At 41.4% G+C, this 144179-nt stretch overlaps 1 protein-coding gene across 1 annotated transcript; it reads left to right on the top strand.

Annotated features, from left to right (window-relative positions):
• Window positions 1–18777: 18777 nt before the first annotated feature.
• spsb1 (splA/ryanodine receptor domain and SOCS box containing 1) lies at window positions 18778–103765 on the top strand. Its single transcript, XM_067970335.1, has 4 exons — window positions 18778–18899; window positions 71468–71528; window positions 75747–76574; window positions 102507–103765. Exons 3-4 carry the CDS (start codon window positions 75881–75883, stop codon window positions 102632–102634), a joined length of 822 nt encoding a protein of 273 aa, XP_067826436.1. The 5' UTR covers window positions 18778–18899; window positions 71468–71528; window positions 75747–75880; the 3' UTR covers window positions 102635–103765.
• The last annotated feature ends 40414 nt before the right edge of the window (window positions 103766–144179 follow it).

Below are 144179 nucleotides of genomic sequence, written 5' to 3' on the forward strand. Positions count from 1 at the left end.
GTTTCAGCAGTTCAAGTGGATGCTAAAAATCCCATAGTATCATTTGAAAAGAGCAGAGAGTACTCCCAGTGTACTGGCTAATATTCCATCCTCAACCACTATGCAAAAAAAAACCAGATTATCTGGTCAATCGTCTCCTTGCTGTTTATGGCATCTTGCCATGCTCAAAATAACTGCTGCATTTGCTTACAAAGCATACTGCACGTCAAAGTTTAAAAATGTATGTGAAATGCTTTGGGACATTTCTGAGAAAAAGAAAAGAAAGACTTGCATTTATATAGCGCCTTTCACAATGTCCCAAAGTGCTTTACAGCTATTGAAGTACTTTTGAAGTGGAGTCACTGTTGTAATGTAAGAAATGCGGCAACTAATTTGCACACAGCAAGCGCCCACAAACAGCAACGTGATATTGAGCAAATAATCTGTATTTTTATTCGTGATGTTGGTTAAATATTGGCCAGGACACCCCTGCTCTTATTCCAAATAATACCATGGGATCTTTTACATCCACCTGAAAGGGCTGGCGGGGCCTCAGTTTAATGTCTTATGTGATGGAATCTCTGACAGTGCAGCACTCCCTCAGTACTGCACTGGAGTGTCAGCCTGGATTCTGTGCTCAAGTCTCTGGAGTGGGACTTGAACCCACAACCTTCTGACTTAGAGGTGAGAGTGCGACTACTGAGCCACAGCTCACATGATAGATGTGATAAAACACCATATCAATGCAAATCACTCACTTGGTCCATTTATGCTTACTATCTCTTCATAAATATTAAATAATAGTTTGGAGTTGTGAACCGTCTTTAAAAGATTCTAATTCACTCAGACCTTAATCTGTGATGCATTTTCAGGTTCAAATCTGTGCAATTCAATAATCTTACCTACATTACATCCTACTGAAAATATTACCTTGGGTGTAAACTTTTGTGATTAGCTGTGAGTTTAAATGTTTGTAACGTTGATGCAGTTGTTACTGTCCTATCATAACCTTGTGTTTGGTAATGAAGATATGACTTTGCTTATATTCATCAGCTCACGTCTGGTAAAAGATAAAATTGAGGAAAATGACAGTGCTGGAGAATTCACTGGGATGCTTAAAAATAAAAGGCCCTGCCAGATTGGGGTAGCTCGACAAAATGGTATATTAACGTACTGTGCCATGAACCAGCAGTCCTGGTTTCAGATTCTAGTATATGCTGCATTCACACTTAGACTCCCAGTTGGTAGGTTCCTGGTCTGCAAGTCCTCAGTTGCAGAACCAAGAGAAGTGCTCGGATTTAAGCGAGGAATCCGACAGCACTATCACAGCACCTCCTAGTGACCAAACCAAGGGCACTATTGATGGTGACCACAGAGAGGACAACACTCTCCTAACCAAGGGGATGTTTTGAAAGAAATGGGCAAAATGGAAAAAAAATACAGGCAGCAAGTTATTGTAGTAGAGGCGATTTTAACAGGGCTCCACGCTGCTTTGAACTCTTCTGGTTGTATGGTTTTGGAGGAATTGCAATTGGTGCCTACTTAGAGTTTTAGAATTACTGAACACTGTTGTGTAGAGACTTTGTTGTGCAAAAACTGCTGTACTTTCTGTCCCAATGAAAACCAACTACTTTAAATGGTGAGTAAAATTTTTGTGGGTCTATTTTTGAACAAATGTTTTTCATCAAGGTGCAATTATCTGTGAAAATGTATTTTTTCATTCGGGTATTTTTAAGTGATTTCTGAATTTCTTGACACATTTGTTTATATAAATGATGGAGAATCTGTACAAATGTGTGCATCAACAATCATGATGGATTAAAAGTTTTATTTTTAATGCGATTTGATTTTTGGTGTGTGTTCATCAAAGTGAGAGGATGTCTGTTTTTGTAGAATGGAAGATTTGGCAGCCATTGTTTAGTCACAGACCAGTTTCAATAGAACTTTCCCTGTTTAATGATCCAGCAAAGCACATCAGCCTCCATTCATAAAAAAACATCACAAATTGGATCAAAGATCCACTATTAATAGTAACATAATGCCTTGCCATGTGCCTCATGAGAGTGAGAGGTCAACCACTGCTACTAATTAACAGCAAGTTTGGTATGTTGATTGCCACCCACTGAGAACTAAATTACAACGAAGGATGTCCACCTGAAACCTCAACCTGTCTTTTCTCTTTTCAGGTACTGGCACACCTGCTGTGTATTCCCAGCATTTTCTGTCTCTGTTTTACATTTGAAGCAACATAACCTTGTTTCACTTGTAACCTGTACTAGCCTTCCAAAGCCCCACTCATTCTTCAGCATCTTAATAATCATATCGAATTCAGATCCAGAAGACCCCCAGGGTTTGTCCAGCATGCTGATGTGGGTCTGTTCATCTCATTTGAGTGAATTATTTAACACTAGAAGGAATTAAATTAAAGATCTTTGTTTCAGTCTGGTTTTCATTGCATAACATAAATTTGGCACTAATTACTATCAAATGGCTCTTCTCTCTTTCTCTCATAGACCATGGAACAAAACATTATGAGCTACTAATTGTGTATCTTACTGATCCAGTTTGAGATGATTTGCAGCTGAGAGTCACAGGATTTTTTTTCAGCTGGTTATACTTGAGTCTGGTGTCCTCCTTCACGGCTGCAGAACACGCCAATGTCACACAATGGGATTTTTTACCCTGAAATCAGCTGAGATCAAATATTTCTACATTTAAATTTTTTTGGAGTGAATTTCTTCATCTTTAAGGGCAGTATGACCAATGCTGGGAAAGGGAACTTTATTTTACCCTTTTACCCATTGTCAGCGTCCCACCATCCCACCACAATCGACCCATGCTCGCATCAACAAAGTACCTTCCATATGCCGACCCTTGCCTCTGATAACCCAAAATTTATAACCCTAAGCATGGAGTGAATGGGTTCGCAAGATACAGTCTCTTTTACTGAGATATTTCGCGCTGGAATAATACATGTGATGTCTACATATTTAGTAGACAGAAAACCATGATGTCGGGGCCATGTCGTTCAGGCTAAAACTATATATTGAATCTATATAATGAAATTAATACAGTAGAAGAATGCTTAATTTGCACACCGTTTATTTCTTGACTTGAAAATAGAGTTCTGGTGTTTGAGTATTTTTTTACAATATTTTTAAAACTGAGTCCTTCAATGATCTTTTACTTCGGTGAATTGCCTGTAACCCTCGGAATTCTGTCTCACTGCTGTGATACAGGAATATTGCTGAACTGAGTGAACAAACATCCTAAGGTTTCCCAAATAGATCCCTCGGAAATGGCGGCCAGCTTAGGCTGGTAATTATAATCATTTATATAATTTTTATGTGGACATCGCTGACAAAGCCACATTTATTGCCTATCTCTCGTTGCCTTGAGAAGTTGGTGGGTCTTCTTCTTGAACCACAGCAGTCCCTGTATACGAGATAGTTAAGAAAGCGATAATTCCAGAATACTACCTTAAATTAAATTGTGAGTGGAGGACATAGGTTCACACTAGTAAAAGGTGAATTATAAGATTTATAACAGGAAGTTGTTCACACACACAATGATCAACACATGAAATGGAATCCCAGATAGAGTAGCAGAGGACAAAACGCTGGAATCATTTAAGAAAAAATCAGAAGCTGCAATGGGGGAACGGTACAACCATTCTGGATGGATGAATCAAGATGGGCCAAATATCCGTTCTCATCTGCAATTATCTTGTGATCTTGCAAATTAGCAACCTCACTCAGCATAAGGATGGCTGGGATTCATATTCGTGCAGCTCTCAGGGCAATTAGGGATGGCCAATAAATGCAGACTTGCCCAAGGTACCCACACCCCGAGGACACATTTTAACAGTGCTATTCTGGGATAAGAGCAAAGACACATTATTGGAGCAAAGTAGACAGACCTTCGCTTTGTCCCATGTGGCACTTGAGTGGAAAGCTGTTCCCTTCACAACAAAATAAGAAAAGCGAAGGCAAGAAAAAGTCGTTCAGCACATCAAAACTCATCCTCTCAGCCTAGCAATCAACTGTATTGGACTCATCCTCAGTTCTGTAAAAATCCTCTATAAGATCGCCTCAGACATCTCCTTTCCAGGCTGAAAAGCCCAAGCGTCTTGAATCTTTTCTCATAACGCAGTACTTTGACACCAGAGATCTGTCTCGTATTTAGTGCAATGTTGTGGCCGGGGGTGGGAAGAACAGTTAAATAATATGGTCAAAGTATTAGTTGCTGAGACCATCAAAGTCACAGGAGAAATTTTAGTATCAGAAAAAAAAGACAATCAAAACAAAAGAGCTGTACCTATATGAATATTCAGCCGATGAATATCAAGTAGTCACTCAGGACCACAGGAGGTGATTCCAGTTCCCAGGAATATTTAATGCCTGCAGAGGGGACAGCTGCCCAGGTTACTGGCACGGACCCAAGTATTCAACTGCAAGGCTGATTGCCAACACTGCAGAGCCGAGCTAATCCAGAAGCCCTGCTTTTTACCAGGATGCAGATTGAATTTGTATAAAATACTGACTTGAGCATAAAGGAAAATTGGTGAATGAACACAAATGTATCATTTATCTCACATGGTGAATATATTAATGGGAAAATAGGCAACATCTTTGTGACATTATATGCTCGTGAATGAAGATTTAGGCAACTATGTCAAATGCTCACTTAGTTTTCAAGTAGATTGTTTTTGTTTGGAAGTCAAATATATTGTTATTTGGAAGTCAAATAAATAAGAATCCATCCTCTCTATTTGAATATTTAAATTCATATCATTTGGCCAAAAGTCAAAAAAGCGGAATATGACAGGTGTCAGGTTGATAACACAAGTGAGAACCAGGCAGAATATTGAAAGTTCAGAGGGGAAGTGAAAAAGGAATTAAGAGGGGCAAAGGAAGAGAGTATGAGAATAGACTAGCGACCAACATAAAAGGGAATCCAAAAGTCTTCTACAAGTCTTCTACAAGTCTTACCCGTTAACAGTAAATGGGTAGTAAGAGGAGGGGTGGGGCTGATTAGGGACCATAAAGGAGATCTGCTCATGGAGGCAATGGGCACGGCTGAGGTATTAAATGAATACTTTGCACCAGTCTTTACCAAGGAAGAAGATGCTGCCAGATTCTCGGTAAAGGAAGATATGGTTAAGATGGGCTAAAAATTGAGAAAGAAGAGGTACTAGAAAGGCTGGCTGTACTTAAAGTAGATAGGTCACCTGCTCCAGATGGATGCACCCTAGGATGCTGAGGGAAATAAGGGGGGAAATTGCGGAGGTACTGGCCATAATCTTCCAGACATCCTTAGATACGGGGGTGGTGCCAGAGGACTGGAGAATTGCAAATGTTACACCCTTGTTCAAAAAAAGGTGTAAAGATGAACCCAGCAACTATAGGCCAGTCAGTTTAACCTCGGTGGTGGGGAAACTTTTGGAAACGATAATCCGGGACAGAATTAATAGTTACTTGGATGAGTGTGGATTGATCAGGGAAAGCCAGCACGGATTTGTTAAAGACAAATCGTGTTTAACCAACTTGATAGAGTTTTTTGATGAGGTGACAGAAAGGGTAGATGAGGGCAATGCAGTTGATGTGGTGTGTATGGATTTTCAAAAAGCCTTTGATAAAGTGCTACATGGTAGGCTTGCTATTAAGATTGTGGCCCGTGGAATAGCAACATGGATACAGAATTGGCTAAATGACAGGAAACAGAAAGTAGCGGCGAACAGTTGTTTTTCGGACTGGAGGGAGGTGTGTAGTGGTGTTCCCCAGGGGTCGATGCTGGGACCGCTGCTTTTCTTGATAAATATTAACGACTTGGACTTGGTAGTACAAGGCACAATTTCAAAATCTGCGAATGACACAAAACTTGGAAGGGCAGTGAACAGTGAGGAGGACAGTGATGGACTTCAAGAGGATATAGATACGATGGTGGCATGGGCTGACATGTGGCAGATGAAGTTTAATGTGGAAAAATGCGAGGTGATGCATTTCGGTAGGAAAAATGAGGAGAGGCAATATAAACTAGAGGGCACAATTCTAAAAGGGGTGGAGGAACAGAGGGATTTGGGGGTGTATGTGTATAAATCGTTGAAGGTGGCAGGGCAGGCTGAGAAAGCAGTTAAAAAAGCATACAGGGTCCTGGACTTTATAAATAGAGGCATAAGAGTACAAAAGCAAGGAAGTCATGATGAACCTTTATAAAACACTGGTTTGGCCACAACTGGAGTATTGTGTCCAGTTGTGGGCACCGCACTTTAGGAAGGATGTGAAGGCCTTAGAGAGGGTGCAGAAGAGATTTACTAGAATGATTCCAGGGATGAGGGACTTAAACTACGGGGATAGAATGGAGAAGCTGGGATTGTTCTCCTTGGAACAGGGAAGGTTGAGAGGAGATTTGATAGAGGTATTTAAAATCATGAAGGGTCGAGACAGAATGGATATAGAGGAACTGTTCCCATTGGCGGAAGGATCAAGAACAGAGGGCATAGATTTAAGGTAATTGGCAAAAGAAACAAAGGTGACATGAGGAAAAACTTTTTTATACAGCGAGTGGTTAGGATCTGGAATGCACTGCCCGAGGGAATGGTGGAGGCAGATTCAATCATGGCCTTCAAAAGGGAACTGGATAAGTACTTGAAACGAAAAAATGTGCAGGGCTACGGGGATAGGGCAGGGCAGTGGGACTAGCTGGATTGGTCATGCATAGAGCCGGTGCGGACTCAATGGGCCGAATGGCCTCCTTCTGTGCTGTAACCTTCTATAATTCTATGAAAGTCATTTTAAGATTTTTGTTACTTCTTCTAGCATTGCAAATGATACTTGTTTTCTACTTAACGGACGTGCTATCTGAACTGCAACTACTAGTATCCATTATATACTTCATACCTCCTGATATCTCTGGTGTGTCAATTAACCAGGCCCTTTTAGGATACCACAATAGTAGTGTTAGGTGTATCATGTTCATAGTGAAGGATCATCTGCCTTTGAATGGAAGGTGCTGTGAAGATGGAGGGAACGAGATGGGAGATGTTGACGATGTTGAAATGGACTCGCTCTATACTAACTCTATGTTCAAAAATCCAATAAACTATATTTTAAAATGAGAATTCTTTGGCCTGCCCGTCGTGCTGCACATGAACGTACAAAGTATTCACTCAACGGACAATTCTGGGTGCTGTCTGATCCTGCAAACTATCATCTGCCCCAAAGCATCTGGGAAGTGACATTTGGGACTGAACAAGAGGAGTGATGATGACATGTCACCCCTGAACAGCCTTTATGGAACTGAACTGCATTCTCTGGAGGTGCAAGCTTTCTTTCCCCACCCTGTTTTCTCCCCTTCTCACCTGGGTTATGGCATCTGACCCAACCATTCATTCTTCACAGGTAAGGCTAGGTAATTGGTGTCAGCCAGCTGTTTGACTTGGAGGGAAACACAGCAGAGCCCAAACCTCTTCTCACCTGAAATCAATGCATGCTCACTTTCCAGCAAGGGTCACAAGACAGCAATCAGGGCAGGAACCTTGACTGATTTTTCTCTTCCCTAGTCCAGGGGTTCTGAGAGAAATTGGAGCAGCAGAAACTGTGAACTCAGTACTATCTGGAAATGTAACAGTAATGTATCATATTAGTAGACCAGGCAGGGCCTTCAACTCCTAGTCTATCAATATAATTGGAACCTGTATTAGGCAGCTGGGAGATGTGGTGTGCTTAAGTGGCAGAACATGAATCTGAGACTGCTATTTCACCCACATGGTGATATTCTGAAGTCCATTATGAGAAAAGTGCAGCGCAGAGATCAGGCGTTTTTTCACAGGCATGGAAAGAATATTGGAGGTGAGTCAACTGTGGTCATCTTTAGAAGATCACATGATAGATGTGGTGACTGGAGGACAATAAATAACCCGGGGCAGTCCACTCACACAGAGGATGTCTCCTCTTTTTCTCCCTGCTCTGTGTCGGTAGCATACTTAAGAAATAAGTATTTTTGAAGTTCACGTGTAGGATCAAGGCTGCATGTATTCTACATACATGTAAGACCTATGTGGACAATTAATACTGGAATTGGATTGGAAAATTGAACAACGAGGCCAAACTTGCTACGATTGTCCCTCACTCATGCATTAATATACTTGAGTAATAGTTTGCGCCAGTAGGTGGCATTGCGTCCTCATTAAAGTCAAATGGCTGCTCACCGACCAGTAAAGTGCTCTTCATTCCAGGCAGTACCAGCGCCATCTCTTTCATTGGACAGATTACATTAAATATTTACAGCAACAAAAAATGAAACCAAGCAACAGCAAAGAGAAACATTAACATAATTACTGCTGTTCCTTCTGTTTCACTGGTACAGTAATCTGTAAAATGCTGATTTGCCCAGTTATTTATTGAAATGTTACAGCGCCAAAACATAAACATGAAAAACTGCAGGGGAACCATTTAAAAATAAATTATTTCTTATTAGAAAAATGAAAATGTGAGGAAAACCTACACTTTGGAAGATGCATAACAATCCATTGTTCAATTTAGTTTCCTACATCACAACCGTGACTGCACGTCAAAAGTACTTAATTCACTGTAAAGTACTTTGGGACATCCTGAGGTCATGAAAGGCATGGTATAAATGCAAGTCTTCCTTTCTTAGTTCAAGTCTTGGTTAGTAAAAGGCACTGTATCCTTGGACTTGGTGTGTAATATTAGAAATTGGATCAAAGAAATCTGGAGCATCTGACACTGTACCTTTTAAATTCCAGATCACCATTACCTGTGGTGTCCATATCTATATCATTAAGAGTGTCCATAGGATACAAGTAACTTTTAGTGATGCCCAGCATGTTTTAGAGCTCAAAGCTCTTGGTGAATGTAAAATTTGAGCCAATCAGTCTAAAAACACTCACAAACATGCAAACTATGCTTCATAATCTCTCAAAAGTTTCATTCATAAAAAAGCAATCAGTCACATCCCTAACATTTTGTTTTCAAAGTCCTTTGAGCTACCATATTGATTTTCTACCCATTGTGCTACATTCCTCTAAAAACAAAATTTCTAACATAAACACATTAAAAAATCAACAATGTGAAAGAAATCAAGAAATGTACCTGTAAACTTACTCTTATAATCTTCCAATATCTCTAACACCCACAGATTCCCCTCTGTCTGGGGCCTGGGGTCGCTCCCTTCTCCATTCTTGGAGTTTAGGGTGTTTGAGCTGAACCTTGGATTATGTCTCTTTACATGGGCGATCTCAGAGCTCAGTGCCCCTCGTCCTCACTGCTGCTCTTTCTTTGCTGCACCTCGAGGTGCTTTGCACACATGCAATTGCAGTGTTTCCCATCTGCACGAGTTTGATTTCCAGCCCTAGATCTACGGTTCGTTATTAATTAATCACATTGCTCACCGCAGCATTGAAACATAAAGCTTTTCACGTGTACTTACTCCGAAGCTACAGCTGTGAAAAAAGAATGTATAGGGTTCAGAATACCAAGGAGGAACTGTCTGACTACACAAAATTTATTGGGCGATGGACCGTGAAATCTATTAATAAGATCATTAAACAACAACAACTAGCATTTATACAGCCCATTTAGTGTAGAAAAATGATAGATGTGTGGGACTTGGTGAAGGACAGAATATGGCAGCAGTCTTTTGGATGAGCTGAAGTTTACGGAGGGTGGAGGATGGGAGGCCAGACAGGGGAGCATTGGAATAGTCGAGTCTGAAGGTGACAAAGGCATGAATAAGGGTTTCAGTGACAGATGGGCTGAGGCATGGGCAGAGGCGAGCGATGTTACTGAGGTGGAATTAGACAGTCTTTGTGATAGAGAGTATATGGGGTTGGAAGCTCATCTTGTGGTAGAATAAAATGCTGAGATTTCAAACAGACCGGTTCAGCCTGAGACAATGACAGGGGAGAGGGATGGAATTGTTGCCGAGGGTATAGCGTTTGTGGCAGGAGCCAAAGACAATGGTTTCGGTCTTCCTAATGTTTAAATGGAGCAAATTGCAGCTTATCCACAACTGATTATCAGACATGCAGTCTGACAATACAGTAGTGGTGGAAGGGTCAAGAAAGGTGGTGGAGAGGTAGAGCTGGGTGCCATCAGCCTACATGTGGAGCTGACCCCATGTCTGCAGATGGTGTCGCCAATGTGCTGTATGTAGATGAGAAATCTATTGCTGGAGCTGCTCTGGCTACGATCGAATAGGCATGAGTGGAATAAAGCAAAAGCAATCTCACCAAGCTGGACAACAGAGGATGGAAGAGGGTGGTGTGGTTGACCATGTCAAAGGCTGCAGAGAGGACAAGAAGTATGAGGAGAGAAAGTCCACCACAGTCATGGTCACAGAGGATGTCATTTATGATTTTGGTTAGGGCCATTTCAGGATTTGGGATCTTGATACTATTAGAATAATGGAAATGTTTATGAAAGTGAGGCAATAGGTAACGAATAAACTGGTGCTGTTGGATTAGTATAGTGCTTCCAATGTCTCTGATGAAGAAAAGCAAAATAGTAGTGCAGATTAAGTGAAGATGGTGAAGCACTGGGCTAGCCACACCAATGTAGGTGCAACAATGGGCTTCTCTTACCTGTCCAGACTGGCACTATCCATGAGCAATGCCATGGAGGACTCTACTAATTAAAAATAAATGTAAGCAATCTCACAACTGTTGGACTATAACCTGGTGTTGTAAGATTGCTTACATTTGTCCACCCCAGTCCATCACCGGCATCTCCACATCATAATTAAAAATAAAGATCTTGATGTTTAAATGGTGATTAATGTTTGTCATAATAAAAGCAAATAGCATCAGTCATTAAATATTATACAAACTGGTGGTCTAATAAACATTAATAGTTTAAAGCCTAATTAAGTATTGGTTAGAACACAACAGAAATCACCGTGCGGAAGATGAGTGCTGATATGTCACCTGCTCCTCCACTGCTATATCCCTAACTATCCGTAACTGTGTTTATTTTCCGATTCAGTAATAAAAAGTTAGGTCGGTACAAAATAGTTGCCACTGGAACTGTAACAATTCTTTAAATTACAGCCTTGGTGATACAGGGAATTGAGAAACATAGAATTTACAGCGCAGGAGGAGGTCATTCGGCCCATCTTGCCTGTGTCGATGCTAGCTCTTCAATTAAGAGCTGTCTGATCTAATCCCATCTCCCTGCTGCTTCTCCATACCTTATTATTTTCTTTCTTTTTCAAATACTTATCTAGTTCCCTTTTAAGTTATGTTAGAGTGCCCGCCTCAATAGCCCCTTGAGGTAATGCATTCCATGTCATTCTGGGAATTGCACACTGGACCAAAGTTTCTATCAATCCCACTGATTAATACATTAATAAGGCATAAAATTTATGATGTGCAGTGACACTGGCCATAAACATTTGCACATTTAGTAACACTGGGGAACAAAAAGGACACTTATGCAGAACAATATTACAACCAGAAGAGATATTATTAATCATAAGCTTTTCTTGTCCACCTGTGATAGGGGAGGGGGGGCAGTGGTGGGGAGGGGGGAGTGCAGAATTCCTCGGTGCATGATTTGTAGCAAAAATCATAAACATGTTTACGATTTCAGTGTGAATGGAAATTGTTCTCCCAGATACCAGTATACTTGAGTAATAGTTCATGCCAGTGGGCGGCAGTGTGTCCTCATTAAACTTAAATGCCTGCTCACCGACCAGTAAAGTGCTCTCCATTCCAAGCAATACCAGTGCCATCTCTTTTATTGGACAGATTACATTAAATATTTATAGCAACAAAAATGAAACCAGGAAACAGCAAAGAGAAACATTTATATAATTACTGCTGTTCCTTCTGTTTCACAAATTGAGATCACTGGTACAGTAATATTAATGTGAGTGTCCTTTTGTGACTTTTACAGCCATAACAATGCTGATTTCCTCAGTTATTTATTTAAATATTACAGCACCAAAATATAAATATGAAAATGCAGGGGAGGCAACCATTTAAAAATAAATGATTTCCTATCAGAAAAATAAAAATAGGAGGTTAATCTTGCACTTCAGAAAATATGTAACAATCCAGTGTTCAATTTAGTTCAAGTCCAGGCCAGTTAAAGGCACTGTATTATTGAGAATAGAAGGAAACAGAGCAAAGAAATCAGGGACTTGATGATCTTGGAAGATTTAGCAAGGTTTATGGAACCTTACGAAGATTAAAAACCTCTGGGTGATTGATAGTTTATTGTTTAATTGTGACAAAAGAAATAAGGACCAGTTATTTAATATGGCTGAACCTGTCTGTGTATTATATATTATTAATTGAGAGTATAATCCAATTGAATAATGCTTAGGACTGAACAGTTACTGATTGGAACACACTTCCCAGTAGATTCTGCTGATCCTTGCCTGTAGAGTGCTGTCAGTTCTATTCATTCTTAGCTAGGTTGATAGGTAGGCTGTACCATAGCAGGATGGAGTGTCACATTCCAGGCAAGTCCCAGTGTTTATTGTAATACTAATCCAATGACCATATAGCGGAATGGAAGGACACTGCCTTTTGTTGTGAAATTACGACCCGCTTAAGGAGAAAACCTGACCAGCAATCTGCTGTTGTTTTAGTCCGTAAGGAGTATCAGATGTGCCTCGTTATAGAAAACCTATATCTGCAGTTCTAAAGTGGTTAGTCCATGTCTACAGGCTAACTTGTTCACCTAATTTTTGTTTAAGTGTTCCTTCTAATGGAACTACAGTAAGTGGGCAGTCCCGGGATCACAATCCTTTTTGCGAAGTATTGCTCACAACCCGAAGAAACAAATAATACAACTGGCTTACATTTGTATGTCAGCGTTGTGAATGCAGCAGCTTTCTGTCTAGCTGTTTAATGTAACCAGCTTGAACTTCCTGCTTTCTGCATTTCATTAAATGCTCAATCGGCTGACTTAAATTTGATAACTTTCTTTATGACGAATAAGATTTTATTATAAAGGGTTTTAGTGTGCATAACAGTTGAGTCTTGATTAACATGTAACCAGTACTTAAAAATTAATTGTACATCAGCATTATAATTAGGTCAAGGATTTCATATTTTGGAATAAATGGGAATGCTGCATTAGGATCATTTGCTTAGATCAACAACTACAACTACAATAACTTGTATATACATAAAAACCCTAATATAAAGGAGTGTCTCCAATAATTTACAGGGGGGTAAAGAACAAGGGGAAAGGTTAACGGGGAAGAAGAACTGAAAATATAGTTGAAGAGGTATGTTTTTAGAGAGCTTTGAAGAAAGAGAAAGAGGTGGTCAGGCAGGGTGGGTATGGAAGAGAACTCCAAAGAACAGGACATAACTCAGACCTCATTTCTCCCTAGATTATCCAGACACTGCCCTGATTTTAATATTGAGTACACTTAAACAGTGTATAATTCCCTAAGAGGAATATCCATTTTTCTACTGAAGGTTAATTTACTAAAGGTATATTCTATGTGACTTTTTATTGATTGGTCACAGTAATCTCACTGATGATACTGGGGATTTTCTCCTTGCTTGTATTGGTTAAATGCCTTGCCGCTCCCTGTCAAAAGCAGCAACCAGAGGGTGTTGCCGCCCCAAGATTGATAAGGGAAATGTCACTCACAGTAGGCCAATTCTCTGCATTATTTGGCCCATTTGAAACAGGTTATAAGCTGGGTTTTATCCTTGCCTCAGTTGCTGAAACTATATACTCAGGGCTCCTCTTAGAAATTGGGAAAAGCCAGCAACTGCAAAAAGAAAAGTCAACTGGGTGCAGATTGACATAGTTTAGTTTGTCTCCATGAGCACGAGGTATCAGAGTTTTCACCTGTACTGCAGATAATAAACCTGCCAGAACCTGCCAAAGTGCTATTCACACCTGTGGTCACCAGGGTTGCAAATGTCCCTTTTCAAAAAATTCTGAATACAATCAGGATTGCTAAAGAACAAAGGGAAAAGTGCAGCCTGTGATTTTGTAGAGTGGATGATTCTTCTTTGATACAGCGGAAGCACAGTTCCAATTAAGAACCCTTTATTCCAAGTCGCTTGACTCACAGCAAGTACTTCCTCCATGCTGAGTCATAAAACAGTGCTTACATCAGAAAATCATTGTACAGCCTACTGGGTAGTGAAAAAAGGAAGTAAGTGTACTGCAGAAAAGAGAAAACAACAGCTGAGGCCAATTGACTCAGATTGCAGTAATTTTCCTCTACGTCTTTTTTTCTCTCTAATCTTTCTTTTCAGAGGCACAGAAGGAGAGAAGTTGCAAAGCCCATCATAACTACTTTGTTGGGGTGTGTTACTCATTCTCAGGTAATACGTCGCTGAGTCAAAGTGTGAAAATTGCCTTCGATTCCTAAGAAGTTGCTAACTTTTTCTCGCAACTTTGAAAATAATGTCAACTAGACATTGAGTTTTCTCCCCTCCCGCTAATTTTGTTCTCCTAAAATATTGAAGCCCATCCTCTGTAGTTCTGAGATTTTCCCCTCTCCTGCCTGCTCCCTGTCTTTGAGATCTCCCTATGTGTCTCCAAGATTCTCTGCCACCTTTTCTGTGTGACTGACATTGTCGAAGCATGCTCCATGTCTCAGGGAACATGGATAGGACTAACCTCGCCCTGTTTAAAACTATAGGATTTGCTCGTTGCTTGTCAAAAGACTCCAATAATCAACAGTTTGCTTTGTGCAGCAATAATAAGGAAACTCCTGGAATCCTAGAAAGAGCAGGTCAAATTAGAATCATAGACTTTATCTGCACAGCAGAAAAAAGCCTAATCAGTCCAGTTTTGAAGGAAAAATGCTGCACACCGTGGTTACCTTGAAAAATGTTTTAAAAATTGATCGTTGATCCCAAGGGAAGAGGATGGACAATATTATTGTTCAGTGTCATTCTTTTAATTTTTATAGATTATACAGTAAATTCACTCATATAAAGAAATTGGTGGTGGGTATGTCACTTTAAAACACATTCCATAAATTACATAGAATTACATATAATGTACAGCACAGAAACAGGCCATTCAGCCCAACAGATCCATGCCTGTGTTTATGATCCACACAAGCCTCCTCCCTCCCTACTTCATCTAACCCTATCAGTATATCTTTCTATTCCTTTCTCCCTCATATGTTTATCTAGCTTCCCCTTAAATGCATCTATGCTAGTCACCTCAACTATTCCTTGTAGCGAGTTCCACATTCTAACCACTCTCTGGGTAAAGAAGTTTCTCCTGAATTCCCCTTGGGATTTATTAGTGACTGTCTTATACTTATGGCCCCTACTTTTGGACTCCTCCACAAGTGGAAACAGCTTCTCTATGTCTACTCTATCAAACCCTTTCATAATCTTAAAGACCTCTATCAGGTCACCCCACAGTCTTCTCTTTTCTAGAGAAAGGAGCCCCACCCTGTTCAAACTTCTCTGATAGGGGTATAACCTTTCAGTTCTGGTATCATCCTAGTAAATCTTTTTTGCACCTTCTCCAGTGGCTCAATATCATTTTTATAATATGGAGACCAGAACTGTTAACAGTGCTCCAAGTGTTATCTAACCAAGGTTCCATACAAGATTAATATAACTTCCCTGCTTTTCAATTCTATCCATCTAGAAATGAACCCCAGTGCTTGGTTTGTTTTTTTTATGGCCTTATTAACCTGTGTCACTACTTTTAGTGATTTATGTATCTGTACCCCCAGATCCCTCTGCTCCTTTATCCCATTTAGACTTATTTTCCAAGGACTATGTGGCCTCCTTATTCTTCCTACCAAAATGTACCACCTCACACTTATCTATATTGAAATTCATTTGCTAATTACACGCCCATTCTGCAAATTTATTACTATCTTCCTATACTTTTTCACAGTCCTCGTCAGTATTAACTATAACCCCCAATTTGGCGTCCGCAAATTTTGAAATTGTGCTTCCGATTCCCGAGTCCAAATCATTTATGTAAATGGTGAATAACAATGGTCCCAGCACCGATCCTTGTGGAATACCACTTCCTATCTTTTGTCAGCCTGAGTAACTGCCTTTAACCCCTACACTCTGTTTTCTGTTTTGTAGCCAGCTTGCTATCCATTCCGCTACTTGTCCCCTGACTCCACATGCTCTGATCTTAGTCATGAGTCTATCTTATTGAAGGCCTTTTGAAAATCCAAATATATTACATCTGCTGCATTACTCTTGTCTACCCTTTCTATTACTTCTTCAAAGAATTCAATAAGGTTGGTCAAGCAAGACTTTCCCTTTTGAAATCCGTGCTGACTACTGTTTATTATACTTCCAGTTTCTAAATGTTTTTCTGTTACATCTTTGAGTAAGGATTCCATTATCTTTCCTACCACCAATGCTAAGCTAATTGGTCTATAGTTCCCTGGACTAGTTCTATCTCCCTTTTTAAATACAGGAATCATATTAGCTGTCCACCAGTCTTGAGATCTAGATTATATTTAGTAAACGGATTTAGCTTGATTTTGAAATAATTAGTAATTACTGAGTTTTTTTTATTTATTAAAGTTTTAAAAGTTGATAGTTTGTAGTCCCTTGGTTTAAATCACTTTGCACCTCCTTCCCCCTCTGCATCTAATTCCCACACTCACCAAATTCCCAGTTGAAAGCCCTCACTCTTTTAGCTATTCACACCATTAGAAATTCACTCTTTGTCCTTGCCCACCTCTGTGCTCAAGCTATGCTCTTTTTGATTTGCAAATCAGTTCAAGATTCTACCTAAACTCTGGTACAAAATTCCAACAGGAGTCTTGGTGAAAAGAGGACGTACACACACACATACACACAAGAGACTTGCTCGCCAATTTAAAAATTGAACCCATCAAAATATGTGCGGCTTGTAAAATGGCATTTATAGGGGATATATATATCAGATTGAAAATGTGTTCAAAATGGTTCCTGACCAGAGGTGGTTAGCAGACATAGTTCAGTTCAGGAGATCCAATAAATACAACAAATCTAAACATAATGCGATCTTTGACATTTCAGATTCCCTAGTTCAACATTGTTGCCATATGTAATAAAGCCCAATCAATTGTTTATCATTCATTCGGCTGGCTGCTGACCACGTCAACAGAGAATAAATTGTACAGTGTTATCTCCTTAAAGATAAAAGAAAATTTGTCGCGATTTGGTTTTACTTTAATTTTTGTGGAAATGGAGTTTTCTTGTTGGAGACTTTCCCTTTTAGACAATTAACTTGAAAACACTAAATATTCCTATCCACCTTTAGGCATAACAAAATAAATTTATGCATTCTCCAGATATTACCAAGAACATTCTATGCTCCCTCTTTCTTTCTGATCTGCTCACGATCAGTTGTTCTTGCTTTGGTTAAGAAGGGAGTCATTGCACAGTAATTAGGAGTGGGAGCCCGAGCTGATTTTCACCTCCCCCTTGCCCAGTAGTTCTGATGCCAATAATGGTACCCCTGTACCCGTGCTGGAAAGTGTGCATGTATGGAGGTTGGGTAAGGACAGGATCAGGATCATCCATACTCCCTTTAGATGGTTAAATAACCCACCGCCATTCAGTTTTGGATTCAGTTGGAGGTAAGTCCAGGGGGGGAGGCAATCGGAAATGGGCAAACGTGGGTCGGATTTAGCTCACAGTTTTACTTTGGAGGTCAGATGAGAACTCCTTCTAATCCTGGATCAACATTTAAATAAGTAAGGACTGTTGGTTTGACTGCTGTGCTCCTGAGAAAACTGACTGCAGCATGCACTGACCAATTTCAAAAGGGGCCAAAAATGTGCATAAGCAATGGGCCCAGATAGGTGCCTTGGGTGACTATAGGGCACCCTAACCATTATGGTGAATGGTGCACTTCCAGATAAAAACCAAACTAATTAAGGGGAAAAAATCTGGAAAATTCCTCTTCTACCCCCTTAGATGATTGAAACTCTTGGAGGAGACCACTCTGGCTCTGATTAATGTCATACAATACCTACCTCTACGAGGTGATCTCCACCCCAGCGAGAAACAGGTCCAGCTCTCACTTGAAGGAATTTGGAAAATCAGCGTTCACCGCATGAACTGGCAACCTGTTCCACAGGTCCACTATTCCCTGGGAACAGGAGAACCACCTAACATCTAACCTAGTTCTGCCCTTACGTAACTTGTACGAGTGACCCCAGGTCCGTCCTAACCTATTCATTTGAAAATTTACCACAATTCAATTTCAGGATAGAAAGCCCCACATTTTGATACTCTGTTATACCAGTTTATATCTCTGGGTGGTACTTGACTATTTGAAATACAGATTATTTATTTCACTTATCTCAGGGTATCTCCCGCGGGAAGATATTTCTCAGATCCTTGTGGAGTAGTTAGCTACATTAGGGTCATTGCTGGGGCATTGTAGAGATGTTCAACTTCTGTCGCAAAATTGCTGAAATATTTAATTGTAAACAATTTTACAACACCAAGTTATAGTCCAGCAATTTTATTTTAAATTCACAAGATAAAATTGCTGGACTATAACTTGGTGTTGTAAAATTGTTTACAATTGTCAACCCCAGTCCATCACCGGCATCTCCACATCATGAAATATTTAAGGCGTGGAATAGTCCCGCACTAATACAATCAAGGGCAAATGAATATTTACTGTATAATAGGGTGCGGGCTGACTGGGATTTTACGGCGCGGGTTTACTGTGTGTAATACGGTGCAGGTTGGCTCCGATTTTTAGCTGCGGATTTACTCGGTGTAATACGGGTCGCTCTCTCTGGGAGGCGCTGGGTAGCGGAGTTACATGACGGCGGATAAAAGCTGGTGGAGGTGGCGGGATGGGGGGGTGATAGTTTGCCGCCATAATTGGTAATCAACGTTGGGGCTTGTGCTTGCAGAAGGAATATAGTTGGGGGAGTGAGAAAGGGGGACCGCGGGCACTTGGAATCTTCCTGAGGTAACTCTTTCTGTAAATGTATCTCTTTGCAACATTGTAACCTTGTGTCGAGGATTCTGTGGCCGCGTCAGTTAAGCTGTTGGGATACATTGTATCCAAACTCTGTGTGTGTTCAGTTCCGTGTGAAGCCGCAAAGGTTTTACCCTCAAGTTGTGACTGAAACTCTCTCAATTTTAAAAGCTTTAATCGTGTTTTGAGATTTGGTCGTGAGGTTTATTTCCTGGGCTGGAGTGTAATTCTAGTGGCGCATTAAACCTCTCCTCATAATTTTTTTTTCTATACTGCAATTATAATTTTTTTTCAAGTTTCTATCAAACTTCAAAAGTCCACGAGGTAAACTGCTCGCTCCTTTTTTTTTTGTTGTGTGTGTGTGTGTGTGTGTATATTTTAATCTCCAGATCGGCTGAAAGCGAGCCAGCTTGAGTTTAAAGATAGCTGAACTTATGACCCGGAATATCGGACCCGGGCTGCCCTTCTTTATCGTGAATGCTGATAAATGCGTCGAGTTCTGGGAGACATCGTAGTTTATTTTAGTCACCTGGCAACCCTCCCGCCGAGTGCAGAACTAGTTGAGAAAGTCTCTGCTTCTTTTGATCGAGTTTCGTGCCCGCTGGATGCGAGACCTGCAACGACTCGTGCTGGAGTCCGATTCACTTCACAGCCGGCAGCCTCTTGCCAACGCTCTTAACATTCTTCACCCCATTTTAATTTTGTTAAAACTGAAATCCCAGGTTAACGTGGATAGCAACACACTGCATTCGTGGGTCCTTTAAAACTGCGCCCGACCATCGTGTTCATTGCAGTTATTGTCAGTAGTTTTGCGACTTGAAAAAAACATGTCAACGTACCTCTCGCTACGTGTTTTTTTTTATTGTGCAATTGATGTGTATTTTTGGCAATATGCGACTGCTAAGATCAACTAGTGCTGCTAAAAATAGTGCAACTGCAGAGGACCAAGGGGAGAGTAAGGGAAAGAATGTAGAAAGGCATTATAGAGTTGATGTCCCTTATTCAGTTTGTGAATGCTGGGATTGTCGAAATATTCTGCTCGCTCCCATCTAATCATCATTAGTTTTAATGTGCATTCCGTGATGAAATTAGTACTCTTGAGTAGATATCAACCAACTTTTTAGATTGCATAATGTATTTTCCGGTACATTTTTTAACGAACGATTGTAATGGTAGCAACTGGGTGAGGGTGATCTGTCTGTCATTATATCCGGGTATATTTGCCCTCTGGGGCAGAGTGTGTGGCAGAAACTGCTGCTTGATAACGAGTCGAGTTTCCTTCGTGGCCTTTTGGTCTGTGCCTTTGGGTGAGTGCATATGATTCATGCACTGGCAGTACTTACGTGATCTATTGTACTTCTGGTACCTAATATCAAAAGCAGATTTGCCATGTTTGAGTCATCTGTACTGACTTTCTTTGTTTACAATTACTGTTAAACCTGTATGCAGTGGGCCACTTACATGATCTTTAAGGGGGTGCACAATAGGGAATAATTTATTACATTGGAGCACAACTTGTTGCATTTGCCCTAGTGCTTCACAGATCATGGTACTATTTAAGATCATGTTTCACAAAAGTGGGAATCTTCAGTTCTGGCCGTATAGTGTAATTGGGCTGTAATTTTTTCACTTTGTGTTACAGGTGCAGTATGACATAGTTTGTGATTGTGTTAGAAATGCAGCCGTTCTAAAATTGCATTCTTTGGGAGCTCAAAGCTCCTGGAGGGGAGGAGGAGGGTTAACATTTCAGGGCCTGACACAGCAGTGTAGCCTTCTGAGTTACACTGCTGCTTTTATGTTAGCACACCAAAAATCACTTTACAAAAAGTGGTGGTATAAATGCAATCTCAAACACTTAAAAAGAGAAGTGCAAACATAATTTTTGAAGTGTGGAGGTCTGGTTGCTGGTGGTTCTGTCCACATAATGGCATTTCCAAGACCATCTGTATGGTTGGTCTCTTATCCCTTGGACCAGGGTATGTGAGCAATGTAACAAATAAAGAGAATTATATGTTTTATTATTTAGTGATGTTAAACCATTGGGGCAAATCTGATTTTTGAAAATTGGTTTCAGCTAGCTGTGACTCTGTGTGCCCTTTTTCTCTTGGCGACCAATACGTGGAATTGGCTGTACAGTTGGACCTTGACAGTGTATGTACTGGTAGTAGGAAACATCTGTCCTAAATGGGCTTTGTAAGTTTAAAAAATTACTTGGCGGCTACAACAGCTTGTTTGAAATGGACGTGTGGAATGATGAGCAGTGGAATAGACAAGGGAATTGTATGGAGGAAATGGTGAACATCTAGATATTAACACTTCCCCCTCATAAAGTGTGGAATCCCTCACCTCTCATGGTATGGGACCTGTTAACTATGTTTGCATCAAGAAAATGGATATAAAACATGAAAAACATTCCATGGCATACATCACAGCTCTCGTTGTTTGCTCCATTTTAATTCTGGCAGAAGATCCAAACTCTATGGATGAACGAGGATTTGCATCATCCACATACATCATCACATCTGGAGGGTTTATTGAAGGACACACCTGCCTGATTTAAAAGGCCTTTTGCATATCTCACTCACATTCTTAAGTTGTATTAACCCCTTGTGGACTGATTCTAATGTTAAGCAGTGTATTGATTCAGTAACTTGTGGCTCTAGTTACCATGTAAACATAACTAACTGCATAGTTTTGGTCTATATACATTGGTCTGTCAGTGTGGTATCTTCCACTTTTTTGGTCAAGCAATTTCTGTGTTGCTATTAAATGTCATACAAACGGCTTGGTGGTCTGGTTTATAGCTTTATTCCTGATACCAAATCTGTTTTCATATCTTTTCAAAAATAGTGTTTGGCCTGAACTAATTGAAACCAATATGAAAATATACTTTAGGCTCGTGTTATCCAATGCATTCGACACTAGCCCCACGTGACACATTGGGAATTTAGACGTGGCAAATTGCAATTCTGATTTAGTAAATAAAAAATGAGTAATAGACACTGTCGTTGGGCATGTGATCTTAATACTCTTATTCACACAGCACATGCATGTGTACTTTAACCTTTTTGTGTGTTTGGTAGAATGGTAACACAAGCAGAGTGTGAGGGTTTTTTTTTGATGGTTACTGAATAGTGGTAGATGTGAAGTATATTTATCTGTATTGAGTTTTTAAAAAATTTGTTTAGGGGATGTGGGCGTCGCTGGCAAGGCCAACATTTATTGCCCATCCCTAATTGCCCTTGAGAAGGTGGTGGTGAGCCGCCGCCTTGAACTGCTGCAGTCTGTGTGGTGAAGGTTCTCCCACAGTGCTGTTAGGTCGGGAGTTCCAGGATTTTGACCCAGCAACGATGAAGGAACGGCGATATATTTCCAAGTTGGGATGGTGTGTGACTTAGAGGGGAACGTGCAGGTGGTGTTGTTCCCGTGTGCCTGCTGCCCTTGTCCTTCTAGATGGTAGAGATCGTGGGTTTGGGGGGGTGCTGTCGAAGAAACCTTGACTAGTTGCTGCAGTCCATCCTATAGATGATACACACTGCAGCCACTGTGTGCTGGTGGCGGAGGGAGTGAATGTTTAGGGTGGTGGATGGGGGTGCCAATCGAGCGGGCTGCTTTGTCCTGGATGTTGTCTAGCTTCTTGAGTGTTGTTTGAGCTGCACTCATCCAGTCAAGTGGAGAGTATTGCATCACACTCCTGACTTGTGCCTTGTAGATGGTGGAGAGGCTTTGGGAGTCGGCAGAATACCCAGCCTCTGACCTGCTCTTGTCGTCACAGTATTTATGTGGCTGGTCCAGTTCAGTTTCTGGTCACTGGTAACCCCCAGGATGTTGATGGGGTATTCAACGATGGTAAGGCCGTTGAATGTCAAGGGGAGGTGGTTAGACCCTCTCTTGTTGGAGATGGTCATTGCCTGGCACTTGTCTGGTGTGAATGTTACTTGCCACTTATCAGCCCAAATCTGGGTGTTGTCCAGGTCTTGCTCCATGCAGGCACAGACTGCTTCATTACCTGCAAGATATTTTGTACTAGAATTAGCACATGTAGCTAAAACTGTGCATGCATGCTCCATTTATACAGCACCTTTCACGACCTAGGGATTCCCAAAGCTTGTTAGTCAATTAAGTGCATTTTGAAGTGTAGTCACTGTTGTAATGTAGGAAATGCAGCAACCAATTTGTGCACAGCAATGTCCCACAAACAGTGATAATGACCCGAGGGATCAATTTTGGCCAGGACACCGGCGAGAACTCCCCTGCTCTTCTTCGAAATAGTGCCGTGGGATCATTTACATCCACCTGAGAGGGTTTAACATCTCATCTGAAAGACAGCATCTTAAGCAGCACTCCCTCTGTATGTCAGCTTAGATTTTGTGCTCAAGTCTCTGGAGTGGGACTTGAACCCACAACCTTCTGACTTGGAGGCAAGAGTTCTGCCACTGAGCCAGGGCTGACACCTAAAGAAGACACGGAGTAGTTTGTTGGGAGTGAATAACAAATTTTACTCCTTTTTAACTCTATGGGGTGGGGGAAACTATATGAGGAAAAATATAGCTGGAGCTAAAGAGCAAACTGGAGACCTGCAACAACCTTCTCCCTTCCATTGAAGGTGTACACCCAAAATGTTAATCTCCTTTCTCTCAGATGTGGATTGATCTGGTATTACTTTAACTGGGTTGAGAAATGTGCTCATTTGAACAAAAATGAAACCAGTACAGTTTGAGGTAATACTAGTGGCCAATTTACCACTATCCATGTGAAAGGAAAAATAAAATTGACCAAGCTATGCTTGTTGCAGTGATTTAATAGTGTGCTTTGGGTGGCCATTAAGGAAGGAGGTACCAAGTAAACTGAACTTTTTGGGGAAGCCAAAAATGACTGAGCATTATCGGCAAGGTTTCAAAATTCCGAAGGCTGTACAAAATATATCTTAGAAGCCACTGATATTTCAGAAGGGTCAAGCCCATTCTGCATGCCTGTATTTATTCAAAGCAGCTGTGTGCCTTGATTTTGGCCCACACTGATGTGTTATACAGAACCATTTTCAAATAAAAGCAAGCCTGAGCAGACAATTTGATTATCGTGTCTTATTTTCTGGCACAGGATCATCTGTTTGGGAACAGTCCATTGCCGGGTCAGTGATGTGACCGTGTTGCTGGTGTGTGTGGATGGGCTGAGCCCTTGGTCTGCCTGTGGTGCGCAGTAGCTGTTTGTATTCTGCTTGGGTGTTAACTGCCTCTGGTTGAGTTACTGCCTCTGGTAGCATAGGGACTTTACGGGGGAAGCACCTTTAGGTGACTCTGTGACCTCATTCACGTTTACAGGGCTGTTGCTGCTGTTGGGCGTAAGGTAAATGCAGCACAAAAATAATCACATTTCTGAAGGTTATTCCAGCATTGGATCTACTTCTTAAAGCTTTAAAAGTATGTGCTGTCTGGAGTCCTAGTTCTAAAATGATATCCATGGTAGTATTTGGAAGAGGCCAAGTAACTTTTTTTGAAAAAAAATTACAACAATTAAAAATTGTAATATTCAAGCATGGTCTTTCAGTCACACTTCTGAAGCCTTTTATATAAAAAGAAAAGTATTAATCCTTGTAATTGAATGGAAGTGTGTGGAATCTGTACAAGTAGCTATATATAGCACAAAGTAGCTTAACCAATTACTGGGCACTGAGTTGGAATTGAGGCCTTTAAGATCTAGAATGACTTGTGGGTGGGGCTAAATGCTAAATTTTATAGAGAATAGTATCTAACCCACAGCTTTGCTACAGGGATTTTTTTTTTGGCGGGTTGGAGGAGATTTCTTAGTGTGTGTGTGTTCTCGTTCAATATTGCCAGTTTATTTTCCTGAAGGTCAGGGAGTACAGGTGTGGGGAGAGGAACAGACCAAGCAAGAATTCTGATTGTTCATCGAACTGTCAGTTTAAACTGGGAGGTGACAGCTTTTACAATGAGGAATGGCTGGACTTCGGGGTGAATTTGACGTTCTGTCGCCACTCTAAATGAAGCTGTATATTCATTCCATAATCCTAGACTAACAAGCTTGCAAGGTCAAATTGACATGGCCATCTTTAATACCTGGTCACACTCTTCAATATCTCATTGAACTACATGTTTCAGTGCCTATGCTCATAGTGCAAGCAAACTGTTGACTTTATTTTGGTTTTTGCTTGCTCATTTTAAAACTGTTGTATTTGTACGTGTGATTCAGTAGTATGCAAATGGTGATTTACATCATATTGTATCATGTGCTGTAAGTACATTACTGGAAAAAGGCAGGTCTAAGGAATGCTGTTAGTCATGAAATATGTCTTGTGCTTTAGACCCAGTAATACATTTCCAAAATATTAATGCATGAGGGGAAAAGCTTTCTTGAGTTACTAGGTCGTAGTACTGCCAGCCTGTCTGTTGTCTTGGTTATACTCTCAAAGCTATTGGTCAGTTACGTGAATGTAATTGACACCACAGGGCTCCAGTATAATAGCTTGTGATATGGCTCCTGCGGTTGATGCAAATCTATTCGCTGCTCAAGTACAGCAGTAAATATTTCTTTCCCCAAAATGTATTTTATAATTGGGTTGTCTGTCGTCCTTTTTGAAACCAAACCTTTTAGTGCTTTTCATTTTTTTAAGTAGTTCTTCTGAATTGATATTAAACTGTGTATTTTGCTACTTATTAATTTTCAAAATTTCCTGGTAAATTGCCTTTATCGGTGTTTGAATCCTGATTTTAATTTCAGTTCCTAAAAGCTTGAGGCTGTCATTAAAAATATATCTTGGCTGAGATCTTCTGCCCTCCCTCGACCAGTTTGTGCACTGGCAAGGTTCTACATGGGTTGAAGATACACTCTGTCGTGTCCCCACCCCTGCTGGAAATGATGTATGGTGTTCGATCAATCTACCCATATATGGGTTGTGTATTGAAATGACATTTAAATGATGGCAATGCATCATCTGGTTCATAGCAATGCTGGATGCAAGGGGTGCTGGTTCGTCCTTGGCATCCAGCATCACTGGTCATAGATGGTTCAAGGCTTAAATTTTAAAATGCCCTGGAGCGTGTACAATTGATGGTAGACCAAACAATTGTATTGACCGTTGCACCAGAATTCCCAAAAAAGTTTCCAAATTTTCCCAGAAACTTCCAGGCCTACTACTGCAAATCGCTGTCCCCAATCATAACGGATTCTTCGGCAGAGGCTGGGAAGTCTGCCATAAATATTTAATGACCCTGAGGCCAGAAAATCAGCCGGGGTCAGTGGCGCATATTTGTTGCAGGCAGAAGTCTAACCTGTGTCTGTTGCACTGTAGATGTCACACTTGTTACAGGTGCAAAACAGTTTTTTCTTTTTGACTTGGAAGCTTAAAATTCCAACCTCCAAAGTTCCCTGATCAGCAACAACAAAGAAAACTTGGATTTATATAGTGAATTTTAATATAGAAGAATATTACAAAAAACTTCATAGAGAAGTGGACAATTAAAGGCACAATGGATTTTGACAGTGTTTAAAGGCAGTAGATTGGTTTATGAAGGGAGTGCTCGGAAGCAGGGTCAGGTCAAGGAAATTGGAGGCTTTGACATGGATGATGGGGTGGGAAAGAGATGCACAGGAGACCAGAATTGGAGTAACGAAGAGCTCAAGCCAAGGGACATGTCAGTTCAGATGTCTGGTGCTCTGGTTCACCCAAAACTGCTGGGTAGGTGGCGTGGGAGAGCATGGTGTTTGATGGGCAGAGGTCCTCTGGGAATCTGGCATGTGGTGATGCATAACTTCAGTCCCTTAAATGACAAATGAAAGGAGTTTGCCTGTTCTGAGGTTCTGTTTATTTACCACATCTGTGGAATATGTCTCACCTTGCAAGATTTGGTGTAGTCTCTTTGTAGTACCTATGTTCAGCATTGATACTTTTTTTTAATCATTTGGCTATGAATCCATGTTGGCCATAACACCAGCCAGCTTACTTGCTTCCTTTTGAGGGTCTTTTTCCTTCTGTGATCATTGACTATATTTAAGCTACTCAAAATTCATTCCAACAATCATGTTGGCGAGCGTGCAGTCAAGAGTGGAGATGTAGGGCAGAGTTGCTAGTGCGAAGTCGAGGACTGAAGAAAGGCAGTGAGTGGTGGTGCATCATTTGGAACAGATGAAGCATGCTTCTGAGACTCAGTCAAATGTGCTGATGAATGGAGGGAATTTGCTGGCCCTGAAGTTGTCTACTTAATTACATTTAAAGGGAGGACAATATGGGCAACAGGATAATACATTGTGCTATGCATGGTATAATGCTCCTATCCTTCTAAAATGACACATCATCCAACTTACTATGAACGATGCCATGGGGGATCTGCTAATGCTTATATAAAAGCTTAGGGTCTTTTTTTTACAAATTTCTCTTTTATTGTTGATATTCTTGGAAGTTGTTGCATCAATCGTGTATATTTACAAAAAGAAGAATTTCCCATTTGGATTTTACATGATTTAAAGCTGCACTTGAGGCTCTGCTATCTTGCCTGTGAGGGCTGCTAGATCCTAATTGGTAGTTAAATTATGGTAACAGCCATACATTGTGGAATGTTGCAAATTTGAGATGTATTGGGTAAATTTTCAGTTGCCCATTTCTGAAATCATGGGCTGCATGTGAATGATTTCCCTGGCATATGTGCTCCTGGCAGGTGATGCATCACCTTGAGTGAGCAGTTGGAACTCTTGCGTTTAGAGGTGCTTTTGATAGTAAAGGCCAACTGAATAAACTTTTTTTTAAAAAAAAACCTTTCTACTCTGATGCCCATCACCATGCTGTTTCCTGACTGTGGATGGTCTGGTGCCCTGCTGTGACCAGATGGGAGGGATACCAACCACCTTCAAGGAAAGCATATCTCCATGTAAGCCTGACTGAATTTGGGAGTTTGCTGTATGAAAGACAACACAGAACCTGTATTTTACTACTGAGCAGTAATGTGGTAGTGATTTTAAAGCTGATAAACACAGTTTCTTTAGAAACAGATGATATTCAGCAGACTTCACTCTCTCTCTCTCTAAAACCAGGATATTTTTTCATCTTGGGGTGGGAAAAAAAAATATTTCTGATTTTACTGTGAGTTTAAAAAAAAAGATTTTGCGGTTTCTTCAGTGCCATACTGTGACCTGTTAAGATTTGGAACTTTTATTAATCACTTCAGGGAATATCCTTAAAAGCTGAGTTCTCCACTAAGTGCAGCAGTTCTTCCAAGACAACCGTTCCCACAGCTGAAAAACTACTGGAGCAAATCTATTCTTGTAGTTGATGAATATACAGTATTATAATTAGATGTTTTTTGCTTCTAGGATTTAATAGTGTCCTATCACTGTAACTGGAAAGTCCCAGAGCTAACAACAAAACTTGGATTCATGTTATTTCCCTAAATTTGTTGGACACAGTTCAGGAGCTGTTAGTGTGGGCAGGGTTGTGGGCATAACTGACTGTCTCAAAGCAAATTGTGCTTTATATCTGTAGGGCAGCCGAACTATCAGACGCAAGGGTTTTAATTTAAGATGAAAGAATAACCACATCCTCCTAGACAGTTAAAGCTGACACCATCTGCTACCATATTGTACTCAGCAAGAGTTCAGATTTGTGACTCTACTTTTTTGTTTCTTGTAAATATGGACCCTTACCAGTCGTGGTCAGCTTGTTAAGTTACGGACAACTGACTGAGGCTACTTAACAAAAGAACGTAAGCCTTGTGAAGTTTGTCATTGGCAGTTCAACCAGGAAACAACATTTGCTAAATATATGAAGATGACACTGTCAGTATTTCACCAAGCAAGACTGTTATTCTGAAAGCGGTACTTTCTTTTGATGCAGTGACTACTTGCCATTAAATGATCGCTAACACTGCACTAGCTCTTTCATTGAGCATGAACCATTGAAATTTAGTGGTTTTAGAAAGGTTTCATGGTACATGCATCAAATATCTAGTTAAATTGTAATGGAATTTGCAACTCCGCCCTAAAATTACTGAAGCAGATTTTTTTAATCCATTTCAAAACCAATATGATCCCACAGTATTTTTTACATTCAGATACATTGAAGTTAGCTGATTGGAAGTTTTCTTCCCCTCCCTTCCCCCTGGGATAACTGTTCCAGAAACTGAGGTGGTTCTCCAGCACTTCACCTGCCTGTTCGTCCCCTGTACTTGAAGCGGTGAGTGGCGGCATGGAGAGGCTCACAGCCAAAAGGGATCCTGCTTTCAGATGGCTTTTACATGCATGAACTTTCCATCAGGACTCGGAATTCTGTCATTTTAAAAAAAATAACTGATGCCACTGAGGACATTTTGAGGTGCCCCTGAGTTGTACGGCTCAGTTCTACAATGGACAGTGCACTTGCTACGTGAGTCATCGGAGAGGAAGAAATGTATGCTAAATTTGGATGATGCAATTTCCTCATCTGACTGCTTTTTAGACTCGTACCTTTTTTTAATGTACATGGCTGGAATGTAACCATGTTCCTATTCATTTTTTGATGAAATAAAAATACAGCAAGCTACAAGTTAGTTTTTGTTGTTGCTGCCTCTGTTACAGAAGCAAAAGAACAGTTCTTTAGCCATATTCCAATTGAGAGGTATTGCCTTTTACAAGCTGTGCAGTGAGTCGTGGGTAAGCTTGCATGTCTCTATATGGCATGTGATGAAATTGAAGCTGACAGGTTATTTTTAGAATGGATTTTATTGCTTGGTCATTGTTTTTTTTAGAATAAAAGCCTCTTTAGTTTCATGCCTGTCTGTTTGCACCAGTAACTTCAAGTTGTATAATAGTAGTTAGTTGGTATATTATATTATTATTTTTCTGCCTGTCTCGGTCTTGCACAACAGCACTCCCTCCCTTTTGTAATATCAGTTGCCTGATAATTGTGTAATGTAATTTGCATCACTTTCCATCTGTTATTGCGCATTAGAAATAGTAATTAGAGCTGGAATGTTTTATCCGACAAAAGTTTCAGAACTTTGAGCGAGTATGAATAGTTGTGCAATGACTGTCGGTGGTTTGTTGAATCACACCAATGAAGAATCAAACCCACTAGTAACACATTTATACAACTTGCTTGCTCATCACTGCTCATTGAATGACTGACCTGTTCAACAAGGTTTTTTTTTTCATAACTGCTTCAGTGAGATGAAACCTTTTGATCTCCTGTCTCCTTTTTTGGGGAAAATGTTAACCGCTGTTAAGCAAAACCCATATTTACACGTGGGAATTGGCGTGTCTTGGAAGAATTGATTTCTAGATAGCATAGCCCATTATAGCAGGAAATTGGGATGGCTTGTCAAAGCTGAAGAATGTTGTGGTGCTGTGAATCACTGGGTGGTAATGATGCTGGTGTTGCTTTTTCGTCTTGACTCTCAGGCCATTATCTCATCAGCTATAGCAAAAGTATGAAAACTAATGCTATACAGGTGTCTTTGGCAGTGTTGCCACTCGGGTCTTTGGCAGTGTTGCCACTCGGGGGGGCGGGGGGGGGGGTGGTCAGTGAAGTGTGATGGTGGATGTGTGAAATGCTTTAATGCTATGTCTGTTTCTGGCTGTTCAGACTGCTTTTTTTCGACAAAGGGTTTGAAAATGAGTTGCATTCACTTTGTTTTTTTTCTTTTTTAAGCAAAAGTATTTTCTCAGAAGGTTTGGGGGGAAATGGCTCCTCGATGTCAAGTGGTTAATGTGCGAGTTGGAAGTTGTTTTTCCCCAGAGACGAAATAAGAAGTAATTTGCTGGCTCGTCCAGGCAATCTGAAAGAAAACACCTCGTACCTGCTGTGTTGATCTCTGCCCTTTTAAATAAAAAAGCAGAAGGGGGCTTTTTGGACAGCAGGATACTGCACAAGCAGCCGGGTAGTAAAAGGACAGGAGCTGCAGGGATCGGTGATATTGCCCTGGGCTGTTGGACAGAATGCAGAAGAGTTTTATTCTGGCCAAGTTAAGATCAGCAACTGAAGTAGGGTAGTTCATTTTTCTTCCATTTATGAGAAGATAAATCTTAATGTTAGGTGAATCTGATCATAACTGCTGTCTGCATGTTTATCTTCCTGTGAGATAAAGCAGCTTCATGATTTTGTATTCAGCCGTGCCTCATCTCGTGGTAACTTGTTTGCTGTTGAAGAAATACATATGCAAAGGACACTAGTATCCGATCCAGATCACATAGGGATGCTATTTTTACATCTCTGCATTATGCGATCATACAAATAGATATAGGGCAGTATGAGTCAATGCCCAGATCACTTAAGGGAACGACCTGACTCCATTGAACCTGAGAAGGTATACTTGAATTCGTAAAACTCCATTTGATCTTTGGGGAAAAAAACCTACTCCTATACTTGTGGATTCAGAACTTTGAAATGTGGATTGTCCGTAGGGAGCTTTTGAGCTTTATAACCTCAGGATGCAGTATTAGTAGGAGCAATTTGAGGTGTATTGCCCAACGTTGAAGTAAATTATCAGTGTGTTTTCATTTCTTTCAACCTTTTTTACATGGGATGATTGCTCTGGCTTTATTTAGCAGATTGGCATTTCAGGCAAGCAAAGTGACTACTTCTGGTCCACCAATGTCTCATTCTCCTTGTTAGAATACTAGAGCATTCCTGGGAAGCTTGTACTTTTCAACCATCTACTTTTGTAGAGTTCTATATATACTGTGTATGCCCATATGAGATTAGAAATTTGTCTCTAGTTGGGACGACAGGTGGATGGAGAAGCCTCTTGTATGTGGGTTATATCTTCCCATCAAGCGGAGCCAATTCCATAAAGCGCATGTGCCCAACAACATTCCATCAGCTGTTAATTTGTGAGGTTTAAATGACCTATATTCCCAGCTTCAGTCCAGAATCCTGGCTTTAAACTCTTGAAGGACAGGAGATTTAAGCTAAGCGAGGGGAGACGGGACTGAAGTAGGGAGGAGGCAAAGTTGCTGTTTAAGTATCGCAGTGGTGTCGGAACAGTGCAGCAGCTGGCTGGAATGTGCTGGTTGAAATGAGAAGGAACATTGAGTGGATTTGTGGATGTGGCTGACACAAGGATGAAAATTTTTGTGATTGAGGTTTTGTAGCAGGTGATCCTGGTTTTGTGCCAGTGACTTAAATTTGTTTGGAAGTTGAGATCTTGTATGTGACTCGCCTTTTGCAGGATTGTAACCCCTTGTTACCCACCACCATTCCTCTTTCTCATTTTTCCTCTACCCCCTGGCCCGGCTCCATTTACTATATTAGGAACCGTGAATGTTAATCTGACCAGTCTTGTAAAATTTGCAGATGTCACCCATCTTGCTTTTCACAACTTGTTCTGGGAAAACATGGGTTACTTGAATAGCAGATAGGCTTTGCAGGAGAGTCCTCGGTGAAAAGCTGGTTTGCCTGTGCATTAATAGTTTATAACTAAATCGGGTCATTTAGTTCTCCTGGTGTTCAGATTCTGAAATTTTTTTGCTGGTGTATTTTTGGATGCAATCCAAAAATAACAACTCTTAATAGTGTTGGGACTATGACTTCTGGCAGATAAGTTGTCTAGTTTTATAAGTTTTGTCACCTCTCCTTCACTTCTGCTCTTCCTGTAATTGTATTATTTCAGGAAGGGTGTGTGTGTGTGAGTATGTCTGCATTATTGTGTGCACTTAGACTTGTCTAATGAGCACAGACTGTACAGGTAGTCTCATTGGTAATCTTTGGTTTTGTGCCCAGTTAAATAGCCTGCTGACACTTGCTAAGTAGCCTCATGAAGGATGGCTGCGCTGGACAGTAGTGCCAATCTTGGTTCTTCTCCAGCAGGAGTCTTTTGCAGCAGCGGTGGTGAGGGGAGGGCGAGAGTGTTCAAATGCAGTGAAGAGTTTCTAACAAGTTTTTACTTTGAAGCAAAATATTGATGCAGTGGAGGCTGAAAATAACATGTAGCATCCACTAGTGTTTTTTAATATGGTTTTTTTGTCACTGTACTTTGTTGTCTACTGCACCACTTTTTACTAAATTAACTGAGCTTGGTAGTTAAGTGTCACCCCTTCCCCGACTGGCTTTGCAGAAAAGGTTTTTTTTTTCCACTAATGAATGTTAAATAATTCTCTGATTTTTACAATCGGGATGTCATGGTCAGAAAGCCACCTGAGCAACTTTGCTGTATGCGCCCCTTCCAACATTCTATCCCCAAGGAATCATGCTTCCTGTTCTTGGCTGCTGGGTTACCAGCTGGTACTTAGTGTTACAGTCCCACTGCCGGGTTCTGGCCATCTCTCCCTCCACCGCCGCATGACTGACTTTCTGGGCAAAAGCTGCTAGAAGTTCTTTCCACTCACTTCTTCAAATTTGATAACCGATTCTTGTGTCATTCTTGTATTGGTGTGCCAGTTCAAAATTCCTAAGCACTTTTCCAGTTGAAGTAGTGCAGTATAGTGGCTGTTTGGACAACTCTGGCCCTCAGGAAAATCTGAAGGATTCTGAGGCGACGACATAATAAAACAACTTGCATCTATATAGTGCCTTTTTAATGTAGAAAAAAAATCCTAAGGTGCTTCAGAGGTGGAAGGGAAAAATGAATGATGAGCCAAAGGAGATGTTGGGGGCGATAGGATATGGGACACAGAGTTTTGAACGAACTCAAGCTGATGGAGGATGGGAAGCCGACCAGGATAGTGTTTGTATCGTCGTGTCTGGAGGTGATATAAAAGCACGGTTGAGGCAGGCGATGTTACAGAAGTGGAAGTAGACAGTCTTTTGTGATCGAGGATATGGTGTCGGAAATTCAGCTTTGTCTAATTTGTTGCCGAGGTTGTAAATAGCCTGTTTTAGCCAGAGACAGTGGCCAGGGTGGAATTGGTGCCAAGGATTATGAAGTTTGTGGTGGGGACCAGAGAAAATGCTTTCAGTCTTACTAATGTTTAACTAGAGGAAGTTGTGGCTTCTCCAAGACTGGATGTTAGACAAGTGAAAACAAGGAAGGGTGGACTGGTGAAGCAGGCTGCCGCCAGCGTTCGTGGGGAAGCTCATCCCACGTTTGCGGATGATGTCGCCAAGAGGCAGCATGTAGATCTGGAAGAGGAGGGGGCCAAGGATGGATCACTTTGTTGGTGGTGGGGGTGGTGGGGAGGGGAGGAGAAACCTCTGGAGGTAGTGGTGTAGGGGGAGCTGGAGGGAGGGTTGGCTTGGTGGGAAAGGGGATGTGGGGAAACAGCAGAAGCAGCTGAAGAGATGGTCTCAATCTTAGTGACACTTTTCTACCTTTTGGTGGTCCTTAATTCGATCTGTTGGAAATGACTGTTACAATATGAATGTAATCCTGCCCTGGGTAAGACATTGAGAACCTAAGCCTTGCAGGGCAAGTTGTGAAAATGCATTTAATAAATCTGCTAATTTGAGGGTTATTACCATTTTTTAAAAAGCCCAACTAGTTCACTAATGTTCCTTCGGGAAGCACACTTGCCATCCCTACCTGGTCTAACCTGTGATTGCCTCTTAATGTCCTCTGAAAGTGGCCTAGCAAGTATTTATGTTCAAATTGCTACAAAGGCAACTAGGGATAGACAATGAATACACATAGTGAAAACATTCGAGAGAGTCCCAATTTCTGTGCGGAATTAGTTGGTGGCGGTAGCGTTGTGATTGATTTGTGTTTAAGGGAGCAAAATCATCCAGTTTTGATGATCTAACTGACTTGAGATTCCAGTTTTTGTTTTGTGGCAGTGTTTCATTTCTTTAGATTGATGTTTGACACAAGTGACAGTCTAAACAATTGTAAACAATTTTACAACACCAAGTTATAGTCCAGCAATTTTATTTTAAATTCACAAGCTTTCGGAGACTTCCTCCTTCCTCAGGTAAACAATGGCCATATAGCTTGCACTGTTGAGTCACTATCCAGGAACCCTTGCTCACTATCAGCTGACCCCTGTATGTGGACAGAATCCAGTTGTTTGTGATGTTTCTCATGTCGTCTTGCCTGCCAATGCTTGCTGTTTAGGCTCTCTCATGGAAGATTTACTGCTTGGGTGAGATACTGAAGGGTGCCTGGCTCCTGTGGAGCAATACCCCATCAAGAGGTTAAAGCCTTCAACTTATCATAGGTGGGATAAACTGATTGTAGTTTGCATGTTTCAAGAGGAGAGGTCTGAACGATTGTGTGGGTTGATGTGTGACCGATTTCTCTTTCTCAGTAATCTTACGCTGTTACAGCTTGACTGCAATTTTTCTGTGGTGTAAGCCAAGCTCACTGACTCGAACAGTTTTTTGGGGGGGGGAAGAAAAAAGCTGACCGATTTTCATAACATTGTCAATTATGCCAGAAACTAGATAGCTTTTGGATCCAACAAATTTCTATTCTGTTTAATTTGAAAAGAAAACAAATGTTCACTCGAACTCATTTCATTCTAAAGAGAATTTTCAATATCAACTGGGGTGGTCTCATGCTTTGTTATAGTTTGTGGGTATCTTTTATGTTTAGTGTTTCGGAAGTGATAGATTTTGACATTGGTTATTATCCAGCAGCTTATCTATTTACAGCCTCTGGTGCAAGTTTTATTTTCATACTTTTATTCAGAACAAAGCTGGCCCATGTTTATAACTGTATTAGAGAAAGAAGTGGCATTAGTTTGTGTTTTGACTGTGTAAGTGAGTGACTGCAAAACCGATTACACATTCACTTTTCTGACTGGCATTAGAAATCGAGCAGACTGATCCCAAGTATCAAGGGTATGAGTTTGGAAGAAAAGTTAGCAAGATTGAGCTAGAAAGAAGGCAATTGAGAGACCCTGTCCAAGTATACAAAATATTAAATAGTATAGATAGGTAAACCCTAGATTATTGCTTTAAACCAAAAAATTGAAATCATAGGATATAAATAGAAATGAGTTTAAAAGAACCAAGCCTGCTTTGAGAGATTCCAATCAGTTGAAGTGCTAGAGACAAAAATATTGGAGTTTTTAAAACATAGTTGGAAGCCTCAAAGAGCCAAGATACTGGAGGGGTGAGCTTCAGTGGGCTGTATGGCCTTGTCTCATCCCTGACTTTTATTGTGTTCCAATGATTAAAAGTGGGGAGGGTGAGGAAGACAAAACCAGAAATTCAAGCCTGATCTATTTTTCAATAGAGGTGATGTGTGTGCCCATAGGAGGAAAGAAATATTGTTGGAAACTGCAGATAATTGGGCAAAAGCATATATTTTAAACCAATTACAATTAATCAAACTCTTGTTGCAGTTCAGTTAAGTGCTCAAAATGTGCAGTCTTGTGCCATTTCTGCATCATAGGACAGAACTGCTCCATTAACATGTACCACAGGTGGCTATTAAATATGTTGCTTAGATTTTGCAAGTTTCTTGAACTCGATGGATCTGGAAAGTTGTTAGAAATAGATATGAGTCACCAATACGTGGCTCATTGAACAGCAAAGAAGATATTGCAAGTCAATAAACAGTCTATACTTTTTGTGGAATGGAACTGGAGTTGAGGTTGAAGATCAGCCATGATCTTACTGAATGATGGAGCAGACTCGAGGGGCTGTAAGGCCTACTCCTGCTCCTATTTTTTATGTTCTTATCTCTTGTGTGGCTTGGTGTCAAATTTTGTTTGTTAGCGCTCCTGTGAAGCACCTTGAGACCTTTTTTACTACGTTAAAGGTGCTATATAAATGTAGGCGGTTGTTGTCTGTTGCTGTATAAATTTGCAGCCCTGACATTATATTTTCTTGATTGTCACTAATTGCTTTAGCCCTTTGGCCCAAAAAAACTCCCATGAAATGGTGGCACTGAAGGATGGAGGATTAATGTTGGAACTTTTCACTTCCAATCCATCCCAAATGTACAGTGCTCAATGTTAACAGCCCCCCTGACATCTTTTGTAGTCGAGTTGAGTCTTTGCTTTTTATTTCCCTTCCCCTGCCTGCCCCACCTTGTTCTAAATGAGCCTGTGCTCCAGCATGCGGGCAAAGTTGTTTTAAGGAACATGGGCAACTTTAAATAGCGCAATGATTGGAGCACTTTGTGTATTCTGAATTCTAACTGCATTGGCTTGTTTAAATGACGCAAATAAAATTCTTTCAACACTGTACTAGCTGTGACTGGGCTGATTCACTTGAGGTGGATTGGAAACAGAACATTTCATTGCACCAGAAAAATGTCCTCCTTTATGGAGGATTAGAGGCAGTGGTCTGGGCCCTGATGTTTTGTAATGACTCTGTTCTAGTTTAAATCTTCTGAAAGGTAGTAAGTATTTTTTCCATGGGTTACAAAAGTTAAATTAATATTCAGTTCATGTGAAATTCCTGAAGTCCTTTTTTGTGAGGAGGATTGTGGAAAGCTGCCAAAGTAATCTTGCTGGAATCATGTTGGAATTCAGACTTGGGCATGTTCCAGTAATTGCTGTTTTCTGTCATGTATTCATAGGCTGTATTTTAATGCATTTGAATAATACAGATCGTCATTTCATTCTTGATGAGGCACTTTTGAAGTTAACTCTTTCGGGTCTTTTGTATAATTCCAGTGTCTGCATCACTGGAATTCTTTTAAACTCTTGATTTTAGATCAACATCTTGAACATTTCATGCACGACTCTGTTCCAGTTTGCCTTGAAAAATGGATCACGTGAATCATGATGCAATTGTAATGAATAATTAACGATGCAAAAACATTTCGCGCCAATGCAAATCTTGTAGTGTGAATGCACTGTGCCTATTCTACTTCCATGAGGTTTATGAGCTGTGTATTTGTTTATATTTTAAAACTGGTTAATTATGAAATTCATGAGGCTGCATTGATGTCCTCTTCACTGCAGATCAGTGTCTGAGGAAGTGCCATGCAGGTGATCCTGAAGCGCTGACTCTTGCTCCAGTATAGTTCAATGAGCATGGGAGAAGTTCTGTATTGCATTTGTAACATATATCTATTTGTCTTGCTGGTCAGTCTGTGTCCTTCTCCAGTTTTACCCCAGCCTTCTTACAATTGGCCATTACCCCCCTCCCCAATCAATAGCATTTTTTGATGTTGGCCCCTCGATTCCGAAGTCCAGAGTTGAGATCACATATGAACCAAAAGTTGGCATTGAGGCCATTTAAACCTTGGCGATATGTACAGCTTACACTAGAAATGGCTGTGACACCAGCACCCGTCCATTTTTTGGGAGCTTTAATTTCCTTTATCGTTTGATGACATCAAGTTATGATGTGCAGCAGTGATTCGATTGTGAGTTTTAGATCTTGTATCCAGTTCTTAATGGTGAATCATTTGAACATACTTTGCATGAGATTTAGAAGTTGAGCTTAACCTGACGTGCATATTAAACACTGGGGTTGAAACAATGAACAGGTCATGGAGTATATCTAGCAATATGTTTGGACCTGGGTGGGGAGTGGGAGTGGATGTAGAATTTTTTTTTTAAAGTAGGCCCTGTAGTTTGCTAGGAGTAACAGTGTTCATACTGAGCTCATCTGTGTAGTCTTTGGATTTCTTATCCAAAAGAGTCTGTCTTTTTTAGGAGCAGAGATTCTACAGGGAGGACTTGATGGTCAAAGTTTAATCTCTACACTGTAGAAGTTAACACACCTTCATTTAGTTGGGTGGAGTTCATTAGTCCAGGCCTTTAATGCAATCATCAAATGTTAAATGCCAGCAGGACTATTGATCCTTCCATCTCTGAGACTTCTCCCTCCTGGGAAGTATTAAGTCAAAGGTTCTCTGCCATCCTGTGGAGATACCACTTTGAATTGGTGCCCCATGAAATGTAGAAGAAACTTCAATGTAAGTCCCTCTCCCACTCTCTCATTGAGAAGCCTGTGCACACCTGTGACTGAATACAGTCTCCAGTTTTGTTTGAGGCTCAAATGTGGACTATTATGCAGTAGTGTTCACACTTGTGGCATTAAATAGCGCAGCAATATTTCAATCCATTAGCAAAGCCCAACTAAATATAGCAAAAGTTCTATCTCTCATCTTCCTGTCTTCCTTCTGGTTACCTGGTCTTCAATAGCACTGTGTATGATATGTTGTGAAGATGTTCACAATCAATATTTGTCTTGCTGCATTCTATTCATCTGGTGGAAGCCAAAAGGAGTTATTTAACTAACCGATTGCAGTGTGGAGCCATTTTCAATTGTTTGACTTCAGCTTGTTCCTTGTGTGCTGCAGTTGAGAGCTAAGAATTGGTCAACATGTGTTGATTTGCATGGATAGTTGCAATATTTTTGTTTGCTTTGTATGTAAGGGTGGATGTCTGGTCTGTAGACAATTGTTAATAGACCTTGGTGTACGTGCCAATGTAGAAAACTAGTAAAAGCTGACAATAGCGTCAAAAAAACCTGGTTGCTCAAGTACAGACCTGATTATAAGCCTATGACATGTGAAAACCAGTTATGGGTTTTGTAACTTAAGCTGTTGGTATACCCAACATTCCTTCATTTTCTTTGGTGGGGGAGGAGAGAGAAAAAGACGCATACATGGAAGCCTAAAGAGGGAAATACAAATATTGAAGGCACAAAATGTGTTTTTTTTTTGGTCGGGCGGGGGGGGGGGGGGGGGGGGGGGAGGGGAGGTGTCTGAGGAAGCATTGAATTTTTTACATTTAAAAATGCTTTCTGTTTAATTTGAACCATTTTATATCCTTCAATTATTTAAATTTTTAATTTGAAGGAAAACAAAATTGTTTTCTTTGGGATTTTCAATCCCTTCCCAAAAGTTGCCTTAACTCTCCCACATCCAACCCCATTTTCCTTTTCCAGAGACACAATTCCCCATCCAACTTCTTACCCCTCCACAAATAGACTCCCCCCTCCAACCGTTCCCATTGGCACCCTTTTTCTCCTTACTCCCTCCCCAATTACGTCCCATCTGGCATTCTTCTACCGCTCTATTCAAGTGACTTTTTTTGTTTGTTTCTTTCTTTCTTCCCTCCCCACCACCCCCTCGTTGAATGCTGGCACACTTCCCCTCCAATTTCTCTGAATTGATAATGATGCGTTTCCCCTTTCCTTGTGCCCCTTCCCATCTGTGTCCTGACAGGATTCTGGCCATTGCATTCTGTAGGTGGGAAATCCTATTCTTGAGTTCCTATCATGGTGTGCAGCAGCCAGGATCCCATTGATTAGCAGCAGGACTCTGAGTGGCACTGAGGGGAGCGTGGCCCCTTTTGTCAATTGACTCCCAAAAGTTGAATGTCAGTGTGAAATACGGGATCTTCAACATGTATACTGTATTTCAGGTGTATGTGTGTTGTTTATACAGCAAAAGAAAATTAAAGCTAAAATTGGCAAATATATCTAAACTCTTGAGGTGCTTTTATTGGGTGTGACAAAGTTACAGGAGTGTGAAAGCTTTAATACCAACTTTTGTGGAGTCTGTCTTGTAATCATCCAGTGTCAGCCGTGGCTCAGTGGTGGAACTGCTGCCTCTGAATCAGAAGGTCCTGGGTTCAAGCCCCACTCGAGAGACTTGAGCACATAATCTAGACTGACACTTCTGAAAGGCAGCACCTCTGATGAGACCCTGCCTGCCCCCTTAGATCGATATAAAAGATCTCATGGTACTATTTGAAGAAGAGCAGGGGAATTCTCCCAGTTTTCCGGCCAATATGTATCATTCACCAAAAAAAAAATAATCTGATCATTTATCCAATTGCTGTTTGTGGGACCTTTTTTGTAGCTGCTGCATTTTTTTTAATTATTCGTTCACAGGATGTGGGCGTCGCTGGCGAGGCCGGCATTTATTGCCCATCCCTAATTGCTCTCAAAGGTGGTGGTGAGCCTTCTTGAACCGCTGCAGTCCGTGTGGTGACGGTTCTCCCACAGTGCTGCGTAGCGAGATTTTACAAATGAGTGGCTTGCTAGGCCATTTCAGAGGGCAATTAAGAATCAACCACATTGCTGTGGGTCTGGAGTCACGTTTAGGCCAGACCGGGTAAGGACGGCAGGTTTCCTTCCCTAAAGGACGTTAGTGAACCAGATGGGTTTTTATGACAATCCGGTAGTTTCATGGCCACCATTACTGATAGTAGTATTTTAATTCCAGATTTTTTTATTTAATTAATTGAATTCGCCAGCTGCCGTGGCGGGATTTGAACTCATGACTCTGGATTACTAGTCCAGTAACATAACCACTATGCTACCGTACCCTACATTACAACAATGATTACACTTCGAAAGTTCTTCATTAGCTGTGAAGTGCTTTGGGCTGTCCTGAGGTCTTGAAATGTGCGTTTGTTCTTTTTCTTCTACCTCCTATATTTACCTGTACTGTGAGTTTGTAGTACAGATCATTGGTGTAATGTTTATTGTATAAAAGGGCTGAGTATTCCACAATCAAAGAATTCAATATTACTACAATTTAACAACTTTTTCTCTTTTTTTAATGTTGCAACCAATAAAAGTACAGGATCACATTATGTAAGTATGATTTTGTAATGCTTGATTGTGTATTGCTGGAACAAAGGTGCTCTGCATCAGGGTGATTTTGGGGGTCCTGTTTCAAAGTGACAGTATTCCAGAATCTGGTCCTGAGCTGACTCTGGAGAGCAGCCACGTGAGCTGCCCTGGGGAAGTCATCTTGCGCTAAAGTTTATAATACTAAATGGTGTGTGGTGCTCCATTCAATGTTGTAAACTTAAGCAGTGCTTGCCTATTGCATCCCCAGGACATCGCAGTGTGCTTCAGTCAATGAGTAGCTTTTGAAGTGTCGTTACTGTTTTGTGGCAGCTAAGACAGGCAATTTACACACAGCAAGGTCCCACAGATAGTAAGGAGGTAAATGACAGGTTAATTGGTTGTTGGAGGTGTTGAGGGATAAATTAGATAACTGGAGAGGAGAACACACCTGCTCTTCAAATCATGCCATGGAATCTTTTTGCATTCACCTGAACAGACCAATGGAGCTTCAGTTTAACAATCCAACTGAAGGCCACACCTCCAACAATGCAGCAGTCCTTTGGTACTGCACTCAAGTGTCAGCCTGGGTTGTATTCTAGCACTGCCCTCTTAATCAGAGGCCAGAGTGCTACTGTTGGGTCAGATTGACTCTTCATCACTGTTACAATACACAAACGGGCCATTTGGCCAATCAAGTCTTCAGTGTTTACCTCCCTAAACTGTAATTCCACTCCATCACTCTTGATCGACTTTAATTCTCTTTTTCAAGTAACTATCTAATTGCTTTTGAAAGAATTTATTAACTATTTGTATGATTTGTTGCAGAACATGCATAATAACCACCCTCTGTATAAAGTGTACGAACCTCCCTTCAATTTTGAAAGAGTAAAAAAAAATTAAAGACTTCATCGCTGACCATGGAAGCAATTTATCACTTGCCTAATTGTAGCCCTTAATAATGTTGAATTTTTTTTTAGATCACCCCTTAACCCTCTTGGCTCTAGTGGGGTTAGGAAGCATTTATTTCATATCCTTCCTATAATGAGGTGCACAAAACCGTACACAATACTCCAACTGTGGCCGAACTAAGGTTTTGTACAACAATAACCCCTTGCTTCTGTATTCTGTGCCTCGAGAAACAAAATCAAGGATTCTCTTAATGATTGCCCAGGTATGTCCTGCCAAAAAAAGCAGGACAAATCCAATCCGGCCAATTACTGCCCCATCAGTCTACTCTCAATAATCAGCAAAGTGATGGAAGATGTCGTCAACAGTGCCATCAAGTGGCACTTACTCACCAATAACCCGCTCACCGATGCTCCGTTTCGGATCCACCAGGACCACGCTGCTCCAGACCTCATTACAGCCTTGGTCCAAACATGGACAAAAGAGCTGAATTCCAGGAGGTGAGGTGAGAGTGACTGCCCTTGACCGAGTGTGGTACCAAGGAGCCCTAGTAAAATTGAAGTCAATGGGAATCAGGGAAAACTCTCCAGTGACTGGAGTCATGCCTAGCACAAAGGAAGATGGTAGTGGTTGTTGGAGGCCAATCATCTCAGCTCCAGGATAGTTTTTTTTTATTCGTTCACAGGATGTGGGCGTCACTGGCAAGGCTGGCATTTATTGCCCATCCCTAATTGCCCTTGAGAAGGTGGTGGTGAGCCGCCTTCTTGAACCGCTGCAGTCCGTGTGGTGACGGTTCTCCCACAGTGCTGTTAGGAAGGGAGTTCCAGGATTTTGGCCCAGCGACAATGAAGGAACGGCGATATATTTCCAAGTCGGGATGGTGTGTGACTTGGAGGGGAACGTGCAGGTGGTGTTGTTCCCATGCGCCTGCTGCCCTTGTCCTTCTAGGTGGTAGAGGTCGCGGGTTTGGGAGGTGCTGTCGAAGAAGCCTTGGCGAGTTGCTGCAGTGCATCCTGTGGATGGTGCACACTGCAGCCACAGTGCGCCGGTGGTGAAGGGAGTGAATGTTTAGGGTGGTGGATGGGGTGCCAATCAAGCGGGCTGCTTTATTTTGGATGGTGTCGAGCTTCTTGAGTGTTGTTGGAGCTGCACTCATCCAGGCAAGCGGAGAGTATTCCATCACACTCCTGACTTGTGCCTTGTAGATGGTGGAAAGGCTTTGGGGAGTCAGGAGGTGACTCCCCATAGTGCTGCAGGAGTTCCTCAGGACAGTGTTTCAGGTCCAACCATCCTCGGCTGCTTCATCAATGACCTTCCCTCCATCATAAGGATAGAAATGGGGATGTTCGCTGATTGCACAGTGTTCAGTTCCAATTGCAACCCCTCAGATAATGAAGCAGTCCGTGCCTGCATGCAGCAAGACCTGGACAACATCCAGGTGTGGGCTGATAAGTGGCAAGTAACATCCGTGCCAGGCAATGACCACCTCCAACAGAGAGTCTAACCACCTCCCCTTGACATTCAACGGCATTACCATCGCTGAATCCCCCACCATCAACATCCTGGGGGTCACCATTGACCAGAAACTTAACTGGACCAGCCATATAAATACTGTGGCTACGAGAGCAGGTCAGAGGCTGGGTATTCTGCGGCGAGTGACTCACCTCCTGACTCCCCAAAGCCTTTCCACCATCTACAAGGCACAAGTCAGGAGTGTGATGGAATACTCTCCCACTTGCCTGGATGAGTGCAGCTCCAACAACACTCAAGAAGCTCTACACCATCCAGGACAAAGCAGCCCGCTTGATTGGCACCCCATCCACCACCCTAAACATTCACTCCCTTCAGCACCGGCGCACTGTGGCTGCAGTGTGTACCATCCACAGGATGCACTGCAGCAACTTGCCAAGGCTTCTTCGACAGCACTTCCTAAACCCGCGACCTGGGTCGTCGCTGGGTCAAAATCCTGGAATTCCTTTCCTAACAGCACTGTGGTAGAACCTTCACCACACGGACTGCAGCGGTTCAAGAAGGCGGCTGATCACCACCTTCTCGAGGGCAATTAGGGATGGGCAATAAATGCTGGCCTCGCCAGCGACGCCCACATCCCAAAAGTTGCTCATTGCGCTGCCATTTTAAATGCGTTTATCTGCACACCAATGTCCCTCTCCTCTGCTTCACTTAAAACCTTACCTTTTTTAAAACTTACTTCCTATTCTGCTGAATTAGCCATCCTGCTAGCCTCTCTATCTCCTCCTGTAGTCTTTCTGTTCTCACCACAGTTTTCCATGGGCCCCCACCCCCTCCTTCCATTTGTGGTCATCAGGAAATTTTGATATTGTTACCTCAATTCTTAATCATTTATGTCTATAAAGAAAGAACTTGCATTTATATGACATCTTTCATGACCTTAGGATGTCCCAAAACGCTTCACAGCCAGTAAAGTACTATTAGAAGTCTAGTCACTGTTTTAATGTAGGGAAACATGGAAGCCAATTTGTGTACAGCAAAGTCCCACAAACAACAATGAGATAAATGACCAGATAATCTATTCTAGTGGTGGTGGTTGTGTGATAAATATTGGCTGGGACATTAGTTGAACTCCCCTGCTCAGTGCCAAGAGACCTTTTTACATCTACCTGTGAAGTCAGACAGGGCCTTGGTTTAATGTCTGAGCAACTTCCTTTTGACCCCTGCTCTTTTTTGCTTTCTACCCTCAAACCAGCCTAACAACGTGACCACATCCTCTTTAATTTCATGTGCCTTTATCATTGCCATGTGCCTTTCCTGTGGTATCTTATCAGATGTTTCTCGAAGGTACATATAAACCACACCACTGTACTTCTTTTAGTTATACGTCTTTGTTCTTCTTAGAATTCTGTGAGGTTTGTTGTGCACTACCTGCCCTTCAGAAATCTGTCTGGCCCTCAATACTTTTGATTCTCCAAGTGCTTAGTAATTCTACCCTGCATTATAGGCTCTAGTAGTTAACAGCAAGATGACCTGGCTTATTCCCATCTGCAATATCTTCCTTGACTTCCCTCTGGATCCTCGGATGTAAACAGGCAGGTCCCAGTGATTTTGTCTACTTTTAAGGTTGTTAACTTCTCATATCATTTGTCATTGAAGTATAATGTCCATTGATTACACCACTGTTGTCCAACAGAAATTACTGACTACACACGGCTATGGCTACGCCAACACATTTTAGCCACATGCACTCATTTTAGTAGAAAATGCCTTGCATATCCTCAAACAATTCAGCTAAATGTGCCTGATGTATATTTTCTTAACAAACATCTACTATCATAGTAGGTGCAGCACAGGAGGAGACCATTCAGCCCATAGTGCCCGTGCCGGCTCTTCGACAGAGCTATCCAATTAGTCCCATCCCCCCTGCTCTTTCCCCACAACCTCGTAAATTTTTCCCCATTCTTTTGCAAGTTATTATTGAATCCATTTCCACCACTCTCTCAGGCAGTGCATTCCAGATCATTACAACTTGCTGCGTTAAAAAGTTTCCTCATGTCGCCTATGGCTCTTTTGCCGATCACCTTGAATCTGTGTTCTCTGGTTGCTGACCCTTCTGACACTGAAAACAGTTTCTCCTTATTTACTCTATCAGAATTATTCATGATTTTGAACACCTCCATCAAATTTCCCCATAGCATTCTCTGTTCTGAAGAGAACAATTCCAACTTCTCCAGTCTCTCCACATAACTGAAGTCCCTCGTCCCTGGTACCATTCTAGTAAATCTCTTCTGCACCCTCTCTTAAAGCCTTGACGTCCTTCCTAAAGAGTGGTGCCCAGAATTGAACACAATACTCCATTTCATAACCAAGGAAGTAAAGCACCCCCAATAATCAAAACCACTCCGCATTTCGTCACACCATTTCACCAACGCAAGCACCAAATGATTAAACTACGCGTGCAAATATGATTATTGAGATCACGTGCCCAATGACCATGTCTATTACTGATTTTATTTACTAATCAGAAATGCAATTAGTCTCATCTGGATTTCCAATTAGCCACATTGGACCATCAAAGATGTGGGAGGCAATCTTGTCGGAGAGAAAGGGAATAGGAGAAATATTATTTGGCCTCAGTTTACATAGAAGGTGGATATTAAGATTGTAAAACTGCCAAAGGTGTGTGTGTGTGTGTAGAACATATTGGACAACACTGTCCAAATGGCTAACATTAATTGCCTGGTATAGACGGTTGCCCACAATAACCATATTTGAATACTCGTATACGCCCTGAACTTGTATACATGTAAACAATTTTACAACACCAAGTTATAGTCCAGCAATTTTATTTTAAATTCACAAGCTTTCGGAGGCTTCCTCCTTCCTCAGGTGAACGATGTGAAAATGAAATCCTCGAAATGAAATCGCATTTATAATTCACAGAACAATGCTTGGTGAGTACAGACAGTTTTTTCAACTGCCCGTTGCCAAGGCAATCAGTGTGCAGACAGACAGGTGTTACCTGCCGGGTCTCACAGAATATACATGTAGCTGATCACTATTGGTAAATAGGTGACTACAGATTTTGACTGCACATTTCAAATAAAGTTTTTTTTTGTTAAATTATATGGTAAATTTGTGTATTCAAAAGATACACATGTGCATTATAAGAAACTGTGATATTGTTGGTTGAGAGACATAAAGTTTGCCAGGACCACTCTTCTCCCTGCTTTACTCATTGTCTAACTTTGAATCACATGATTCATTTAAAGGGTGAAGGAAGAGGAGGAACTCTGTCCATAGCAATGTAGCTTAGAGAGCTACATGCTAAAACTAAATTCAGGCTATAACACCAGTATAGAATGTTTGTTTCTACTGAACAAGCAACCAATTCTCACCAAAATAGCAGTTGACTGTCTATTGATCCCACCACCACCCATACTGTACTCAATTCAAACCTTTCATAAAAAAGAGACACACTGCCCAGTAACAATTTAAGAGTTGTGTTTTCAATATTTTTTTTGTGAAACCCCAGTGGCTAGTCTGGACAGTAAGGCCACTAGTGTTCTGTTTGGGACATTAAATTACTGACATGTGTTCACTCTGTCTCTGCCTCAGAATATTTCTTTGTGCTCTCTTCTGGAATGTGCTTAACACTTTTTTCCCCTCTGTTGCAGAAAGCTCTAATTAGCATCAGTGCCATAATGCCTTCCTTGTGAATGATGCCTGGTCACTCATGACAGAACAAACTTGAATCTCAAAGAATTAATTAAAACTAAGGAGGCATAAAATGGTAGGATGAATTGGTGTGTAATTCTTGTTAACTGAGTGGCGATGTATGGTTTATTATAGGAAAGCCCTGTTATTTTCAGACTGCAAAAATTAATGAAATGAAATTCTGTTGTAAAGAGAAATGTTTGACTGTTGAGGTTTACTTCTGCCAGCTGTGTGCCCTTGTGCCAGCTGTGTGCCCTTCAGATGCTCAAAGCATGTTTCCAGATCCAATCAGCTAACAATTGGAATAGTGCAATTAGTTGACTTATAATCCCCATGACTCATAATGCTGATGAGGGCATTGATATTTAAAGTGATCTCTACAATGGAGAGGATAAACATGTATGCAGCTCCTGTGTTTTGTGGTGTTACATTGGTTTTGAATAGGCATTGGAAAGAATTTATTTGTGTGCTAAAAGGGCTCAAAAGACAGTTGGTAGCCAATGTTCAATGGAGGAAATATTTTGGCAACTTAATGAAGCCCATTGTAAAAATGGCAACTGAAACCAAGTCCAGTCCTCCCTGTTCTCTCCTTGCCCCCCACTCTGTGGTCTTTTCTCTTGCAGAAGATGATTCAGGGTTGAGCACGTTTCCACAAATAGCATTCTGCTGGTAGCTTCCCAAGTGATCCTAGGCAGTAAAGGTTGGCAGGCTGGTTAACCATTTGTGATGAGGGATTTTATTGTCTTCTACTGGAATCCCTGCACACTTTTTTTCTCATCTTTTTCCCCCTCACCCTGCCATGTATCAAACTCCTGTTGTGTTTTCTATGTTGCAACTAAGTCTTTTGTCAATACTAGTCAAACCCAGGAACACTGATAAATTGTAGTGCCCCACTGCTGAGATCAGTTAAACATTTACCTGAGGAAGGAGGAAGTCTCCGAAAGCTTGTGAATTTAAAATAAAATTGCTGGACTATAACTTGGTGTTGTAAAATTGTTTACAATTGTCAACCCCAGTCCATCACCGGCATCTCCACATCATGGTACAGACTAGGCATCAAACATGGACCTTTCCTTGTTTGGCTTTGCACTTCATGTGTTGCTTTTAGCCAGTGAGTCAAAGGGGAGCTCCTGAGTATTGTGCCTCATTACACTTGAACTAACCTGTCTTGTTACCAGTCTCTTTTTAACAAAAAAAATCAATGTTGGGAATCATGATGCTGGGGATGGACTGACTGGTCTTTTCCTGTCTGTCAGTTCCTTATGTTAAATACTAATTCTTGATTTGGAGAATATGCTTGTGTGGTGCTGGGTTAGGGTGGAGATTGAGGTGCATTCTTTGAACTTCTGTTCCATGCAAAACTTTGCTTTTTAGGGATGCAAATTGAATTAATGACATTGGGTAAACTCTCTCTATGTAATGGTCATCTGCCACTGTTTGGGTGTGAAATAAGATTAAATGCTGTTTTTCTTTGCCAAAAAGAATTTTTGTGTTGGAGAGAGAAGAAAATGTCAAAAAGAAAGAACTTGTGTTTATATAGTGCTTTTCATGATCTCAGGACATTCTGAGGCGCTTCACAGCCAATGAAGTACTTTCGAAGTGTAGTCACAGTTGTAATGTAGAAAGCGCAGCAGCCAATTTGTGCACAGCAAGATCCCACAAACAGCAATCAGATAATCTGTTTTGGTGATGTTGGTTGTGGGATAAATATTGGCCAGGACACGGATGAGGGGGTGATGATAACTCCCCTGCTCTTCAAATGGTGGCCATAGGATCTTTCACGCCCACCTGAGAGAATAGACAGGGCCTTGCTTCAACAACCCATCGGAAAGACGGCACCTCCAACAGTGCAGCACTCCCTCAGTACTTTGCTGAAGTATCAACATAGATTATATGCTCAATTCTCTCGAGTGGGACTTGAGCCCACAACCTTTGACTCTAAGGTAAGAGTGCTAACACTGAGCCAAGGCTGATGCCTGTCAAAATATTCAGAATTGTGAAGATGGATTTTATCTGTATGTGTGTGTATATATATATATATATATATATATATAAATTAAAAACTGTGGCGACCCACTGTCTCCCTGTACCACTCACCCATTCGCTGTCACTCCTTGGGGGTAGGGAAGGAAACCTCTCTCGGTACAGTAAGTGACAATGTGATGAAAACTCATGAGGCCCATGCAAATGTGAGTCTCAGTCTGGTCTTGAGGTTTCCAGCTTTATCTTGAGGAATATCATCTGATAGGAGAACTGTATGTCTGATCATCAATGGCTTCCAGTTGTAACAAGGGAGGTTATGGTATTGAGAATATTTTACCAAAACCGGTACTGAGGATGCTTATTGGTGATGTCAATCACTTAGTAATGCATTGTCTGCACTTTTTTGTACCTCCTGGCTTATTGGCTGGGCAAAAAAATACTTGGACACCTTATGAGACTTTGGGAAATTATAAAACTTTCATGTGGATTTGTTCCATTTTTCTGTTGATCAGATTGGCTTAGTTAGCTTGGTAGGGTGGGAGAGGGAAGTGAAAGGTAACTACAGTGGTGCATTGGTAGCTTAATAACTTACCTCAGTTGTCTCTGGTTCTGCAGATACCTTACCAGGCCAGTTCTAATTAATAAAATCTTGTTCAAAAATTTTAAATAAATTTTAGTTCTCATAAGCTGCCTATTAACCGAGCCCCTTCTCCCAATGTACTTCATGTTTTTAAAAGCATGTAGCATCAGATTTTCTTCCCTTCCCCCACCCCTTCTTTAAGTGGTGTTGAAGTTTTGAAGAATCATAAAATGAGTTGGAGATTCAGAAAATGTTGTCTGAGAAGATTTCTTCAACATTTGACATTTTAGACTGGTATGGAGAAGAGTCTCGCTGCAGATGTGTGCTTCCACTTAAGTTCAGTGTTCAGATACACAGTATTAGAAATACTCCCAGGGACAGTTAATGCTGTTTGGCTTCGCAATATTACAGTGCAACTTCATGTTCATGGAAATCCCCTCGAGCAATGGTTTTCTGGAAGTAATGATGCTTGCATTGTGGGGTTTGGGGAGAGATTATGTGTTTGCAGAAGAATCCTGTATATATTTGGAAGGTTGACTTATGTTACCTTGGATTTTCTTCACACATGAAAGATGGGTTGAGTTTAACCCTTAAAATTGCAGGTGCAGTGAGTTTCCAATCTCTCCAAGGCAGGGAAATTCCAGGCCCAACTCTCAAGTTTTATTTTCAACACTGACAATTGGAAGACTGATGACAACATTGAAGCTGATCCAATGTCACTGATTTATTGCTGTAATGGGAATCAACGCAAATTAAACACAATAGTGGGGGGGGGAAGAAAAGCTTAATTCTACTTTTCTGCCTTTGTCCTGTCATTTCTCCCCTCCCCCTCCCATTCAAATTTTCTTCTATTTAACTCCTTATTTCTGTTTGTTTGTTTGGACTGTTTCCTTGACTCCCAAGGCCAGGATAGAACTTAAAAAAAAAAGTAATGTTGCCCAAGTCAATTTTAAAATGGATCCAATGCTATAGAACAAGTTTAATTAAGCATGAAGCTGGTATCTTAATCATAAGAAAGAACGTGCATTTATTTAGCATATTTCATTACCTCAGGATGTCCCAAAGTGCTTCACTGCCAATTAAATACTTGTCAAATGTAGTAATTGTAATAATATAGGGAAATTCAGCAGCTAATTTGCGCACAGCGCAGTCCCCCAAACAACGAGATAAATGACAAGATAATCTGTTTGTGATGTTGGTGAGGGATAAATGGTAAATATTGCCCAGAACTCCCTACTCCTTGAATAGTACCATGGGATCTTATTGCTCACCTGAGAGGGTTTAATGTCTCGAATGAAAGACGGCACCTCTGACAGTGCAGTACTGCACTGAAATATCAGGCTAAATTATGTGGTCAAGCCCTGAACCCACAACCTTGTGACTCAGACACACATGCGGCCATTGATGCAATCATGTGACGGCTGACACTTGACAATCGTGCCTCATGAAGGAGTGTGTTAGCTTTTGGCCGACTGTTTTCCCTTGCCTGTGACGATCTAGAATTTGTTTAAGCACGTTTTTAAGATAACCTAGCTGATCTGTGACTTTGCATAGAGGGCGTTATGAGACCCAGTGTCGTCTTCAGGTGAAGAAGGGTTAGAGCTTAGGGAATAATTAGACCAGGGCACACAATTGAAAGACTCATTAACTCATTACCCATTTTAAAGTCCTATATTCTGTTCATAAATAGCTATTTGATTTTTTTTTATCAATAAATAGCAAAACTTGCAGTTATTTGGGATGCAGAGAAGTAGTTAGTTGGGAGTGCAGGGGTTGCTCTACAGTACAAGGCAAAGAGATGCAAAACTAGGGGCAAGACACCACCAATGGAGGATGGTTGAATTAAAGGTGACTAGGTTACGTGGGCAGTTTTCATATATAAATATGGACACAAGAATTTATAATAGGGGTGGGGGGGGGAAGTTTGACAAGAACATGACGGGATGTGAAGCTTTGCAGACAGGAAGTGCAGATTTTTAATATGGATGTTTAATCTTCATGAAGATCTTTTAGCTTGAATAAGTTATGCTTTGTGTATAAATTTTGGTTTCCAGTTGCATGGAAAAACCTCAATCTTAGTATTTATGTGACTATTGATATAATTGCTCTAATCACTGAAGGTGCCTGAAATATCCCAGATTGGGTAACTCTCAGTAATATTATCGCTCTGCTGTTGGGGCAGGGCAGGGGGGGGGAGAGAAACCTGATCGTGTTGCAAAATTAAATCTGTATGAAGTATTAATTTACAATTGCTGTTGCACAGCTGAAATATGTATTAAAGAATGAACTTGGTATATCCGTTACATTGTCTTCCAGGTCACCTATATGTGTGTGAAAGTGTTCCACTGCTTCAAAAAATAGCCTGGGATCACCATTGCATCCTGTCCCGAAAGTGACCTCAGATTTTCACCGATGGGAATGGTCCAGACTAAAGCTGCCATTCTCACTATGCACAATCTAGGGACATCTGTACATGTACTCTTCAAATGGCAAATCTACTGCTTTTTGCATTTTTTCCTACAATTGACCCAAACTCTGTCCAGCCTTTGCAAGGGCGATCGGCTTTCATCGAGTTGGGAGGGAAGGTTAGTCTTGAGATAGAATCGGGGTGACTCTGTAGGTGTTGGTGTAATGGGAAATTGATTTTATTTGAATAAAAATGGCTAGTGATTGAGTTAATGAGAACATGTTTGTGTGCCTCAACAACGGCTCTCGTGAGGTGCAGAATCCTCTCCGCAGGCTTTCAGTAAGTTTTCAATGTGTGGCACAACACTGGCAAATACTGCTGAGAAAATAGTATGTCGCTCACTTGGAGAGAATGAAGGACATGGTGTAAATTTGGGGGTTTAGTACACAGTTTGTTAAAGTTTGAAATTGTGGCTTTTTTCATATTCAAGTTTACATGGTGTTCCATGTACAAAATGCTGTGCTGCAAACTTCACTGTTCAGATTTTTGTTACCAGCTGCTTTATGTTTGCAATGAATCACAGTTGCAAAATGTTTTCCTAAACAAGTTGAAATGTCGATTGAGTGATGGTGAAACATTGTCATTTCTAATGCTTTAGATAAACTTGTTCTTGTTCCAGGAGTGATTCTTCTGTACTGTAATGTCTGTCCTGTTTACATATTAAATCACTTGTATTTTCTTTCCCACCCCTTGCCCAGTAGTTGTCTGCTATAGACTTGAATTGCAACTTATTTGTATTATTTGCTGCCCTTGGTATGAAATCTGTTTTAATTTGAAATTAGTGCGTTTTAATTTGAAGCTTGGCATTCAGGTTATTACAATTATTCAGAATACAAACTGATTTCAGAGTTTGGTCATAGTATAGGTTTTTTAAAAAAAACTTAGTTTTCAATAGGGCGAATTGCAGCTGAACTGAAAGGGTTCATAGATACCCTTCTGAATTTCAATTGATCTAAATTTTAACTGGCCTGAGCTCAAATATACCTAATGGGGAATTATATGTTGAAGGTGGGTTCCACCTTGAGTTCAACTTGTAATTCATTTACAGGAGTTAAGGAACCTGTTTGAAAAACTTGGAAAGTCTGGTTAGCTGCTGACATCCTACCTTGTTTGTCAGCAATTTAATCAACAGCAACAACCACATGCATTTATGTAGCACTTTTTTAATGTTGAAAAACATCCTAAGGTACTTCAGAGGCCTAACAAAACAAAATGAATGCCAGGCCAAAGAACAGTATATTAAGATGGGTGACCAAAAGCTTGCTTTAAGAGAAGAGAGAGGTGGTGATGTTGAGGTATATGCTCTTCTGGTTTGTGGGGGTTTCTGTGCTGATATTTCATGGAAAGCATTGCATGTTTTTTAAAAAAAGAGTGCCAGTTTGTTTTTTAAAAATTCTTCAGTTGTAATATTTTTGTTCCAATTCCTTTTTGAGCTTATTGTTTCAAACAGTCAAGATTGATATTAGAGGGGTGGGATGGAGTGAATAGCCCTGAGAGATATCATTTAGCTTTTTTTTACACTACACTAAATATGCAGCACAAGATGAGGACCTGCTCCTGTGCCCACATGAGTCACTGTGGTTTTTTTTGTGCTACTTTTGGAGTGACTACTTTCTCACACATCACTGTTCTGAATACAGCAGGTAAGACATCTTTCAGTCTAAAAGGAACATGCTGCCTCCTCCTTCACTTTCCCTTCCCTCCCTCCCCATAAAGGAACATGATAACAGTTACATCATGATTAATGCTGTGAGATTTGATTTGTAAAACTATTTTGTGAAATTCAAATTGATTGCTCCTAAGAACTCCCTTTTTAACAGGGAGCTGTTAAACTGCTTTTAAAGACCTAAGTAAATATTGTAGAATATGCTAATATACAGTGATCTTACTATTAAGATTTGTATCAATACAACAACTTGCATTTCTATTGTGCTTTAATGTAGACCAGAAGGTTTCAGGTTTGATTCCCTGGTCTTAGTTGACTACAGGTGAATCAGTAGTTGAGGTGCAGTAAATATCCTCTTGTGCCCCTCAGGTGGAGGTGGACTAGTCGGTGTTCCTGCTGTGGATTTAGGTACATTGTAGATATGCGCATAACTCACTTTATGTTCAAAATTCTGCGATCATTTAAACCACGTAATTAGTTTGCGCCTGGATTACATATGTATCTTCGTGCAGATGTGGAGGAGACTCCAGGCCATAGTGTGGATTTTCCATTCTATCCTGCAGCTGAAATTAGTGCACTGTTTAAGAATTCCTTGACCGAATGACATTGACCTCACTGGTAAGAAGTGAAACGTATAACATTAGTAAGCACCACGCCTATACCAGGAAACGGAGCTGAAATCGTCTAGATAGTGATTTTTTTTTAAAATGTAGACTTCTGGCATTTCTGAAGGGGCTGGAATATAGTGCAACTGTTAAATATTGGGAAAGTAATGAGGACCTTCCACCATCAACCACAGATGCCTGCTTCATGCTTCACGTTTATAGTTGAGAGTTCACATTGAAGTGTTAATGAGAGGGGAACACATGGTGCTGGCATTTCAGGAAACAGTTGCCACAACTCAGCTGCTCTTTTTGACCCCCTGTTAAGGGTGAGATGCTGCTACGGAAACATCAGTTTCCTTTACATACTGTGAATGTGTTGTAGTATTTCCTGGTACAAAGTGAGGATTTCTGTGCTTTATTCAGCTGTGGAATGAGGAATCCTTCATCAATTGCAATATTCATTTGGGTTGCTTTTGGAACAAGAATTTCAGGGAATTCAAACCAATATTGATACTGCATGTCCTCCACACACCTGGTATCACCTTGCTGCGGCTAACCGAGAGAAAGCACTCGTTCACCTGGAGCCTGAGATTTACAAGCTCTTAGGACAGTACTTTATGAAACTACAATTACCTGGATTTGATTTATTTAGAGCACTGGCCTTGGAGACAGAGATTAGGTTAGCAGATCAACGCACAACAGACCTGAGACTATTCATGAGCAATGCCATGTGAGATGTAGCACGTTTTAAGCGAGGATAGTTTTCCTTCACTGCCTTCCAGTTCAATTTACTGAACAATAGAAGCAACTGCACCCCTTGGTTTAGGATTAAATAGGAAAAGCTACAGTCTTGTCAAATTTTCTTTCTTCTTTGCTCCACTGATTCTATTCCGCAGCAATGCAATATTATTGGAACAAAAATAAGTTTGCACTGCAATGATTTGTGAACTTTCTAAAGATCTACTATGAATTTAACCTCTGACTAGATGATCAGTTGGAAATAACCGCAGCTAGAGAAGACTCTTGTAGTTGAATTGTGGATGGCAATGCCTTTTGTGCTGTGTACTTTTTTTTTTGAAAAGCCACAAGTATCAATTTGGTCTGTTGAAAAACAGCTTGCTCTTGTGCAGCAGCTTTAACGTAATAAATGTTCCAAAGTACTTCAGAGGTTAAAATAATTGGACACCACCATCACAGTTTGAGGAAAAGAAATCTGGAAATGAAAAGCAAATGTGACCATGAAGTTGTTAGATAGTTGTAAAAACCCAACTGGTTCACTGATAGGGAAGGAAACCTGGAATCCATGCCCAATCTGGCCTATATGTGACTCCAATCCCACACCAATGTGGTTGACTGTTAACTGCTCTCTAAAGTGGCCTAACAAGCACTCTGTCGTATCAAAAACCACTGCAAAGAACTGCAGCCATTCAAGAAGGAACCCCACCACCACTTTCTCCAGGGATGGACAATAAACAGTGGCCTTGCCAGCAATGCCCACGTACTGAGAATTTTTTTAAAAAGAACATACCGGGAGAGTGACAACTCTATCTGGTAGGCTTTTAATCTTTGTTGTATTGATCACTAACCTATACCACGAGCACCACATGGAGGTTGTCGTTCTGCTCCCACAGACTGCTGGATATTGCGCACCAGTCTGGGCAGGCTGCTCGTACACCAAATCTCTGAGCATGCAGCTTAATGTAATGATGAGAACCATAACTGGAACACTAAAATCACCACCCATTGAAAGGTTGCCCACTGTGGCACATATACCTCCATCTAAAATCTGCAGAGACACGCATACAGCCTTGTGCGTACAATCGAACCATGGCTAACGTGAATTACCAATTCATGAGGACCTCCAGAATCTCTCAAAGACCAGCCTGAAATCTAGAAAACTTTTTTTGGGATTGGTCTAATGTCCTCGTTTAACCCTGAGGCACACTGGAAAGAGTTCTGGAACAATTCTGATGTCCCAAACAAACACCTGATTACCGACCCCACAAAAGAACTCCCAGGCTTCAACTTTGCCCAGAAATGATAGTCCATATTGAACTTTTTCAAAACATTGCATGGCACATGCGGTCATTTCTTACACCTCTGGAAAATGAGGCAAAGTGATTGTGGACACCAGTCACAAACTATTATGATCCAAGAGGTAGGTTTTGAGGAGGCTGGTAGCAAGGCAGAGAAGTTTAGGGAGAGCATTCCAGAATGTTGTACTGAGATGGCTCTGTAACCAAAAATGGAGTGGAAAGAAGGTTAGAGTCATGAGTGTAGAGCATATGTGGGACTGAAGGATAGAAGAGGTAGGGAAGGGCAAGGCCATGGACATAGAAGAACTTGGAGATGAACAAAAGCATTTTGAAATCACTGTTGATTGGTTGGTTGACGGGGACAAATGTGATAGGAAAGCAGGCATTAGTGTACAATAGGATATGAATCGTGGAATCTTGATTTGTAATTTAGATTTAATGACTTAAGTTGGGAGGCTGGCAAAGAGCATTGAAGTAATCCAGTCTGGAGGTGAAAAAGCATGTTTAAGTCATTCAGTAACAGTGGGAATGAGAGTTGAAAAGGTCATTAGGGTGTGTAGTTTGAACCTAAATTCAGGGTCAAATAGGACACTGAGATTATGAAGAGGCTGGCGCCGTTTGAGTGAGCTGCTGTTGGCTAAACCGTTGGACAGAACAGTGATTAAGGAGCAAGGCAGAGAAGTACAACTGGGTGTGATCAGCATAGATTGGAAAGCTAATCTAAAGGCTACACATGCTGCTGACGGGAACAGAAGGGGGCCAAGGATGGAGCTTTTGGCCACACTCATGGTGACTCATGCAGGCTCAGGAGAAGCCATTACAGAAGATATGCTAGCTTTGTTGGGACAAGTAGGAATGAAACCAAGCTCAGGCAGTGCCACAGAAGTGGACAACTAGAGATGGTGGAGGAGGAGGCTGGAGTGGTCAAATGTGCCTCGTACTGCAGAAATTTTGGAGGAAAAATGCACAATGTTTACAAAATATATTATTTGTGATATGAGAGAGAGGGAGAAGGGCCCATTGACTCACCAAATATTGGGTCAAGAATGAGTGTGTTCATAGGGGGGTCAAGGTACAAGACCTCTGGATCTCATGGGTGAGATGAGTTAGTTTGAGGACCTGGGCAGAGATTGGGAAATGAGATATCGAGCTGGATTGGGTTAGGGGAGGGAAAGAGTCTGGGGCAGGAGAGAGTGACAGCTGGATGGATGGTCTTTACCTCACCATTTTGTGATTTGGGGGAGGGGAAGAAGAGAGGAGGGAATCTGAGGAGGTGATTTGTTGAGAGAAGCCTGGCATTGGCATTGCCCTTGTCGTCCCCTGGAGTAGTGGAAGGATTTAGATGAGATGAGTGCTGCTGTATTGCTTTAAATGATTGCTCACAGCCAGATTTGGCTCAACCACACCAGCCATGCAGGTGTACTCCAGCCTATGGCCCTTGGCTTCAAAAGTGCAGAGGTGAAGCCTGTGCCAGGGGAATGGTGGGTGGGAGACAGCTAATGCATTGAAGGCCAGAGGCAAGGGAGCTGTTGGATAGGGGAAGTGCCAATGGTGTTGAAGTGATGAAGAGGAAGTTAGGAATTTAAATGGGTTTTGGAAAAAGAGCTGGGGATTGCTTATGGAATCTAACGCTTTATCTGTTCTATCATCACCCCTCCTCCCCAAAAAACACACACATTATTTTTAAGAGGTAAGGAAAGCCAATTCCCCAGGTCGGATATAATGCACTATTCTTGGGAGAGAGGGGGAAAATGTTGCATCACTTTAGTCCAGAGATCAAGTACTGGAAATTGAAGGAGAGCAGTGTTAACCACTTGATATCAGGTGCAGAGCCTATAGTGCAGTAACATACGAGGCCACCCCCTAGCGATTCTTATTAAACTTTCTAGGCATAGCTTTTGATGCACCTGTTTGTTTGTAGAATCAAATTAGCAGACTTTTTAATAAAATGTAGGCAAACAGCAGATGCATCTTAAATGTCAAAATTTGAATAAAAATACTTTCTCTTTTTCTTCCCCCTTCCCCCTTGGAGTTGGGAACTTCCTGGTAATTCAGAAATGGAGACCATAGCTTTTTTTTTGCTGTCAGACCACTGTGGAACTTTAAATTTGTGTCCATGTTTCATTTATACTGTAACCTTGCAGAGATAAGATTAGTAATTCACACACATTATCTTCAAAAGCAAAAGCTTGCTGAAGGGCATATCTTATTTCATCAATTCAACATTGCCTGCTAGTACATGGATTAGTAATGACCTTTTTTTTTTGATTACTGTATGACCCCAGATAGACTTATTTACTACTGCAATATTAGTTTGGAAAAAAAATCAATGACTAGGTTGCACTATATACTGAAGTAGCCTAATTGTGTAGGATTTTGTGCGAATTTTTCATAAGGTGTCTCTCTATTTTCATTTGCATTTTGGGAGTTTAATTAATGCCTTTTGAGCTAAACTGAGAGCTAGGTTAACCCATCATAGATGTCAAATTGCCCTGTTATTAATGGTTGAGTCCATAGCACAAACTTTCTATAGTTGAATAGCAGTTGGTGTCTTGGGAGAGTGGAAATGGCATGAGTGATCTTGTAATGCTGGGTTGAGGTATGTTGGAACAGGTAGAGGTTAATTGTCCCACAAACCACCTGCATTCACAGATCATGTGTAATCTGCTCTATCATTAGCGCTTACCCCATCCACTTAATGTCTCGAGGAAATTTCTGCATTCTCCCCAAAGGAGACCAAGCGAGTCTCCAGAGTGTTTATCATCACATTAGCCTAATATTAATCCTGGGCTTTGCCCGACAGAAATTTTTCTCTCCCTTTCTTTCTCTGCTGTCACATAGCACAATATTTTATCTCCTCTTGGTCCCATTCTTAAAAAAAAAATTTGCTACCTTTTTATTAGTACAAAGGATAGGGAGGCATTTCATTTCCATTTAGGCCCATTCTACACCTCACTTGCAACTGCCCAATTCTGATACTCAGTAGAAAATCATTTTGTCTTCCTCGCTCCTCATCCCTCATCCCTCCCCACTCCCAACATGAACTTTTTTTCTTTACCCTCCCCTGCCCCCAACCCCACCATTTCCTCATCTCAACAAAAGAACAATCTTATGGCTTATAGTGGTTCTTAGTTCAACTTATAAAGCATCTCCAAATTGTGAATGGTTGGTTGGTTTAAGTATTTTTAGTTTCTATTTTTTTTAAAAATTCCCAAGGCAGATTGATGTATCTAAATTTACAGCATCCTCATTGGAGCTGGGATTTAATTGAAAGACTGGTTTCAAGTTAGGTTTTCGAATGCTTTTGAATCGGTGATTTGAAATGAATGTCTTTTTAGAAAAGGCTTGTCTTCACCAGTGAAGATGTGCATTGTTGGAATATTTCTTGAGAAGAGTATTCTACTGCTACGTAATGAAAACTTTATGAATACATATTCTTGTAATGAAGGAATAGTTCCCAGTGTCAAACTTGGTTCTGCAATCAGCTTTGTGTGCCAAATTTTAAAATCCCTACTTTATAATTTGATGTAATTTCAGTATATGCAACTTTTTATCTCTCTACAGCTTGGATGCATTGTGTTGTTTGTGTTTACAGCAGAATTCTTGACTGGTTTCTGAATAAAGTATCTTAAGCTCTTGCTGCCAGGTTTTAGTTTTCCCCAGACTCTACTGAATTACTGATCTCAGCGGGGACAGCAGTTTTAAGTGATGTCACAACTGGCCTTGGTGCTTCTGTTGAGGGGGAAATTCGCCAAGGTTCTTGCTCCTGACCCTTAGTGGCTCCCGCTCGACAGTATGGATGTGTGGACATCTGGATGAGAACAGGTTTGGCTTTTAGCTTACTCCCATGGTTCAATAACCTGCTAATGCCGAGCGGCTCACACGTGACGCATGGCCATTTGAACGAGTTACTGGAGAGCTCCTGCCTCCCTTGGAAATGTACTCCAACAAGAATCAGCCCCTTCAGGAGAAACTGAGAGATTGGCAACAAGAAATTTAACTCTTCCTGCCTTGAACTTGGCAATTTGATCATCCTCTTCACACTGTGAAGCTTGGTAAGTATATTGCTTCTCATATGAAGGATGTCCATAGTAGGGAATGGAGGAATTTCTGTGCACATATCCTTAATTGCCAGTGCAGACTGCACCCATCTCTGCAACTGATAGTGTTTCCAACTCTGGAGCGATGATCTGGTTAACTGTATATAGAAACCTAGAAATGAGGTTGATGTATAATTCAGGTGAAATGTTTACCCATGTTCTCTTTACAGGTGCTGAAGGAACCTGCTGTGCGTTTCCATTTTCTGTCTCTTTATTTGGTTTCTGGTATTTTTTTAAAATGTTTAATTCTTCTAAATAGGAAATGTTCTGTACCTTTTTTGAGCTTTGGCTCTGTCAACCTGTGCTGAAGTTCTCCCAACTTGGATAAGTGAAGTATGTGCTTTTGTAAGGAGTACATTCTGTATTGGCAAGCAGAAACTACTTGTATGGATTTCTCAGTTTATTTTGGAGTTGAGTAAACAAGATCGGTTTCTGTGCACGCCAAGAAAAGTAGAAAGCTGTGCAGGGCCAATGATCAGGAATTGTAAATGGTGGGAATTAATATTCCCCGTCCATCTCTCCCAGTATGTAACCAAGAAGTGTAGCAGCAATATAATTTTAGCCCAAGCCTGAAAGAACTACGCCCATCACCAGTGTAACATTTCCATCTTTTGGATGTGGTCTCTGGGTGTAATGCCCAATTTTTAATGGTCAGTTATGGACTGGTTTTGTGGTGTAGACTTTTCCCCTGGAACCTGGGATGTGGCTGCCAATGTGTCTTTCATGTAAGTACTTTCTTGAGGCAATGGAAGAATTCTCCTGTTAGTATGAACTGAATTTAGATTCCAGTTTTAGTGGTGAAAGGGCAGTGTTTTGTTTTTTAACGTCTGAACCTCACTTTGCCAGTTATCTCCATTTCACTCCATTCCAGTCACTCCTAAAAGATTTTTTTTCCCCTTGTAAATCCTTCCAAGGTAATTCTAATTTCAATTGACTGTGACTAGAGTTCTACCAACACAGCATGGAGACACTAATTCAAAGGTGTGATCAAAGAAGAAAATCCTAGACGATGCAGTATTTGTTATGTAAATGAGACATTTTACAAGAACTTGTCTAATTTGTACACGTTGCCAGTTACACTAGTATCTAAGCAGGATTTGAGCTCAACAGCTAGCAGCTGTTGCCTGACTCTTTCAAATTGGCAACAGATTGTTTAATTAGCATGTTAAATATTGCTACTGTTGATGATAATTATGCAAGGTTAGCAGAATGTGCAGGATTTTGTGTGTCTGGCAAAAGCTCATATCCAATCTCATTTATGCCAATCAGTTACTTGTTGGTTAATCGAGTGCCCAGTGCTCATGTAATCTATTGCCTCACCGATAACATTCTGTTCAGCATAAGAGCAAATGGAAGGGTGAACTGGGCTGCACTCTACTTTATTTTGGTAAGGATGACTTGCCAAGTAAGTGATCCAAAAATCTGTAGATAAGCGATTATCTTAATGGAATTGCTTCACAATTTGGTATTTACATGTCTGATAGGTCAGTAATTTCCATGTAAGTGCCAAGATGTACAAACGGGATACAAAAATAATGGAGACTTGACTAATAGACGCAGGTATTTAATTTAAAAGGGACTGGAATACATTTTCATTAAAACCTCAACAGAAAGGTCCATTCAGCTGTGACGATTCGATATGAAGTTTATGGCACCCAGTGTATATACTCCAAACTTTAAAAAAAATTGTATTGACATAAAAACTAATTTCAAAGTTTTCCAGTGAAATACAAAATATTGAGGTTTTCTTGTATTCTTGTCCTTTTTTGGATATTGTTCCGATTACAATGGTGTGACTTCCCACCTTTTGTTGTTTGGGAACTGACTATTGTGTGTAATTTGTTTCCTCATGTGTAGAGCTGTAAGAGTCTGCATGAAATTACTTTTGGTAGTCTCTCTCAGCTTCTCAGTAACCATATTACATGGACCTTAACAACTAGGATGGGTGTATGCTATGCTCACTTGAACTGTGAAATATCCAGCAGTTCACTAATATATGTTTTGCCATTCCAAAATATGTATTTTGAGTTAGTGTGGATTATTGGTGTTACACGTCTGTTACTGAAGAACTATTGATACCTGTGCTCTCAATTAGCCTGGTAACTTCATCGCAATGGCACAAAAGTGTATGCACTATGAAAAACTGTTGTGTGGAGGTGATGAAGATGACTTGTTTTTCTGCTCCAAAACCCACTGAAGGTGTTTAGTGGTAGAGTCTCATTGTTGGCTTAAATGGTAATGCTTGTAAACAATTTTACAACACCAAGTTATAGTCCCAACGATTTTATTTGAAATTTACAAGCTTTCGGAGGCTTCCTCCTTCCTCAGGTAAATGTCAGGAACTCCTCGAAGCCTACGCATTTATAAATCACAGAACAATACATGGTGATTACAGACAGTCTTTGCAACTGCCCGTTGCCAAGGAAATCACCGTGTTCAGACAGAGGTGTTACCGACAGAACCCCTGAATAATGGTAATGCTAAATGAGTCTGGAGTGCGGTGTCTGCAATGCATCGTTTTTTTTTCCAAAACTGAATGCTACGTTGGATCTCTTGATGCACATGCCAAATATAATTTGGATGACTATCTTTTAATAGACCTCTCATGCGTTGGCCAAGCAAATATAAGTCCATTTGGAGGCTTTTGTGGTGTCTGGTGTCTCATGAAATGGCACTTGTGCAATAAGAGGAGGAGTTTTATTGGAATCCACCTTGTTCAGCAAAGTGGAGGAAGAGTGCCCTCGACAGCTTTTTATGTTTTTGAGTTGCTGGCTGCTGACTCACAGATCTTGTGTAGGCGGCAATAGCCAAAGGCTAAATCTGACCGTCTTTTCAGACTGACTGCCGAGAAGACTCTTTTAAAAAAATTTGATCTTCCTCACTGCCAGTCTTCCTGGGGCCGGTAAATATGTTGTTACAGCGGGTTTGCTGTTCGTGATGCCCATGTCTCAATAACATGATGCCGCAATGTCCATACTTCACATGTGCACTGGCCAAACTGTCTTGGCCAATGTGCACATGCATGCAATAGTGAGACCCACAATCCAACCAGTCTAAGGAAAGATCCATGTCTAAATGCAGGAATGTGCCAGTTAGTTCACTGTCAAAATCTGGGCTACAGTCTAAAAACAGCTCTTCAATCAACCCATGCTGTGCCTGGCCTCTGCGTCAAAATTAAATGGTTATTGTTTTCCCAGTAGCTTTTGAATATATATTAATAATTTTGCAATTTATTCCCAGTGGCAGCCTCATCCAGGTACGATTATTGCTCATAAGTATTAGCCTTGGCTCAGTAGTAGCACTTGCCTCTGAATTAGAAGGTCATGCGTTCTAGAGTCCCACTCCAGAGGCTTGAGCACATAACCCAGGCCAACACTTCAGTGCAGCACTGATGGAGTGCTGCACTGTCACAAATGCTGTCTTTCGGATGAGACGTAACAGATTATCTGGTCGTTGTCACGTTTCTGTTTGTGGGACCTTGCTGTATGCAAATTGGCTGCTGCGTTTCCTACGTTACAACAGTGACTGCACTTCAAAAGTACTTAATTGACTGTGAAGCGCTTTGGGATGTCCTGAGGTCGTAAATGGCATTATATAAATGCATGTTTTTTTTTCTTTTTATATCTGTACTGTGCTCATATCCACAAATTAGTCAGTTATACCCTTTAGGAGGTGCTTTTGTCATTTATAATGCCATTGGGATTCCATAAGAATGTTAACTACTGGAAATTTAATGTATGAATGATCACTTCATAGCCAGTCAGGAAGTAGTGAATAATTTTCATTTCCCAATCACAATATTTGAAAGATGCAACTTATCTCTGTCATCTTTCAGCAGGACCTAAATCAAAGAAACTAATTAACAATTTGAAGTGTTAAAATTCCCACAGTTTATCCAATTAAATATAATCTGATATAACATTGGGATGACTTGGAAATTTTTAATAACCTCTTTGAATAGTGTCTGATGGCCCTAGGAGAGTTGCAGTAAATGTCAACTGATACATTAACTACACTGAGGAGCACATAGTGCAACATCTACGGAATTTCCCCCAATGATGTCGTCTATGTTTGAAGAACATTTATACCATGGTGGGTAGAAGAAATATTTTAAGATAACCAACCCATAAAGTTTTAAAAACTACGTTTCCTACCCAATTTCTTCCAAATGTTGGCTGCAGCTTTTCAACTGCATTGGAGATCCAGGACTAGTGCTGGTTTTGATTCCTGCTCTAACATGAGCCCTATGGATCCAGCCACACACCAGATAGAAAAAATATTTTTCTGGCTGGGCTTTTCATAGGCTGCCACATGGCTCTCTTCCCTCAGAATTTGGGGTTTCTTGTCATGGACAGATGTCATTAAATGTCTTTTTTTTTAAAAAAGGACTATTTTGATATTGAATCGTTACTGCCTCCCAAGGTGTAGAATTCATCGATTTGGGGATGTCGTGACACTAAAATTAAGGGGGGCAAGCTGTGGAATTCAGTTTTTATGTGGATGCCACAGTTTTTTGAAGTTATCAGAACTACACTCTTAGTTCATTTAGAATTGAAATTTGCATCTACTTGAACACTGGCCTTTGTTAATTGGTTGGAAAGCTGTGTTTTAACATTTAGTGGTGCTGTGTAAACCCATAATAATTCTTGTTTTTCAGCCATTTGGGCAGTGATTGACTTGCTAAACCTGAGTTCTTTCACAAAATCAACCAAATGGCCTCCACATTTTCACAATTTTAGTGTATGTTCTATGTAATATCACTCCCCCATTTAAAACCGAGAGAGGTTCAGTCTTCAGCTGAGCTAATCATTTTTGGGTTTTTTTTGGCTCCAAATTCAACCATTGGAATGCAACACTCACTTAAATCTTCAAACATTTGAAGGAGGGGTGCATATTCCAGTACACTTGCTCAGTTCTTTTTTACATAATTGGAACATTAATCAAAAATGATGCTTAATTGTTCATTTGTTCTCAATACAAAAATGAATAGCTCGCCATCTAAATAGAGAAACGTAAAGGGATGATATTTTGCAGGACCGCACTAAGTATGTGACCTTTAGTAGCCTGTGCTGCCAATAAGGTTTTCTGTCAGCAGAAGCATCCTACTTGTGCTTCATACAAAGAAAAAGTTCAAATGCTGTTTGTGATTCTTGTCAGTCAATGTTGAAAGCTTAGTGAAAGTCTGCTTAGGCCACTAAATTGTGTTCAATAATCTGTCACAATATCATCTGACTTTGGAGCTGTTTTTTTTGTGTTTTCCGTAATGAGGTGCGTAATGGTTGGTGTCCTTGCTCCACTTGAAGCTTCTTGCCTTTCTTGCAAGCTGAAGATAACTAATTGACTTAAACCCTCTGCATCCTGTTGCCAGGCCTGTTGAAAAATGATCAATATTGCAAAACTTGCTCCAAAAACACGCAGCTTGTCAAGGGTGATGGAAAAACTGGAACCTGATCCTCTGTTAATGATTTGTGATGCCTTTAGAATTCAATTTGCTTTGGAAATGCAAGAACCACAAAATGATGCAGGATAATCTTTTTTAAGAGAATGGAGCATCTGCCATCCTTAGAGTCATAGAGTCAGAGAGTTATACAGCACGGATAGAGGCCCTTCGGCCCATCGTGTCCGCGCCGGCCATCAGCCCTGTCTACTCTAATCCCATATTCCAGCATTTGGTCCGTAGCCTTGTATGCTATGGCATTTCAAGTGCTCATCCAAATGCTTCTTGAATGTTGTGAGGGTTCCTGCCTCCACAACCCTTTCAGGCAGTGAGTTCCTTGGTCCATCCTTGCGTCCACAGGCAGTGGCTCCCGCCAACAGTTCTAATCCTCATGTTCACCAGTACCAATGAAGGCAATTAGATGTTGTGGTAACCGTCTAATCATGGCAAAACATTCTTGATTGTCGGCTGAGTTCTATCCTATTTTATCCTGTTTTAATTTGCAATCTGCTGTAGACTATCCATGCTGATTAGTCTTAAAAAAAAACCCCATCCCACTTCAAACTACAGCATGGGGTAACTTTTTAATAAACCCTGAAGCTTTTCAGTATCCTTTTTAGTATCTCATTTAAGTTAAGGCCCGGAACTCCTTTATTCCCATTTTATCTCCCACCCTCCAGCTGCTCCTTCTAATTGGAAATCTGTGGAATTTTCTTGATGCCTGTTGGGGTCTGTTTGACTCGGCGGCAGCATTTACACCTCCTGAGTCAGAAGTTTCTGGGTTGAAGTCTCGCTCCAGGATTTGATGGTACAATCCAGACTGGTCTTTCAATGCTGCGTGAGTGTTATATTTGTTAGAGCTGACGTCTTTTGGAAGACACATTAAACCAAGGCCCCGTTTCTGTTTAGAAGCATGTAAAAGATCTAATGGCAGGGAATCTTCTGGCCGGTATTTAGCGCTGAAACAAAGCACCACTGAAACTGTTTTGTGAAATCTTGCTATGTGCAAATTGGCTGCCACATTTTTCCATATAACAGGACTGCATTTCAAAAATAATTCATGAGCTGCAAAGCACTTAGGGATGTTCTGAGGATGTGAAAGGAGCTGTATGAGTCTAAGGTATCTCTGTCTGTAGGTATGTCTTTTTTTTCTCTTTGTTTGTAGTGCGATCACGGCCACCGAATTTGATGCTAAAAAGCACCTCCGTGTCTGAATGGAGAATCCCTTGTGTCTTGTTAATAGAACAATCTATGCTTGAGCTCCCAGAGATGGTAAAGTAACTACACTTGTAAAAGCTGAGTAGCTGAGTTGCTAAAAGCAGTTTTAAAGCAGTCTCTTGACTCATAGTACAGTTTCTCCCATGATTGTATGATCTAATTTTGTTGAATCAAACTATTTTGATTTAGCCCTGTAATAGAATTTCTAGCACAAAGATGGTCTCTCAGTTCTCTAGGGTACAATGAATAGCAAAATTATCATCTCTTCCTGTGAAATGGTACATTGTGACAGGTCGTGCAAGTCTGAACAAAAAGGTTCTATCTCTGAAGCGATTTGTGTTTTTATGTTGTAGATTGAATTACAGACTAATTCACATTTTCAAATTAGTTATCTGCATTTTAGAGTTACTGATCCAAGGATGAATATATTAACTAATGTGTGGGGTTTAGCTGCAACAAAAATCTTCTGCAGTGACTAAGCTGACATTGAGTGTTCTAAAGCTAACTAGCTGCGTGTGTAATGCTTTGTTGATGGTTGCCGTATGTGGACTGTTTGAATTGATCCAGAATGTTTAATTGCAGCAGTTCTCGTAACTTTTTAAAAGAAAACTGCATAAATGATGAAATCCAACTTTATGGTGCAAATATCACCACTGCTGCCATATCCTTCCCATCAATGTGGACTGGCATGGAATAGGGCAATCTCTATCTGCCCATTGTGTGCACAGCAAAGAATTGCACTGATCCCGAGGGCCTGGAAGAGGTTTTTCTTTGGACGAATACCTTGTCATTTCCTTCCAGATGTTTGCCTTGGTGAGGGCCAGATTTGAGCCCATATCTGGCATGCATGTTCATGAATTTCTGCAGTGATGTTCAGTCCTGTGACACGTTGCCCAAGTCTTATTTCCCTGACTTGCACTGCACATTGGGAGCCAGACTGAATTCCTCAATTTTTTTTTCTGAACTGTGGTAAATGTGTTCATTGTTTTGTGTTTTGAAACTAGTTGAACAGTTGTAAACTGGTTTCTGTACCCTAAAAGGCATTGCACAATGGCACGTTTGATTGTTTCACCATAAGATGGCCTGCTCATGCACCCTGATCGCTTCAGCAAGACGTGGTGATTGTGACAGAGAGCAAGTTTAGTAAAGGGACTGGTGAACGTATCCTAATGCCCCAATTCTGTAATTTAAACATTACAGATGTAGATAAGATGTTTCCACTTCTGGAGGAGACCAGAACTAGGGGCCATAAATATAAGATAGTCACTAATAAGTTCAATTGGGAATTCAGGAGAAAATTCTTGACCTGGAGAGTGGTTAGAATGTGGAACTCGCTACCACAAGGAGTACTTGAGGCGAATGGCATGGACTCATTTAAGGGGAAGCTAGAGAAACACAGAAGGATATGCTGATAGGGTTAGATGGAGTAGAGAGGGAGGAGGCTCATGTGGAGCATGGACCTGTTGGGCCGAATGGCCTGTTTCTGCTGTACGTTCTATGTAACATAATGTTTTGAGTTAGATGTTCGCCACAGTGATGGGATGGAGACACCAATGTCATCATTACCTCTGCTGGCACAACGCTTGGATTGGTATGATTCGGCCTGGTTTTGAGTTTTGGAATCCAGTCATAATGAAATTTCTTCTTGACTGCTGGTCATTACGAATCAGTCAGGTGTCTTGACATCCCCAGTGTTTACTATGGAGCAGCAACGAAACATGTGGCAAGAAAGATGAATTTTCTTTCCTGAGGCTTGCATTATTGATTTTTAGATTATCAATGGCGCCATAATCAATTAACTCCAGACTAAACTTGGCCGTAATAAATTGGATGTAGAGATAAATTTGTTTCAGGCTGGAATCATACTGCACTCTGTGCATATCCAAACTTGAACTCCGTGTGAAAAAGATTAAGTGCAAGATGCTCTACACGCTTCAACAGTCTCCTCTGTTATACTGCTGCTCGTGTGTATAACTGCACCATTATAGACCTCTACCATTTTGAAATCAGTTGCTGAACACTGATAGCCAAGATAAAAATCTATGGAAACACAGAATATTACAGTGCACAAGAAGGCCATTTAGCCCATCGTGCCTGTATCTGCTACCTGAAAGTGCTATCCATTTAGTACTTAGTCCACTCAACTTTCCAGCATCCGCAGTATTTTCTTTTGATCCGTTTAGTATTGTTCCCTTGCCCTTTCCTCATGTCCTTTTTCACATTATTCAAAATATTTACCTACTTTTTAAAAAGCTATTTTGGCTTCTGTTTCATCACTGGTTCCTGTAGGATATGGAACGTCCTAACAATTCTCTGCGTTAAACAAATAAATATTTCCTAAACTGTCCCTTTTGTTAATTTTTTGCCCTCTATAGTTAGAGACCAGAATAATTGATGCTCATGTAAATGCTACGGTTGATGTTGATTACATAGACTTTCATCACGGGATGTTTCCATTGAAACTGTTTTGTATATTTGCAGCTTTTTAATTATAGCTTAAAGATGTACACATTGTGTTCCAATATTCTAGACATAAATGGTATTTTAGTTAATTAACAAACCACCCAATCCATTAACAATTCAAATATAGCCTCTGTAGTTAGTGTGAAATTGTGTTCCAGGTATATAGATAAGAATGAAAAACCAAGGACTATGTAAGATCAATGTGTTTAATCTATTAAAACTGGTATTGCTTGTCTGTACAGCATTCCAGGACAGGCATCTAGAGAGTTTGGCAGTGTCATAAATCAATCTTGGGTAACTTATTTAAAAAAAATATTATTCTGAACAGAGAATATGTGTTGATTTATTTTAAAGAAAGAATAGAAATTACCGGTCCGTTGAACTACAGACAGCTTAAGTATGGTAAGTTCCTGTCTGTATCTCTGTCCCAGTTTTTGACTTGTTTTATTGTAAACAATTTTACAACACCAAGTTATAGTCCAGCAATTTTATTTTAAATTCACAAGCTTTCGGAGGCTTCCTCCTTCGTCAGGTGAACGATGTGAAAATGAAATCCTCGAAATGAAATCGCATTTATAATTCACAGAACAATGCTTGGTGAGTACAGACAGTTTTTTCAACTGCCCGTTGCCAAAGCAATCAGTGTGCAGACAGACAGGTGTTACCTGCCAGGTCTCACAGAATATACAAATCACCAAAAAAAAAACAACAAACAAAAAAAAACAGAGATAGAGAGGTAGAAACATAGAAAAGACAGCAACTGACCCGTTATATTAAAAACAGATAACATTTGTTCGCTGGTGGGGTGACGTGTAGCGTGACATGAACCCAAGATCCCGGTTGAGGCCGTCCTCATGGGTGCGGAACTTGGCTATCAATGGGAAGCCTCCGAAAGCTTGTGAATTTAAAATAAAATTGCTGGACTATAACTTGGTGTTGTAAAATTGTTTACAATTGTCAACCCCAGTCCATCACCGGCATCTCCACATCATGACTTGTTTTAGTTCATGTTGAGAATCTAGTCTACGCAGTTTTCTTACAGCATCTTGGATAGGTGTGTCTGTCATGTGCTGCTGGTTTGTGTTTAAAATAGAATTTTTATTACGTGTGTGTGTGTGTGTGTGTGTGTGTGTGTGTGTGTATATACGCACAAGGTCATGCCTTTTAAAAGCAAGTGGATGGCTTCCTTACAAAGTATTTTTACTAGTGACGTGCACAGGACAAGCCAGTAACCTTCCAGCCAAGTGTCTGTAATGGTGTCTTTGACGGTAATATTTCATTTATCTTGACATTTTGATGGTCCAAAAGTTGCACAAACTTGACTATGGAAACATTTCAAATGTATGCCTTTTTTTGATGAAGTAGGTCTTAAACCCCTTTAGATAACTCTTATGGATAGTGTACATGAGCTGTATTTTGTTGCTGACTCCACTCCACAAGGCACTGGTGTTGTATGGCCATGCTGTTGCTTAGATTGTGATCATCTACAAAAACACATTCTTAAATTGCTACTGTTGGTTACGTTGTCTTGATTTGGTTTTATTTCCCTTACAGATCATTGAAAGAATGTTTCAGTACTGCGAAGATTAAATTGCAGGAATAAAAGCAATGTGAGGTATGTAAGTTTATTGCATTCACAAGGTGTTGGTTTTAAAATGCTAAACAATAAAATGACCTGTTCAGCTCATCTTTGACCGAGATCTAAATGATTCCGTTCACTTGGGAATAAGTAGGAAATCTTTTTGTTTCTTGTAACTCTGTGCCGCCATCACATGTGGATTGTTGGATAAGTAGGTTATTCCCTTTTTTCTGTAAGTGAGTTCACTGAACATTGTTTTTTCAGCATAGAATCATTACCTGAAAAGCCAGCATGAATGAATTAGTCCTATGTATTGAACCCAATTCTGAAAGGACTGGGCTCCTTTTTTGTATTGACTTTATTTCAATGTAAATTTAATATGGGAAGCCTGGATTGGCAGCCTTTTGCAGGAGTTTGCCATTTGGAAATTTAAATGTAACCTCGTCTTAGCACACTTACTAAACGTGAGTGAATATTCCAACATTCTTAACTTCTGGTGTGTGCACAGTAATTGCCTACGTTATAAGCTTCCATATAGCAGCAAATGAGAGTGAATTCATGTGTGATTCAGATCCTGTCTTGCCACTACCCGTGGTGTGGCAGGATTTTCCACAATTGGATGTTTCTGTAACCTGCAAGCACTTTGGGAAAGGTGGGGGAGAAAGGAAAATATGTGAAAGTGATGACTTGACATAAATGGAATTCTGAATTCAATTGTACTATCCCAGTAGCAGTTCTTCCTTATGACATTTTAAAGGTGATACAGTACCTTTTTGACAGTGTTGGGAGCATAGAATAGCACAGTAAGAATAATTTTAAGATGCAAGTTTAAAAATAGCAACCCATATTGATCCTTATGTTTCTCTTTGCAAATGCAGCTTCATTAAATTTTCCAAATCTAACTTAATACATTGACAAATAGCATCAGCAACATCTGCAGAAGGAAAAGAATAAATCATCCAGGAACTCTTGATGCCAAAACCCTTGGTTGCACCATCATATAAAACCAATGTTATAATAGTAGCTCAGCAACTTCCCACCTAAAACCAGTTCCCCATTTCTTTCAACCTGGATGTCTGGGAAATGTATTAAATGATGGCAAAGTGTTGCCCCAGAGGGAACAAGGGTTGGGGAAGAAATCAAATTACCCATATTTCTAGTCCCAAGAATAGTATTGGCACGGCTCCATTGCTGTGGTATCTTCTACAGCGAAGAGGGGTGGGCACGGTGAGATACTAGGAGGGGGGAATCTTCAAACATTTCACTAAGTAATCTTCAGGAATTAAAATTGGCTGCTAGGCAGTTTCCCTCCTTTTTCTCTTTCTCCTCCTTCCACCCCCCACCCCCCAAGCTTTGGGGGGGAAATACTTAGTTGAATGTGACATGGTTTTTAAAAAAAGAAAGATAATTATAATCATTTTCATAAAGATAATGAACAGAACAGCAGTCAAACTACATTCTTGCAAACTCCTGGGTTCCCTGATGAAAACTTCTCAGCTGGTTCCCATCAAATTGAGATGTCGGCTCCTGCACAGAAGTTCCGCAGGGACCAGCAGAGAGGTTTCAACAAGTTTGTAATGTGCTTGAATTAATGTGCCACTACAATTTAGTACAAGCCTTAATCTACTGTCATCTATCCTTGTATCTGCATTATATCAGCAAGTGTGATCAAGGGTTGTTTACTGTACCCATTGAAAGTTATTTCTCTTCCCACTCCACCCCACCAAGGATCCCATAATGGCAAACAGACCACTTGATTTGCCAATAACTTTGCCATTCCAGCAGATTTGAGGTACTAGATTTTTTTTTTCCTCCTTTTTTTAGGGCAGGAACTAGGCTTTCACTTCTTGCCACTGATGGCCTGAATGAGATCTACAAACGAGTATTACTCTGCCGCCTCCTCACGCCAATCCCTCCCCTACCCCTGGGTCAACAACCATATTCACACTTCAGTTCCTGCATCTCAAAGTCGCTGGGAACTAATCAAGATTATGATGTCATTTGGATCTAAAATCAAAAAAACACTCCATTTGCCTTACTTTTTGTCATCTTAGCTTATACTCCTGTGAAAGAGGAAAAACCCAAAATGAAGGTGCTGAACCAAAGACCCAGTACCTCCTCTGCAATGAATTCCTTTTTCAACCATAGAGTCAGCTCTAACAAACACAAGTTGTGTGCCTCAATGTTACTACATTGTTCATCACATGAAAAGTATTCCAGTCCCCTAACTACAGCTATACATCGCCTTGCTGTTGTCAATTTTACAGATTTGAACTTGTGCAAACCAGAACTGTGCAAGTGTGAGTTCGATAATGGAATTGTGCTGGTTAGCACTGAGGTTAAAAACACCCCATTTCCCTATTTTTAACTCTTGCTGAGTGTGATGTTAGCTATAGCCTGCTATAACTGCAAGGCAATCCCTGTTAAAGAAATGCTATAAATTTTGAATAGAGGGAAAATGAGTAGTGGAGAGAAGTTGACATTGGAAATTCCAAACAGCACGGTGTCTACATTTGGTGAGCAAGGGCACAATTTGTGCAACCCTTCACTCTAAATGTAATCGGCCACCAACGACAGCTTCACCACTCAGTTCATCTCTGGTCTGTGCTGCAGCAGGCAGTAGGTGTCTTTGTCGATGGTCCATTGGCAATAGAATAGACAGTGGCTTTATGCAAAGAAGTCAATGGCAAGAGTTGTAGTTTCAATGTTCTGCTGTTCGGTTATGGTGATGGGAGAGACGAGCAAGAAAAGCATGGTGTTCAGCTATTAGATTTCTACAGACGATGGGTCCCATGACTTGTGAAGCTGCAGCAGAATTAATTGCTTTGAACATTCGCACTCCATCACAAAGATGCATCAAAGCAACAGCACAAAATCTTTTTTTTAAAAAAATTGATGAAATGAAATTATAATTCCTGCCAACATTGATATATTTTATGTGCAAATCAAAATGATGACTGTGGTAGTGATTTATGAAACCATTACAAGGGAGCCGCAGCTTGTCCTCATTTCGTTGATTCGTACAGGGACAGAATTGAGTAAGTGCAGCATTGCTTCTGCATTTTTTTTTAACCTGCTAGAAAAATGTGACTAGGGCTCCATATTCTAATTAGTGTATGTGTATCTTTTGAGTGCATCTGGTACTGAAAACACGAAACAGAAGACGTGAAGGTAAAGTTTACAATTTTTTTTTCCTTTTTTGAGTGGGTGATATTGTTGCTGAGGAATCAGGCACCCAATGTCGTTACCCAGCACTTTCTGGTCAGGTATAGTACAGCTAGTTGTGAAGTAAAGCTCCCGCTACTCTGCCTCAGTAATGTGCCACAACCTCACAGGAGCACCTCCTGCTACACCAGAGTGGCCTTTTTTTTTCCCCCTTTCCCCAAAAACCATCCTTGTGACTGTCCTTAATTTGTCACTAATTGGCAATGTCGCTCAGTTTTGTGCTGTACGTCGACATCCACTAAGAACTGCATTGACACCACCCAAACTCATTTCATGTAGGACCCTTGCAGCCAGCAAATGTAGGAAAGTTTTATCCATCACCTTTTTTAGGTTGAATTTGAACCCTAGTCCAGAGGTGAGAGCAGCACCTCTCCCCATAACTTGCATTACTTTTATGCTTGTCAAGGTGAGGGAAATGCAAGAATTGAGCACTCCCAATGTTAAATGCCGTGTAAAAGATTATTACTCTGCTCCTAACTAGGCACATTTAGCCAAACCTTGAAGAGCACCCTCTACTGCACCATTTTTCATTTCCTATAACGGCAATCTTTCAGCTGCTGATTGGATTAAAATTGATAATCACAGTGAAGGATAGTTGTGTGCTGTGGGCCCTCTTCCAGTGGGAACTGGATTGGGGCCATCCACACTCATTTTTGATAGAACCCTTCTGCTATCAGACCAGACCGATCCATCTGAACTGGATTTGATCTCTGGTCTCAGATGAAAGGACAGTGTGCTAAAGCTGCATATTGAAATCATTTGGGTTCAAATTGGGGAACTGTACCTTATTAAATCAATACCTTTTATTGAGTAGAGAAGTGTTATTATGGCCAAACAGATAAGGGAATGCCAATGTGTTTTCTATTAGCAAGTTTTTATTCTTTGTCAGGAGTTGTAAAGTGCTTCTGTGACACTGAATATGATCTTTAGAGTGCTTAGTCTTGCAATCAAAAACTGGGGAACTATAAATGAGAACGAAAACTGTTTGTTTAACCTGTTTTTTGTTTTAAATTTGCTTCTATGCTTTAGGAAGTGCAGCCAAGTGTCCAACATCACCTGGTGTCTTTAGCAACCTGAACACGTTTGAACAAGGCCAAGCAAATTGGAAGATTGAGTGGGAGGTGATTGGGTTGTTTGGTTTTTTTTGCTCTGGAAATTTAACCATGGGGCAAAGAGTTACCGTTGGACTCAAGACTGTGGATGTGAGGGATCCTTCTTATAGGCCTCTTCGACATGAACAACAGGGGCTTGACTACTGCAAGCCTGCTCGGCTGGACATGCTACTGGACATGCCACCAGTTACTTGTGAGGTCCAGCTATTGCACTCGTGGAACAATGATGATCGATCACTAAATGTATTTGTGAAAGAGGATGACAAGTTAATATTTCATAGGCATCCAGTGGCACAGAGTACCGATGGCATCAGAGGCAAAGTCGGATACACCAGAGGACTACATGTGTGGGAAATTACTTGGGCAATGAGACAACGGGGAACGCATGCACTGGTTGGTGTTGCTACGATAGATGCTCCTTTGCACTCTGTGGGTTATACAGCACTTGTTGGAAGTAATTGCGAATCCTGGGGCTGGGACCTTGGACGTAACAAACTGTACCATGATGGCAAAAATCAGCCAAGCCAGACTTATCCAGCTTTCTTGGAGCCCCACGAAACCTTTATAGTACCAGATGCGTTCTTGGTGGTTTTGGACATGGATGAAGGAACTCTAAGCTATATTGTGGATGGACATTACCTGGGAGTTGCATGTCGAGGACTTAAAGGGAAAAAACTTTATCCGGTTGTTAGTGCTGTCTGGGGTCACTGTGAAATCCGAATGCGCTACATTAATGGACTTGACCGTAAGTAATCTACCACTGTTTGTATTTCATTTTTTCTGTCCAAAGTTACTTAACCCTGAACAGTTTTTTTAAAATAAGGCTTTTTAACAGAGGTAAGTTTGAAAACTAGCCGCTTGAGGTTTATAATCTGACTCTTTCAGACTGTTCAATACAAACGCTGATTATTTAATTCAGTGCAATACTGCACAAGTTTATTTGAACACAGCCACGTGAAATATATCTGGAAAATTAATGTATTTATGATTGTATTTTGCTGGGAGAGCAGACTTTGAAAAAGTTTTTAAAAAAATTATCACTCTGTTGAATCAGACAATATATGTGGACGAGACTATAGAAACGTGTTTCCAGTGAAATGGTCACTTTCTCACTTCATTGGAAAGAAATTGTAATAGTGAAAGAGCCAACTTAGTTGACCAGTCCACTGTTGGCAAAAGGCTGTGCCTAATGAAATGGTTCAGACAACTGCAGTTCCTCTTTATGATTAGGTCATTGGGCAGGTTCTGAGCACACTTTGTTTCTAATTCTGTTAAATAAGCTGTGATTTAAAAAAAAATCTTTCCTGTTTGAGGGAAGTGTCCTCCTGTATTTTGAGAGCTTTCTCTTCTAGGGAAAAAAAAATGTGTGGAATTTTTAATTTCCTTTCCAGAGAGCTGTTAAATGCTGTGCATGTTCATGGAGGGTAATGAATTCCTTTGCAATATGCAATCCAAAAGAACCTAATATTCTGGGAGATGCAATGTCTGTTTGCATGGGTAGAACTTGCAGAAGGTTTCTCTTTTTTTTCTTCCACTTGCTTCTCCTCTCCCCTGAGTGTTGACGTATACTGGGAGCTGATTACTTGTGCAGCAACAGACCTCCATGAAGCATTCACAACACGTGGGCCTGACCGATTGAATGTGGATAAACCAAAGGCCAAAAAACTGCAGATGCTGGAAATCTGAAACAAAAGCAGAAAATGCTGGAAACGCTCCTGGGTCAGATAGCATTTGTAGAGAGAACAGAGGAATTAGTGCTTTGAGGGTGGACTTTTTGTCAAAACTGGCGGACATTATAGATGAACCGTATTCTAAAAGGAATGGATAGGAGGGAAAAAAAACTTGCGCACAATGAATGTGGAGAGGTTGTTCAGCAATGGAGGGACATCAAAGTTGAAGCTGACCATCATCTTGCCACACACACTCTGAGAATACTGGTTGTGTTGTGTTTGTGCTCGCGTGCTCTCTCTCCCAGCCCAGGAATCAAACCTGCTAGTCTTTGTGGCTCAGTATTGTAAATACCATACAGTGAAATTACTGGGACTGCCTTTAGGTTTTGTAATTTTTAAAAAAATGAATGCAAGGCAGATGATGGGTAGGAATTCATTCTTGGGGTTCAGATGATTTAATGACTGCTTCACTCTCTTGTAGTTTGACCCTTTCAATTTACTGCCTTGTAATCTGCTCATCCAGTCAGTATCCTCTTGCATGTGCATTTAAGGATGTGCAACAGTGCTAATGTAGAAGATGGAAAGGTCAGTGAGGTTGTTATAAAAATGCTCCCACCACACTTAGCAATCTAGAGTGGAAGATAGCTTCAGGACATGAAAAAAGCATTGTCTACTACTGTGCAAGTGCAGAATCAGAGATGGCATAGTGGTGTGACTGTGTACAAGTGGGAATGAGATTGAGATGGGAAGTTATGCTTGCTGTTTTGTAGGAAATATGGTATCAAATATAAGAATACCTAGAGATATTGAACAAAACCTTTTATAGATAAAACAAAAACATGTTTTTTTTTAAATGTAGGCTAACCATTTACTGATTTGGAGAGGTCAATCACAGCCTTTAGTCAATAGATTCCTGGTTCCTGTGACTGGCTTAAAATGGCAGGAAAAGTGCAAAAATCACATTCTCACACTCCCAGTTTTAGCGGGTACGGCCCTGCAGCACAGAATTGTCCCAGCACTGACATTCCTCATCAGGATGAGCACCGTTTATAAAATTGACAAAAAAATCAAATGAAACTAGCTTTTACCAGTGAGCTAATGCAATCTTTCAGTGGGTTATCTGCTGCTCCGCATCTCATTAAACACGAGTGTACAAGGTACAAGTAGAAGACTGTGAGTTAGAGTGCAATCCATTAGTGATATTTAGGGAAAGGATGCATCAAGCGTGCAATGTACTATTTAGCGCAAGGCAGGTACAAAAGATCTTTTACAAGTGCCTATTTGTGTAATCTAATGTTGTCTCATAGGTGATGGGGTTGTAATTTTCAAGAGCGGAAAGGATTTCCTTCTGTCAGTTACAGTAGAATATGGTTGACTAAATAATGTAATTCCTTCATTGAGAAGGACTTCTGCAAGGAAATGGATTGTAATTGCTTCACTTTCCCCATTATTCATGTTTTTATAACTTGTTAGAATTCCTAGTTAAATGGCTGTGTCATCCAGCTTGATGACATGGATAAATATAGTGCCTTGTACTGAAAGCATGTCCCCGTTATTTGAGTTGAATGACCACAAAAATTAGCTTTTTTTAAAGCCTTTCTCAGTGACTATTTTTCTTTGGTCCAATTAAACTCCACGCAGGCAGAAGCAAGTTTCAAAATATAGTTTAATGGCCTTCTAATGTCTGTCTAGTGTATTGAGATAATTGCTACCATTACATCGCCCTACGCTTTTGTATATTGAAGTTAAGTGTGGAAAAGTGCCCACTGGGACACTCTACTTCATGGCTGAGGACAGGGAGGGGGTGTAGATTTGACCTTTAGCACTCCTGTTTAATTTTAAAGCACAGTAAATTCAGGAAGACTGAAATACTTGTAATTTTGGCCTTAATCAGCAAACCAGCCACTCTGTATAACACAAAGCAAAATGCTGGAAATTTAAAATAAAATAAAAACAGAAAAGCCTTGGCAACATCTGTGGAGAGGGGAAGGTGGGGTTAATGTTTTGCGTCGATGTATAGGGTTCTGACAAAACATCAATGAGCATAAAAGTTTCTCTGGTAATGCTCCAATAGCTTTGCTCCTTTTGTCTCCATGGCCTGCAAGGCTTGGTACTAATTATAGGCAAGAGGGTAGACCAGCAATTGAGCTCCCAATATCTCTATTTTAAAATGGCTGCCACCCAACCTTCCCCATGTGTGTAAGTAATTGCCCCCCCCCCCCCAACACACTCTCTCGAGCTTAGAATACACCACTAATTATACCCAGTCTGTCTATCAGAACGCGTATGCTGTAAGTCGGGTTATCAGCTCTGGTTCAACATATCCCTGGAAGTTTCATCACATGACATCTCTCCTCCAAAAGCCCCGCCCAGTCAAACATCCTTTACCTATCTCATTCTTATAACTAATAAGTGTGCAAAGAAAATGAAAAAGAAACACTTTTTAATGCCCCAGTGATTTTTCTCCTGGGTTACTCACAGCACTGTCTTTGAGATTAATCTTTAATACCTGGGGACTCTTGGGCAGTCCTGGAGGGTTGGCCATCCTCGCTGAAAGGCCGTTGCAGGGCCTTGTCCTGGAGTGCTCCTTTGCGCACCGAAGGTCTTTCACAGAGAGCTATTTTCTTTGAGGATTGATGTTAATTGAGACAATATACATGTTTGGATTGCAAAAAAGTAAAAATGCTGGCTCACCTCAAGGTCATTTTTAATGGTGAACTGTCACATGTCAGATTAGGTTAAATTATCAGGATAGATGACCATATACAAGCCTTGTATTCCCTGGAATATAGAAGGTTAAGGGGTGATTTGATTGGGTTTTTTTTGGAATTGATAGAGTAGATAGAGAGCAACATTTTCCACTAGTTGGGAGTCTAGGTCAAGGGGAACATAACCTTAAAATCAGAGTCCGGCCATTCAGGAGAGAAGTTCGGAAACACTTCTTCACGCAAAGGGTGGTAGAAGTGTGGAACTCTCCCACAAAAAGCTGTAGATGCTAGCTCAACTAATAATTTTAAATCTGACATCGATAGTTTTGCTAGCCAAGGGAATTCAGGGCGATGAAGCCAAGGCGAGTAAATGGAGTTAGGGTATAGATCAGCCACGATCCCATTGAATGGCGGAACAGGCTCGAGGGGCTGAATTTCATGTTCCTATGTTCTAAATGGCGTCTCAAACTCGCAACAAAAGCCAATTTTTACATTCTCCCCACCCCGCTCCCTTTTTAGGGCTATTCAGGACCATTAAAGAAATGTATTTGAAAGTTGTATTTAAACCAGAGAAAATGCCTAAATTTAAAAGTACCTGTGGGTCTGAAATAAAGCCGTAGTTTTTGTAGAGTCATTAGATAACCCACCAGACACATTCAGGCAGAAATAGCAAACCAGTGGTCACAATGCTGGAGATCCGTTTCTGAGAATTACTAAATGTTACGGGAAAAAATCCTAGAATATGTGATCATGGTTTTCCCCAAATTTTCCTTGTCCTGAGCTTTACTTTGTTGTTAATCCTTAACCCAAATAGTAGGAACAAAATTTACATTTGGTATCTTTTTTTAATTTTTCTGGCAACCCTCCCTTAGTATTAGAAATTAAAGTTAAGTACCCACATCTGCAAAGTTAGTGTTGTAGATAAAATTGCTTGAGTTCACTTGAAGTGTATGATGGCTGGGAAAATTTTGCCTCTTGAATTTACTGGTAAGACTGTGATGCAAGCACTTTCAGTGTATTTTGGAAGTGTGCTTGCTGCCTTTTGTAACGCTCGCTGAATCGAAAGTTTGTCTCAGCTGCCTTCCTCCACTTAATCCCTTAATTTCCTCTCGGCCCCTTTTTTTAAAAAGAAAACTTGCTGCAGAAATTTGATCTCCTGGCATGGCCATTGCCCATCAATGGGTAGATTGTAGATTGACTGCACCAGAGAAATTACTTTTTCTGAACCAACTTAAAATATATGCGTAAAACTGGTTTAGTTAACTTTTACACACTTCACTTTTGCTTACTGTGTGCCATAGATTTTTTTTTTTTTCCTAGCCTTTTCCCCCTTAAAGGGAAAAGAAATGCGTTTAGCCACGGTCCAGGATGCTGTGGCCATTGCCTTTTACCATTAGACCCAGACACACTGTATTAATGCATTTGGGCCAAAGCTTGCCTGAAAGAGTAGCATCGTGCGCTCAGTTCACTATCTGTAGGCAGTTGAGAGGTGATTTTAGATGAAGGATGGGCAGCTGTTTGATGCAGATCTGAAACGATGGCCTATTCTTTAACGATATCTGGCTATTCAGGAAGACAACAAGCACTTTGATGTTGACCAACTTTTTGATCTCCAAGTCTTTGAAGGGAGGTTTTATAAGAATCCAGTCCAGATACCAGAACTCAACTGAGGAAGCAGAAAGTCTGAGGGATAAATAACTGCCTTTGCCCTGTTGGCAGGGCAGCTAGCAGAGGGATCTATCTTACATTTATGTAAGAATTGCCCAAGTAGGCTTGTGTACGTGTGTTCTTTACTTTTGTAGCAGTACGCAAACAGAGGTTGAGCTGATTGCACCAAGTGACTTTCATCACACTGTGGTTTGTCTAATGTGCAATAAAGCAGCTTACAATCAGAACCAAACAGCGCTTCGTGTTAACTTGGTTGACTTTTGGAGAGATTAAAGGATTAAAGGGACAGATCCAATCCAGATCATGAAGTAGTTTCATCGTTCCACTCCTGAATCCTGCTACTGTAACATCAGATACAGGGCAATGAGAGTGCACTCCTGCAGGAGAGTTTAAAGGAATGATTGACACTACTGAATCGAAGCAGATGTCTGTAGCAGACCTGAATTAATAAACCATTTTTTAATTGACTCTCTGCTTTCATGTGGAGGTTGGGGAGAATTGGGCTTTTATTGCCTACAAACTGGCTTCAACAGCCATTTATTAAAATGGGGAGCCATTTGGAAGCCTTGACTCACCAGATCGACCTGCGACCAATTAACTGAATAAACTCACCAGCAGCACAAAAAAGTAACCGTATTATCCGTGTGTGTTTGTAGGGTCTCTTGTTCACTTGCTCCAGTCATCCCACTCCTTCCTCTCTTTTTGTACAATCGGATGTACTAGAAGCAATTGATCTCGCCAGAAAAATTCCTGTAGCTCACGCTATGCAGTTTTCAACAAGCTCCTTTGTTTAGACTTCACTGAAGAGGCTCTCGATTGTTGGGAATTACGAAACTCCCTGCGATTAGTACCTGCCACATTGGCAGCCATTGTTGAAGGTTCCCCGATGAAGTACATTTTGCATCCACCTCTTGTTTTTGGCTGTGTTTGAATGATTTGGAAACCATTTATTTTTCCCTCGGCTTGATTATTTTTGGTCTGGAAGCCCTTGTTCAGTAGATTGAAATGATTAAATATTCCACTGGACAGGATGTAATCTGTGAATGGCAGCAGGCCTGGGTTGATCAGTAGAGATGGATAAATAGTCTCTGGTTCTGCTTGTTTATCTCTGGGGGGGGGGGGGGGGAGGAAAGAGAAGAATCGAGGAGTATATAATGAAGAGCTTTCCCCTGGGATATTAAATGGGTAGAATAGTATCCATCGTATGATGGGTGTCTTCTTTCCTTTTAAATGAGTTTATAAATGGGAGGTTTTTTAATTCATTCTTGGGATATGGATATTGTTAGCAAGGTCTGCATTTATTGCCATTACTAGTTGCCCTTGAGAAGGTGACAATGAGCTGCCTACTAAAACAACAACTTGCCTTTAACGTAGTAAAATGTCCCAAGGCGCTTCAAATGAGCATTATCAAACAAGATTTGACACTGAGCCACAGAAGGACAGGTGACCAAAAGCTTGATCAGAGGTAAGTTTTAAGAAGAGGTTTAGGGAGGGAATTCCAGAGCTTAGGGCCCAGGCAGCTGAAGGCACGGCTGCCAATGGTGGAGCGATTTTAAAATTGGGGATGCACGAGGCCAGAATTGGAGGAGCACAGAGAACTCTGAGGGTTGTAGGGCTGGAGGAGGTTACAGAGATGGGGAGCGAGGCCGTGAAGAGGTTTGAAAACAAGCATGAGAATTTTAATATCGAAATGTTGCTGGACTGGGAGCCAGTGTAGGTCAGTGAGTGCAGGGGTGATGGGTGAACAGGACTTGAACCACTGCAGTCTGTGGTGAAGGTAGGGAGTTCCAGGATTTTGGCCCAGTGATTATGAAGGAACAGTGATGTATGTCTAAGTCAGGATGGTGTGTATAAATGTAAGTGTTATGTGTGAGTTGGAGGGGAACTTGGAGGTAATGGTGTGCCCTTGACCTTCTAGGTGATAGAGGTCATAGGTTGGGGAGGTAGCGTCAAAGAAGCCTTGGCGAGTTGCTGTGGTGCACACTGCAGCCACAGTGCACTGATGGTGGAGGGAGTGGATGATTAAGGTGGTGGATATGCTGCCAATCCAGTGCACTGCTTTGACCTGGCCGGTGTTGAGCTTCTTGAGTGTTGTTGCAGCTGCATCCATCCAGGCAAGTGGAGAGTATTCCATCACACTCTGACTTGAGCCTTGTAGGTGGTGAGAGTCTGCATTTTTACCCCATATTTCTATACTTGGTCAAGATTTACGTTGAACAGATAAAGTATATGTCTGTGGGGGGTAAGAGAGCTATTTAATGCTCATCACAAAAAAAATTTAGCCATAAACTGACAATTTGGGTGTTTAATCTGTTGGACCAATTGCTGCACAAATTACAGGTACCAATTTTATTTGATATTTACCCAGGATATCGCAAGCTAAACTTAAAGCTTGTGCACAATTGATTTCTACCTGAGGCAATCTTAGTCTCCACATAACTTTTCTCTTGTACTATGTTACTATTTCCAATTGAAAGCAAAATTATGTCTGATCCTTAGGTGCTTGGTTCACCGACTGCAAAATGACAGCAATTAATGGGGATGCTGCTTGACTATCTTACAGTGTGGGAAAGTTCTGCAGTACAACATGCAGCAAAAATCACCAATCTTCAGGTTTTATTGACAAAATGTTTGTTTTTTAAGTTTTAAAATAGATTCCTCGGAGTCAATAGTAGCTGTTTTGACTTTTCTCTTATCCCCGACATTACTTTAGCAAGTGCAATTGACTGCGTTGTACCTTGATGTGGGAGGATAGCCTCCTGTTGCTAGCCTTGACTAGGCTATCCATGAAAGAGACACTCTGGCCCTGTTTTCCCACTTCTAATGATGTAAGCTTGAGTGATTCTGGCAGAGGCTTGGGAGTAGGTCTCTGCTGTTTCCTGTCAGCTGGGCATTGACTCATGATGTTTTGGGAAAAGGGTTCCAGGTTGATTCAAGGAGGAGATTAAGGCATTTTCTCGATTTTATAGGTTCAGATCTAACTTCAAAAAGCTACATCTGGATTTAGTGATGTTGATTCCTGGTTTGCAGTACTGCCAAGATGTAGCTTTTAACTTGCTATTTAACGCAATGCTATCAAATGAGTGATACACAGGTCACCAGCCATTCCAGTCATACATGTCAGAGGGATTTGGGTGTCCTCATACAAGAAACACAAAGTTAATATGCAGGTACAGCTGGAAATTAGGAAGGCAAATGGTATGTTAGCCTTTATTGCAAAGGGGTTGGAGTATAAGAATAAGGAGGTCTTGCTGCAATTATATAGGATTCTGGTGAGACCATACCTGCAGCACAGTGTACAGTTTTGGTCTCCTTACCTAAGGAAGGATATACTTGCCTTAGAGGGAATGTAACGAAGGTTCGCTGGATTAATTCCAGGGATGAGAGGGTTGTCCTATGAGGAGGGATTGAGTAAAATGGGCCTATATTCTCGAGTTTAGAAGAATGAGTGGTTATCTCATTGAAAGGTATAATATTCTTAGAGGGCTTGACTGGGGAGATGCTGAGGGGCTGTTTCCCCTGGCCGGAGAGTCTAGAACTAGGAGTTATAGTCTCCAGATAAGGGGTCGCCATTTAGGACTGAGATGAGGAAAAGTGTCTTCATTCAGGGTTGGGAACTTTTTGAATTCTCTACCCCAGAGGGCTGTGGATGTTGAGTTGTTGAATATATTCAAGGCTGAGATCGATTTTTGAACTCCTGGGGAATCGAGGAATATGGGGATCGGGTGGGCAAGTGGAGTTGAGGTAGAAGATCAGCCATGATCTTATTGAGTGGCGGAGCAGGCTCAAGGGGCCGTATGGCCTACTCCTGCTCCTATTTCTTATCTTGTGTTCAATTCAGGTTGAGTTTCTCAATTCCTTCAAGTAGGAATTGGATGAATGTCGAGGAATGGTTTGGTGATTGGAGGGTACAGACTGATGATGATGGGATAGGGCTGAGCTGCAGGATCAGGGTGGGAATGTTGTATGAGAACGACAGGGTGGAATAATACTCTGGAATTTTCATTACCTGAGCAAAAGTCCTGCAAGAAATGAGTGAGAGAAAGCCCATGTGTTGAACGGGGATTGGTAGAAATTGCAAATTCCAGTTTCTGAAACAAGATTTCCAAAGTTACATACAAATAAACCATTGTGTGTTGTGTTAATTGCAGTTAGTGCCCCCAGTTTCTGTTCGTGTTCTTACTGTTGGGAGGTTACAGTTGTCATTACTTCTTTTCTCCACTGAAATAACTGCCATTGGTTTTCTGCTGATGTCTTGAGGCTGTTTGTTGGAAACTTTTGAGTTGCCAAAGGAGGAGCTTCCTCCCTGCTATTCTTCAGACTAGGTGATGACCAAAGTTGGGCAAGAGAGGGAGCGCTAAATTGGAATCAATTGTTTTTTCTTTCTCCCCCCACCGTGTGTGTTGATTTACTAACTAGATTATTCCGTTTGCAACAATTTAAAAAAAATATTGCTGCAACGATGGGGCGGAGAGTTTTCCTTTGCACATCTGTCTGTCTCAAAAGTTAGGATAGGGGCTGTGTTGGAATGTTGGTATTTGCAGGGTGTATGAAAACAATTGTTGTGTATCACAACACTTAAATGCTCTTTCTACTTCATTTAGAAACAGGAGTGTGTTTTGACTGTGCTTGGGCTGTCACGTGTAATCGAAGAGCTGAATGTTCTGTGCAGTGACTTGACCTGATGTGTGGAAGTTTCAGTCCTTTTTGGATTTCCTGTATAAGTCAGTATACTTTAAGTACAATAGCTTGTGTCAAACAAACTGAATTGATTTTTTAAAAAGTTAATATCAATATTTTGGACTGTTCAGAATAAACTGTACTTGCTACATTTTGTTTGTTTTGAAATCTCTAAAGGCAGAGTTCTCATTAATATAGATGATAGTCTCCTTTTATGCTGGCAAATCAATGCAGCTAATGCATACCTGCCATTCATTCCAGTTATGTCCTTCGAAATTCTGTACTGACTGCCCGTTATATGATTTTCAGCGAGACCCGCCTTGAGTGACTTCTCGGGAATCATTCATGAAAGGAGTGGGGCAGGAGACATTTCCGTACTAGTGCAGGATATCCCTTTGTTTTGCAGTATAACCAATAAAAACTTGCATTTATACAGTGCCTTTAACATAGTAAAATGTCCCAAGGCGCTTCACAGGAGTGAATATCAAACAAAATTTGACATTAAGTCACGTAAGGAGGTATTAGGACAGGTGATGAAAAAGCTTGGTCAAAGAGTTGGGTTTTAAGGAGTTGGAGAGGTTTCAGGATGGAATTCCAGAGCTTCAGGCCAAGGGCTGAAACGTATTAGGTTGTTTTGAAACTATATGACATGGGGCCAGAGTGAAAGAGGCTTGGTGGTTACCTGTTTTTTGTTACTATGACTGTGCTTCTTTGTCTGTTTTGGTGAAAAGCTGTGCAGTGTGCAGGCAGCTGGTATGAAAGTGATGTTCCCCACTCACTGGTGGAACTGATGGATGTGTACTCTGAAAAAGATGGTTGTAAATTCTGATAAACGCAGTCACATAAAATGAGGCTTCACCTATTGTTTAAGGAGGGAGCACGGCTGTACCAGAACCCTTTCAAGACTCTAGAGCAGACAGCTACAGAGGCAGCTTTTATTTGATTATGGTTATGTCTCCCTGTAAAAATAGAACTAGTATCTGCAATAATGGAGATTATAGGGCAGAAATGAGAAAAGCAACACTAATTCTGGCATGACTGGGGTGGGGGGAGGAGGAAGATGATCTAATTCTGGCAAGTTGTTTAAAACTCTATCATCTGCAACGTCAACCCATTGAGCACATTTGTTTTGAGGCGTTACTACTATTTACAGTCAAACATTCTTCTGAAAAATGTGAGGATGAGACCACTGTCTAGACTGCATGTACTAATGCAAATGATTCCTAACTTCCCAGCATGATATGCCCAAACATTTCTTGGTACAGTATTTGTGGGTGGTTTCATGGCTAGATTCAAAGCCTGCATTATTTTGAAACTTGTGACTTGATTTGCTTTCCTGGAACTGTCCTGTGCAGATGGACTTGAATTAGAGGTTTGCTTGCAGTTAAGTGTGAGGATTACAGTATTAAAAAGTGCTCCCCACCCGTGAGCTGTACTTGAATTTGTTAAACTAAATAGGTTCATTATGAAAGTACTAGTATGTCTTAGGTAACTGCATATGATGGCATCGAGTTTAATTGTTGGTTAAAGGAGTGAGTTTTCAGGGTAGAGGAAGGGAAGACCTGTTCAATATTACTAATGTGGGTTCCAAGTCTATTGTGCTTGAAGTTGTCTAATTCAAATCCAATTCATCTAGTACGCCCAGTTAGAAATGGGTGTGGATGGCCACATTGGTGGCTGTCTACAAGTAATGAAAAGCGGTCTATTGTGTTCCTTGGGCCTTTATTAATGCTCTGGTGATAGCAAGTCATACCAGCATAAAACTAGCAGCAAGAACAATGTCCATTTTTCTGCATCCAAGATTTTGGTGCATGCGGCTAAGTTTAACTTAATTATGAAGGGTGCTTTAGTAATGGTCTTGTATTACTAAAAGTTTGAACATTTTTTGCTGGACCGTGGTTGAGTGTATAGGTAAGCTATAGAGTCCATTGAAGAAGCTTAACCTTTTTTCAGATTACCTGCCTTTATTCATAGTATTTTCATTCACTGATTGATTGTAGTTTGCTGCACATAAATTCGAGAATGGGACAGTCATGGAAGTGACCCTTTCAAGGAGCCTTGGAAGTCTCCTTAGACTGTCTCCTAAGCAACCTGTACAGAGGAGAATGGATGCATAGGGAATTGAGGTGAATTTTTGTAGTACTCTGCAAGTGAGGTTGGCTGAATAATGGACTGGATATAATTTGAATTGTGAAACTGTATCACTAGCTGTTCAAAACCCCTGAGAGAACAATTTATTTCATTACAGGATATAATGCTGATTGTGAAACTTCCCATTTCACCATTATGGTGTTTGTGTGAGTGTACGTAGCCAGATGTCCAGGGAAATCTGTTTCGTAGGCACATTCTGATTGCATGTTTAAAGCCTCCCTCGTGAGGCAAACCTCTTTGGAAATGCATTAAAGCAATGACAGAGCTGCTCTCCAAAAAAAGGAGTTTGCCTCTGGAGTATTTTACTATCCAGTATGCACAATATGAATGGAAATCAATAGTGCCTCTCTGTTCTCTTTTTTTTCTCTTTCTTTCTCTTTCTCTCTCTCTCTCTCGCTAAATATATAATTGATTTTCCACAAATATTTGCCTACTTCTGGGTACATAGATTTAACCACAGTCTACACAACAGTATTCTGCAACACTGTACAGCAGCCCCTGAAAAAGCAATCAGATCGCGAAGTATCCCACTCAGTACATTACTGGCTGATAATATTTACGCACCACTGAGAATTGGCCATTCCAAACCTCCAGACTTGCAATATTGAAACAGGTTGAGTAAGAAATAGGAGTACAAATGGAAACTCAGTTGGGGCATCATGATCCTGAAGGGCATGGTTCATGAGCAACATATGCCTGTGTTTTGGGGACACAACTATATGTATAGATGGAAACCTTGAAGCGTTTGATTTAGTTTTGCTTCCTGTTCTAGGTTGTGACAAGTATGCAACAAATAATTGTGGCATTATACACCTACTCCTGCAGCATTGGCCAATCCTGATTTGGGACCTGGAGTGCAGTTTCTGATTCCGCAGTTTTCCAAGGTCCGGAATGGACACTCGTCCATGCTCCTCCACTGTTGTCACTTGTTGCCCTGATGCTGCAGCTTCAGTTGGTGACCTGACAGACTCCACCTGCTGCTCCAATCGGCATTGATGCCGATACTGGAGCAGTAGGTGGAGAGTTTTGGGCCATCAACCAGTGCTGTATTCAAGGGACTTTCAGGCTTTCTATCTGGAACAGGCGTTTTGCAAAAAAATTACATTTTTATTCATTACAGCTTTTTGCAAAAAGCTGTAAAGTGCCTTGAATGACATTGTCTTAATACGAAGGAGAACATTTACACAGTGCAGGATACTTGTACTTCTTTCAATTCAGTATACTGTATACGCTGCTCACAATGTGGTCTCCTCGACATCGGGGAGACCAAACGCAGATTGGGTGATCGCTTTGCTGAACACCTCTGTTCAGTCTGCACGCATGACCTTGACCTGCCGGTCACTTGCCATTTTAATTCCCCGTCCCGCTCCCACTCTGACCTGTCTGTCCTCGGCCTCTTACGCTGTTCCAATGAAGCTCGAGGAATAACACTTCATCTTTCGTTTAGGCACTTTACAACCTTCCGGACTCTACATTAATTTCAATTACTTCAGATCATAACCACTGCTCCCATTTTTTTTTGGACAGCAGGTGCTGGTAATGGTTCTGATGTTGCCATTTACAGCTCCTCTAGACCCATCTTTTATTTCTTTACTTGTCTCATTACCACCCTCCTTGCCTTGCACCATCATCCCTTTTGTCATTTCATCACTCCTGCCCTCCACCCTATCAAGACCTTCCCTTTTTTTTCTTTCCTCCACCCCCCCTCCCCCCACCATCCCCTGGCTCTGAACTTGCTTTAAAACAGTTTAATCTTCAACTTCTCCCAGTTCTGATGAAGGGGTCATCGATCTGAACCATTGGGCTCGATGTTACCAGGGCTGCGGGTTCTCGGCGGGGGGGCTATCGGACGCATGGGTAACGCGCCCGGTGAAATTAGTCAGCTTCCTGCGCGATTGTACCATCCAATCCACAAATTGGATCCACTTACCTGCTCCTCCGGGTTCCCCGCTGCTGATCTGCGCGTCGGGCGGGCTGTACATGCGCAGTAAGATCTGTCAGCTGGAGGCGCTCTATTTAAAGGGGCAGTCCTCCACTGACGGATGCTGCAACAAATAGCAAAAATTACAGCATGGAGCAGCCCAGGGGGAAGGCTGCTCCCAGTTTAATGATGCCTCACCCCAGGTATCATCAGATGGGGTGAGGAGGAGGGGGAGGACAGAGATCTCCCCCCCCCCCCCCCCCCCCCCCCCGGCGTGCGGGAGGAAGCTGCCTGCCTCTGCCACCAGGAAGGCCTGGCTCGAGGTGGCAGAGGCGGTCACCAGCGCAACCAACATATCGCCCACCTGCATACAGTGCAGGAGGCGCTCCAATGACCTCTGTAGGTCAGCCAAAGTGAGTACACGTAGTCTTTCCCCTACACTCCGTCTGCCACATCACTGTCCCCACCCCACATCTCCTTCAGCACTGCCAACACTACTCTGTCACATCGCCCCTCACACCCACTCAAACCTCATCCTCATCTTACTTGCACCTACTCACCTCGCCAGTACTCATCCCGCCACTACCACTCAACCCAATCCTCATACAATCTCATGGCTCTCTCTCATACTCACCCTCTCGTGCATTTCTTTCACAGTCAGCCTCACTCAACCTGCCACTACCTGTGCTGCAGCCACAGGGCAGGCATCACATATGTGCAGTGGGCAGCGTAAGGCAAACGTGTCGTGAGCATGAAGGGGATGCACAAGGGTGTTTGAGGGTTTGTCATGGGTGTTACTTATATTGAATTTCTGACCAACTCACATTACATATTATATTGGCACCACTACTGCCATGTCTTTGCGAATCCTGTCTGGTTTGTGCAATAATGCCCTCTCCTGAGGATCACTGAGGGCCCACAACTGATGCCACCCATTGTGTCACTGCAGAGTGGGTGTAGGTGTATTTGCAGGGCTCTTTTGCGCAGACGACTGAGAGACGTCGGCGATGTCCCCAGTTGCACCCTGGGAGGATGCGAAGGAGAAGTTGTTGAGGGCAGTGGTGACTTTGACAGCGACAGGTAAGAAGATGGCGCTCTGGCCAGCCGGGAGCAGCTCGGCATGAAGGAGGCTGCAGATGTCCACGACTACATGTCGAGTGACTCTGAGCCTCCGTGTGCACTGAGGCTGAGCCTCGGTCTGTGGACCCTGTGGCGAGGGTAGTGCCCTCTGCGATGCATCTCTCTCTGCGGTAGCCCTCCCTCCTGCTGTACAGGTGGATGTGTCACAGCACTCTTGTGGAGCTCCACGTGTCAGAGGTGGATGGCGAGGCTGGTGATGCTGTTCGCCCTCCGAGGAGTTAATGACTGCAGCTACGGCGGCCCCCATCCGCAAGATGTACATCTGAGGGGGTCCGCAAGGTAGGTACATGTGTCTGGACCCCAAGGTAGGTGTGCAGGTTGGTGACTTTGACTGTCAGGAGGAGGAGGGTGGTGGAGGCCAAACTTTGTCCAAAGTGACAGAGTGGCCTCCTGCAATGAGTGATGGTCTCTTTTCCCCCCCCCCCCCCCCACCTGTCAAATGGACCTTTGCAGCTGCCACAGGCTGACAGCTGCAACACGTCCATTTGACCTGGGGGTGTTTCCCCCAGTGGGAAACAGTCCCAGTTTGCTCTAAAATCTCACCCCTCCTCACATAATCCCTTAATCAGGTCAGTTAATGACCTGAAATACCTAAATAAATACTTTCAAGTGGCATCCTGCGGGATTCCCACCAGCGGGGGCTGCGCGCGCACTCCGGCGCGTCAGCGGGGAACCCGGAAGTGTGCGGGTTCGAGGCGGGCTCTGGTCCTGCTCCGGGATTCTCCGATTTTCGGAGCCCCCCCTGCCAGGAACGCACCCGATAGCGGGTGCTAAAATGACGCCCGTTAACTCTGTTTCTTTCTCCACAGATGCTGCCTGATTTAGAGTATTTCCAGCATTTTCTGTGTTTGTCTATCCGATAAATGCTTTCACCAGAATTTTCCCAGTTAGAAGAACACAGAATTGAGATGGGGACAAAAGTCAATTCGTCCTTGGGTAAAACATCCATACTAGCTTGTTCAGCTGCATTTTTTTCTTTCCTTTCAATGATCCTTTCCAACTTGTTTTGTTCTACATGTTAGTCAAACACCTTGCATTTGATAGAAATCTGTTCCAAGTACATGGTAGTGTTGCTCAGTCTACTTATGGCACCAATATGTTGAAGGCTGAAATCTCGCCCAAGCCAATGCAAATTTTTACGACCACTAATGCACTGTTGTAATGTGTAGTTCAAAATGCTGTCTCCAGATACAACTTGTCCTTGAAACAACGTTAACGGCAATTGCAAAGCTGGACGTGTTTAGTTCAGGATAGAATACAAAAGTTTCTCATACTATTTATGCTTTCCCAAATGACTCTGCTGTACAACAGGATGTCCAATGCTTTGCAGAAGGGACTGGAACCATGTGCCACAACTAGTGATTACGCCATGTATGATTTAAAATGTTTTTGGATGAGGCAAAATTATGATTGAAGGTCATGTCTATACTCAGATTCTAAAAACTTTCCATATTTAATGGAGAAGCATTGCCAACCTCTTCAGGTACGCTCAAGTCTCTGGAGTAGGGCATGAACCCATGACCTTCTGACTCCGAGGCAAGGGTACGCCCACTGAACCAAGACTGACACCTATGACTTACACTTCATCCTAAACTCGACCTACTAGGTGGTGTTGTGCATTGATTGCTTCATTTGAATTCCAATACAACTTATAGGGTGGTTGATCTCTATGATCGGCAAGTGTTTCCAAAGTCTGGTCTTGTCCGTATGGGGCAGCACTAGACGAAGTACAGGAATGAAGATGGTACAGTGCAAATAGAAATCTATCTTGTAAGGAAGTTGGCAGGTGACAAAATAAAGCGACCTGGTACAAGGCATTTCCTGTAGATATTTGAGAAGGTAGATAATTGAGTGTGGTTATTGAAGGCTTCATTGTAACTTGTGTCTGCTTGAGTCTTGTACAGGTTGTGTGACTGCTTCTAGTGAATGATGCAAGGGATTTAAATGGGAACTTAAAGATACACTGAAGTGTCTTTTTAAGACCTTTTTGTATTAATTGGTGGTACTGAACTGGATTGAACTTGAACTTCTTTCCGGCCTATAGTTTCTGTATCACGTAACTATCATTGGGAGCATAATTTTGGGGGAATGATGGGGCTCGATGAAAGAATGGGCTCAATGGTCTCCCTCATCTATACTTTATCTTTGATCCTCCAGTATTGTACCAGAATTGGAATAACCACTTTCTCTTTCCACCTTCTCCTTTTCCCACCTCATACAGTTCAGTGCTGAAGAAATAGATTCTTAAACATTTGAACAAGAGCTATTCTATCTTAATGACCGGTTTCACTGAACAGGATCACCTCCAGTATATTGAGTTTCAAGTGTAAGATGTGGAGTTTGAAATTGCAGCAGACTGGGAAGAGATAATGAAGTAGATTTCAAAAATTGGGCTATTAAAGTATTGCACTGAATACAGCAACTCTAGTGGGAAATATTTAAAACTGTGATCAATAGAGTTCAGAAGAAATATATTCCTCTCAAAAAGCAAGAAGTAGCCAATAATGACACACCATGGATGAATAAAGAGAGATGGGTAAAATTGAAACTAAACAAAAAGGCAGGTTCTAAGTACATAGACAAGAAAGGAGAGGATGACAAAAAGGAATAGGAAGAGGTTAGGAAAGAAGTAAAATATACAATTAGGAAAGCATATAACAAGAAATAGTGAAGTATTCTACAGACACATAAATAACGCAAGAGAAATCAGGATAGGGCCACTAAGGGATGCACAAGATAAACTTACAGGTAATGACAGAAATATTAAATAATTACTTTGCCTTAGTATTTACCAGGGAGATGAACAAGGTGGCTGTGATATTAGAAGAAGAGATCAAAAAAGATGGGTTGGTGGGGGGGTGGGGGGGGGGGGGAGAGAAAATTGATAAACTAATTAAACTTAGAGAGCAGAAAACCCCTGGTCTGGGAGGACTGCATCCGTGCATATTTTTTTTTTAAAGTTCGGGACGAGATGTCAGAGGCAGTATTACATATAAAAATTCATTAGAAAAGGGAATAGTGTCAGAGGACTGGCGGACAGCTAATGTTGTTCCTGTATTTAAAAAGGGAGCTAGAACAAGTCCAGGGAACTATAGACCAGTTAACTTAACGTCAGTGGTAGGAAAGATAATGGAATCTTTACTCAAAGATGGAATAGAAAAACATCTAGAAAATGAAAATATAATAAAGAATAGTCAGCAAGGATTTCAGAAGGGAAAGTTATGCTTGACCAACCTTACTGAATTCTTTTGAAGCAGTAACAAAGAGTAGACAAGGATAATGTAGTAGATGTAATATATTTGGATGTTCAAAAGGCCTTCAGTAAGGTACCACATTGTAGATTCATGACTAAGGTCAGAACCTGTGGAGTTTGGACAGGTTGCAGAATAGATAGCAAGTTGGTTACAAAACAAAGAGAATAGGGGTTACCAGGTAGCTACTCAGACTGGCAAAAGGTAGGAGGTGGTGTTCCACAGGGATTGGTGCTGGGACTACTGTTGGTCACAGTTTACATTTAACAATTGGAAGTACAATTTCAAAATTTGCAGAGGACACCAAATTGGGCGGTGTAGTTAATACAAAGGAAGAATGTCAAAATGTAAGAAGACATTAATAAACTTGCAGAATGGGTGTGCAATTGGCAAATGGAATTTCCATGTAGATTAGTGTGAGGTGGTGCATTTTGGTAGGAAGAATGAGGCCACATACTGCTTGGATAGAAGTCTAATTGGGGTAGAGAAGCAAAGGGATCTCTGGGTAGAGATACACAAATCACAAAGCGACTAATAAGGCCATTTTTAAAAAAAAAGGCAAACCAAGCACTGGGGTTCATTTCTCGAGGGATAGAATTGAAAAGCAGAAGTTATGTTAATCTTGTACAGAACCTTGGTTAGACCACACTTGGAGTACAGTGAACAGTTCTGGTCTCCATATTATAATAAGGATATAGATGCATTGGAGAAGGTACAAAAAAGGTTCACAAGGATGATACCAGAACTGAGGATATACTTATAAGGAAAGGCTGAACAGGTTGGGGCTCTTTTAAGGAGTGACCTGATCGAGGTCTTTGGGCTAGTGATAGGGTTTGATAGGGTAGACGTAGAGAAAATGTTTCCACTTGTCGGAGTCCAAAACTGGAGGTCAATTATAAGGTTGTTACTAATAAATCCAACAGGGAATTCAGGAGAAACTTGTTTACCCAGAGTGGTAAAATTTGGAACATGCTGCCACAAGGCGTAGTTGAGGCAAATAGCATTTATGGGGAAACTTGATAAGCACACGAGGGAGAAGGGAATAGAAGGATATGCTGATGGGGTTAGATGAAGTAGGGAGGGAGGAGGCTTGTGTGAAGCATAAAGGCCGGCATAGACCAGTTGGGCCGAATGGCTTGTTTCTGTGCTGTAGACTTGATGTAACTTTGCGCCAGAATGCTGACGGAAATTACTCCTAGTTGCTCTATCAATTATACCACAGAATTACATTGCAGTTCGGGGTGGCTGGTTTTTCAGATCCAGGCTCTCGCTGTTGAAAGTTTAAATGCCATTAGAGCAGATGTCCTGGAGTCCATATTAACAAAACTCTTGTGTTTTTGTCCGTGAGCTTGACTGTTGCACTCCGAGTTCAGGATTCGTCTGGAAAGGTCAGTCTGCTTTTCTTGGCAGTGTGCGGTGCATCGCTCCGAACAATGGCTGGACTTCAGCAACCATGGAAAAGTCGATTCCTCCGGGGAGGTGTGCAGAGGGATCAGCTGCTGTTCCAAAAACAGTAACTTAATCCTTTGAGGGCAACAGTAGCACTTTTGTGCCAACAATGAAAACACAACTGGTTTACAGTTTATTCAGAGAACGCCCCCACATGTTTTAGCTCAGTAGATTTTCTTAATTCTGTTTGTATTCAGAGTAAGAATTTTACAGAATCTGTTGCACAGATATATTTTGAAAGGCTCCCGAGGAATAAATAGAGCAGTCATGCTGTATTTGCCAGTTTGCACAGGTAGTTATGCTATTTACATACCCATTGTTTGTTTGGTGCATGTAGTGTGCCATCAGTCATCCTGTCCATGTGTGTTTTAGAAACAAGGGTAGTGTGTCAGATTTTCAGGGCTGATTATGAAGGCTAGAGCCACTAGACAGCTGGTTAGCAGCTGTCCAGTTGCTGGCCTGTAGTATAAAGCACTTGTTTCACATTTTTATGGAAGCATTTTGTGCAACATTGCATTTAAAGAAATTTTTTATAAAGTGAACAGATTGAAACCACAAGATGTGGTTATAACTGAGGTGTGAAGATCTGCTTGATTGATGCTCCCTCACTGGACTCGATATCCAACACCTGTATGCTGTGGCTGCAGTATGTACTCTCTACAGGACATACTGGAGCTTGCTTTCACAGCACCTTCCTTCCCTGTGACCTCCACCACCGAAAAGAACAGGAGCAGCAATGTCGTGGGAACATCACCACCTAAAAGTTCCCTTCCAAGTACTTCATTGGCTGTAAAGCGCTTTGGGATGTCCTGAGGTCGTGAAAGGCGCTGTATAAATTGGAGTTGGGATGTCTTGTTGAAGTTGTACAAGACATTAGTTAGGCCACACTTGGAATACTGTGTACAGTTCTGGTCACCCTATTATAGAAAGGATATTATTAAACTAGAAAGAGTGCAGAAAAGATTTACTAGGATGCTGCCGGGACTTGATGGTTTGACTTATAGGGAGAGGTTAGATCGACTGGGACTGGGACTTTTTTCCCTGGAGAGTAGGAGGTTTAGGGGTGATCTTATAGAAGTCTATAAAATAATGAGGGGCATAGATAAGGTAGATAGTCAAAATCTTTTCCCAAAGGTAGGGGAGTCTATAACGAGGGGGCATAGATTTAAGGGGAGAGGGGAGAGATACAAAAGGGTCCAGAGGGGCAATTTTTTCACTCAAAGGGTGGTGAGTGTCTGGAACGAGCTGCCAGAGGCAGTAGTAGAGGCGGGTACAATTTTGTCTTTTAAAAAGCATTTGGACAGTTACATGGGTAAGATGGGTATAGAGGGATATGGGCCAAGTGCAGGCAATTGGGACTAGCTTAGTGGTATAAACTGGGCGACATGGACATGTTGGGCCGAAGGGCCTGTTTCCATGTTGTAAACTTCTATGATTCTATAAATGATGACTGAACACATACCATCGTCCCTTCATTGTTACTGGGTGAAAATCCCCGATTTTTCCCTTACTGAACAGTATCATGGGGGCACCATCAACATGGGGACTGCACTGGTTCAAGAAGGTGTCTATTACTGCATCTTAATTTTGTTATGACATATTTATATTTGATATATACTTGCAAGATAGGAGACTCATCAGACTTTGTACTGAAAGCCTTGCTCAGTGGAATCAGGGTTCTTTGTATTGATTTTTTTCTCTGTGGGGTGAGCATAGTTATTTGGGAAAATGAGCAGACTATTCCTGTTATGGTAACTTCGGGTGCTAGAATGGAACTTGGAATTCTATCTGTGCAAGGAACTAATTTGGACTAAAATGTCGTCACTAAGCAACATTTTGTTGACTTAATCAATTGTTTTGTTGCTTCTCAGTTGGCTTGCTTTGTAGATTCGGATCCCTACTTCTTTGCATCATTTTTGTTTGTGGAGAGTGAATGGCTGAAGGTTTTTCCCTGTCATTTCACCATCTGACTGATCCAAAGACATGGGGTTGGCTTCCACATGTATGTCCCCTCCACTGCCCCTGCTGTCAGACTGCTTTTCAACATCCAGTCTTGAATGAGCTGCAGTTTCCTCCAGTTAAACATTGGGAAGACTGAAGCCATCATCCTCGACCCCTACCACAAACTGTGTCGCTTTGTCACCACTTCCATCCCCTTGCCCGGCCACTGTCTTGGGTTGAAGCAGATTGTTCACAACCTCGATATCCTATTCAATTTTGAGCTGAGCTTCCAAACCCATATCCTCTCCATCACAAAAACCACCTACTTCCACCTCTAACATTGCCCCCTTTCACCCCTGCCTCAGCTCATCTGCTGAAGCCCTCACTCATGCATTTGTCAGCTCCAGACTTGATCATTCCTGGCTGGCCTCCCATCCTCCACGCTATGTATGCTTCAACTCATCCAAAACTTCATATCCTACCCTGTACCAAGCCCCGTCACGTTCACTCATCAATCTGTCCTTTCTGACCGACATTGGCTCCTGATTTTCTCCCCCGCACCCCCCCCCACCCCACCAAAAAAAATACCTACAATTTAAAATTTCTATCCTGTGTTTGAATTCCTTCATGGTCTTGCTCCCCCCCTACTTTTTGCTTAACTCCTCTAGCCCTACAATCTCCTCCCCGCACCCTCCGTTCCTCAGACTCTGGTCATTTTTGCATTGTCTTCGCCCCCCCCCCCCCCCCCCCCACTTCCTTCACCCCACCATTGGCAGCCATGACTTCAGCCACCTAGACTCCACGCTCTTGAGTTCTGACTCCACCTCCTCCATGACCTGCCTTAAATCCCACCTCTTTGACCAAGCTTTTGCTCACCTCTCCTAATATCGTCCCCAAGCATTCTGTTTGTTCTTTTTGAGTTTGTGTTAGAATAAAATGATTTAATGAATCATGTCATTCTACCCCCAGTTCAGTTTACCTCTGTTTATGTGGATAAAATGGGATGATTCTATGAATAAAGCTGAAATTTTCATGGTTTTCAATGCGATGGTGCTGCAGGACTAGTCGAAAAGTATCAAACGGATGTTTGGATATTTGCTTACAAAACCAAGGAAAATGTGACTGGAGAAACCCTGTGCGACACTTGAACTATCAGTGGAAGCTATTACTTTAATGGCTCGATCGTTGGCTGCCGTGCTTTCAGCTGCCTAGCCCCTAAGCTCTGAAATTCCCTCCCTAAATTTCTACCTCTCCTCCTTTTTAAGACGCTCGTTAAAACCGACCTCTTTGACCAAGCTTTTGGTCACCTGTCCCAATATCTCCTTGCATGGCTCGGTGTCACATTTTATTTGATTGTGCTCCTGTGAAGCGCCTTGGGACGTTTCGCTATGTTAAAGGTGCTATATCAATGCAAATTGTTTTATTTTACCCAGGGCTGTGAGGCTGTGGAATACATTACCAGAGTTAGTAATTGGAGCAGAGATAATGTCAACATTTAAGGATAGTTTAGCTGAGTGGTTGAAGGAAAATGGAATAAAAGGATAAGGGAGCCAGGCAGATTGGAACTACGGCTCATGGGGAGGATAGACATCAACACTGGTTCGGTGGAACGAATGACCTATTTTCTTATGCTTTCTATGTAGCAGCTGACTCAAAAAAGGTCAAGTTGGCAGAGGTCAGGCAGCAAAGTCAATACTTGCCATTGCTGGGAAAATGGTGCTTTTATTTTTAAATACGTGCCAGCAGGTCCGAGGATAACTACTACCCTGGGCTGGCTGAATTTTTAAATTTGGCGTGTACAATGCTGAAACACTAAAATTGGGAGTAGCTTTTGTTCTATAATAACCTAAAGTGTAGAAAAGTAATGGAAATTAAACAACTGTGCTCAACCTATGTTCCCATTTTCTCTCTTCTAATTTTTTTTGTAACTATTTCAGAAAAAAAATGTAACATTTTACCTAAACACATAGGTTTAAAATCTCTTACTTACTGGTTTCCTGCTGCCTCCACTCATTTAGAGGTAGGAGCACCTTTTCAAGAGTTATGGTTAACCACCAGCAAATTGATTGGTAGGGACCTAATGACGTGACCAGGTTGTGTTCTTAACGGGGCTGCCACCAGATAAATGTCCTTGTCCACAACCTGATTGTACCCAGACCAGCAAAATCATCCACCATGTTCAATTGTTACTGCACTTGGGTAAATTGTTCCAAATTGAATTATCATCAGATTGTACTGAAACTGTAATTATTTTTGTGATTTGCAAATTTTCAATCATACTCTGATTTCATAAGAGCAGATTTTCGTGGTGACCTGCTTGAAATGGGCTTTGTTCTGAATCAGTTGGGAGGAACTTTGCCTTTAAGTTGCGAGGAATGTTAATTTCTGAATGTTTCTATTAAATGATTGTTGGTGAACTTATGATGGAAACGGTCTGTGTTGGGATGAAGTGAAGTCGCATGTGGAAGTGTGCTAAATACATTTTTGAAAGGCAAGAGAATTGCTTAGATATTCTGGATTAGAGAATGCATCTTTGCCAATTTAGCTTCCTTGCCCAGTTAAGATTGGAAGCTTCTTTTGATTGGTATCTGCACTCCATGGGGAAAGGTACACTCTTTACAATCCTTTCATCAAAGCAGTTCTGATGGGTTCACTACATCATTCAAAGTTGCTTAATTCACATTATCTGAATTTTTTTTTAGCACTAAATTCCCACTTTGTGTTGTCTATAGTACTTAATTTTTATTTTGTGCCAAGCTGACTCAATTATCAGGACTAGACTGTAATCTGAAGACTGGCCACATTTCCATAATGTTGCTTTTCCAGTGACAGACCATTGATTGAAACATTTTAAGGATGGATAATGTCACGTATGCTCCATGCATTGCAAAATACTTCAGAATAATTTGCTTAAATTAACCTCTTATTACATAAATCTGATTTAAAATTCTAACTTAATTTGCTGCCTAATATTGTGCTTCAGGCAGAAAGTCTTTTGGCTGTTCATTTGGTGCCTTTTGTGATGCGAGAAATGTCATGGTGTATAAAGGGCATTTAGTAATTTTGAGTTGAATAGTGGAAGAATTTCCAATTAATTCTCTTGTTCTATATTGTGATTAGTCACTGATATTAAAAAGTGTGATTGATTACCAAAATAAGACCATTAACAACAGTTGCACCATTAAGTGTAACCGTGGGTCTATATTCCCTTGTTATTGCCCTGGAATGAATGGAAGAAAGACTTGCACCTTTCACAATCTCAGGATGTCCCAAAGCATACATTTGAATTGTAGTCACTGTTGAAATGTAGGAAGGCACTTGTTTTAAACCAGTCCTGTTGAGCAGTAGTAAATTGGAGCTCATTTGAATCCCTCTGCTTTGGTTTGGCTATTTTGTGCCTGTCCTTAGGATATCAGACTGTGAATTGATTTTTTAAAAATGTTATGGGGCCAGGAGAAAGAGAAGGCCTATTTGACTGAGATGTAATATCCAGGAATTATTCATGCACCGTTCCAGCTAATCGCAAGATGCAATAGTGATTCTGACAGTGGGAAAGGAAAAAGAATAGTTGGGGCTACATTGAAACATCTATCTAATTCCATAAACCAAGCTATTGTCGTGTTCTCCAAGGATCAAAACATCATTTTATCAGTTTTTGTTAACGCAAGTACCTGGTGTGTAACGCAGCTCAGTCGTTAACCTTTGAAAACCAGTCAAGTGAAGGGAACGCCAGTAGATCACATCGCTTGCATTCATATTATGATTGGATATTTAGAAATCTTTTGCGTTATTTACTGAAACATGCTTTAAATTGTTCTGTAGTTACAATTATGTTAAAAAGCCACGAGGCTTGTAGCACTAGTGGATGGTAATTGGTTGTCAATTACAATGGAGGTGAACAAGAAAAGCAGAGTATATGGCAGGTGATGAGATCAGCTCTTTCCACTGTCAGTTAATACTTTTGATGGCCTATACATGCTTTCCATGTTATGTAAAGTACTACAGAACTTTATAATGGTTACTATATGTAGACATTTTTAACGTACCAATACAATTTTTATCTAACGCACAAACCCCTGTTTTTAACTTTCCTTTCAGCTGAACCACTGCCTTTGATGGATCTTTGTCGGCGTTCAGTGCGGGTCGCTCTAGGCAAGGATCGCTTGAATGAAATCCAGTCACTACCACTACCAGCCTCCCTGAAGAGTTACCTTCTGTACCAGTGACCGCGTAAGCAATGGACTGAAACCCTAAGAGACACGTACGCAGGCAGTTATTCTGCTTACTCTCCATCCATTATGTGGTGGGCATTATTTTCAAACTCTGACCTTATTTTCCCGCAAAGCTCAACAGCTCCATGAAATACTTTTTTTTTGTTTAAACAAAAATCTGTTTTTCATCCAATTAATTTTTAGGTTTGAGATTTTACACCATGTTGGGAGATGTGGATATTTTTTACAGTGTCAGTCAATGCGAACCTTTCCATTAATCCTTTCTGAAATCGAAAGACATATCTAACTCTTCTGATTTGGGGATTTGGTTATTTTTAATTTCAAGAGGCAGCTTTCCTCTAAATTTGGTCTAATCGTCTACATTTCGATTTGTCAAAATGGAAATATATCCCTGTTTTCTGCCATGTATTGCTACTTCTGTATGCAAATAGTGTTGGGCTCTGAATTGTGCTTAAATTACAGTATATTCTTTAGCTGCTATAGAAGTCTTTATGGATGAAAATTTCAGGTGGTAATAAGTTTGTGGGGGTGGTGGAGTGGGGGGGGATTGATGCAACCCATTACAATTATATATTTTTAAAAATACAATCTACATTGAATATTTGAGTAGGGAAAATTTTCAAGACTTGTGTGATTCAGGTTAAGATCCGATTCCATGTAGGATCCAAAGGAAGCTGTCACACTAACTAACGCTGATTTCCTTACCCCCGCAGTTTTTTTTTCTGGTGGAAAAATAAACCAAATCTATTTTTAAATTATTAAATTACCTCACCTTGACTCGAATAAAGTCTTTTTTGTGGTTGGTCCAGTGTCATTACTATTTTTTTTTAGTTGACCCATTGCTCCTTTGTGGTTACTGAAGTGCACAAGAAGGTATCAGAATTGTGAATTAAAGGAATGCTGTTTCTTTAAGCCAAACGCTTTTTTATCACAAAGACTCTTACTAGCAGGTCTGGTAGAAAACTGCTATAATAGCTTCACTTCGCAAGTAACTGTATAAGTGACTAGTTTTAGGGAATATACCGGACGGGTCCTAATGTGATGCAGCATCTATTGGTTTTAATGTGCAATATGTGGATAAAATGGTTGTTTTAAAGCTATCATGAAATAAAATTTAACTTTTAAGTTGGGTTTTGTTTACTTTTTAGAGCAAAAAAAATGGTTGTGACAACATTAGAATTGAAATCGTACAGATGACTCTAGTAGGACATCAACAGAGTGCCTGTGAAATATGCCACTGCTCACTTCTCTGGCATTGTCCTGTCCTCACTGTATTGTCTATATTCTCCAACATGTAATACTGCTAACGTTTATCATTACCTTTGCACACTCGTTGCTATTGTCCAAATATCTAAATTTTCTGTAAAGGCACTACTGATGCGAGTTTGTACAATTTCCTTTCTTTAATCCATGTTTCAGTTTAGCAGCAGGGTGTTAACATGAATAAAATCACAACCAAAGTGGTTTAAAATGGATCCTGTACAGACTATGTATATAAGAGTATATGTCTATTGAAAGCTGCTGTAGGGTGCCTTTTTAGTAAGCCTTAAGCTATTTTATTTGCCATGTATTTGGAAGGGAAATCCTGTCTATCCAGGGTCGGGATTGTTTAAAGGGCAAAGTGAATTACACTTTTTTTTGTTGCAAAAAAGTTTATCAAGTGATGTCTGTGGTTCATAGTTGACACAACATTGATTAATTGGGATAGTTAAAAGAGGCTGACCAAGATGAAAATTTAGCAGATATTTACAATCAAACGTGAGAACAGATCTTCATGAATGCAACAAACTTTAATGTTGGTCCATTTGCTTATGTTGGCTAAATGCTCCAACATTGAGTTGTTAAGGTCTGCAGAGAAGTAATATGATTTGGCTGTACTTTAAACAGAGTGACTTACTCAATTTTAATGCTCCATAATTCTTTTCGGAACACGTAACTGCCCGAACTTGTGGTATCAAATATTACTGTATGTACCTGCTAATTTCATCCTTTACTGTAATCAATCAAAAAGAGGTGTCATCTGTATAGAAGTATTTATTTGACTACTTTTGGTTTGGGGAGGGTGAAGAACTATGTCATCTTCATCACTGTGATCTCCCGTGCAAGCAAGAAGACGTCTGCCAACACTTTTATGAAGAGTTCTCCTCTGTCTTCTGTTGATCTGCTTCCTCTAAAATGAAGTTTTTCTAAAAGGAGCAGTGTTGGAGCTACACAGCAAAGAACTTTAGCAGATTGGCTGTTTTACAAGAAAATCAAAATGTATCTGACACACATGGTTGCATTAATTGCTGAGCGAACTTGAGTAGCTCTTTGGCTAAACCTGAAAGGGAATCTCATCAAGCAGAAAAGCTTTGTACCAATTGAATGCTTTTCTAATTGCACCTTTAAAAGCCCCAGTATTTGCTCAAAAGAAAATCGCACTGTTTGTTTCTTGAACACCCTGGAGTGCTCCAGTGATTGTAGCAATGATTGAGATCTTTTTTAACTCCTTGTTAAATCTCCCGTATGTGGCAGGAGGAGGAAACTGGTTTATCGCAAAGTAGATTAGATTGTTACAACCTTTTTAATTTATTATAAGACGCTGTTCCATGTGGTTGCCTTTGTTTCTTGTGTTCTCCTCGGAATATTGCACAGACTGAAGGGACGCATCTGTTCTTAATTTCAGTCACCAAGATGCCCATATTGTCGATCATTGAAAAGAAACCTTGCTTTAAACTAATGTTGTGCAGCTTGCACATGAACTTCCATGAACTTATCAAATCTATTTAACTGTCCTCAAATATTTTGTCACTGCAATCCTGTATGATTTGACAACATTAATTCTTTAATTCTTCTATGCTGTAGATATTATACACAACTACCTAATAAAGTCTATTAAGAATGGAAGAAACTTTGTGATACTCTTCAATGCAAATGCCTGGCAGATTCATTAAAGGTTCTATTTTTGAAAACAAAATCTAACATCTATTCTCTGCTGAGTACTGTCATCCCATTTTAATTGGAAGATTTGAGACCACACTGGTCGAACGGAAAAACTGCCTTAGCTATTAAGGCGTTGGCAAATCTGCTGTAACACCTTCTCTCATCACCCCTCCCCCACTCCCCAAAAAAAATCCTGCTAGTAATTGGTTGCATATAGTGACACCATCATTCTCGGCCAGAATGGAGATGATTGACGAGGGAAATTACCCAATCACGCCTGGAGCCTGCACTGCTGTAAGTGACTGGGATTGATTTTACGCACGTAATTTGTAGTATGCAACTATCCTCCACTGCATTTTGCTGGAGAAATCATCCTGCTTTTATTGGCAAAGTTGCTGAGTACTGATTGCAGCTGCAGTTGGTAGAGGTGCTTTTTAAATAGATTCTGTAAATAGACTTTGCTTGCTGTTTGCTGAATAAATAATGCAAGGCCTGCCCCACCTCCAACTCATTGGCTGACCATTGTCAGTAGACACTCTGCTAATAGTGTTGCATAGACCCTCTTTCACATTTTACGTTGATCTGCAGCACTTCTCTTTTACACCCTGCTCTCCTCCAAACTTGAGAGGGGCTGGGTTTATCGGAACCTAATTGTTCTTGTTTCTTCCCACCCCCCTGATACTTAGTTATATTTCAAGATTTGTTCAACCATGCCTCATGGGTACAGTGGAAAATTGTACAATTAGCACAAAAATAAATGGGCAAACAAGACCTTGTGTTTGATCACATTGATGTATCTTAAGAGGGATGGAAAGAAAAGTTGACCACTGGGTATTTTGTCTGAACTTTCTTGTTTACAGTATTATCTCCCAGTTTGCATTGAGATTACTTTTTTTGTTGCTTAGTGGAAACCTCCCATTTTGAATCTTATTCCCTCCTTTGCATGTTTGATGCCAGTTTTTTGAGGTGGGGGAAGGGATGGGTTCCTAATGTCCTGGAATGATTCCCTTTATTTCAATGGAGGGCTGGGCTGGGAGCCAATTGAAGTGCTGCTTTGCCCTGGAAAGTGCTCTCCCAGTTGAGGATACAGCAGTGCCTAACCATTCATATTTTATTTCTGGTGTAGATGTCTGAAGTGACAGCAAAGTATTTCAGTGCAGGTAACTATGGGGTTGCAGTTTCTATGGAAGGATGGGCTGAATGGCCTCCCTCACCTGTATATAACTTTCCTTCTTTTAACTTAACATTAACACAGCAGATGCAGACTTGGGTTTCACTGTGTGAAGACTCTTGGTTCAAGGAATGGGTTGGTTTTGTTTGCAGGTGGTATACAATGAATTAAGTGTCACAAGCATTTCGCAATGAAACTTGCTCAATCCCATGTGGTCCATAACAGGAGCACTGACCACTCTATACCCTACTTGGTATCCAAGCTAGAGAAACATCTGTGAAAAAGACCTTGGCATTAATTGAGGCATTGATTTATCAATTTTCCATTGATGTTCAGAAACTGTAGAAGCCACTGAAGTACTTATTTCTTATATCTCCTTGGGTTTACATAGCTATCTTAAGCCATATTAAGAACAAAAAGCTGTTGATCAGAACCTGCATTTCCACTTAAACTGGAGTGTGCTGTTTTTGTACATTTTAAAAGCTGAACTTTTTAAAAAGTTCATCCAGTGACCTCTGCTGACACCATTTGTGTGGACATCAGGTGAGGATAACATTGGGCTGGACTATATACCCCCCACACCCCCCACAAACAAAATGCCCTGCTGCCTCTCACTCACTAGATTCTCATGAGAGTAATGGCTCCTTGAGTGTGGTACCAGAAGTACCATGGGCCAGTATCACAAGGAGCTAACACCTTCAGGGGGAGGGGGGGTGGTGGAGATCCAACTGTGGCAGCAGAACAAAGTCTGTTTGACTCCAGTTAGAGAGAGGGCATACACAACATGCATGAAAAATATTAAATGAGAAAACGCCATTTTGCTTGGCGGCACCAAACTTCGCTTTATGGGTAGAGCTGGTGACCATTTTGCAGTGTATCACCAGAAATAATCATTCTAAAACTACACCTTTTTAAAGTTTCAGCTTTTAATGTACAATTATAACACACTGCAGATCAATCACTGAACATGCACTTGAGTATCAGGAAATGTGTATATAACAAGTATCTGGTTGTAAAATAGTGGATGGAGCTTGCTACACGTTTCAGATGCCTTAGACATTCTCTTGGGTAGAATGTGGGCTGAGCATCTCAATAGGACCCTTTTGGGATTTGAACTGGATAAATCTTTCACATGTGCTTCTCCAACCTTTTTCAAAGGTGGACTGGGAAACACTTGGTGCAATGAGGCCACTTATAAATTGCTAAGCTGTTTCAGTCCACAGACAGCAAGTGAACATAGAGCAACAGTCCAAGTAAATTTCAATTAACTCAATCTCATTTCTCTCCTCAGAAGAGGGTGGAATAATAAACCACAGAAGTCCCTTGTGTGAGCTTGTTTTTGGCATTTCTCTTTCCAGGCAACTTTTAATTGCAAAACCTGCATCTTCAGCATCCAGCCCTGGGCACAAGGCTCTATTTCCCCCCCCCCCCCCCCCAACTCCTTTGTTCAAAACCCAAATGCTCCCGCCATAGATTTTCACTTTTTTAAAATTCTGACTCCGGGAAGCAGAGGGGCAGTGTCTCCTGACACTTGACTGTGATGGGATTTGCCAGCATGCCTGTCTACCAAACCAACTACCCCTTTTCCAGGAGTATGTTCATTACAGGCACATTGGACTGTGCCCACATTAATAGAACCATCCTCGCCACAGTGGATATGAATATTTGGCCACCTGAGGTGAGATGACTGATTTTTTAACATCCCTGGTCATCCTGGCTAAAAGGCCTGGGATGAAACAATAGGTCCTTGTACGCATTTGAAATGGACTGAATTATGACATCCCCCAAAATGGCTTGTCTGAATTTAACATACTCTAATGCTTTTAGCCTTTGGGCTTTTTTTAAACCTGTGCTTTGTCACTTAAACATAACTCAATCCCAAAATCCTTTCTGTGGAGAAAAAAAAAATGTTGGGTGGGGGGGTTATTGCCAATCTCGTTATCTCAAAGTCAGTATATGAAAAATACTCGTGTGTATATAGTATGTTGTACATCAAAAATGTCCATTTCTCACAATGAATTTACTTTTTTGGGGTGCAACAACAAAAGCAGTGACTTACGTAGGTAATACCTATGTTAACATTTAAAGAGGCATTGTTGTGAACGAAGCAAGACGTTTCCTTGAGGTCACCTGAGCTAAACAAAGGCAACTCCAGCAAAATCTTCCCTTCATTGGTGCCCTGGAGAGGCCGGAGCCTGTAAAAGATGGTATGGGACTTGAGAGAGGGTTTGGCGTGATTGACCAGGCCTGTTCGACACAGGAATAAAGAAAGGAGCATTCAGTAGAAATACCAGATAACTATTTAGCATCCATATTTTAGCTCCCCCTGTACTATTCTTGGTTAAAAGATGTTACGAAGATCCTTGCTTGTGGGGGAGCACAGATTATTTTTATATATAATTCCTCTTGAAAATGAAAAGTTTTCCAGTGTTGACACTAAGCACTCGCAGGTTATGTACCAGATGGGTTAAATTCCAGGTTTGGCTTCCTTTGTGCTCCAAGGCTGACACCATGAGCATATTATAACATGCATGTTTATGACATAACCCATATTAGTTGATATCTGCAAAGCTAGTTTAACTAGCCATAGTTTTTGAATGTTCAGTTTAGAAATTAATCCCTGTAACTTGCACCAGGTTGGGGGGGAGGAGGAGGGTTGATAGTAAATTGAGCTAAAGAAAAAACCATGAGATTTCATATGCATCCTATGACTATAGGCAGAGTTTCTACTAGCCCTGAGGGCCTAGCATTAATGGATACATTTGTTCTAGTAAATATTTAAACTGGCAATGACAACTTGCATTTATATAGCACCTTTAACATAGTAAACCGTCCCAAGATGTTTCACAGGAGCGTAATCGGATAAAACAACTGACATTGAGCTAAAGGAAGCGACTTTAGGACAGGCTTGATCAACGAGGTAAGTTTTAAGGAGTGGCTTAAAGGAGGAGAGAGAGGCGGAGAGGTTTAAGGAGGGAATTCCAGTTTTTAGATCCCAGACGGCTGAAGGCATAGCCGCCAATGGTGGGGTGAAGGAAGTAGGGGACGCACGAGGCCAGAATTGGAGGAACGCAAAGTTCTTTGAAGGGTTGTAGGGCTGGCGGAGATTAGAGATGGGGAGAAGTGAGGCCATGGAGGGATTTGAACACAAGAATGAGAATTTTAAATTTAAGGCTTTGGTAGACTCGGAGCCAATAAAGGCCAGTGCGCACAAAGATGATGGGTGAATGGGATACGTGAGCGTTACAATACGGGCAACAGAGTTTTGGATGAGCTCAAGTTTGTGGAGGGTGGAAGATGGGAGACTAGCCAGGAGAACATTGGAATAGTCGAATCTGGAGGTAACAAGTAATAGATGAGGCAGGGGTGGAAATGGGTGATATTATGGAGGTGGCAGTAGACGGTCTTAGTGATGGAGAGGATATAGGGTTGGAAGTTCAGCTCAGGGTCAAATAGGATGCTGAGGTTGTGAACAGTCTGGTTCAGCTTGAGATAGTGTTCAGGGAGGTTGGTGGCCAGGGAACGGAGTTTGTGGCGGGAGTCGAAGACAATGGCTTCAGTCTTCCAAATGTTTGGCAGATATTGAGAACAATGTGGAGCCCTGTTAACACAGTGTCAGTTGTCTCTTAAGGAATCTCTCCATCTATATAAAAACCTGTCGGTTGTTTTGTATGGAAACATTCCAATATAAATCAAGTGCAGGGCTATGGGGAAAGAGCAGGGGTGTGGGACTAATTGAATAGCTCTTTGAAAAAGCTAACCAATAATGGCTGAATGGTCTCCTCCTGTGCTACTGATTCTATGCTACTATGATTAAGTGAAACTTTTGTTGTAAGGGTGGTCTTTTATTTTGCATTACCAGACATTATCTTTAGTGTTAGTATATTACTAACTGAATGACAGTTAATATCCGGTCCTATTTGACTCTGGAGTGAACAATTACTTGTGCTCTAACAACTTTTAAGACAATCTTATATTAATGCTGCAAATTTAAATTTTCATCTTGCAGGCTTTAGAATGATCACAGTTGACCGACCTTGTAATTGGCCCTAAACCTTTAAGTACGTGGGATTCTGACATATTTTCCTTTCATAAAGCCCAAGTTAGATGTCACCTAATCACTACCACTTGTCCCTTCTGTGCACTCCAACCTTAGTGGTGCTATAACCATGGGCTGTCAACTAGCTTTCCGAAAGAAAAACATGGAGAATGGAAAGCGTTCAAGTGTATAACTGAAGTCACTGAAGGTTTCGAGACGGTGAGACACAGCCCCTCATTATTCACTCAGTCTGGTATAACTGACTTTTCAAGCTCCCAGTATGTCCATGTCGAATCTTAAAGTGCAAAAAATCTAAATGGATTTTTTTTTTTTGAAAAGGCTTCCTGAATTTAGTCCAAATAAAGGTCACGTTATTCTTATGGTGGAATGATTAATCCTTTTGGAGCAAATGACTGTTCCGTGGTTATTTGTCAAAAGGGGGTGGAGATGACTTGTTGCTTTGTTTCAGTGTGTGTCTGTTAACTATGTGCAGTGACTAAAGTGAATTGGCCTTTTAGTTCTTTGTAATACAATGAAAATTCCATCATCTGCCATAATGGAGGATTCCCTAGTAAGGGATAATAGAAATGGGTGGTCAGGCAAGAGTCCCCAAATTCTGGTGGTATATCTGGTAGAACAATACTTTTAGAAATGGGCAAGAATATGAGGAACGCAAATTGAATTTAGTATTTTTGGGTTTCGAGGCTGATTTTATGTCCGACTTTATTCTGCAAAACATCTCCATAATCTGAGTGCGGATAATGTTGGTTACTGCATCAGCATTCCTCAAACAATAACTGTGATGACAAAGCAAGCCTTTGCATAGTTTTAGGTTATTTTTGATCAAGTTGTCTGTGCCAGAAAGTTAATCTTCAAAAATTAGAGAGGGAGGACTACATTAAAAGGAAGTTATAGGAGGAATTAAAATACCAATAATTGATCACTTGAAGAAAGAATGTAAAGCCTCAAATGTTCATTTTAAGTTGTCCTTCCAGGCTCTCGTTGCAACAAAGTTCCAAATTAATCCAATTGTGTCAGTAGTTAAGTTCCCTTTTTACCATATGTGGTAAAATAATCAGGTTGTACTGCCTTTTCCTTCCTAAAACATTTTCCCTGGAATGTCTGTTTTAAAATCTGAAAACTGCCTCAGAACAAAAAAATTGCACTGCCCAAGTCCAGACACCCAAACAGGATTTTGTTCCAGCTACGCTGAATATTTGAAATGAATGACCTCTTCTCTTAGCTTGACGTGTTCTCTGTTTAAACAGGACAATGTGGCAACAAAAAATGAAGCTGTCAGTTGTTCTCAGATATTTTAATTGGCAACTGCTGGTAAAGTCTCCCTAAAAACTGTTTTTAAAGAAATTACATGGGTTTATCTGAAATACTGACACATTACACAAGGGTAATTAACCCATGGCAGATGCTCTGACTGTCTCTTCTGTTTAGTTTGAACTGTTTAGTAAGTTCGATGTTAATGTGAACAGTTTAGCCTACAGATGCTGGATTTAACAGGAGTGTTACCTACCTAACTTTCTTCTACCTAACCCACATTATCGGAAATGCAAAGGCAACCAAAACGCACACTGACAACATTGTAGGTTGTACTTTCAGCAAACTGGTCACTTTAGGCCTGTGAAATGCTTGAAATGTGTAAAATGTGAAAAAAGAACAAGTTACTTCACTATTCATTTGTAATTTTGACACTTAAAATCTTAACTCCCCTCTGCTCCCTGAAAATGTTGACACCTTCCTGGACTGCAGTTCCGCAAGTATCTCTTGTCTTCTGGTATCTCACGCAAATGAGCATTATTGATGCGTCAGCCTTGGTGGGATGTTGACAGGCTATTTGGTTGCAGAAGTCATCACGTTGAAGCCTGAATCTGTTAGAAAATGTTCATGTTCCAGCAGGGATAGAATCATAGAATCTTACAGAACAGAAGGAGGCCATTCGGCCCATCGTGCCTGTGCCAGCTCTTTCAAAGAGCTGCCCAATTTAGTTCCACACCCCAGCTTTTTCCCCATAATCCTGCAAATTAGTCTTCTTCAAGTACCTGTCCAGTTGCTGTTTGAAAGATCCTGTGGAATCTGCTTCCACCTTTCAGAAAGTGCGTTCCAGATCTTAACAATCCTCGATGTGAAAAAATTTATCCTTATTTTCCCTCTAGTTTTTTTGCCAATTATTTTAAATCTATGACTTCTGGTTACTGACCGACTTACCAGAGGAAACTGTTTCTTCCTATTTGCTCTATCAAAATACCTCTATGCGAACTGGATAGTAATCAGGAGCAGGAACTCTGGCCTTTTTTTCCCCCCCGTCCACCCAGCCCTAGGGATGCTGAGGCTAATTATAGCACATTCCCGGGATGCGATCAACTAACTCCATACAGACCAAAGACTGAACTTGGGAGCTACTTGGTCTCTCTCTCAGCCACTCGTTATTGGAACCTGCTGAACCACCGGGGGAGCCACATTACTTTTTTTGTAAGGGTTTCTGTGATCTGAAGGTTAGTGACTTGTTCCTCTGATCTTCTCGCACACTGCTCCTATTCTTTACTGGTTTGTGGGGGGGAATGAAAGAGTCATTATGTGGACACAAAAGTGTTTGCCTGCTTGGAAGATGAATAAAATAAGATTGAATTAACATTTCCAGCTACGTAACAATGATTTACAGAATGAGATTGGTAGAGCTCTGCAACAAAATCAGCTGCTAGCCTTCCAGCTGCAAAAGCTATAGTGCGGCATCCTAGAAGAGGCAGAAATTATTTTTAATATGTTTGCAATTGTTTTTCTCTTGAAAGCTGATGAACAAGATGGAAACTCTCTTTCCCCCCTCCCCCCTTCCCACCAACACCAGATCTCCTCTGATAACATAAGGGGAGAGGCGACAGATGGCATAACTGTAGGCCACTTGACTGTGCTGCTCATTGACAGTCAAGTAATGGGGTGTGTTGATGAAGGGTAATCCTTTCATGAATATCTTTTTTTCTTTTCATTGTCCATTTGCACATTCCACTGATGACCCACCAGAGATAGGGACTATAATCTAAAAAACACCCGTGTCTAAATATCAGCCAAAGCGGGAAACTGAATTACTCGCTCAATACATGCGGCTATAAAGCATCATACAACATCTCCAGTTAAATTTTTTTTTAAATTAAAAGATGCAAAACCCTGAAATTACACTTCATTTAGAATTGTTTTTTAAAGTAATAAAAGCAAAATAAACAACCACAATTTTTGTTAGTTATCTGCCTATAATTATTCAACTTTAGAACAAGGACTAACTTTTATGTAGATTAAGATGATCAGTGATATACACAACAGCAATAAACCCAGCTTGTTCCTTTCTTAACTGGACAGGAGCTTCACTTATTAGCCACAAAATACAAATTTAAGATAATTGCTAGAGCATACCTCAACCAGAAAGGACCAATTTTGCTGACACCATGGGGGTGATTTTAAACCCCAGGGACGGGTGGGAGTTGAAAGTTTTTTTTGGGGTCGCAACTGCAAAATTTTCGGACTTTGCATTCCCAGTGGGAAGCCTGTACTTTTATACGCCGCCCTTAAACCCAGAAATAAAGCCGGGTTGCGGTCGCGACCCAAAAAACAACTATTTTCAACTCCCACCCACCCGTTCTTGGGGTTTAAAATCACCCCCCATGTGATCCTTCCACTCTCAACATGTTTAATCTTTGACCAACCAGGACAAGACTTGTTAGTATTTTCGAGCACCTGTCCTGTGTCCAATGAGAAACGGATTCAGCTAACTTGCTTACGATTCTGACACACCACATACTAAATCCCATTCCCAGGACCTAAACCTCTGGGGAGAGAAGACTGCTTTGGAAGGGGTTGAGAATATACAGTATCATTCGCCTTGCTACACAGGCCCTCTCCAGACCTCCTTTACATTTTAAGTATGTTCAATTGACCAATTTGTTAGTTGTGGGGTCCACCTTTATGACATCTGTATTTCATTTACTTTTCTGATTTTTTTTTTGTGTGTTAAATAGTATAATCTTTTGGAATGTTTGGCCTCCTATGTGGGAAACAGCCCTGGCAGACATTAAAGACAGCTATAAAGAGTAAGTTGTTGACAGATTAAGACACTGTCTGGGGCTTGAAATGTACGACTTGATTTTAAAATAATTACTATTTTTCTGGCAGGTTGGTTGGGTAAATTTCCATACAGGTATAAGTTGCAATGAAACATGTTCTGTATTGACTGAGAGTTTCAAACTCTGGGGAAAGGGGAATGTGAATGTAAGCCGCCTGCCACTTGCTGACTTAGAGACACAAGCTACTAATGTATGTGTTTTTGGAAAACAGGAATTTGTAATCTATCTATTTGGTCCATGATATTCACTTTGAATTGCTTTAAATTGAGTCTTTCCAAAATCAAATCGTAGTTTCTCCTTCACTAAAAGCCAAAGCTTCCATTTCTCATGTCTTCAATGTCGGTTTCCCTTTCAGTGCAATTTATAAGGGGGAGAAAGTTGACAACAGGAAGTGCAAGCAGATATAAGATTTTTAATATAGATAGTAAATGGTCGAAAACTTCAAACCAAGCCAAGAGGGCAGAGTAAGAGACACCGACTCAAACCAATAAAAAAGCAGTTTGAAGACTGATGTGAGAAAGTTCCTTCAGACAGCGATCAACACATGGACTGGACCTTCAGGTACAACAGGAGCCAAACAGCCTGGATTCACTTTGGGTACGAGTCGATGCTGTGACGGGAGGACTGTCGAGTCTTTGTGGATGCAAAAGCCACCGTGGACCTTTCTGTATCAGACTTGTGAAATTGGGAACATGATATTGACTCAAATACCACTGTCCTGTTAAAAGCGAAATGATCTGAGTTACTATACATCTCCTGAGCAGAAAAGACACACTGGTCTTTGATAATTGCAGACCTGAAGGAGTCTGATGGTGAGTGGATACAGCAACAAGAAAAGGCTTTTAGGGTCATTAAATCTGTCTTTTCACTGACTTACAATATGGTGCATGTAACATTTAATTTTCCCAAGGAATGGTTCTGCAAAATTATTGTGCCCTTATTGGCACCATGACTGAAATGAGCTAACTCAGCACTGACCAAGGAATTGAACCTGGGGTCTTTTAGGTCCCTATGTCTCAGCAGCTCACTGGGTAAACTTGTTGGCATGACCTTTCCAATTATCCCAGCAGCTCAGGAACTTTCATGTGTACAACATTATTTTAAATTCCCTCATCCTGCTCTCTTTGATCTGATGCTTGTGTTCAGCACGATGCTAAGCTTGGTGATTTGCAGAGATCAGGAACTCATCGACGTGGCAAAACCTGGTTATGAAGGTTGGTAAGAGGTTGGGACTTGAATCCTTATCTCCTCGTTCATCAGGCCGTGCACTAAATTGCACTGTGCCACTGGCTCACCAGCTCTTTCTACTTCAAGAGTAACATGACTTCTCCTTAAAATCCAGTTATCCAATTCCTCTGATTTGCTGAGACCCACCACAGTTGCAGGAGTATTTGAAGTTGCTGCCAGTGAGCTCAGACCTGCATATAAAGGAGGATAACATTCCAAGTCTGAAAAATTAAAAGCCCATAGGACCTTGGCATATTTCCATCTAATACTAAATTTCAATGAACAAATCCAAGACGTGTAACTATGTATAAAACATAATGGCCATTTTAAATGTAGATTGTTTTATTTTTCTACAAGTTTTAAAACCCATAATTTTTTGTGCAATTGCTCCCAATTGATGGTTATTCTATTCCTGCTTTAATTCAAGAAAATAAAACCAATTGAAATCTAAAAATGATTGTTTTGAAAGGGCCTGAAAAGTCCATCTCTCCCCAGTTTGTGTGCCAACACTGTGTACCTCATGAATTAAGATGTTAACCTCACCTGTATGTAGGCTTAAGAATATTGCAATATGTTCGTGCAGGGTATCTAAGAGCACACTGGAACAGTTAGACATGGAATGGCAGGAGGTGATGGAGCTTTCATGGCAATGATTTAAAGCTTCATTCCTCCCTGGTTGTGCTAGGCATAATGTTAAATATAAATTAGGTGCTCCATACAACAAGACTGAATGTTAAAAACACAGAGGATACCAAAGTTTAAAAGAACTAGTTAATGTTGCATGCATTTTGTTAGTCTTTTCTTACTTCTGATTCAAGCCAAAAATGCCTCCATGATTGGCAAGAGTTACCAGGGCATAATGTGTCGGCAGCAGATTTCACAAACCACTGCTCCACAAGGCTGTAATCAAAATTATGGATCGGGAGCTATTGGGAGAGGAAGCCCATGTAAACATTGTAAACATTGTTCCAGTAAATGTGAAAGTAGCCACGTGATGAGCAGTGTTCCTTGAATAATATGTGAGATTTGCATCCAAATTGCTCTGATTTATGACTGAGAATGTTTGTGACAAACCCTTTGAATAGATCTTCCTTGTATGTAAGCTGTGACGCTAGAAATCGCCAGCTGAACCTTGCAACACTTTGTATTTTGCATGATGTTTCCATTAGTGCTCCTTCATGCTACCTTCCTCAATCAGAGAATAAATCCAAAAATATTATGCTGAAATTATTGAGTGTCCTGATCAGACTGCATCCTTGAGTAATGTAGTTGAGTGGCTTTTGTCACCTAGACGCAAGGGAAATATTCAAGGTGGTGCAGTGAAGAGCCGTGAGATTGATCCCCAGTATCAGAAGATTGAACTGTGAGCAAAGACTGGAGAATTTTAGTCTTGAAAGAACGCAACAGAGAGGAGATCTGAAATGCAGGGTTGGATGCTGAAGGTTTTTTTTCTGGACAAATGAGTTAGGATGCTCTAAATGGCCTTCCTTATCTGTATTGATCTTATGAACCAACAGGTAAAATACTATTGGCTTTATCATAGTTGGTATAGCACGGGAGGAGGCCATTCAGACCATCGTGCCTGTGCCAGCTCTTTGAAAGAGCTATCCGATTAGTCCCATTCTCCTGCTCTTTCCCCATAGCTGCGTAATTTTTTTTCCCTTAAAGTATTTATTTAATTCCCTTTTGAAAGTTACTATTGAATCTGCTTCCACCATCCTTTTATGCAGCAAGTTGTAATGATGCACTGCCTGAAAGAATGTTTCCTCATGTCGCCTCTGGCTCTTTTACCGATCATCTTAAATCTGTGTCCTCTGGTTACTGACCCTTCTGCCACTGGAAACAGTTTCTCCTTATTTACTCTATCAAAACCGTTCATGATTTTGAACACTTCCATCAAATTTCCTCTTTACTGTCTCTGCTCTAAGGAGAACAACCTCAGCTTCTCCAGTCTCTCCACATAACTGAAGTCCCTCATCCCTGGCACCATTCTAGAAAATCTCTTCTGCATCTTCTCTACCGCCTTGACATCATTCCTAAAGTGTGGTGCCCAGAATTGAACACAATGCTCCAGCTGAGGCCCAACCAGTGTTTTATAAAGGTTTAGCATAACTCCTTTGTTTTTGTACTCTATGCCTTTGTTAATAAATGTAAACAATTTTACAACACCAAGTTATAGTCCAGCAATTTTATTTTAAATTCACAAGCTTTCGGAGGCTTCCTCCTTCCTCAGGTGAACGAAATGAAATCCGTTCACCTGAGGAAGGAGGAAGCCTCCGAAAGCTTGTGAATTTAAAATAAAATTGCTGGACTATAACTTGGTGTTGTAAAATTGTTTACAATTGTCAACCCCAGTCCATCACCGGCATCTCCACATCTTTGTTAATAAAGCCCAAGATCCCATATGCTTTTTTAACAGTCGTCTCAACTTGTCCTGCCACCTTCAAAGATTTGTCTGTGTGCACCCCCAGGTCTCTCTGTTCTTGCACCCCCTTTAAAATTGTACTATTTAGTTTATTATGCGTATATATCAAAAACAGTAGTGGTCCTAATACTGACCTCTGGGGAACACCACTGTATACTTCCCTCCAGTCTGAAAAGCAACCGTTCACCACTACTCTCTGCTTTCTATCTCCTAGCCAATTTTGTGTTCACTGCCACTGTCCCTTTAATCCCATGGGCTTTAATTTTGCTAACAAGTCTATTATATGGTTTAAAACAGATCTCTGACTTGACGAGTCCGCAGTACGTTACCTTGTGCCCAAGCAAACATTTAAAATGTTCCACCCATTGCTGGGGGATAAGCTCTTAAAGCTTTCAAAATGTATCATCAGGACAGCAAATTAATTTGCAGGCAGAGATAAAACTCTCTGGCTGCACTGCTTGTAAGGCTAGGGTATGGATGAGCAACACTAAGACTTTGGTATAAGTAGGAAATACATTAATTCTATTACATCATGAGTCTTATTATGTTCATTTATTGCCACTTCCATCATCTTTGGAAAGTCAACACATTTTCCCAGAGGCAGAGGCACTCTGAGGATGAGTCATCTAAGCTGCACATGGGATTGGCAGACGTCTGACATCAGGACAGCTGCCCAGACTCTTGGTCAGACAATGATTTGTGCCATTGGGGTAGGGGGAGGGGGGAAGAGACAGAATCTTGAGAGGCATAAAAGCAAGAGAAAATCCTGATGTAAGTGAGAAGCTACGTTCGATGTTGCATCATTTTGCAAGATGATTGCTTCTGTTCTATAAAAAGCACATTGTTGATCCTTTTTGCTTCTGATTCAAAGTACAGATAGCATTCTGAAATAAAATGGAGATTGGGTGTTGATTTTCTTTGGGGAAAATGTAACAAACTCTCAATTTCTTTTTTAACAGTTCTGCAGTCCGAATTCTGAGATAATATCAGCAAAAGGCACTGGACAAAACGTGACCGTAAACATCCCAGCAGTACAGGCCCAATCTTTGCTGCCATGTGGGCCATGTGTTTGCCACTCAAAAACAGCAGTGGTCCTAATACTGACCTCTGGGGAACACCACTGTATACTTCCCTCCAGTCTGAAAAGCAACCGTTCACCATTACTCTCTGCTTTCTATCTCCTCGCCAATTTTGTGTCCACATTGCCACTGTCCCTTTAATCCCATGGGCTTTAATTTTGCTAACAAGTCTATTATATGGTTTAAAACAGATCTCTGACTTAACGAGTCCGCAATACATTTACCTTGTGCCCAAGCAAACATTTAAAATGTTCCACCCATTGCTCTTAAAACTTTCAAAATGTATCAAAGTGAATGTGTTTAATTGCTCTGCGGTAAAAGCTGGGGAATTTGCCTTTTGGCCCTGTCCCTCCATCATTTGTTGCCCAATCTGTTTCCTCATAGGAAACATAGGAATAGAAGGAGGCCATTCAGCCCCTCGAACCTCGAGGCCTGATCTGTACCTCAACTCCATTTTACCGGCCTTTGCTCCCGATTCCTTGATACCCTGACCAAACAAAAATCTATCAATCATATATCACGAATAGATATTTTATCATCTTGACAATCAAATTGTAGCCAAGACTTTATTTTACCCATTACATTACGTTAATTGTGAAAATCAGCATGTTTGGCACTATCCCTTAGGCCCATTTGTGCACTTTTAATGTGCAATTATAGTGTACCGTTTTATTCCATATAAACACAATTTAAAAGTGATTTGCTCGCATTAGTCCCTTCTATATTTGTGAAAGCGTCATCAGGATGCTGGCTCACACACCTATCACTAATCCATTTACAGCAATCTGTCACCGCTGTAGCCTAAAATGTTGATTTTTGACTCACTAACATGGAGCAGTAAAGCGCTGATCTCCCTGTCAGAGTCTATCAAGTTCAAACATCTACTCTGGCTAATGTGCTCTGATGCGCTTTATATATTTTGGAGGTAGATTACAAGCTTGAACGACTGTTTGCCCCACATGCCAGCTTATTAATCTTGGCATTCCATCACAAGCTTCACCACAGCAAAAGAGAGAAAAACCAACCCTTGCCTTTGTAGCAGCTGGTCATGGAGCAGAACTGGAAGATGTGCTGGAACAGCTATTTGCTATCGGGGCCCATAGCCTTTGCAGTGTCCACTGCACATAACTGCTTCTTAATGTTACGTGGAGTGAATCGAATTGTTTGAACACTCACATCTTTGTTGGCTGGGACCTCAGGAGGAGGCCGAGTACGATTTTTGGTGAGGGTGCTTGCAAACATTTCTCCTGCACCCATGCTAGGGTTCCACCGTGGTTGAGAATGGGCATGTTCATGGAGCCTCCTCCTTCTGTTAGTTACCTGGATGTCTATCACCATTCTCAGCTAGAGAGCTTTTCTTTGATCCACTAGTTGTGGGATCTCATTTCTGTCTACAGCCTGCAGCTTTTGGTGTTTAGCATGCAGATAACCCTGTGTAGTAGTTTCATTAAGTTGGTACTTCATTCTAAGGTATATTTCATGCTGTTCCTGTCATTTCCTTCCAGGCTCCCTATTGAGCCAAGGTTGATCTCCTGCTTGATGGTGATCGAGGCGTGAGGAATGTGCCAGGCCATGAGTTACAGATTGTGGTGGTATACAGTCTGCTTTGCTGATAGCCAACAGTGCCTCATGGATGCTCAGTTTTGGACTGCTGGATCTGACCGTAGTCTGTCCCGCAATGATAATGGCACGCAACATGACGCAGGATGCTTGCATTCTGGTGGTTTGGTCAATCCTACCAATGCTATTGTGGACAGATGTGTCTGGGACAGGTAGATTGGTAAGGATGAGATCACTTAGATTACTTCCTCATGTTCTTTCTCTCTCAACCAATTCGGTCAGTGCTGTTACTAGTGAGTCACTCTTGGTAGTGGATATTGAACTTCCCCCTAACCAGACCATATTCTGAGACTTGTTTCCCTCAAAGCTTCCTCAAAATTATGTTGAATATACTGTGGGTGGGCAATGGTGATCTGTGACCTTGTTTGACCTGATATTTCACGGGCTCAGGACTCTATGTTGAGGACTCCCAGGACCACTCCCACCCACGGTGCCCCCACCTCTGGTGGGTCCATCCTGCCATTGGGACAGGACAGACCCAGGGATGGTGATTGAGGAGCCTGTGATATTGAATGATAATATGATTCTGCAAATATGACTGTGGCTTGACTAGTCTGTGGGGCAGTTCTCCCAACTTCAGCACCAGTGAGGAGGACTTTGTGGGGTTAACTGGACTGAGGTTGCCTAAGTCATCTCCTGATTCATTGGCTGTGTTATTGTGTAAATCCGATTTGTTTCCCCTTACTTCTGAACTTTGTAGCGATTGTTTACAACTGAATGACTTGCTAGGTCACTTCAGAGGCCATTAAGAGTCAGTCACGCATAGGACAGACCAGGTAGGGATGGCAACCTCCCTTCCATGAAGTGAATCATTTGGGTTTTAACAACAATCTGGTAGCTTTCATGGTTATTTTTCTGACACTAGCTCATAATTGATCAGATTTACTACATTCAATTCACAACCAGCTGGGGTGGGATTTCACCACCTCTGGATTGCTGGTCCAGTACCGCAGGTATGACTCTACCATCCCCTTTGATGAGATTAGTCCTCACTTTTGGACCATTTTTGGTTTCTTGGCATTTTGCCATTGCTTGTGTATTTTTTTTGTTGGATTGGATCTTTATTTGTTCCCTTTTGTTTAGTCTCAGTGTTATTGCTGGACCCCCATCACACTTTCCCTGACATAGGATGTCCCAACTGCCCACTGGGAATTAGCAGAGTCATGCCTCACCTCAACAAAATACACAGCAGAAAAAAACTCAATTTAAAACCTTGCTGCCAACAGGAAGTGTGGGTGCCGCTTTAAGAAGCTGCAGTGTTTATGTTCCTTCTCGCCGTTCTTAGATTTGAAAAGAAAAGTCAGCTTATGCTAAACATTCCACATAAGATGGAGGCAACAAGTTCATCTATAACTAGCGGATTTCCCATGGTGTTGGTAAGTTGGATAATATTTTATAATGACAGCAGTGATATACCATGTTACACACACTTTGATGCTAAGGTGGATCTCCGATTAAATAGCTTGTTCCTTTTATGGCCACAAATTCTAATTTCAGTAAATTCTGAGCTTAAGTGTGGTGCAGGAAGTTCACAAATTGGCAGATGCCTGTGAATTGTAGGATGGAGATCAGAAAAAAAAGCATTAAATGACTGCTTTTCTTTCTTTTATTTATGCTTTTGATACTTGATCTGAACTGTGACAAATGTGCGTTGTTACATATCCCATTGTGTTGCTTACTGATGGTCTGGGTCCAGGATTGTCCAGGAGTCTCCAGGAATTGAAGATTAATTTCCAGGAGAAAAAAAAAATCATAGGGGCATTAAAGAAGTGTTTAATTTTTACATTTTCTTTGAACAGTTTTGTTTATTAGTTGTAAAAAGATCGGCGATGGGGATAAAAAGGCTATTCGACTGACAGTCAGAGTCATCCAATCAGGCAATGAAGAGCCTGTTCGCTTTCCAATTGGATGTGCCGGATGACCAATGGTGGGGGCGGGGCGGTTGGAGGCAGAAGGTCATGTGATGACATCTCCAGGAATACGTCAAACCAGAGTTCGCAGCCCTGGTCTAACATTGGCCTATAAATTGCTCCAAGCAGCGAAACAGCAGTGGTTGCCAATCAATAGATTTAAAATCACCCACTAAGTTACTGCGTTCTTTTTGGTGACAACTTTCTTGAACTACAAGTTCAAATAGATCAGCGTTCTTTCCTGGGCTGTGTGAGTGGTGAAAGGATCTCTAAAGCCCCTCAACCAATTGGCTTGAAGCAAACCACGCTGTGAGAACCAGGAAGTGCAGCTCATAGACAAACAGTGCAGACTAAAAACCCAGATGTGCCCGATAAAATGATGTAGAGAAAGCGAAATAAAGAGAGGAAAAGATTAAAAGACTGAGATAAGAGTCGGAAGGAAAAAGTTTTTAAAAAATGTTAAATTTTTTAATTTAAAACTTTTTTTAAATGTCCAAAATCTATTAAAATCAGGAGTAATGAGACTCCACATTTTTAAAAGTTAATTTTTAGACAGGTTGTTTGGCAGTCATTAAGACTTACCATACTGTTAAAACTTAGTTTAGACTTAAAAAACTGAGCGTACCTGTTTTGTGGCGAGATTAGTTAGTCACCAGCTGGGCAGGAGAGCAAGTTGGCGCTGGTCCATTGATTGTATTGATTGCAGCCGGCAAGGTCCCTTTATGGCAAAGCTGTCAGATTGCCGGCGAACCAGGAAGAGCAAGTTTAGGATTTCCGCGTTTGACTGCGCATGTGCGGACAACGGAACTTGCTCTTCGATTTTGCCACTAATAACGGTGAACATTGTTGGGCTCACCATTATTTTGAAAGCAATTTCCGGCCCAAAGTTGTGGTGTTTAGATCCTAACCTGGCCACTGTCTGTGTTACTGTCTGTGGGGAAGTGGTCTAAAAAGATCCTTACATCAAATAGAGGCTAATTATTACTGCTAGAAGTTTTCTAGATTGGCAGATGTTTGGCTGCTCTCCTTTGGGACAGGCCAAGGTCAGAATAAACAGTCGGGAATGACTTGCTTCTTTCTCTTTTTTGCATCAGATTAAATTGTGATTTGTTGGTGTTTGGTACGAAGCATGACAGATGCTCTCAATATCTTTTATATAAATAGATGATGCAGTGAATTATCAGTACTGTAATCATCTTTATTTTCAGAGCATCGAATATTTTATCTTATTAGAAACCCATTCATGTAAATCATTTTAATAGTTTGTTAATGTTCACACAAGATGGCAATTACTGCTGGTACATCTGTCAGCATTCAGCTTGTTTAGTTCTGAGTCCGATCTTTTCACTGTAGGTTTCTCTCTCTTTAAACTACACCCACTTAGCAGTTTGATGTTTTCTGACAGATTCTGGGCCCAATTTATTATATTATGCAGAATTTATTTAAAACTAAATCTGGAACTCTCCCCCCAAAAAGCTGTTGAGGGTAGGTCAATTGAAAATGTCAACATTAAGATAGATAGATTTTTGTTAGGCAAGGGTATTAAAGGTTATGGAACCAAGGTGGGTAGATGGAGTTAAGATACAGATCAGCCATAGAATTGAATGAAGAAACAGGCTCGAAGGGCTGAACGACCTTCTCCCCTTCCAGTGTAACTTAATTGAAATGAGCTTTAGTAGATTAAGTTATAAGACATGGCCGCCTTCACACTTCATTTGTTTCACTATAACTGAAGAGGTTTTCTGAGATGCTGATGTTTACTATTCGCGCATTGTTTCATGTTGGTCGAAATAAGAGATTAAACATATATAATAACAACAATTTATGTTAGTAATTAAGATATGTGATGGGGTTGAGGATTTGCATTGCAGCTTGGTGTTCCAATGAGCGATGTTTGTGATTGGTAGGAGATTGGTTCACATGTGGTGAGTTCCCAATCTGGGCTTGGTCAGGTTGAAGCCAGGTGTCTCTGGAGGAAGGGAACTTTGCTGGGCAATTATCCTTATGGATGTGAGCAGAATGGCTTTAGTATAGCCCATTAGAATAAATTAATTAATTGGGCTTTAAGGGAGAGAAAATAAAATCTTTCAAAACATGGAGACAGCAATAAGGAGAGATATTTTCTTTTAAAAAAAAATGCAACCTGTGTATTGAGACTTGATATTAATCTGCAACTTTTCATTTGTCTCTATCACAATATCTAATTTCCAATTAGTCTTAGGTATTCAGAGTTTTCTTGTAAACCACAAAGGGAAGTGAAAATTCGAGGGAGGGTTGAATCCAAGACCACTCTCACGCACTTCCTGGTGTTTGACCCTTTTGGCTGCAATTAATGCTGACACGTAAATCTGGGGAGAAATTAGAGATGTAAGAACATAAGAAGACATAGAATGAGAAAAGGCCTTTACATTAATACCTTTCACAGACCACGTATGATTTGTTCTCCAATAGACCTTGTATGTGTCTATTTAAAGTTCTCCATAATACTTCTTCAAAAGTAATCAAGCGAATAGCAGAATAACGACAGCATCCATCACCACATTTCCAGTATTCAACCCTGCTTGGGGCCCCTCAACAGATGACTTCTCTCATGCCAGTTCACAGAGCACAGAAACCATTGTGTTCCGTGGGGTATTTGATTATCTTGGCCCAAACCTTCTGACGCAAGAGGTTCCATCTTGCATCATACCATAAGAGAGGCATATAGATTGTTAATCCTGGGAGATACTACATCCCATTCTTGACAAGTGAATGTTTACAGAAGCTACCTTGTCTGGTGAGAACAAACGAAGAGCATTGGGATTGCTGGCTCAGAGCCGATGGCCATCCTCTGCCTCTTGAGCTTTCTTCATGGCAACAATCCAGTTCCAATTACCTAAACTGGAAACTCATTTGTTTGATGAGCAAAATCTTGCCACCAATTAGTGAGATTACTTCATGAAGGCTTATTGCATCTTCTTGCTGACTTTAGTTGTGCGAGAATGAATCCAAAACTTTTCCGTTTTCAAATCGTGAACGAACAACATTTCAATCACAATTTGATTCTTTCTGTTCACAATGTCCCAGTTACTTACGGGTCTCTGAAAAGTGGGAGTCTCACTCCAATATTCCGGCTAATATGTTCCTTCTAAAATGTTTTGAATAAAAATATTGAGAAGTATGTAGAGTAGTGGGCCCAGTTTTGATCCCTCTACATGGTGGGAGATATTGTGGCCTTAGAAAAGGTCCAGAGGAGAGCAACAAGAATGATTCCTAAATTAAAGGACCTCAACTACCCAGATAGGCTCAAGGACCTTTATCTATTTACTTTAGAGCAGCATAGACATAAAGATGACCTGATAGGGGTAGTGTGTCTATTGATAAACTGGAATAATCTAACAGATTGGGGAGGACCAGGGCACATGAGTTTAAACTATGGAAGAGTAGGAATAGACTGGATATTGGGCAGTTCTTCTTTTCCTGGAGAGTAGGGAATCTCTGGAATGTGTTGCTGGCTGGTGTGGTGGGTGCTGACCCTCTGTCTTCAAGAGGGAGCTGGACCGGTTCTTGATTGGGGCAGAGATCACATCATATAGAAGGTAAGTGTTTTTATAGATAACACTTGGTCCGTGTGATAACCTGAACTGGCTTCAATCGCTTGAGGGGGTCGGAGAGGGATTTTACACAGTATTTTTTCCTCTTATTGGCCCTGGATTTTTTAATCTGCTTTTTTATCTCTCTCTCTCTCTCTCTCTGGAGATTACATGGTTGTGGGGGTGGGAGGGAGGGAGGGAGGAAAGTGTTTCATCATGATGCTCTGGCCATCATGGTATGGGGCAGGTTTGATGGACCAGCTGGTCTTTTCCTGCCTGTCAATTTCGTATGTTCGGATTAAATGGGCATAAGGTGACTGTGGATCTTCAGTTTATAGCAGAAAACCAACATTTAGTTTATGAGCACATAGAGTGTCAAACAGCATCAACCATATCACTGGCAAAGTATTTAAAACAAAGCTATAATAATGAACTCTCCAATATCCAGCAGTCAATAAGGTTTGACTGCTGTGTAATGATCAAATAATCAGACTTTGTAGAATCATACACAGAGCATGCTTTCATGGTTCAATTTCAGTGCAGTAGTGTTTCCAGACTTGGACCAGTGGGCATTTAGTCACCAAGACCACCTACTTCCACCTCCATAACATCGCACATCTCTGCTCCGCCTGAGTTCATCTGCTGCTGCAACCCTCATCTATGCTTTTGTTATCTCGACACTTGACTATTACAATGCTCTCCTGGCAGGCCACCCATCTTCCACCCTCCGTAAACTTGAACTCATCCAAAACTCTGCTGCCCATATATTAACTCGCACCAAATCTCATTCACCCATCACACCTGTGCTCGCTGACCTACGTTGGCTCCCGGTCTGGGAATGCCTCGATTTTAAAATACTCAACCTTGTTTTCAAATCCCTCCATAGCCTCGCCCTCCCTATCTATGTAACCTCCTCCAGCCCGACAACCCTCTGGGATCTCTGCGCTCCTCCAATTCTTGCCTCTTGCACATCCCTGATTTTAATCGCTCCACCATTGGCAGCTATGCTGTCAGCTGCCAAGGCCCTAAGCTCTGGAATTCCCTCCATAAACCTCTCCGTCTTTCCGCCTCTCCACCTCCTTTAAGACGTTCCTTAAAACCTACCTCTTTGACCAAGCTTTTGGTTATCTGACCTAATATCTCCTTATGTGCCTCGGTGTCAAATTTTGTTTAAAAATCGCTCCTGCAAAGCGCCTTGGGACGTTTTACTCTGTTGAAGGCTCTATATAAATGTAAGTTGTTGTTGTTGTGTTTGGTTGGTAAGGAAAGTGTTTTTCATTTTCAATTGTCTGCTGCCTAGTAACAGGCAGAACCAGTTCTTTTAGATTTAATAGCCACTGAAAGTCTAATTAGTTATTAGACAGCTGTTTGTAATTTGACTTTTTTTTCCCCAACATATGCTGCACCTGCACTTTCTAAATGGCCTGATACAATACACAAGCTCAGTAGGAAATGAAAAGGAGGTGAAGGATTATGAAACGCCTGATAAACAGAGACAATGACTCATTTCTTCTTTCCAAATCCCTCAGACGCAATAAGTCCAAGGTGATGTTAACAACTTGTAATACGACTTTATATTGTGTTCCTAAACTTGCTGTATGTGGGAAAGGGGCTTTGACACCATGGTAAAGATCCCTGTGTTTCCATATGGAGGGGAGTGTAATGATGCTATTGGATTGAGGAAAGCTTCTGATACCACAACATATATTATACTAGCTAATCTCCTGTGGTGTTGCTCATGGGTAGTATGGGGATTGGAGCACAGTTGTGAAGTTTCGTAGCTAACCGAGTCTGTCCCTTTTGAATCCACTGTTCCAGGTTATCCCTCTGGGAGAGGTGGTCTACGTAAGGTGCTGAGCTCAAATAGACTTTAATTTGTTGTTTGGTGAGGGACATTTGCAGATTGCCAGATTCCTGTAACTTTCCAGGTTAAGACAAGAATTTATTTCATTCTTTTTTAAGTTACTTTGGAGTGTGATAGATACTGATGAATTTTGTATATAAAATATAGATATTACACTGACAGGGATCTTGGTATAAATTTCAAATCATAAGATTCTTAATATCTAGCAGTCAATTGAATATTGTTGATTGCAGCAGCTGGAATATACCATCATTGCCAGGAAATTGCTTTTGTAGGAAAACCTCTGCACAAAGGCAGACAATTCTTCTTTTGCAAATATGGGTTTAATTGCAAAGCAAGTCAAAACCACAAATTAAACTTCTGGCTTCATCCTGAAAATTATCAATGTAAGATGAAGATATTTGGAGCCACCTGCAAATGGTTAGTGTCTAGCAACTGGGTGAGCTTCAGGAAACCTTATTTTAATTTAATAGTTAAGTTGTGGTGGGAAAAAAAAAGTCTGATTTCCTACATTCCAATTTGAACATCAAAGGGGACCAGAGTTAGTTTCTGCGTATTTTTATGCTTGAAGAGGCTGCTTTTCACCAATCTGACTGTTGTTGACCTATGCTGCTTGCTGCAATAAGACCTGATGCCTGCTGGATCGGGGGCGATGCTTTTACAGTGGCTGTCAAAGTCACCACTGCCCTTAACTTTTTTCACCACAGGGAGCATCTCCCAGTGCACAGCTGCTTCAAGCAGGTCATCAATGCCGGTCATCAATGCCTCTCTTGCCAGAACAGACCAGTACATTACTTGCACACACCTCTTCCTTGCTCCCTTCACAGCAGCGACTAACAGCATTCTGTTCCCACTCCTGTAGCCTTTGCAGAATCACCAACTTCTCTCGTGGCTCCTTCCTCGCTTTACACATCACCTCCCCATCCTTGTTCCATCTCGCTCCTTCCCCCTTCTTAGCATGAACCCCACACATCTGCACTCTCCTTTTGAAGGAGATACTCACTAACTCACCGAGTTAAAATCGGGGCCTTTGATTTGTTTGGAATAAGGGCTTGCTTATGGGAATGATGTTGAGCACAAGAGAAATATCTGGTGAAGCCCTAACAATGTAACAATAGTTTTGCTGACAAGGTTGTTCCTCACCCTCTTGCTAGGAGTGTATTACAAGGGGGTGGTGTTCATTTTTTTTTTTTCAGTTGTCTCTCCAATCCTCACCAGCGCACTTTCCAGTAGGGATTACTGGCTAGAGATCAGGATGGGAGTGCTGGCTGACTTTCTGTGCTTAACTCAGGGGTGTTGAGGCTAATTGTAGCACTTCTATGTCTAGAATTTCTTTTTGAAAAGGAAATTTAAACAAAAAAAAAACATCCTACATTGAATAACTGTTGATTGATGTGTAAGTCAAGTCATTACATGTACTGACAGAACTTAAAACGCACACAGCAGGTGGGTGTATCCACCCAGTTTTTTTTGTAACTTTGGATTGTTGGTGTGATAATGCCACAGATTTGTTGATGGGGTGGGTTGATTCAGCAAACTGAAACAGGGAGGGGGGTGAAACTTTTAACTTCATTTGTGGATGTCTTTTTGGCTGTAATTGGAATATTATTACAGTGAGTGTGCGAGAAGATACTATCCTGTCCATTCCACCTCTCCACTGAAGGTAACTCCGATATCAAACAGCTCCTTCATGGGCTGGAGGGGCAGAGAGGAGAGAAATCCAACACCAACACTTTTGTAGAAGATCTGAGTCGGATCCAGAAATGGACTGTGTGATCTGGACTTTTATGTATGTGTGAATTATCTGATGGGAACAAACAAAAAGAAAGAATTGGCGTTTATAATAGTGCTATGTCACATCCAAAAGTACTTCATAGCCAATGAATTACTTGGAAGTTGGTCACTCTTGTACGCAAATGTGACAGTCACTATGTGCACAGAAAGATCCCACAAACAGTAAATGACCTGTCAATGTATTTAATGGTGTTGGTTGAAGGAGGCATTATAGGTTGGTCACGAGGAGAACTTCCTGCTCCTCCCTGCATAGTGCTCAGAATCTTTTTTACATCCGCCACCTGAACAGGCTGACTGGTTTAATGTCTCCACCAAAAGGTGGTAACTCAATCAATGCAGCACGCCCTCATTACTGAATTGAAGTGCCAGCATTGATTATGTGCTCCAATCCTGTGTGAAGTTTGACCGACAGGATACCACTGAGCCAAAGTGACACCTTTTATTGCATTTCTCTCATCACAAAATGCTTCACCTACAATGAATTACCTGAAAGCACAATCACCCTTGAATACAACAGCTATTTTGCGCACTGTGAAATCTCCCAAAAATGAATGAGCTGAATGATCGGTTAATGGTTGAGGGAGGAATGGTGGCCCAGTCATCAGGAGAACTCCGTCCTCTTGAATAGCGCCAAAAGAGGTTTAATATTCACTGGAGTCAGCAGCCAGGGTCTCGTGTTTAATGTCTCATCCAAAGGATCGTCGACATTATAGCACTCCCTCAGTACTGCATTGAAGTATCAGCCTAGAAATGTGCTGAAGTTCGAGAATGGACATGCACATCCTTTTTGACTCAAATGGCAGGATTGCTACCATAGAGCCAAACTGGCATTTTAGATCACGTATTACAGATTCCTGGTTAATTCGAATTGATTTAAAGTCTATGCAAGTCCTTTAATGAATGCGACTACTTCCAATGTAAATATGCATTTTAATGGCAGGGAAGAGGGAAGAGGGCACAAAAAAAATTTGATGAGCAGTTTCCAGGGAATGTAGGCAGTGCTAAGTACTGGGATCCTTTCATAACTGTAGTACTAATAAGTGGGGGGGAAAAAGTCAGTCAAATATTGGAGTAAGATTTATTGAGCTTGTCATTAATATTAAACATTTTTTTATAAACTGATTCTGCCTAAAATGATATGTAATCTAAAAATCATCATATTCACCAAATTACTTTCTCAGCAGTATCTTCGGGCAGCGACATTTTGTAAAGAGGAATTTCTGCTTTGCAAGCCAAAAATTCCCAACCACGTGGGACTTCAAAAGGACAGCCTCGATAATTTTTTTTGTGTTTTTTAAAAAAACCTTCACAAAAGCCTTTTTACTGTGTGCATCTGTGTGGAGGTGAAGAGCAAAGCTTTGCTTTGAGGCCTATTACTTTTTGGCTTCATGAGCAGAACTACTCAGTCCTGTAGCTAAGGAATTGGCTTCATTAGCATCTCGCGTGCTGGCACTAGAAACAGAAGGAAACCTTTAATTACAACAATACTATTTCCAGCTTGGCTGCAGTTACGCAGCATATGTAAAGCACATTTAACAGAGAAGGAAAATAGCTTGTTCACATTCTGTTTATTTAACTGATGTCCTGTAGTTTGACCCCACCCCCCCTCCCCTGTTGTCGAGGATGCAATTGGCCATCTGAATGTAACTTTCCATGCGAGGGTTGAGCAAAAGACAGTCCAATCCAGGGAGGATCCAACCCGCAGGTAAATTTGTGCTGAAGTGATATTTGGGGTCAGGCTGCCTGCCACAAGATGGTGGGGCCTTTTATGGAAGAATTTTCATGCACGTTTAACAGTTCATAAACACAGCAATTATTCAACAACTTAACAGGCAGTGAAGCTCCTCATACTCCAAGAATCAATTCAAATCTGCTGATCAGACATTTTGGAGTCATGGGTCATAAACTGTCCCCAAAAAGCCCATTTCTCCAATACTGAGTTTCCATCATTGTGGAAGCGATACTTGCCAAAAGGACAGCAATATTTAGTTTAGGAATACACTTCCTCCCCCACCCCCAGTACATCATGGGAGAACATCATCTACAGGGTCACCACACATGGAAAGAAATCAGGAATCACTTCCGTGACTTGTGATGTTTACCCTTTGGTTTGCAGAAGATTTCAGATTATTCAGGCAGCAGAGCCATATTGCACCAAAAGCCGGTCCCACAACTGTCAGGGACTGCACCCCCAAATGCTCCCACAAACGTCAGGGACTGCACCCCCAAACGGTCCCACAACCGTCACTGCTGGGCTAACCAGCAGCACAGATACAAACATACGATTGTTGCACAAACCTTCCATTATCTTTGAATAATCTGAAAATTCTCGTGTGATTGAACCTCTTGTACTGCTACAAAAATAGCCGTGCAGGGGGCACCACCACAGGTACATGACCGTAAGAGAAAGACCGGTTTCACGGGTGAAGTCTTCTGCTCCTGACTGTGACTCTGTTGTGCAATGAGATAATGAGCCATATTTTCAGGCCACAACAACAACCAGGTTTGCAGTCGGTCATCACTTTCAAATGCTCCAGTCCGAGATGATTGGATGAGGATGAATAAGTCATACTTATTCAAAGAACTCTTGTTCTTTGTGTACCATTTGCAGGTTGATGTATGATTGAATAGAAGTCTTTGCAGTTGATATATAGGGGATGAAAGTGGGAGCCCTATCTCCAATCGAGTGCAGCTGATGATACTGAAGACCTTGGAGAAGCCAACAAAGGTGCAGAATTGAAGTTGTCTCCCTAACTGTTGAAATGCACTCTGGAAATGACTGACCCTGCAAACCCTTGCATCTGTCGCATCTTGTATGTCGGTGGCCATCCCTATTTGGTATTAATCAAGATACGCTCATTCCTCGGTGTCGGAAATGAGCCAATGGCAAAAACAAACAGGCCAGTTATGGACTTCGCATCATGGGCAGAACAAAGTCAGTCACAGAAGAGACCTGCATGTCATATGGTTCACATTCTGTAATTACCTGTCTGGAGAATCTGCTTCTTCAGACATTTGGTCTGCTGTTCGTCCTACTATGACATTCTGGCCATGCACACCCGCCCCTCAGATACAATCTTCGACTGTGAGGCTGAATCTCCCATAAGTACCCACCTCATCTGACAGGATAATGGCAGCCATGATATTGGCAAAGACTATATTGCCGTCCTCTTGCTGGGCTTAATGACCAGTTGCCTGGATTTCCCGATTGATATATTATTCGAAATTGAGGTACTTTGTTCCAATTGTGCCTATTGCACTGAGGTTATTTGTGCACACGTCTCTTAATTGATCATGCAACTAAGAGAGATTCTGCTTTAATTGGTTCTGCCCCTCCGCCCATTTAAAGAACTTGATTTTTATGGCAGGTTCATAAACCCCCTTTTCCAACAACATGTCAGAAACCGATAACATCTGTCCACATTGGAGAACTCATTATTTGCTCACAGCATTCCAGATGTTGCACCGTCGGGAATGTTGCCAGTGCCTGGAAACTTGCCTTTATTGCTACTTTGCTGGGAGAGTGAGGAGGGCTGTGATTACAATTTAAGTCTCGGCCGGCGATTTGGTACGTTAATACACTAACTTGCTGCATCCTGGAATGGCAGGTCACGGGTTCGTTCCCTTGTGATTTCCCCACAGAGCAAATTCCTGAACACGGCTACAGTCACACAGGAAAGGGAAAGAAAATCCGAGAGCAAGGGAACCTGAACCATTCTCTCAGCTCCTCGCGTAGGGCTCAAGAAAGTTGTAGCTTCAGGTTTAAGAGTAGGGCAACAGACTGACCTCTGTCAGGGAAAGATGTGCAGATAGGGAGGGGCTACCTGGATTTACATTAAAATAAAGGTGGGGAATAGGAAGTGAGAGAGACCTGAAGAGGAAGAATAAGTTTTAAATAGCAGAAAATTGAAGTCTTAAGGAAATAAACCTAGTGTTTCCGATGGTAACACCAGTAATCAATATGATGATAGCTACTTGGCCTTTTTGAAGTTGTTTTTGAGGTTTGAACAGTGCAATTGTTCACCCACAAATTTCTAGATGTTTTTGAAGATCTCCATATTACAATTTGTTAAAATCTGAGGCCGCCTAGAGGCAAACATTGAAAGTACAACACAAAAGTGCTACTTGCCAGCCACGACTGACCTCATCTGAGAGATCTTACTTGAAAAGACAGAGAGAGACTTTCAGTTCCCACCGTCTTACCTAGTGATCAGTGAGTGGGGGGCTCTCTTTGTGCAGCTCAATCTCATGCTGGAAACCCATTATTTGCTTCGGCCAATGCCCCTTTAAACATGTAAAGTGAACTTTTTTTTTATTCGTTCATGGGATGTGGGCGTCGCTGGCAAGGCCGGCATTTATTGCCCATCCCTAATTGCCCTTGAGAAGGTGGTGGTGAGCCGCCTTCTTGAACCCCTGCAGTCCGTGTGGTGAAGGTTCTCCCACAGTGCTGTTAGGAAGGGAGTTCCAGGATTTTGTCCCAGCGACGATGAAGGAACGGTGGTATATTTCCAAGTCGGGATGGTGTGTGACTTGGAGGGGAACGTGCAGGTGGTGTTGTTCCCATGTACCTGCTGCTCTTGTCCTTCTAGGTGGTAGAGATCACGGGTTTGGGAGGTGCTGTCGAAGAAGCCTTGGCGAGTTGCTGCAGTGCATTCTGTGATGGTACACATTGCAGCCACTGTGCGCCGGTGGTGAAGGGTGTGAATGTTTAGGGTGGTGGATGGGGTGCCAATCAAGCAGACTGCTTTGTCCTGGATGGTGTCGAGCTTCTTGAGTATTGTTGGAGCTGCACTCATCCAGGCAAGTGGAGAGTATTCCATCACACTCATGACTTGTGCCTTGTAGATGGTGAAAAGGCTTTGGGGAGTCAGGAGGTGAGTCACTCGCTGCAGAATATCCAGCCTCTGACCTGCTGTTGTAGCCACAGTATTTATATGGCTGGTCTAGTTAAGTTTCTGGTCAATGGTGACCCCCAGGATGTTGATGGTGGGGGATTCAGCGATGGTAATGCCGTTGAATGTCAAGGGGAGGTGGTCAGACACTCTCTTGTTGGAGATGGTCATTGTCTGGCGCGAATGTTACTTGCCACTGATGAGCCCAAGCCTCATGCAGGTCTTGCTGCATGCGGGCTCGGACTGCTTCATTATTTGAGGGGTTGCGAATGGAACTGAACACTGTGCAATCATCAGCGAACATCCCCATTTCTGACCTTATGATGGAGGGAAAGTCATTGATGAAGCAGCTGAAGATGGTTGGGCCTAGGACACTGCCCTGAGGAACTCCTCGGGCTGAGATGATTGGCCTCCAACAACCACTACCATCTTCCTTTGTGCTCGATATGACTCCAGCCACAGGAGAGTTTTCCCCCTGATTCCCATTGACTTCAATTTTACTAGGGCTCCTTGGTGCCACACTCGGTCAAATGCTGCCTTGATGTCAAGGGCAGTCACTCTCACCTCACCTCTGGAATTCAGCTCTTTTGTCCATGTTTGGACCAAGGCTGTAATGAGGTCTGGAGCCGAGTGGTCCTGGCAGAACCCAAAGTGAGCAGCGGTGAGCAGGTTATTGGTGAGTAAGTGCTGCTTGATAGCACTGTCGACGACACCTTCCATCACTTTGCTGATGATTGAGAGTAGACTGATGGGGTGGTAATTAGCTGGATTAGATATGTCCTGCTTTTTGTGGACAGGACATATCTGGGCAATTTTCCACATTGTCGGGTAGATGCCAGTGTTGTAGCTGTACTGGAACAGCTTGGCTAATGGCGTGGCTAGTTCTGGAGCACAAGTCTTCAGCACTAAAGCCGGGATGTTGTCGGGGCCCATAGCCTTTGCTGTATCCAGTGCACTCAGCCATTTCTTGATATCATGTGGAGTGAATCGAATTGGCTGAAGACTGGCTTCTGTGATGGTGGGGATATCGCGAGGAGGCAGAGATGGATCATCCACTCGGCACTTCTGGCTGAAGATGGTTGCAAACGCTTCAGCCTTGTCTTTTGCACTCACGTGCTGGACTCTGGCATCATTGAGGATGGGGATGTTTACAGAGCCTCCTCCTCCCGTTAGTTGTTTAATTGTCCATCAACATTCACAACTGAATATGGCAGGACTGCAGAGCTTTGATCTGATCCGTTGGTTGTGGAATTGCTTAGCTCGGTCTATAGCATGTTGCTTCCGCTGTTTAGCATGCATGTAGTCCTGAGTTGTAGCTTCACCAGGTACGCCTGGTGCTGCTCTTCTACACTCCTCATTGAACCAGGGTTGATCCCCTGGCTTGTTGGTAATGGTAGAGTGAGGAATATGCCAGGCCATGAGGTTACAGATTGTGCTGGAATACAATTCTGCTGCTGCCGATGGATCACAGCGCCTCATGGATGCCCAGCTTTGAGCTACTAGATCTGTTGTGAATCTATCCCATTTAGCACGGTGATAGTGCCACACAACACGTTGGATGGTATCCTCGGTGCGAAGACGGGGCTTCGTCTCCACGAGGACTGTGCGGTGGGCACTCCTACCAATACTGTCACGGACAGGTGCATTTGCGACGGGTTAGATTGGTGAGGACGAGGTCAAGTAAGTTTTTCCCTCGTGTTGGTTCGCTCACCACCTGCCGCAGGCCCAGTCTGGCAGCTATGTCCTTCAGGGCTCGGTCAGTAGTGGTGCTACTGAGCCACTCTTGGTGATGGACACAGAATGTACTCTGGGTGGGGGACTTCAGTCATTCTGTGCCCTTGCTGCCCTCAGTGCTTCCTCCAAGTGGCCTTCAACATGGAGGAGGACTGATTCATCAGCTGAGGGAGGGCGGTCGGAGGTTTCCTTGCCTATGTTTGACCTGATGCCATGAGGTCCAGAGTCAATGTTGAGGACTCCCAGGGCCACTCCCTCCTGACTGTATGTCACTGTACCGCCACCTCTGATCAGTCTGTCCTGCTGGTGGGACAGGACATACCTAGGGAGGGTGACGGAAGTGTCTAGAACGTTGGCTGAAAGGTATGATTCTGTGAGTATGGCTATGTCAGGCTGTTGCTTGACTCGTCTGTGGGACAGCTCTCCCAATTTTGGCACAAGTCCCCAGACGTTGGTGAGGAGGACTTTGCAGGGTCGACTGGGCTTGGTGTTTTGCCTTTGTCGTGTCCGGTGCCTAGTGGTCTGACGCCGGGTGGTCCGTCCGGTTTTATTCTTATTATGACTTTTTTTAGCGAGATTTTACAACTGAGTGGCTTGCTAGGCCATTTCAGAGGGCAATTAAGAATCAACCACATTGCTGTGGGTCTGGAGTCACATATGGGCCAGACCAGGTAAGGACGGCAAGTTTCCTTCCCGAAAGGACATTAGTGAACCAGATGGGTTTTTACGACAATCCAATAGTTTCATGGCCACTATTACTGATACTAGTATTTTAATTCCAGATTTGAATTTATGACTCCGGATTATTAGTCCACTGCTCTGGATTACTAGTCCAGTAACGTAACCACTATGCTACCGTACCCATTATATCTGAACTCATGGTGTTGTTTGTACTTCCTTGTGATGATAGTCACTCCTGCATTGCCATGTGGAATTGAGGTATTCCACTGACTTGTTTTGCTGCTTCAGAGAAGGTGGCTTGGCTCATTTGAACTCTACAATCTCCTGGCATTGATCCCAGGGCGATCATGTGGAAGTCTGCAAACTAGACCATCCCACCCTCCCAATTGGTGGAGGATTTATGGAGACCAGGGCCGTGCAAATGGAAAAATTAAGTGATCTTAAAGTTGAGGTGCATTTGGTGACTCCATTGTAATTATCTGTTACACTATAGTCAGAAATAAAATGTCTTTATATTTTAATTCTAGTATGTGTGTTTTTATATTTCACTGCAAGGCAAGCTGGATGGAACCTGTTAAATGCTCGTATGTTTATCGTCAAAAATCCCACTATGGACTTGAATAAATAATCTAGGCTGATAATTCAGTGCAATGCTGAGGGAATGCTACATTGTTGGAGGTGCCACCTTTCAAATGCAACATTAAAGTGAGGCCCCATTTGCCTGCTCAGGTGGATGTAAAACATCCCATTGTACTCTTTGAAGAAGAGCATGAGTTCTCCGTGTGTCCTGACCAACATTCTGCCCTCAATCAACACCACTGAAAGCAGATTATCTGGTCATTCATTTATTTGCTGATTGTCTGACCTTGCTGAGCATAAATTGGTTGCTGCGTATAACAACTGTGATTGCACTTTAACAGTAATTTATTAGTCCCAAAGTGCTTTGGGACATCATGAGGACTTGATAAGGTGCTTTTATAAATGCAAATTCTTTCTTATGGGTGTGTGAATGATCCTCATGGTATATATCACAATACAACACCATGACTCAAGAAATACAAAACTCGTGCATCAACCAGGGGCCTGAATTCACATTAGCTCTCAAAATATTATTTTATTTAATTAGTAAGGTTTGGAGCTCAGCGAGATACCCCGTGGAAGAATCTCATTGATGCTGTGGACATCTGCCCTCGTCTCCATATGCTGAAACAGAACATAGGTTGTACTTTTTGTAAAATCACATGAGTAGAGTTTAATTTTGCGATCACATTAGAAGAGATTTAGATCTCCACATGGGGAAAAACATGTCATTTCTTTTGCAATTTAGGATGTTGTTGCAGCCTTTGGAAGTGTAAACTCGAATACAGAGACACTGAGTGAGCTGCCTTCACTTGGGCTACAACTTTTTTGGCAGGCAACCAGGTCGGATGATTAAGTATCTCAACTGGCTACTAACCAAAAAAAAATAACAGTCCTGACCCCTGCTTGAACTGCCCCATTGCTGGATCACTGCTGCAGGTATTTTTTTTTAAAAACAGTTGTTTTTGCAGTGCATATTATTTTCTTCCAGAAGCCGGGTGGGACTATCTTTCACTGAACAATAGGAACAGGAGTAGGCCATTCAGCCCCTCGAGCCTGTTCCATCATTCAATTAGATCATGGTTTATCTGCATCTGAAGCTTGATAGCTGCAGAAGGTGTACTCAATACAAAGTTGCTTAATTCCAATTACTGTTAGTTTAATTTGTTTAACACTAAACTCCCACTTTGCTGTGTTATTTATGTTGCTTAATTGAAATGATTGGATAATTCAAATTTTCCTCACACAAAAAATGATTGGATTCTCAGGAATACCCTGTATGCAGTAAACCAATTCACTGCATCAAGCATGTTTCATTTCCCCTTAAAGCCTGGACTACTTAAACCTGCTTTGCAATTTTAAGAAAAAAACTTGAGTGAAAAAAAATGTCACTGTGAATTTCTAATATCTAGGGTTGTGAAACTTGGCAAGTAATTTCTGAACTGCAGTTAAATCTTAATTGGGTTCAAGCCAGCGTAATCAGCAAGTGTTAATCGATGTCCCTGGAGTACAGACAGGACGTGCTCCTTTTACCTCACAGCCCCTTTATTCCTTTATTATTTAATTCCAAAAAGCATGTCCTCTTACAAAAATTGATTACACTTTGAAACGAGCCACTGTCTCTGGATCAATTCTGGTTGTGGATTGACTTTGGATGTGGTACAAACACGAAAAATTGAATACTCAGGAATGTGTCATACTTGGTTTACGATTACAGTTCTGCTTGGTTCAGGGCTTACTTTCCTCGGAGGGATGAGCCTTGCTATTTTTGTGATTATATTTCTCCTCTTTCTTGGTCGTCTTCCACATAATGTACATAATCAAGATGGCAGGCAAGCAGGGGACCTGTTTCCAGGCCGCTGGGAGATGCATCAGAGCACAAATCTTCCAGCCTTACTAGGACATCGGCCTACATTCTATTTTTAACGTAGGTGTAATGCCCTATCCTTATAAAATACTGATTTACTGTGAACCTCGCGCGATGCTGCTCACGAGTTGTATGCATTTCCTAATACTTCAAGTGTCATATCTAAGGCGTCGCACTTGGGCTCATTTTTTTCATGTCCGTAATATTTTTCTTAAAATATCAATTCTCTCCGCTGCTTCCAGACTTGTCCATCACTGCACAGCAAGAGGCCAGGGCTGACAAACAGCAGGTGCTGGCAGCTCTGGGAATGTTCATTCAACTCACAAGGGAAGGATTCTTAACTGTGTTCTGGGGACAGACAATAGGGAGGGGCTTACTGCTGTGATTGGCATGGGCAGCAACCTTCAGGGGGAACTATATATTTACATATTGTAATATATTCGAAATAGTTAACATACCTTTTATACCGAATTTTTGAAAAAATGACCATATAAACCGGTATTTATGCTGCTATGGTATCTGCTCATCTGACTGCCATGGGTAAGGAAAATACTATTTTTTTAGCAATCCAAAAAAATTTGCTGTGTCTCTTTATAAACTTTTTTCACTGCAGGTGTGCTCACTTCTACAACTCAGCACTCCACTGCAGCAGTGTAATCTCTGCCTCACTGTGCACAACACCACTGGAGACCTGGTGCTAATATATTTAAGATGCCACGTCTTAAGATACGCAGCCATCACATTCCAGATTTGTTGAAGGTGCTAAACAAGCATGGAGTCACTAACTTCAGACATTAACTTGGGAGACACAAAATTACAAACAATTTAAATTGCCCTCTAACCTCAGCAGTTTCTAAGTAGCTACATTTACCTGCATTTTCCTATTCAGGACAATTGCCTTAAAGGTACAGGCCTGGCCAACAGTGAAACATCACAACCGTGTTCCAGTCAGAACAGGCTCGAGGGGCTTAATAGCCTACTCTTGTGTTCCTATGTTCCAGTCCAGAGACTACTTACGACCAATGTCATCGGAGATGTGCTAATTTTCCATCCTTGCCTGTGGGAAGGCCCTGCCTCCCCTCGAGTACTTCTCATGGCAGCAGAAATAAGATCTGCAGCTCAGCATGTGGCCATTACAATCAGAATCCAAATGTACAGTCTACAATCTAGTGACACGAGGCTGCCTCAGTTGGATCAGGACTTCTACATTTTGGAGAAATTGGTTTTATTGAATCTTAAGTGATTACAACATTCTCTGAACAAAATAAAACATTTGAATCATATTACAATGATATGTTTGGGAAATGTAAACTAGTTGCTGCAGTGTTATTGGAGAAGGATTTCATAAAAAGACACAGCAATGTGCAGTATGGGTGATTTGATGTGGGCTCTTCTTTTGATCTTTGTGTATCCTTGCTGCGGTCTTCAGCTGCTCTCAAACATCAGGCTGCCATTAGCCACATCATAGGCCAGATTTCCCTCTCGGTGGGTGGTCAGGTTTATTTGCATTACATGTGCAGGCGATCCACTGACGCATCTTCCACTGGTAAGTTTAGTCATCCAAGTAATAATGGGAGCAAGTGACGTGGAAATGAGCCACTCGATCATTGTTCCTGCTGACCGTAAGATCTGGAAAATGTTGCTGGAACAGGGGCAGGGAAAGGAGAAACCACTTTTTAAGGTAGCTTGTAGGTTAAAATTTTAAAATTGATGGTTCAGATGGATGCTTAAGGTTCTATGGCAACATTCAAAGATGAATGGGGCAGTTCAGCACAGATGAAATGGGCCGAATGGTCTCCTTCTGTGCTGTAATTTCTATGAATCTCTTGGTGTCCCAGCCAACATTCCTCTCTTAACCAACATCACCAAAAGCAGATTAACTGGCTAGTCAGATCATTGCTGTTTGTGTAACCTTGCTGTGCACAAGATGGCTGCCACATTCATTGATATGTTCATCATAGAATTAGTTATTTTGAATCTACTGTACGAGAAATGCTTTGGGATAATTGAGAGGAGGTGCTACTGAAATATAACTTTCTTCTGTCCCAAGTGTGTATGGAGGCAAGTTGCCAAATCACGTGACAAATATGAGATGAGTTGTGGATGACTGTAGAAACATCCCAATGATGTCAAAAAGATGATTCAGCACAGGACAAGGTCAGCTTCATCCAGAGACTATGACGCTGATCTGGGGAGGCTCTCAAAAGTCCTTGATCGCTACTGAAGAAAAAGTGGTTGAGTTCGTCACTTTAGAGGCTGCGAAGAAAGAACCAGAGTCCCTGGTTGGAATGTACAGCTCCAGCGCCTAACAAAATTCTCGTAAGTTGTTCAGATTGTCGTGTGTGAGCGTGTGCATACGATGCATTGAATTACTTTTCTCGTGCAGTGACTGTTATGTCGGTGAAGTAGCCATTCTGCCAACAACCTCCCACAAACAGTAATGAGATGAATGACTGACTAATCTGTTTTAAAGTAGTGTTGGTCGAGGGAGGAATGTTAGTGCGTGAGTGGAGCTCCTTGCTGCGTTCCACTAGTTCCACAGGATGTTTAACAATCATCTGAATTACTGGAAGAGCCCCAGTTTCCCATGTCATCTGGACAATGGTACCTCTGATAGTGGAGCACTCTTCGATACTGCGCTGGAGTGCTGGTCTAGATTATGAACTCACATGCTGGTGTTGTGCTTGAACCCACAACCTTCTGATCTGGGGGCAAAAATGCGACCAGTTAAGCCAAGTCTTCAATTTAGACTTAATGCCACTTCGTGGTTCATGTTGTAAATCGCCATTGAAAGTCTCAAGAAAGCATTTCCCCCACTGTTCAACTCTGGTTACTATTACTTACCACCTAGAGTGACTTGGAGCCAATTAAACTCAATCATGCTGAGTAAATTCTGAACTGGCGTTAAAAACTAGCCATGTATTTACTCCCTAATAAGTAGTTACCAGTGTTGCTTAGCCACCAGAATCAACGTCACATAGGAAGCCATTGACCAATATATCCAAGGCCACTGATTTGCAGTTTTCATGAAAGATGGACAAAGCTGCAGAATATGATCACTAAAGCACAGCTGAAAATCCTGTAAACCCATGTAATAGAAACAAAATGTGACTCATTCAGTCACCACAAAGCACTGAGCCTAATTACTCATGGACCGAATCAGGGGAATGCAATTCCCAAAACATGCCGAATTCCCATGTAACAAAATTGTTACATTGGGAGTCATTTTGGCGAGGCACTCCTCCCAGCATGCAGCCTCACCATTGTTGAGCGCGGTAGGAGAGAGCAATGTGCTCACCAGCATTCATCCTAGAGCCTCGCTGTATTACAACCATTCAATCAGAGTAAGTGGCCCTGAATATGAGCATATGGTAGAGACCATAAAGAAAGGGATAAATTTTTGGGGGGCGGGGGGTTGCGCAGAAAATTTTTGGCAGCCAATTTGAGGCCCGGGGATTTAGTGGGAGGCCTCCCTGTGCCATTTCCCCTGATTTTTCACTCTGGGACCACCCATTGCTGGGTGGGAATTCAGAGTTGAATCTTTTGAATTTGAAAGCAGAAGTTTAGCTGCTGACTAAAACACTTGAAGCTCAAACAATTACGTGAGTCTCGGTGTTTCAATAGACTAGAAAATTGACAGAGATAAACATTAAATACTCTGTGCACTCTAGACTGAACAGGCAGTGGGAGGACCATGAATAGTCAGCTTCTGGTGTATTCATTACTTTTCACCAATGAAAATATTATCACTTCCCAAAGGTGGATAATCATTCTCTTTCTCTTTATTGTTCATAATCTTCCACTCCATACGTCCATTGCACCTGAGACAATATTTCATTGTAAGTTACGACCACCCAGCCTTCAGGACCACCCACTCAGTCTACTCATTTTTCATTCACGTTTTATTCATAGCTCCCAGGATTTGGATTTTAATAACTCTTTCAAACAGTTCCGGTAGAAAGAAAAATCCCATTTTATGATATCTGACGTACAGATGAATTTGTTGATAGTGTTTTATAATGCACATTGTTGCCTGTTT

This window comes from Heptranchias perlo, chromosome 32 (assembly GCF_035084215.1).
Source record: "Heptranchias perlo isolate sHepPer1 chromosome 32, sHepPer1.hap1, whole genome shotgun sequence".
Taxonomy (NCBI): Eukaryota; Metazoa; Chordata; class Chondrichthyes; order Hexanchiformes; family Hexanchidae; genus Heptranchias; species Heptranchias perlo.

What these genes read in the sequence shown, in the direction of transcription:
- spsb1 (XM_067970335.1), top strand. Translation starts at nt 75,881, where the DNA reads ATGGGGCAAAGAGTTACCGTTGGACTCAAGACTGTGGATGTGAGGGAT. An exon ending in CTACATTAATGGACTTGACC is followed by an intron (nt 76,575 to 102,506) that starts GTAAGTAATCTA and finishes CTTTCCTTTCAG; the next exon opens with CTGAACCACTGCCTTTGATG.